Consider the following 139,079-nt stretch of genomic DNA (forward strand, 5'->3'; position numbering starts at 1 on the left):
TGTTGAACATATATATTAAAAATTGTGCTACTTATTTCAAACTTTTATTGATTTCGAATTCTTTTAATTTTTTTCCTTTATTTTATATTTTCTTCACATGCTTGTTTCTTGGTGGAAAACCTTTTTTTAGAAAAAAAAATTTATTAAATCTTAGATTAATATGTAAAATATAAAATTAAATTGGTATAAATCATTTTTTTAATAAAATAATAAATGGGGTGGGACAGGTACTCGTTGACTCTACCCTATCTAGTGAATACCCAATTATAGAATATCCGCTGATATGAGGAACGAGCAAGGATCAAAAAATGACTGACCCATAAAGTACGGGTCTAATCAATCAAATGATGAATGGATGGATCCTCAGCCCGCGCCCACCCCTAGCTCCAAATGCCAAAACAACCCCAATATGCTCCAACGCAGCACCGCTATATAAAAAGGGGCAAAACTGGTCTGAGAAAGCTCCTCTTTCTCTCTGTGCTCCACATATCAGCTTTCAGACTTACCTCACACACTTCAGAACTCTCTTAGCAGCCAGGCATGGTGGCGGCGGCGGCAACAGCAACAGCGACTTCCTTCTCGCTCTCCTCCACCACCACCACCAGTGCTTCAAAAACCCTAAAACCCCAACTCAACAACCTCAGTTTCCTTTCTTCCTCGTGTCCTTCTCTTAAAACCCTCAGTGCTCGCGCCGCCGCTTCTTCATCCGCTGCTAGTGGTGGCGGCTCAGCCCTCGCTGCTCGTATGGTATCTGTCCCCCCAGCTATGAAGCCGCAGACTTCCCTCGATTTCGATACTAAGGTTTTCAAGAAAGAGAAAATCAACCTTGTTGGTCATGATGAGGTGCATACTTACAAAGATCTTAACTTTTTAGTCGATTTTTTCTGGGATTTTTGTGTTGTTTAAATGTTTTTGATGATTAATGATATTATTGGATAATGCAGTATATTGTGAGAGGAGGGAGGGATTTGTTCAAGCTGTTGCCGGATGCTTTCAAGGGAATCAAGCAGATTGGAGTTATCGGATGGGGTTCTCAGGTTTTTTATTATCTGGAAACTATATAGTTTATATCCTTATGCTGATTATTTTAGTTCTCTTGTTGCTCTGTCCCTTTGTTTATCATTATTTAAGACTTTGAGATTCCTGGGGCTTAGGGTGTAAATGTCATTTGGAGGTTTGAAATAAAATAATTGACTTGTTAGTGACTGTACATACTATGAGAGTTAGTAGGTTTAGGCAATCATGGTTCTAATTTGCTTAAAAAACGCGAACTAAATGAGCCTCTTTGCCATCCTAAGGCCGCCTACCTGAGGACTCAATGATGAGCTCTAGTAACATCTTTGCTTAAGAAAAATTAAGTCTATGAGCCACACTTTGGCACCTGAGAGATTAAGAGTTTATCCTGTATTGCCCATTGAAAAATTGTTATCTCATGCTTGCGATGCCCTGTCAATTTCTTGATAGTCATTGGTTTATATGATGCATTCTTCTGGAAACTTGTAAATCGCTTTTTTTTGGTTGGCATTATGTGAACCATTATGCTATGTTAAGATCGAAGTTCACTGAAGTTGCATTTCTATAGGGGCCTGCTCAAGCTCAGAATTTGAGAGATTCACTTGCTGATGCAAAGTCTGATGTTGTTGTCAAGGTTACGTGTTGTATTCTTTTATTTTCCTTTTGGCCTCTAGGGACTTTGACAAATTGATTTGCAAGCTTTTTGAAATGAAGCTTATATCGTTCTCCTACTTGACTTGTCCCAGATTGGCCTGAGGAAAGGTTCTCGTTCGTTTGATGAGGCTCGCGTGGCTGGGTTTAGTGAGGAGAATGGTACCCTCGGAGACATATGGGAGACCATATCTGGGAGTGATCTTGTGTTGCTTTTAATTTCTGATGCAGCCCAGGTTTGTACGCCTACATTATCTGTGGGTCCATTTTTCAGTTGCTAGTCTTCATTTTCATTATGTTGCTTCACTTTTTGTGAGCTACACCAAAGTAAAACTTAGCTGCTCTTGTTTCTTTCATGTCATACTAGATTAAGAGTTTTGTAAAACCGAATAAACTTATTTGTTAGAGTGCACAAAAAGTTGCTTTTAGATGAGGCTGTGTATTTTCGGATTTTGACTTTTGCAAAAAGATGCTTTCCTTTATGTTAATTTTTTGAAGTAAAGTTGTCTGGAGTATTTCCACAATTCATGTAGCATCATCTGGCAAGTTTTTCTTCTCAGTCTGCTGTAAATTGTTGTTGTAAGTTGGGTTACTGTATTGTCTGATCTGTCCTTTTTTATCTGCTGCATCATTTCTGTCCTGGAATTTTCTGATGTCCAGAAATGATAATTCTGAAACATTATTTCTGTTTTGATTCCTAACTGGAAGAATGAGACTGGCAATTTATTGCAAGTCTTAAGAAGTGAAAGTTGTTGAACCTGACATTGAACTCATTTAGACTCAATCTTCATTGAGCTATAAGCCTAATTAGTATATGACAGGATATTAGATGGTTTCTTTTGTCTCTTGTGCTTAGGTTACTTGCTTTACTTGTTTCCTCACTTTGAAGGTTGGAAAGAATATCTCAAACTTTATTTTATATGCAATTGCAGGCTGATACCTATGAGAAAGTATTTTCACACATGAAGCCAAATAGCATTCTTGGGCTTTCCCATGGATTCCTTCTTGGTCATTTGCAATCAATGGGACTTGATTTCCCTAAGCATTTTAGTGTAATAGCTGTTTGTCCCAAGGGGATGGGTCCATCTGTAAGGAGGCTATATGTGCAAGGGAAAGAAATCAACGGTGCTGGAATAAATTCTAGTTTTGCTGTTCATCAGGTCTGTCTCTCTCACTCTGGTATATACACAGATTCACACACACACGCACATAAATGCACTCCCTTTTTTTGTGTGTGTCTGTTTTGGTGGAGATGTAATGTACGCTCTCTAGTGTCTACAGTTAATGGTTTCAAAAAATACATCTGTAGGATATTGATGGCAGAGCTACAGATATTGCCCTGGGATGGTCGGTTGCCCTTGGTTCTCCTTTTACTTTTGCCACTACTCTGGAACAGGAATACAAGAGTGACATTTTTGGGGAGAGAGGTGAGAGTTACTCCTCTGCGATGGTCAGTTTCATGTTAGCAAACTGTTACTTATTAATTTTATTGTAGGCATTTTACTTGGGGCTGTGCATGGGCTTGTTGAGGCATTGTTTAGAAGGTATACTGAAAATGGAATGAGTGAAGATCTTGCATACAAGAACACTGTTGAGAGTGTAACTGGAATTATTTCAAAAACCATATCGACAAAGGTTAGTCTATGCGACTCACGTTCTCCTGTCCTTTTGACATTCTCAGATTTTGTTTTGGTTATTTTTCCAGCTCCCTCAGCACTAATGTTTTACAATATGACTTAACTGGAAAAAGAGTAGTTTTGCAAGTACAATAAACTGAAATTGATGATGTTGATCTCTTTCACAGGGCATGCTGGCTGTTTACAATTCATTGACTGAGGAAGGAAAGAAGGATTTTGAGACTGCTTATAGTGCTTCGTACTATCCCTGCATGGATATCCTATATGAATGCTATGAAGATGTTGCTACTGGAAGTGAGATCCGGAGTGTTGTTTTGGCTGGACGTCGTTTTTATGTATGCTCTAATTCACGTTATACTGTATCTTGTAATCAACATTTTTCCATATTTATTTGAGAGTAGCTTCTATGTTGTTATTTTGTGTTTTCAGAGTTTTAAGACTTCCATGTGATTATGGAAAACAGTTACTCATGAATGTACTATTATGCAGTCGTGAATTGTTACATTTGAAGGATTTCTTAATTCATGCAGGAAAAAGATGGTCTACCTGCCTTCCCAATGGGCAAAATTGACCAGACAAGGATGTGGAAAGTAGGTGAGAGGGTTCGTGCCGCACGACCACCTGGTGATTTAGGCCCCTTATACCCTTTCACTGCTGGTGTCTTCGTGGCATTAATGATGGCTCAGGTAAGTTCCCTGAGTAAACTACATGTTTGAATGTTCTTCCCTCACAGTTTTAGTTATCAGTAGAAGTTCATCAGTGTTGGTCCCAATTTCTTGGCATAAAAATATCCATGTGTAACTCTTGACGACTAGCCATAATTTGTTGTTGTGGTGTGCCATGTCAATTTCTCCAAAATTTGTTTGTTAACGTCTTTCCTTCCAAGAGTCTGGATCTTTATCATGAACGGAATTTAAACAAAGAAACTTTGCATGCTCTACATGATCTTTTTCTGGACTGGAATAACAAGTACTCATTTTTTTTTTGGGAACCAGATTGAGATCCTGAGGAAGAAAGGTCACTCCTATTCAGAAATAATAAATGAGAGTGTGATTGAGGCTGTGGATTCTTTGAATCCTTTCATGCATGCTCGTGGGGTAGCATTCATGGTAGACAATTGTTCGACAACTGCACGGTTGGGATCAAGGAAGTGGGCACCCAGATTTGATTACGTTCTCACACAGCAGGCACTAGTGGCTGTTGATGATAATTCTCCCATTAACCGGGATCTCATCAGCAACTTCCTCTCAGATCCTGTGCACGGAGCTATTGAAGTGTGTGCCCAGTTGAGACCTAGTGTAGACATTTCAGTGACTGCAGATGCTGATTTTGTGCGGCCAGAACTACGTCAGGCTAGCAACTGAAGGTACCCGGGACATCAAAAGTTTGGAAGCTGAGGAAATCAAATGATCATTCGGCTCACTCAACTAGATTTCTATGCATGTTTGTACCGAGTAGGCTTTTCAAAAATATGTTACGCTAGTCTGTCTTGGAATCCTGTGAGGTTGAATTATCGTGTGGAGTTTTTCTACGTGTTGTACTCTTTTGATGGACAAGGAGACTCGATGATTGTTGTGTTGGTAGTTTTGAAATAAGACAATCATGTGGTTTTATCGGATTCGGGAAGTTTGTTCATGGGTGTTCGCTAGCTTTGTCAAATTTACAAGTCTCAATAAAACTCAATTTCCAAACAGGCTGATAAAAGCTCAGAAAGCTCGTTTCTGGTAAATTTAAGCTAATAAAAATTTCTCAAATTGGTGAAACAAGGCCTATTTCCCCCCGATTTCTTCCTGTTTCTTGAGCTGCAACAAAGCTAGTCTTGTTTATTTGAAAATTGACAAACTTTTGCAAAGCTATTCCTGTCAAATTAATGTTCAGCATAAACAAAAGCTGCTCTAATCTGCCAATCCAACTTGGAAATGTGCCATCCATAAGGGTGGTCAATGGCATCAACTTTCTTAAAGGAACAAGTCTTCTAAAAGCCTGCACTTTATTAACCTAGCGATGAAACATGGTTCAACCATTTGCAGGTCGTTTGGTTCACATTCACCCGAATCATCGACTTTTGGAAGTTTCGATTGAGATCAAGTGATTGGTGGAAGATTGCCAGAGAGTTGGTTCCCTGAAAGGTGAAGTCCTCGCAAGGTCGAGATGTTAAAGATAGATGGCGGAATTTCGCCTGTAAGGTTGTTTGACCGAAAATATAATCTTCCAAGACTTGAAGACTGTCCTAACTCTGGAGGAATTCGGCCTGTAATCTGGTTTCCTTCGATGAATACTCCTTCTAAACGTGGAAGCTGTCCCAGCTCTGGTGGAATTTTACCAGAAAATCTGTTTTTTGTCAAGCAGAGGATCAGCAACCTGGACATATTCCCAATGGAAGGTGGAAATACACCTGCGAAATTGTTGTCGCAAATTACTAAATTTCGAAGCATTGACATGTTCTTCCCAATATCACCTGGTACTGTACCTGGAATCCATTTTGATAAGAGGTATTCAGATGTCTTGAATATATATATATAGGATGAATGCTGTAATAATGCTCTATTTTATCTTTTAAATAGAATCTGTTTGACAACAAAAAAATATGAGGCAGCAGCTGTATTAAGTGGCAACTTGTTCTCATTATTGATACCTATGAAATTATTTGACGCCAAGTCAAGGGTATCCAATGAAGTGCACTGAGAAATGCTGGAAGGGATTTGGCCATGAAATTGGTTACTCTCAATGGCGAATGTCCTCAGCTTTGGAAATCTAAAGCACAGATCTTGAGGTAAGCTACCAGAAAATTTGTTGCCCATAGCTTCAAAGTCCTCTAAGAGAGAGAGATTGAGAAGGTTGAAAGGTACTTCTCCTGCCAAAAACAAGGAGGAATGGTTGCTGAAACACTTTTCAGAAATTGGTACCGATGTTTCCATTGTGAATATGAATCTGGAATTATCACGTACCTGTCAAGCTATTGTTCGATAGATGAAGGTGTTGAAGCCCTGTGAGGTTCCAAAATTCAGCCGGTACGCCACCTGTGGAATCAATTTTGGTAGCCAGATAAATTTGCTTCTTGCACACAACGTTATGATTTGAAATCTTAATTTTTTAGTTGCAATTAAGCCAATGTTTTTCTCTACAAGAAGTTGACAATTAGAACTACTGGAGCAGTTAACCATATATGGGGGTAACCAGGGGCTTCAATTACAGTATGGAAGGCAAAAAAATCTTGATCATGAAAGTGTGGATTATGGTTGAGCACCTGGGCATTTGATCCAAGTCCATATTCAACTAATTCTAAAAATTGAACCTAGGAATTATAAGCTATATTGGGCATGATTATAGGTCCACTTGAATTCTACTATAAATAGATAAACTGCTGGTGGTTCATAGGTACCTGTAAAGTTATTATCACTCAAGCTGATGTAGCCCAAGTTTGGATGCCTGAAGCACACGTCCTTGGGCAAGCTACCCGAGAATCTGTTTTCCGCCAAATCAATAGCCCTTAAAGAAGAGACATTAAAAGTATTGAAAGGAAATTCCCCTGAAGAAAGGGAACACAGAGAGAAATCAGATGCTGCGTTTTCTGTTGATCAACCTCAAAATCACATGTAAATTCAGGTAGCACAATTTATAGGGGTTATTTCAAGAGGGATAACGCAGCAGAAGCAACTTTTCAAATAGACTGGAATAGGGACATTGACAACCAACCTGTCAAGTTATTTGCGCCAAGATATAAATATTGAAGTGCAGACATGTTCCCCATCTCAGCTGGAATGCTTCCACTGATGTTGTTGTAAGCTAGAGAGAATAGTTGCAGCGATTGACAATATGAGATGCTAGAAGGTATTTGGCCATCAAGTAAGTTCACAAAAAGTAACAAGTCTTCAAGGTGGGGGGTTTGCTTGCAAATATCATGGGGAAGACTGCCCGATATATTGTTAAATTGAGCTGTTAGAATCCTCAGAGCGGATATATTGAAGATTGCTTTAGGCAATTCACCTGAATCACATACGAAAAATGAAAGAATCAAACCTTGATCAAAATACAAATATGCTTTTCATGAAAAAATCATTATAGGCGTTGTCTTCTAGATGTTCAAAACTTGTACCAAAAAGATCTAAGTTCATACCAGTCAAATTGTTGTGACCAAGATACAGTTGCTCAAGCTTTGATAAGTTGCCAAACGTTCCAGGTATGGAACCGGTGAATTCATTGTGTGATAGAGCAAGAAACTTGATTTCAGAGCATCGAGAAAAACTGGAAGGTATCTGTCCACCTAGTTGATTTTTTGACACATTTAAGCTTTCCATGTTTGGGAGGTTATTGCAGATGTCTGTTGGGAGAGTTCCTTCGAGGAAGTTGTACATCAGATCAATAACCTGGAAAGAAGAAAGATTGAAGATTGCAGGAGGAATTGGTCCAGTGAGACTGTTGTTATACAGGACCAATTCTTGAATTCTGGTCAGGAACCCAAAGGTCTGAGGGATCTGACCACTAAGCTCATTGAGCTGCATATACAAACCTCGCAATCGCTTTAAGTTTCCCAACTGTTCCGGAATATAGCCCTGAAAATAGTTATTACTGATGTCCAGGGAAACCAGGAAGGAAAGGTCCCCAACTTCTTTTGCTATGGTACCTTTCAACCCTGTACTGGAAAGATTCAAGGCCGTAACTCTTCGGTGCTTATGGCCGCAAGTAACGCCAATCCAATTGCAAAAAGAGGTTCCTTCTTTCCAGTTCGTTTCCAATATGTTGTAGGGATCACGTGTTATTTTTGCCTTGAAGGCAAGAAGAGCAACCTCATCTGTGGAACCGCTGGTGAATGGTATATTAGTACAAGCCCCAAACCAGCTATGCCCAGCTAAAAACAGCAGAATAATGGTTATCATTCCTATGTTTGGTATTTGCTGCTATGGAATATAGTAAAAGTGGTTCTTTGCAGAAGGGAATGAAGTAGTGAGTTATTCTTTTGTTGTTAATGAGGGGAGTGGAATAATAATTTGTAAGGTGCTATGTTACCATACAATTCAAGATAGTACCTATCTAAAAACTCTTATATAGCATGAGTATCACTGTATCAGTTCTTTGTTTTTTCAGCAATTTTCAGTTGGAGTAGGTCCAATCATTTGTATTGAACTTGACCTGTGGAATTAGGTTGCTGCTATCTTGTCATTGATTCTGTGGACTGAACTTACCTGGAAAGACTGGCGATGTACAAATGCTTTTACGGAATTTCTATTAGTTAAACAGCATATTAATTTGTTATAAATAGCTCACACAAAAACACCTCTTTCACAGTTTGAAACTGAATTGAACCCTGAGGGTGCTCACCTCGGCCACCCCGCGTGTCCGAGGTGAAGTCACCTCGTCCCTCATCGGAGCCCATCCCTGTCTTGAGCACAACCCCAGAGTCCGGCTTCATCCCTAGTCCACCGTGTAGGTGACCTCGGCACATCCACCTCGGACGCACACTGATGATGTCAACCTGCCTGACATCTTCCAGGACCAGCACTTTATCTGAAAAGCACGGGAGACACTTGATGGCACCTGCACCATATCCTCCGTCATCACTCCCAGGCGGCTACAGTGTCAGAGTCAGACTCCCCGACAGGAGACAGAGCCGTAATGTCAGAGTGGGTCCCACTAACATAAGTCCAGAGTCTCGCCTCTACTCTTCTATAAATACCTCCCTCACACTCCCACCAAGTAAGCGGACACTGTTCATTAACTCATTCTCATTATTCTCGTTCTCATACTAACTTGATCGTCGGAGTGACACCAGGGGAGAAGCCCCGCCACTCACTTCGGACGAGGAGGTTAACTTCGGACACAGGAGTTCACCTCACTTCATCTCAGAGAGGACTGATCCAGGTCGGTCTAGTTACCAACCAAAAATCACCTCCTCAATTGGCGCCGTCTGTGGGAACGAGACTACTGTTACTAAAATGAGATCCACGCGCTCCAGAAGTGGTCGAGTTCCCTCAACTGGGGCTGGGCAGACCTCGGGAGCCCAGCAAGATCGCATCTCTGAAGAGCAAGGGTCCCCGAGGACCCAGCCTGACAACGAGGAGGCCATCGCCAAGATGGCCGAGTTCGTATCACACAACCCTACCATTTTTGAGGAGCTAGGAAGGTACCTCAAAAGACAGGGGAAAGAAAAGGCCGAATCTTCCAAGAGGAGGCCGACGAAGTCCCCTGAGGCACCTTCCGATGAAGACTCCGATGAGGGGCGTCTCTCTCGGAGTACCTCCAGGCGTGCCTCCTCCAAGGCGACCTCTAAAATTGCCTCCATCTCCCGAGCGTTTTCTCGAGGACTCCTAGGGAGACGGGCCGAGGACCCACCTCGGCGCCCCGGGGGCCTAGCTTCGGACTACATGAGGGCCCCGCCCTTTACGGATGACATCAATGGGGAAAGGGTGCCCCCGAACTTCAAGCTTCCAAACTTGCACACCTACGACGGCCGAGGTGACCCCGAGAATCACCTCCGCGCCTTCATCTCCGCATTCCGACTCTACTGCGTCCCCGACGCCGTGATTTGTCGGGCTTTCCCCATTTTCCTACATGGGACTGCCCGGAAGTGGTTCTGGAGTTTGGAACCGGGAAGCATCTCCTCCCTGGATGAGCTAATAGACCGGTTCATCCACCGCTTCGTGTCGTCTCGACCAATCACGAAGACTTCAGCTTATCTCTTGAACCTTCAACAGGGTCAGGGCGAGTCTCTTCGCTCGTATGCTCAAAGGTTCAACGAGGAGAATGTGCAAATACCTGATCAGAATGAGCAGGTAACTCTCGCGGCCTTTACCAACGGGTTGGTGGCCGGACTCTTCAACACCGAAATCCATCGGAATTACCCTCGTACACTTCACGAACTCTGGGAAAGAGTGGACCAGGGAATCCGAAGTGAAGATGTGAATCGCATGAAGCGAGAAGCCCAAGCCTCTCGTACGGGACAACCTCCTGAGATCCCTGGAAGAAGAGATAGGAGGAACTCCAGCCTCTACTGTGCCTACCATCGAGATGTTGGGCACGAGACCGAAGACTGCAACGATCTGAAACGAGAGATCGAAAATCTAATTCGGCAAGGACACTTGAAACAATTTGTCCGCAAAGATGGAAGCTTCGGACGAAGTGCCTCCCACCGGGAGAGCCGAGGTTCTCGCCGAGAAGACAGGCGGGACACCAAGTTCAACTGCCGAGGTCCTGAGGACCAGAAAGGGGACCAGAGGCCTCCACGCGACGGGTCACCAGGCTATGGTCCAAACATTGCCGGGGTGATCAACACCATCTCAGGTGGTCCCACGGGAGGAGACAGCCAGAACTCCCGAAAGCGGACCTACCGCCAAGCCGGCATGGATGTGGCCGAGCCGAGCTCGAGGCTGTCCGAGGTCATAACTTATGGTCCCCGCGACCCTGTCCCCGCTGCCTCCAGCAATCACGAGTCCCTCGTGATTGAGGTCCTCACAAACAATTATATAGTCAAGAAGGTCTACGTTGACCCCGGAAGCTCGGTAGACGTCCTGTACTACCGAACTTTCGAGAGTTTGAAGCTAACCCGAGAACAACTCACTCCGGTCAGAACTCCCCTTGTCGGCTTCGGGGGACACGTCGTCCACCCGGAAGGCATGGTGAATTTAATGGTGACTATCGGGCGTCATCCCCGTTGCCGAACTGTGCCTGTCAGCTTTGCGGTGGTCAAAGCGGACTCTCCTTACAACATGCTGATAGGCCGGCCCACGCTCAATGCCTTGAGAGCCGTATATTCTACCTACCACCTAAGCTTCAAATTTCCAACACCAGAGGGGGTGGCTGAGGTGAGCAGTGACGTGGGCGCCGCCCGAGAATGCTACCTCGCCACCATCCAAGCCGCAGTCGGACCTCAGCCCCCGCCGAGGTCAGAAGAAAAGAGGCCGGCTGTCCTCTCCATAGACTGCATCGACCCTCACAAGGCAGGAGAGCCCAGCAGGCTTGAGCCAGGGGATGAAGTGGAACAAGTGGTCTTGGATGAAGCCAAGCCTGACCGAGTGGTCCAAGTAGGGGCCGGACTCCCTTCACCCCTGAAAGAAGAAGTGATCTCCCTGATCAAGGACCACCGAGACATCTTTGCGTGGTCCGCAGATGAAGTGGTCGGAGTGCCACCCGAGCTTATGACTCACCAACTTAACGTTAACCCACAGGCCCGACCTGTGCGGCAGAAGCGAAGACACTTCGGCCCCGAACGCAGCAAGGCCATATCGGACGAGGTCGACAAGCTCTTGCCGGCCAAGATGATCCACGAAGTCCAATATCCGACTTGGTTGTCCAACCCAGTCATGGTCAGAAAGGACACCGGCGGATGGAGAATGTGTGTAGACTACACCGACCTCAACAAGGCCTGTCCCAAAGACTGCTATCCCCTCCCGAGGATAGACACCCTCGTCGACTCGGCGATGGGGTACGAGATCCTGTGCTTCCTAGATGCCTTCAAAGGGTATCATCAAATAGGAATGAGTGAAGAGGACCAAGAGAAGACGGCGTTCTACACCGATCGAGGTGTTTATTGCTACACCACCATGCCGTTTGGGCTGAAGAACGCCGGGGCGACCTACCAAAGGCTGATCAACCGGCTCTTCAAGAATCAGATCGGCCGTAATGTGGAGGCTTACGTGGATGACATCCTCGTCAAAAGTCTCGCCACTTCATCCTTCCTGTTAGACTTGAGGGAAGTCTTCGGGGTCCTGCGAGACTCGAGGATGAAGCTGAATCCCAAGAAGTGCGTCTTCGGCGTCACCTCGGGAAAATTCTTGGGGTATCTGGTTTCCCATCGGGGGATCGAGGCCAACCCCGACAAAGTCAAGGCCATCCAAGATATGTCCCCACCTCGGAACCTCCGAGAAGTCCAAAGACTGAATGGACGCCTGGCCGCACTGAACCGCTTTTTGTCTCAATCTGCTGAGAAGGCCCTGCCCTTCTTTAAAGTGCTGAAGAAGTCTGATCAGTTCGCCTGGACTGAGGAGTGTCAGTCTGCCTTCGACCAGCTGAAGCAGTACTTGCACCACCTGCCCACTCTCGCTTCACCTCGGCCCGAGGAGAAGCTCTACCTCTACCTCTCTGCAGCCGACGAGGCTGTCAGCGCTGTGCTCATCCGAGATGAGGGCACCCAAGTGCCGATCTACTACGTCAGCCGCGCTCTTCGCGGGCCGGAGACTCGATACACTCAGGTGGAGAAACTGGTGCTGGGACTAGTCCATGCCGCTCGGCGGTTGAAGCCCTATTTCTTAGCCCATCCTATCTCGGTCAGGACTGACCAGCCCATTCGGCAAATATTGGTGCGACCCGAAGCTTCTGGTCGCCTCACCAAGTGGGCTGTCGAATTGGGAGAATATGACTTGTCCTACGAGCCACGCACCGCCATAAAAGCTCAAGCTTTGGCTGACTTCCTTGCCGAGCTCACCTTCACGGAAGGTCCGGAGTCCACCTCAGCCTTAGCCGAGGTGTCCTCCTCACCCCAGTGGACATTGTATGTCGATGGATCCTCCAACGGAGAAGGCAGCGGAGCCGGACTTCTCCTGGAAGGACCTCAGGGAGAGGTGTGCTCCTACGCCCTCCGCTTTGGCTTCCCAGCCACCAATAATGAAGCCGAGTACGAGGCCTTAATTGCTGGACTCCAGTTGGCCCGAAGGCTCGGCGCCCAGCAAGTCCACGTCCGCAGTGACTCCCAACTTGTTGTGCGCCAAGTTCTTGGTGAATACGAGGCTAAGGATGAGACCATGCAAAGGTACCTCTCCAAAGTTCACCAACTCACCGCATACTTCAAGTCATTCGAAATCCAAAGAATCCCCCGGTCCCAGAATAAGCGAGCCGACGCCCTATCCCGGCTGGCCTCCACTTCATTCTCGGACCTCAACAAGACGGTCTTAGTGGAAGTTCTGAATGAACCAGGATATGTGGAAGAGGTGGCCTGCCCCGTCCACTCCGAAGATAATTGGATGACCCCGATCATCCTCTTCCTGAGTCAGGGAACCCTTCCCGAAGACCGAGCCGAGGCGAGGAAGATACAACGCAAGGCTGCTCGACACGCTCTCCGCGATGGAGAATTGTACAAACGCTCTTACCTCGGCCCCTGGCTGAGGTGTGTCACTCCCGAGGCCGGACGTCATATCCTCCACGAGATCCACGAAGGCCTGTGCGGAGCTCATGTCGGCCACAGGATGTTAGCCAAGAAGACTATGCTCCTTGGATACTTCTGGCCATCACTTCGGCAAGACGCCCAGGACCTCGTTCTCGGCTGTCCTTCCTGCCAAGTCCACGCACCCGAGCATCACCAGCCCTCAAATTTCATGGTCCCCATCACTTCACCTTGGCCATTCGAGCAATGGGGGACAGATATCATAGGTCCTTTCCCTAAAGCGGTCGGGGGCTATACCTTCCTGGTGACGGCTGTGGACTACTTCACTAAGTGGGTCGAGGCCGAGCCACTTCGCACCATCTCGGGGCTGGCCATTCAGAAATTCTTTTGGAAATGCATTGTCTGCCGCTTCGGCATACCTCAGATCATCATCTCGGACAATGGGAGACAATTTGCCGAGAACCCATTCAAGACCTGGTGCGAGAACCTCGGCATCAAACAACACTTCACTTCGGTAGGCCACCCCCAGGCCAATGGTCAAGCAGAAAACTTCAACCGGACTCTCCTGCATGGCCTCAAGACCCGACTACACCGAGTTGGGTCATCTTGGGTGGAGGAACTCCCCAGTGTCTTGTGGTCGTATCGGACCACGCCGAGGTCAGCGACTCAAGAGACCCCATTCTCCCTGACCTACGGAGCCGAGGCTGTCATCCCGGCTGAGATCCTTACCCCCAGCCCTCGGCTGGCAGCCTATGCCGCCGAGGTGAACGACGAAGAGAGGCTGCTGGACCTCGACCTCGTCGAAGAACGAAGGGACCTCGCCTCCGCCCGGATAGCTTCTTATAAGAACACACTGGCACACTATTACAATGCCCGGGTCAGACATCGTAGATTCCGCCCTGGAGACTTGGTTCTCAGGAAAAACTCAGTCAGCCGAGCTGAGCCTCAAGGAAAACTGTGCCCAAAATGGGAAGGCCCCTACCGAGTTGTGGAATCTGACCCTAAGGGGTATTGTAAACTGAGTTACCGAGATGGCTCATTAGTGCCGAGGTCTTGGCACGCCGAGAACCTTAGGTTGTATTATGCTTGAAGTTGTGACTTCATTCAGTTGTTTCATCCAATTATCTTGTCAAGTTATGACTTCAGCTATTTAGTTATTTTTCAACGATATGATGCCCAGCATCTTTTATTAAAAAATAAGGGGGACAAACAAGGGATGAAGTCAAAGCAAGAAACAAAAAGCGCTGAGATAAGAGGAAACAGACTTTCATTTAACAGAAGTATTACAAAAATTACAAGGCCGAGGTCGGAGTGCTACTAAACACTTCACCTCGGCCACCCCCTTGAAGCCTACAAGCCTAAACCCCCGTATCGGCTGCATCCCCGGTCTTGGCTCCCTCCTGGGCATCCATCTCTTCGGCCTCCTTTCCGCCGGGGTGAACTTCATCTCCAGGCTCTTTGCCGACGTCCCCTCCGGCTTCGTCTCCCCCGGCATCCTCTCCAGTTTCTTCCTCTTCAACCCCCTCGAACACTTCGTCGATTTCGGACAGCCATTTGTTGAACTCGGCCTGGACCTCGGCCAGGTCCCTTCCAGCCTGGAGGCCCTCAGCCATCCGGTCGCACAACTCCTTGGAGTCCTCGTTGTAACTGGTATGATTTTTCAGAGACTCCAAGGCTTCGGGAGCGAGATGAGCTGCAGCCTCGTCTATGGCTGATGTGAAGCCAAACATGAAGTTCGGCGTGAGCAGTTGGCCGAGATCCCTGGTGAAGGCCTCAGACCTCCGGAATTCGTCCACCGCCGAGGCTCCAGCACTGTCAAGGGCTTGCTGGTGGGACTTCTTCGCCTCGTCCCCCCTCTTCTGCTCTTCTTCGAGAGCCGATCTGAGACTGTTGACAGTAGCCACGGCCTCCTCATCCTTCACCTCGGCCTCCTTAAGCCGCCTTTCAAGCTCGGCCTTCTCAGACTCGGACACCGCCAGTTGTTTCTCCAACTTGGAGATCTGATTCTGTAGCTTGCCGGTGTCCTGCTCATCGACCAGAGCACAATATCGGTGTGCCATCTCGGCCGCGAAGGCTGAGGTGGAAGCCGTGGTCACCATCAGACTTTGAACCAGCTCGGCCGGGCTCAGCTTCTTCATGAACTCCAAATCCCTTGGCAGAATGGAGTGCATTATTAGCTCTTGAGCGACCCGAGGGTGTTGGCACCTGTCGTTGACCGAAATCTTCCAGTTCGGACACCAATGATTGCCGGAGTGCGTCTTCTCGTCTCCGGAAAACACTGGGGGGCTATGGAAACGATTCCATAGCGAGGTCCCCGACACCGGATTAACCGGAGGCTTCAGCTGCTTGCCTCGGCCAGAAGGAGGTGTGACTATTTTAACAACTCCAAGGGGAACTCCCTCTGGCGCAGACGAGGTGGACCCAGTAGCCGTAGTGGCCGAGCTGCTCTGGCCAGCCTTGGTGGAAGTGCCTTTGGGCGCTGAAGTCTTAGCGGCTGGTCCTTGTGACTTCTTCTTTGGCGGAGGCGCCGACGTCTCGTCCGAACTTTTCCTCTTCTGCCTCTTGGCCACTTCGGACGAGCCGGAGACGACGAGGTCAGACAGTTTAGTCACTGCACAAGGAATAAATATTATCATATGCCTTAGCCGAAATGAAAAGAAAAGCCATGAAAGAAAATTACAAGGTTTCTCAAGTTTAATGGAAAAGAAGGGAGTCTTGGTAGTGTTGATCACGGCTCGACTTATCCCTCCATCTACGAGCACGGCCTCGGGGTAGTCATGGCTGAACAGCCGAAGTCCCGACTTCATCAGCTTCTGGAAGGACTCCTCTTCGGCATCCCCGGCAGAGGGGTCGGCCTTCGCCTTAATTGGCCTCCACCAAAAGCCCCTCGGGAAGTCCACTCCGGACACGAAGAAGTAGTCGCGCTTCCAGTTCTTGATCGAGCTGGGAGCACCGATCACCAACTTCGGGATGGCATTGTTCCTGTTGCCAACATAAAACCATCCCTTGTCCGACGCGTGCGCCTTGAGGGTGTAGCATCGGCGGAAGAGATCGACGGAGGGAGTCACCTCCTGATGTCGGCACAGCATCTCGAACCCCACAATGATGCGGATCGCATTCGGGGTGAGCTGGGTGATTCTCACCCGGAAGTGACGAACTAAATATCGGAGGAACCTCGACGTAGGCATCCTCAGCCCGGCCTCCAGCTGTTGAACGTAGACGGCCACCATGCCAAAGGGGGGCTCCGCGGCTGTGTCATCCGCCTCGGGCGGCAATATTTCGTACCACGGCCGGAAGGGGTACTTGTCTACCACCCTCATAGCCCTATCTCTTCCTACGCGACTCCTAAACTTCGGCATCTGCCCGAAGTCGATGTCGGCTACGTCCACTGGAGCAACTGGCTCCGGTACACCCTCGTCATGGGGTATCTCGGTCCCGAGCTCGGTATTATACTCCACCTCGGAGCCGCCCTCGCTGATCTCGGATGATTCCAGTTCCGAGGCTATCTTTCCGGCTCTCACCTCGGTCGATCCTTCCTCAGAACTCTGTGCCGACCCCTCCGAGCTGGACGTCGTTGCTTCTTCCTCAGGATCCGCCCTCACCTCGGTCTGGTAGCTCGGGGTCACGGTTTCTTTATGGGTTTTAGCCGTCTTGGCCATGAGTGAAAGACGAGATAAGAAAGAAAAGGGATACTTACTATCGTTTACGGAACTGGACGAAGTGGATGACTTCGGCTATGATCTCGGCTGGAAAAACTGACCTCGGCAACACTCGCAAATTTTGCAAGTCACAAGCGAAGAAAGAAAGTGATGGACCATGCGGTGAAAGGGACCACCTATTTATAGGGGATGGCCAGAATCCGAAGAGGCGGCAAGAATACGAAAAGACGACCACGATCGAATTCGAAACGCCACGCCTCTCTCTCTCCTCATTAATGCCCCGTCCTTTCGACTGACACCTTCTGCACGAAACGTCCCACTACTTCACGACGCGACGGTTATCAGTGACCACGTCCTATCAACTGATTCGCCCACGTGTCACGTCCCCGCATCTCCCGGAGTAGTTTTGGGACCCCGACTCTTCACGACTTCGGCACAAAGAAGCCTCGGTACCTCCCTGGCCCGAAGCCCAGAGGCTTGGGGGGCTTATTGAGGGTGCTCACCTCGGCCACCCCGCGTGTCCGAGGTGAAGTCATCTCGTCTCTCATCGGAGCCCATCCCTGTCTTGAGCACAACCCCAGAGTCCGGCTTCATCCCTAGTCCACCGTGTAGGTGACCTCGGCACATCCACCTCGGACGCACACTGATGATGTCAACCTGCCTGACATCTTCCAGGACCAGCACTTTATCTGAAAAGCACGGGAGGCACTTGATGGCACCTGCACCATATCCTCCGTCATCACTCCCAGGCGGCTACAGTGTCAGAGTCAGACTCCCCGACAGGAGACAGAGCTGTAATGTCAGAGTGGGTCCCACTAACATAAGTCCAGAGTCTCGCCTCTACTCTTCTATAAATACCTCCCTCACACTCCCACCAAGTAAGCGGACACTGTTCATTAACTCATTCTCATTATTCTCGTTCTCATACTAACTTGATCGTCGGAGTGACACCAGGGGAGAAGCCCCGCCACTCACTTCGGACGAGGAGGTTAACTTCGGACACAGGAGTTCACCTCACTTCATCTCAGAGAGGACTGATCCAGGTCGGTCTAGTTACCAACCAAAAATCACCTCCTCAGTTGTTTATAAAAAGTGGAGTGCTAGCACATTAACGACCCCAACTCAACGTCTCAAATGCAAACCCTTTAATTAAATGATAATCATACATCACAAATTGGAGTTATGGAGATACTTATGTATGATTATTAATTTTCTCCTTTAAACCTGTCAGTCAAGTTCGAACCCTAATCTGTCAGGCAGAACATAAAATCCCTAACCAATAACTATAACGATTGTTGAATACTTTGTATGTCATCAATTAGTAACTAATTGATACGTAAAACTTTTGAGAGGACAAATTTCCACCAAAAAAAAAAAAAAAAACCCATGTCCGTACTTCATACTTGTGTTATAAACTATTAATCATCTATTTATTTTAAGTATTTTAACTCGAGATTAATTGGCCTTCTCAATTGCGTGCCTGAGAAGAATGCAACAAAAAATTCGGGCCAGCTGGTTGTGGAGCCCACCCAGTACCTATATAAAGCCAGCTCAGTACTCCAGCAACCAGCCTAACAGAAATCGCGCACACTCACGCGGGGACCGTGAGCTAGTACAAAATGCAGAGTGTGGTGAAAATGGCGGAGGGAGACGGTGGTGGACGACGAGGCAGGCCGAAGCAGCAGAAGCTGACGATGGAACAATACCTCGACTTCATTCACAGCCACAAGCAGCTTGATCTCACTGTTCACCACCTCAACCAGGTCAATTAGATCTGTTTGGAGTTTTGATGCTTCTTCTGCATTAAATTTCTCCATACTGTACCGTATTTTCTGAAAAATCAGCCGATGCTGATGTTTTGTGCTCATTTGGTATGGATAAAGAGAACTGAAATGTCTTCGCTCTTCGAGTCGATTATTTGATGCTTGAATGTTATTCACTTTTCAAAATTTTCAGTACGAAGAATAAAAATTGTTGTCTGTTTTTTTCTTCAAATTTTTAAAAAATTCAGAGACGCAAAAGTAGTTCAAATTATCTTAATCATTTCGCTGTAATTTTCTGATTCTTGTCTTGTTTTCTAGTTTAGATCATCGACATGCACGGCTTCAATAGGATCTGCGGCCCTCAGAAGGTCAATTTAGCTTCTATCGTTTTTCCCCCTTTGTTTTCGAATTTCAATTTATTTGGTCAATTAATTTTTGTTTTTATGTTTTCTCCCTCAATGAAACAGAGTCTTCTGGTTGAACTTGTGAAGTCGCTGGAGCTAATGGATCCTTCCCGGTCAACGCTTCAGGACGACGGCGTATCCTCCGACGCCTTCTTGTCGCTGGATGACGTCATCAAGGACCTTAACGAGCTCAAATGGCAAGAGTGCTGCGTCACCTCTCTGCAAACCCTAAACTCCGCCAACCTCCACCACCAGCGCGACGGCGGAAGCCTCAACAACGACGGCCAAGGCTCTATTTCCGCTATTGGAACGAGTATCGTCTCAACTGCTTCAGAGAAGCCTAAAAAGACGAGAAGAAAGCGCCGGAAAGTCGCTCAAATTGATGGCGGTGAAGACAGCGTTTCCGGTGGCTTGAACGTCGGGGGTTCTGAAACGGCCACGTGTTCACCGAACTGTCGGGGACCGCGGAAGAAGAGGACAGTGAAGTACGTTAATTTGAGTGGAAATGGCGATGGCGGCGTTGTCAACTTTGGTGTTGGTGTCGCTGCTTCTGTAGCTTCAGCCGGCGAGGTTCAGGTCCAGCCCTCGGCTTCTCCGTCGCCGATTCTTGTGGTTGATTCGTAGATGATTGAGGACAAAATGGCACATCTGGGGTTTGGAGAGAAGGCGAGGGTATTTTTGTCTGTTCATATATGACTTGAGGTTCTAACTTTTTTCTCTGGTGGTAGATTGTAGATGAATATCTGAAATTCTAATATTACTTCTTTTTTTCTGAGAGAGACAAAAGTGGAAGGAAGTGAATTGACTTTTTGTGTGAAATGTTAGTATTAGAGACGGTAATCTGTTTTGATTGAACGGGCATTAGACGTAATTGATTGTAAAATGACTCACATGTGATATAACTGCCGATTCCATTCGACAGGCCCAATATATGTACCGGGGTTACCAATTCGGTTTAGTGAGAGATATTTTACATTATTATGCTACTTGCTTTATTTTGATGATGGATGAATGTTTGGATATTCCAGTGAAAACTTTTGATAAAAGGCAAAAGTGATGGGGGGATTTCCAACTCATGATAATTCTAAACATTAATGGATACATTGATCAAAAGTAAGATATCCTAGTCCCCCTTAAGAAAAGGTGAATTGTATTAGCGTGGCTGAGATTTAGAACTAAAATGTACATTTTATTTGGATATCTTGATATACTTTTTGCTCAGTTCGAAAGTGGCATGTTATGCTAAGCGAAATATCAACACCAAATTGTAAAACAAATAGGGTTGGGACATGATCGTTGATTCGATATTCTTTCAGAAGAGAGTTACTTGTTGATTATGTGCATGTTTTCTTGTTTTTAGTATGTGATTTCTGCCAGAATCCAAATTGGAACAAACTTTTTTCTTAAGAATCCTTTCCTTGATTTGCACAATCTCATAGGAGGAGACGGATGGCTTGAGGAAAGATTTTTCCCCCCTTTTTCTATTAAATTTTTTTTTTAAAAAAAATTAAACTAACAGTCGAAACTTCCTATAATATGCTTGAGAATAGTATACTCAGGTTTGGCTCGAGTGGATGGTTATCGAGTCCATTAACTTTCACGAGGTTCACGACTTGCATGTTGGAGGCAACGTTTTGATTGGGGGGAACTTCATTTTGCTTAGAAATTTTATGTGAATGATACTCGAGTATTGAATTCATTCTCATTTATTGGCTTAGTTCTCCCCATAGGTGAATTACCCAGAAATATCGAATAACTTTTCATTAAGGATCCTCTATCGGCTGAAAAATAGGCACCCTATCGTGGACATTTAGTTTGATCTCTTGAGGCGAGTTTTTTTGTCAACCTAATTCAATTCTAGAAAATTAAATTCCAGAAGACCTCCCTTGAGATTTTTAACAATTTCATTGAATTCTCTCAAGATTTTAAAAATTATGCATACCTCTTTTATTATTTAAAATGATAATATTACTCTTAAATATTTTAATGAAATTCCTTGATTGGTATGCATATAGCTAATAATGAATTTTAACACTATTTTATTCATTATGTTTTTTTGTATTCGTCTTTTTTATTTTTCACCAACTAAGAATGAGTTTTAACATTATTTTTTCATTCTTTGTCCTTCTAGTTCCTCTTTTTTATTTTCCATCAACAATACCAGAGAACTATTACGACTATTGTAAACTTCCATTCTAACCAAATGTCTAGCTAGTTATATGTTTTGACGAGTTACCTTTAAATATGATCCATAGTTTTTGCTAATCTTTGTTCTCTTTTTTTTTTTTTTTTTTTGTTTGGTATCAAAATAAAAAAAAATAAATCTAAAAGATATGACCCAACTACCAAATTATGGTAATTCTATCACTCGAAAAATTTACGAACTTTAAAAGAATTATTTCAACAATTTCTTCTCTATCTTATAAATCTCAATCCCTAATAAACACCATAAAAAAATCCTATCACTATAATAAATCAGCATTTTAGAGTACTCATTTAAAACTTTGACCGAAGTCAATGTTGTTTTAATGTTTAGTTAAATCAAATCAAGGTAGGTAGGTATAGTCTTGCAAACCTTAGGGGAGCCCAATGAAATTGTCAAAAACCTTAAAGGAGGCTTCTATAATTATCCCTAAAATGTATGACAAGCAATCTATAGAAGTGTACCTTACCACTAAATTTATAACAAAATATAGCAAGGCGGCTGTACATATTTAAAGCAAGCCTTCTAAACCGGAAAATAGTAAACTACAGCTGAATGCGGAAGTTTTAGGGACACCAATGGTACATTAGTTTGAAAGACTAATTCATCTATTACTCAAACGACAAACTTGCCTGTCAATTAAACATACAACAAGAGTTGCCAAAATCCTTTTTAACCACGATATCCTGCCTTCTTTGTCATGCACCAGTTGCGTATGCACTAGTCCATTCCTTTGCTGCAAATTACCAACAAAGACGAACATACCCGTGAGCAAGCAAAGAGAAAGAAGACAACGGCATGAACCTCAATACGGAAGTTCTTAACCACCAATTTAGCTCTCATGGCGCATCACCTGTTTCAACAGCCTCAGACTCATTTGACTTCCAATGCTTCGCAATGTTATCCGCAAGTGGATCATCTGGATTTGGCGCACTAAGAAGAGCTTGTATGCTGAATTCAGACAAGGTCTTGGTATTAGCTTCATCCACATATTTGTTAAGAACTACTGAAGCAGCAAAGACGTTTCAAAGTCAATATATGACTACCCTCCTTCACTTGCAGAAGTCATAACACTACCATTTCTAAAGTTTCCATAAACTCCACCTCCAATTTAATAAGATTTAAAGATAGAAATAACAAGAATTAACCACTCTCAGAAGGAACACAGTACTGCCTGTATGATCTAAGTTCAGATATCCAAGTCTGAATACAAAGCATCAAGTCTTTGTTTGAGGGAGAAGACAACTAACCTTAATAAAACTGTTCGGATCTGGAGAGCTGGACTCCATTTGTCTTTCAGAATGTCAAGACATATCCTTCCCAGCTAAAAGAATGAAATAACTAAATTTAACATAAAAGGAGACAGAGCAACACTAGAAACTCAGAGCAGATGCCACTTGCCTTGTCAATGTTGGGATGGTATATTTTAGTCAAAAAGCGAACCTGCAAGTAATAACAAAAGCTTCTATTCATGTATTATAGAGAAATCATATGACTTGTTCAGCCATGGAATAAAATTATATGAAGTTTGCATAATTGGTCAAGACCTGACCACAAAACGACAATGGTAGAATAGTACCATTACTGATTCTAACAATCCAAAAGAATGAAACCAGGCTGAGAGACAGGAGAATGGGAGGCATCCAAAACCATTAAAGACCAACAATATTTCCATTTTAAATGCTTAAGAATCTGATTGTAGACTTGAAGAGTTATACTGCAAATAAAGTATTGTGAAGTACTCAATTGACCAAGGAACTAACAATCTACCCAAGCTTTAGCCCATCCTGACCCAATTAAAACTTTAAAAACAAAAAATGACAGCTGATATGGAAATACCTTAGGTGGTGCCATTGGATAATCTTCAGGTAGAAACAATTCCAACTTGAATACGCCTCCTGATTACGTTTGAAACATTAACAGCATATACACATAGAACTACAGAAATATCTTCTTCATGACCTATAAATTATTGCAAGCACCAAAAAGCTAAAATATGGTAGCCAGTTTCCGCAACTTGAGCACAACGTAAATTGCACAACTCAAAATCTGCATCATTTACTTACTCTTGGTTGTTCCAGTTACACTTTGAAAAAAAAAAAAATTCAAAGAGAATCTACTACTACGGTGAAATAACTGAAGCACTTCCATGTTGCGTTTCACTTAGCAAAGGTAACTACGAGAGTAGGTACAATGAGAATGAACCAGGTTCCATAAGCCCAATGTGTTCCACAGGGCCGATTAATCCTGATTGTAACTCAAAAATTTGATTGATATGATACATTACGTATCGCCTAACCTTGAAGTGCAAATACTCATTTTGGAGTGTTATATCAATTAAAAAATGAATTTTCAAATTTCTTTTAACCACAAATTTCCAAATATCAGCTAATCCACATTGCCACCACTACATCTCCACCTTATATCACAATAAACATGTATATCAACCACTCTATTCACAGTAACTCTAATGCCCAATTTTACATTGACAGGGATGGTAGGACATCTTGCAAGTCTACCAGTTATAGTAGGCAACAAATATTTCAAACATTTACATGCATAAACTTAGTACTACCTTAACAATGAAATTATTTATGTTCAAATTTAAATCACCACAACCAGTGTTAGCATTAACGGTACAAGACAGTCACCTTAATTAGGTTATTCAAGGACATCATACAAGTAACTTCATCGGACTAATAACTGCCCACAACAAAATTCAACGAAGAACAACCCCTTAGCGAGCTTTCCACACATAATCACAACTAATAATCAAGAAAATCAAGTCAGGGAATTGAAGTGTAAAGTACCTTCATACGGGGATTGTGCAGGGCCAAGTATCATCACATTAAAATGCCGCATGTTGTCTTCCGAAGGCGACGCGCTAATTCCAGGCGCTAATTAACACACCAATCAAACCAAAAAAACATTTCCAAAAGAACGAAAATCAGATAAATAACTTACATATCCTAAAGCTAAAAAATTCTCACATCCATGATAATTCCAAAAATCACACATTACCAAGCAGAAAACTTTCACAACACAGTTCAAATTACAAAAGCAGAATATTCATAGCTGGAATTAACTAAACCAAAACGACTGATTACTAATCTTGCTGAAGTAAATTGGACTGTATACTGAGTTACCGACATGGTTCACTGAGAAGACGCTGCGTTTCCTGCACAGTAAATAGCATAGAAAATTGAGAACAAAACAGAATTAGATGAACACAAATGCTACTTCAAAAATTTTATACATAAATTCACTATTAAAAGAGGGGAAAAATTGCGCATATTAGGCATCTAAATTAGAGATTGATTCCTTGGACTTAAAAAGGTCCAATAAAAACAAAGATTGAAGGACAATTTACCTTGATAATTCGTCTCGGTAAATTGCTATTTGCCATAATATTCGTATTTGTGGCGAGCGCAGGATCGGGGAGAGAGAGAGAGAGGCGCGCCAAGGGAGGAGCGGCGAGGGAAGAGTGTAAACAAATGGGTTTTCAACCGACAAAGGGCTTTTATCAAATTTATTACCCACCATCACTGCCTTAGTTATTTACTTATATTATATAGTATCATAGGTAAAAATCGGTCTCTCAATTGTTACTCTGTATCATATGGGATTTAAAAATTTTACCTTTTGTATCAATTAGGATGGTTAGAGGGATGCATTTTTTTTCCTCATTTTTAAATACATTATTGCATATAAAACTCGCTTTAATAGATTTAAAATTTTGCTTTTATATTGATTGAGATTTTAAAAATATTTGTAGAAATATTGAATAGTAGTAACTAAAGTAATGTCTAACTTTCAAGATCATAATGTCCTATAACATTTTTATCTTTCTTTTGTTGACGGAGGCAAATTAATAGTTACCGTGAACTAATGGGATTTTATTGATATTTAAGTTTGCTTCAATTATATTATTTATGAACTATTTTATTTAGTTTTGAACTTGACTTCACTGCAAATCTTCAATGTTATTGTTTATGTTATCGTTTGATGGATATCTACCTCAAACTAACTTTTAATATTCGTAGATCCGAATTTAATTATTATTATGGAACTACAAGAGAAGAGAGAGTGAATAATAGGGAAATGAAAAAGGAACCCCATAAAGAGAATTGCAGGTAGCTGATTTATTATCTTGAGCTGAACCAGCATGAAGAGCAAAAATGTTGTTCCATTTTAGCCAGTCTACATGATGGCAACTTAGTAACAGTAATGGATGACTCATTTATTCTTTGTCTGAGTGCTGTCTCCAGCAGCAAATTCTGGAAGGAAACTGTTGCATTTGTCCTGGGAAAATACAGGCAAGTCTAGGGCAGCATCTGCAGTAAGCTTGTCCTCATCAGTTATTTCAACATTGTTGGTGTTGCCCTGGATAATATGCAGCACAACTGTTAGAAGATCCTAAACCAGAGAGAGAGATGTAGAATTTAGAAGTGTCTTCTCAGTTACCATGCAACTGGATCCTCTGATGAAGCCGACTATTAATAGCTCCATTTCCTCATCATACACGTTCTCATTGCTTCCATTAATTATGAATGCTTGCTGAAAAGGAACACGAAAAGTTAAACTCAAACTGAAGCTCTGAAAGATCTGTGTAACCCACAGCCAAAAGTTGAATTGGAAAAAGTATCAAATGTTCGAAACATAGCTGATAAATGCACTGTCTTAGTACTGATTGGAAAGGATAACTATTGCAGTCCTGAAAGAGATGGTGACCATATTAACAACTATGAGACTAATATTGAGAAGAAAGAAAGGCTATGAGGCCAGAAACTGATGGCCCCAGGCCGTTCATCGATTTTCAAACAGAACTCTATTTTTGGCTGTACATCCATTGACCATACAAAAGGACAAAAAAGGGGTTGAATTCTCACTTGCCGTGAATAGTTCCACCATACAGCCGACTGTGAAAAGAGTGACCAAAAAGAACTCTAATCCATTTCTAAACCAAGTGCTGTTGCACCTTTGGTCAGGTCAAGTCCACTCTGTGCCATGACTGATCAAAGAAGAGTGCAGAATCTCCCAGTGGTCTTTTGAAACATAAAAGTAATAAAAGTTCTAACCGAAGAATACACAATCACAATCCTTAAGGGTGATCTAGATCATAGCATCCTGTTTATTTAGTTAATAGAGTCTTTCCTGTGAATTTACTCACAGGTGTTGAGTAAGAGGCTTACACGACACCCCCTATGAGCATCAGCTCAAAAACTACCTTTTAGACAAATCATGTTCAAAATTGAGATAGTGCCATCGTTTACTCACAATTTTTCTCCCATACGAGCAGCATTTACGCTCCCAGGTGATACTGATCACAATCTTGATAATTTTGTCTACATCAAGTCTTGCCCAACCAAAATATACACCTTGAAGTTGATCAGGAAGACCTGTTCCATCATCTGAATCCAACAGACTGTTTCAAAGACTTGAGGCAAAATTTTCTAAAATGACAACGCAAAGGAAGAGAAACCATTTCAATGTCTAAACCTCCAGTTGACTGACAAATTATACACCAACAGTACATTCTTTTGTCATGGACATGCTTTAAATCAAAATGTGACATGGATGAAATGGAAAGTAATATGTCTGGGGTGACATGTAGATGAAGGCCACATCTAGAACCTGTCTGTAATAGAAGTTAAGCATTCCAGATTGAAGTTTATTGGTGAAACCTGAAAGTTCATGGAGAATCCCAGTGCTATAAAGTGCCTTCATCTGAATGGGTTCAATTGGCAAAGCATTGCACACCCCTGCATCATCAAATCTAATGGTCCGCTTGGATTAGCTGTTTTTGGGGTTGTTTTTTAAAAACTATACTATTCATTTTTTGAAAAACAGCAAATGTTGTTTGGATTAGCTGTTTTTGAGAAACAGCTTGTTTTTCAAAAACAAACTTGTTTGGATTATCTGTTTTTGAAAAACAGCTTGTTTTTCAAAAACAAGCTTTTTTTTAGCTATTTTCGAAAAACATTCATTCAAATTGGTAATTAAAAAAATCAATAAATTTCATTCAACAAAATACTTTATCAGTACAACACTGGTATAATTAAAACTATAGATTAATAGATAGAGATTTTACATAAGTGTACATGTCATATACAATAGCCACCGTGGAACCATTAGGGAAAAAGTTTGCCATTCGCAATCCGCCAACTAGTTACAAAAGCTACAAAATAGATAACGACAAAATGGAGCTACTAATGTTGGTGATAGTACATGCTGTTTGCCAAGCCGCTCCTGAATTCATTCCAACCAGCAATTCCTTGAGGCGACATATCCAGTGGTTCTGCACCGGCCATTTGGTCCACCACATGATTTATATTATCTGCCTGTGCTGCAATATTCTCTTCTTCAACAAAATATGCGTCATTCGGGACATTATCGCGCATAAAGTTGTGCAATGCACAGCAAGCCAGGACAATATTATTCTGTGTCGCCATCAAATAGTTCTGCATGGGGCCCTTAAGTATCGGAAATCGCTTCTTAAGAACACCAAACGTGCGTTCTATAATATTCCGTAACGATGCATGGCGTCTGTTGAAAAGTGTTCTTGCTGCCCGCTCCTGTTGGGTTCCCCGTGCACCCCTAAAGGGAGCCATAAATCCTGGCATGTTCGTGTATGCCGCATCCACCGCATAATACTTCCCTGCACAATGTAATTATAGTTAAGTGCATTATAAATATTACTATAAATGTTTTAAGAAAAGTCATGCGATAAATTCCAAATGGATGATTTAATACCCAAATTACCTTCTGGTGGCCATGGAAAAGCACAATTAGGATCAAGTAAGACATCTTTTAAGATCCTAGAATCATGTGCGCTACCCTCCCACCCTACCCTGACATAAGTGAATCGCATATTATGATCACACACTGCTAATATATTTTGCGATAAGCCGCCATGCCTATTCCGATAACGCTCCCTGTCTTCAGCTCTACACCAAGCTGAAACATGCGTTCCATCAATAGCTCCAACACAATCCTAATCACAATAAGTAGACGTTCAGTCTCCTATAGATTATAATTAATAAGAGATTTCACAAAATATCCCTAACCTTAAACCATGGCCAAAACGTAGCACTGTTCTGTATTCTTGGATTCGTCGTGTGATAATCTATCGGCTGGACAAAATCACGTCCCAAGCGAACGAGAGATCGAAGGCATCGTCGAAGATGACGGTCTGTGGTCTCGGTTGTGCGTTGGAATCTCTCGGCTAGCACCCTATGTCGCTCGTTATGACTCAAGCAAAGAAGGCAAATGGCGAGAGACTCGTGAATGCCTACCCGTCCTGTCGGGTGGGGCTCCCAATAGCCCCTCTCAATCAACAAATCACATAACTGGAGGAAAAGCGAAGCTTCCATTCGAAGGTTGTCGAATATTCTGTCTCGATGGCCGTTTATGAGTTCTACAACCCATTGAGCACCCGACTGTGCACCATCTCGAATTCGTCGGCGTTCCACAGGGTTTAGGTATGGGTCGAACAGAGCCAATCCAACAAGCACAAAGTAGGTGAAGGTCAAAAGTATCTCCTCCTCATCTCCTTCGTCGAAGAAATCCCCACCTTGCAAATAATGCTCATACTCCATTTCCAAATGTGATCTCGGCAGCCAAAGTCACTCGTGATCCTGAGAAAAAAGGCTATTTTCAAAAGGCATGATCAACAACAACGCCATTATCTCCTAATTAAAGCATACTGGCAAATAGCTATATAGCATCAGCAAATCAAGAAGGCAGCTTATGTGCTAGTTCGGGCAACAAATCTGAAAAAAAAAAATCCACCACATGATAGCTAGTAATATGGCAATAGCTCTTGGAATATATATTCATCACAGTGAATAAGATTTCAAGTCAAGACAGCTACTAACAAGCCAATAAGTGAATATTTGGACAACAACAAAACCTGGCCAATCATATACCTTAGGACAGCATTTTACTTTGCCATTTCAGTTCACAACATTTGTAGCTATGAACAAATGCCTTAAAACGAGTAACCTGTTGTTAATGAAAACTAGCACCACATTCCTAATCCTATCCTTAGAAATTATCCCACAAAGTCATCCCCAAAAATATATACTACTCATGGTTTTAAATAGCAACCAACAGAGGACCAAACACAATTAACTCAAATCCTGCGTTTCGACATATCATATCCAGGGCATTCATGGACACAAAGCCCCCCTGAATTTAGAAATTAACCAAGACAGTCAATGCCACAAACACATCATCAATAATAATAAAAACCCAACAACTCCAGCCGAATGCAATAAAAACTGAACAAACTCATGGCCAGTACGGGGCCAGAATCCAAATAGACAAATCACAACACCTCTGAAAAAAAAACACTCAAATGTATCGGTAGCAAATGCTACAACAAGCTGAGTTGGCTATAAAGAAAGTAAGTCAACAACTCAAGTCTCAGATACAAGCTCCCGATGGAAATGAAACGCCTAGAACGGAGGTGGGGGAGGGGGCTCCTGCGTATCAGGTGGGAAACAGCCTTTCGTTTTCATAAATGTGATGCGGTCGGCGTCCGATTGTGCTAAATTCCAAATGGCCAGCTCTTGCTTATCCTTCAATATTTCAGCCACGGCCATTTTGGAGGCGTATGAAATGTTCTCCATTCCCCGAAGTTGATCCATGGCAACTTCATAGGTGGTTTTGGTCGGGCCACCGCGGCCGGAACACTGCTTGTCCGGAGAACTGACTGACACGCCCATGCTGCTGCTCTTATGGCGACTAACCAGGGACTCAATGGTGTCAAGAGCCTTCATGTACCTATCAGAATGGGAGGCGGTGGACATAGGACTACCGCTTGACATGTCCCCCGATTTTCGCTTTCCTTTGCCCTTTCTCCCTTTCGCTTCATTTGCTCCTGCTAACTCAGTTTGAACACCCTCATGCACAGCATCCAACCTTCCCTTTCCCCGTGACGATCGGGCAAGGTTCTCCATGTATCTCTCCTCGGGTGAAGTACGGGGCTCGTTCTCAAAGCCAGCGCTGAAATCTCCCGTTGCTCCTTGGTTGACAAAAACCTCCTCAAGCAAGTGGTAGACGGTGCAGTCATCTTGAAATTTTAAAAATTTTGGGTTCACCTGACAAAAAAAAAAACACAGTCAAAAGGATATTTGAGGGAGTTGCACGTATAATCTGATTAACTTTTAACAGCCATTAAATTGATATAAAAACAGTTTACTTGACAAAAAATACCTGTGCAAGCTCAGCCCACTTGCTATCGTCCATGAGCCAGGTAAAGTTCTGGCTATCCCAACCCAGTCCCGTTTCCCGCCTCTTGAAGCCAATGTACAGCTTGGTAAGTTCTCGCAAGGCATAGTATTTGGCTCTTATGCTGTCCCAAGTGAACGATGTGCCAAATTGGCTGTTCAACTGCTGTTGAATTTCGGGAACCACGTAGCTACCAATATTATTGTCCCTAATTTCACTAGCTCTATGCATGCTGACTAGGCGCTCAGCAATTTCTATTTCCTGCTTCCTAGTGAAATAAAATTTCTGTCCACCTGGATTGCGCCTTTGTTTTCTCATCTTATTAATCCATAAACAAAGGCAATCAGACACGTTGGTACTTATACTATCGGCGGGACAAAACAGAGATGAAATAATAAGTAGCGAAAGTAGAGGACTAGCAGGTATTACCTTGTAGTAGTTAGAAATGCACGTTTGTAAATCGTTTTCCCCCCAAGCTGAGTTGGATCCCCTTGGACTGTCACAATTTTTCGTCTTCAATGCTGTGTTTGCATACGAGTCAAAATTAGTCGCACTAAACAAGGCAGTAAACAGAGTCAGAACCACGCAAACTACCTTTGGAAGCACGGCGGGTAATAGGGGGCATGTAACTTTAGAGAACGGCAATGAAAACACCAACCTACCCTGTTTTGTAGCACCAAACAGCAGTATGAAGTTAGACTGCAGATACCAATCTCATTTATAGCCGGAGAAGACAATTTAAAATCACAGAAATAGCATCAGAGAGTTCATTTTGGGGTAAAAACACAAGAATTAATGCTACAATAATATGAAAACATGACTGCAGTCGCATTTCAACAAAGCGAGACACACTCATGGGGGCAATAATATGCCAAAGCACAATCAGAAGCACAAGTTCTCCATGTAATTTCCATCAGAAGCACAAACATATGCTTCATTCACTGAATTTAGGCAATTCTAATGAATCTTAATCTTGGTAAATTTATATAAGGACTATCGAATACAACCACCAACTCCGACAAAACAGCACCCTTCAAAATTCATGACCAACTCATATGAATTGAAGTCAATGCCGTATTGTGGTCATCCACTTTCTCAATATTTTGAAAAATGAAATCTGACATTGAATTCAGAGCATGGCCAGTTTATCGTGTCAATATTCAAACCAGCTCAATTTTTCATGGTTCATTTTCAGCATTGCCGAGACTTGGTTCATCCACCACAATACTCTGCACAACTAATCTGTAACTCTACTGTCCAACACCTCTAAATGTGATGATTTGGAAAATTGAAAGCAGCGCACAAATTTTGACCTCACAGTCAAATTTTTGGGGCTTCCGGACATCAAATTTTGAACATCCCACACATTATTCTTTACAATACGCAGCAAGAACAGTAAAGTGAAAGTCGCAAAATGCCTTAGAAACATAACCTTAACAGTACATCGAAGGGCGAAGACGGGTTGGAGCTGCCAGTCACTCGAGATGTGTTGTTCGCTGTGAAAGGGGGTTAAGATCCTGATGGATTGAAGCGCGATGATGGGCTCTTGCAGACAAGGTCACATCTCAAAGAGGGGCGTACTAGCAAGATGGATCGAAGATCGAAGAGGGGGTTGGAGCTCAGAGGAGGTTTCGAAGTGAAGTCGCGAGCTGAAGGAGGTTGGAATCGAAGGTTGCGAGCTAAAATCTGCTTCGATTACTCATAATTTCGCCTCTCGATGGCCGGCAATGGTGCTTCGGAGGAGTACTTTGCACAAGCTCCTGACTGGTCCCTGTTCTGAATATGTCTTCGCGTTCAGCACAGAAGGCAATTTGGTAAAGTAGCGTCGGCAAAGGAAAGCCAAAAACAAGACAATTGGCTATTTTGCCAAAAACGTCGCAGTTTTATTAAAGACCCACTGTAGACTTACTTATCAGTAAGTGTTGTTTCTCAAAGACAAAAACAGTTTTTGAAAAAACTGTCAATCCAAACGAACCCCTAAGTTTATTTGTACAGTAGAAAAGGGATTACGAGGAAAAATTAGACATATTGGAATTATTTGATAGCATACAATCTCCAAATGGTGGAAGACCCCATAGCTCTGGCTGAAACTCCAATAGTGAGTGAAGAACAGAATCAGCGATAGAAAATTTATCTGTTTCAGTCTGGAGAGATGGTACAGCAACCACATTCATTCCAGCAGCCTTCCCTGCTTTAACACCAACACTGCCAAAATTTGTGAATAATGACAAATGATGATAGAAGAAATCAAGCAAAGTTCACAAAGCATGTTAAAAAGAAAGATGTACAGTAGAAAAAAAAAAAATCTGCATGAGAAACTTCTAAAATTACGGTGAAATCAGATACTGTAACAAGAAGATAGAGATTTCATGAAACATGAATTATGTCTAGTTTCCATAAAATGAAAAAGGTGAATGTCACTTACAGGGAATCTTCTATAACAAGACAGTCAAGTGCCTGAACACCCATAATAACTGCAGCTTCAAGAAACCTGATAACATATTAAAGGATTCATAAACCAAGTATAGAAAGCAGTCAATTCAACCCATAGATGATACCATTCGTTTATCTCACCCAAGATAAACATCAATAAGCTGATCAACAGTGAATCTTTCCAATGATATATCTAAGTACATTAGAGAAATTTATTTGTATTTGACTGTCAATATAGAGGACTGTCTTAAAAGCCTGAAAACCAAGCAATGCTTGAGACTCTGTATTCTAAACAAAAAAATACAAAAGGATGACTCTTAGGGAAACTTATGTATGTCTTACATGTCAGGTGCTGGTTTCCCTGATTTGACCTGGTCGCTTCCTAGGATTACAGTAAAGTATTCTTTCCATCCTGCAATAACATGAAACATAGATGCTATGGATCAATGACTAAATAATTTATTCACCTTCAATCAAAGTAGATTTTGTCCAAAAATTTCTGAGAATCACATGTACAACTAGGACCTAATGTATAATTCCGAAGTTCCACAAGATGCATGGGAAGTGTGGGGAAATAGAAGTGCACCTTGAAAATGGTGAATTTTTTCAGTAGATTCAATATAAATTTATGAATCCCTATTCAACTATTCTTTCATGTTTCAGAGTATAGCATTACATAGATACGATTTGATAGTAGTAAGTTGCAGTTGATGAATAATCAGGATAGTTTCCTAAAAGCACAACAAACCAACAAATAAAAATGCCAGAGACTTTAGCAAAATGCATGCTTGGACAATCTTAGATTTTCCTCCAGAAACTGTCTGAAGTTCTGCTGCCCTTTAGAGAGGAATATGACATAATAAGAACGTGAAAAGTTAAGGAGCTAAGATAAATAAGTTCTCAAAAGTTGTGCCCTCTGAGAGCTAAGGGGTGCCTCCTAATTAGTTCATCGGACAACTATAATTTGAAGCAAACATGGTACATATGTTTTAAGCATCAAGAATATGTAGACATTAATTCCCAAAATAAGAGGGAAGAGAATTGCTGCATGAGTAGGGAATAGTACTTAGACATACACAGATGCCTAAATCAATTAAACTGATAGCATTCAGCAACTATAGTTACTTTGTTGCTAAGATCTTTTAATGCATAAGCCAATTCAAAGAAGACACCAATAAACTTGTATTATTAGAGAATTATTGTCACTAAAAGCAGCATAATCAGTTGAGAGGTTGATTTCAATCCTGGACCCACATCAAAATATTGAAATCTTCCAATGATTTACTTATTCCTGAACACGACAATGCTAATTGAGAAACTTAGACTGGAACAAATTCCAAAAGGAGGAAAAAGATGTAAAAACATAAAAGAATCACAAGAATACAGTAAAAAACCATTCACTTAATGCATTATCTAATCAACATCTGGAGAGAATCAAGAAACGAACCTTGTTGGTGTGAAATTTTCACATCAATGTTTCTCCTTAAAGAGTTTGAAGCAAGTGCAAGGGGCACACCATGTTTATGGAGATGTTGCATAAGGCGATTAGCACCAGGAAGTGGTTTAGCTTTCAGCCACCTAAAACGAAACAATTATCTAAAATCGACACTAAAGCCAAAGAAATCCCATACATGTAGAGGACCAAAGAAAAAGAACCGATTCAAGGTATTTACTATCAAAATTCTGTATATAAGCAATGAAATGCTTGAAGAATTATTGAACTGCTACTGTGTGAACAATGTTTGCGATGATTTAGCTTCATGTCAAGCATATGAATCCTTTAAGCATATTTCATTTCATCTGCTTATCAGCAATAAACCCCCACAAATCAATCAGATTGGTTTATCCAAGACTAATAATGTTTGCCTATCCACCTACTCTAGAATTTAAATGTATTTCTCACACAACAAATCAAATGCTATACTACTCTCTGGTTATCCAGTCCACATGGAGTTCATAAAATCTAAGTGAATATGACTTCAAAGCTCCCCTTATTGACATTAATATGTTGGAAAAAGGAAAACTTTCCATCTGAAAAGGCATTTCGTTTGGCTAACTAATAAGATAAGGAAACTTTGCGTTGCAAAGTGGAATTCTTTCTCTATCCACTTGGCCTCATGACAGACTCTCAACAGAGGAGATCAACTACAATCATATTTCTGACTGTGCAATTAAGTACATTGTGTCGTCATTTTTAAAGAGACTTGCCAGGACGTAAGTCCATGATCAATAAAGCACATTAAATAAACTAGCAATCACTCTATATATGCTAAAACAGCAATGCAGAGATACATCATTTTAAATTACTCCTGCTATACTTCCAAGTCAACCATCAATTACTCTTTTAACATGTTGAAACTCAAGCAAATATTTTGACAACTATATAATAAGAAATTGACAGATGAAAGACTCACATTCCCTGATAGAGAGGCATAATTTCTTGGGTGAATTCTTCAGGTGTGAGTGGAAGATCATAGTCTTTGATAATTGCACTCACAGACTCTTTTTGAGTCATCCCCATTCTCCTATTCTCCTTCTCCTTATCTGCCACCTTCCCATACCTTGCCAGAAATTCCTTCATGATCCCCTCAGTAACTTGTTCTATTGAAATAAAAAAGCCACAAAAATCAGAACCTCTTCTACCCACTAAATTCATTTCAAGAAATAGCTCGGGGTAAGACTCGAACTAGTTTTCAGGTCAATGTCCTAGCAAACTCAACCAAAACGGCTAAACAAAAGCTACAAAATTCAACTTTCATAGAAAGAAAACATGAGAATGAAACATGAGGAGGAAGAAATATGACCTGTATTTAAAAGGGTCCCATCTAAATCAAAGATAACAGCCTTAATTTGAGTCTTTGTCGGGCGGAATGAAGAATGAAGATCACCCATAGTTGTATGCAAGAAATGGCAAGAATTTAATGCTTTAGCTAGTGATGACTGACGAGTTCCTATTATTGCGTGTGTGTTAGATGGGATGCTCTGGGATGAAATTGAGAACTGGGATGTGTGAAAAAGGAGGAGAATTTAAGAAGCAAAAATTGGGAAGAGGGATCAATTCCCATGGGTGCAATTGGGCAAGGTGCCAAATTGTCAATTAGCGTAGAGAACTTGATGGAGTCTACGTTGGAATAAGCCAGTAAGAAAATCGGTTTGGTTCCCGCTTTTTTCTGCTATGAAGACAAACGATGGTGGGAGAGGGGGTTGCTAATAAAATTTGTTTGTGAAGGGCTATAGACCAAAGGTGGGTCAATAATGGCATGTCCAAGAATGGTATTTTAGTGGTATATGCTGATGCGAAAAAAGATATCCAATTTGTTCATTTATTCCATCACCATTTTTTTTTTTTTTTGGTCTAGGGGATTTAATTGCGACCCCCAACCCAGCATCACCTTTTCTGTCCAATCTACACATCAATTTTCAACGGAACAAGAGAGGACCAATGTATCCGGTTAGACCGGTAGTGATTCAGTTCTCTCCGAGTTGTTCTTGGATCTCTTTAAACTCCCCTCTCCTTAATATAGAAGAGTGTAGATTTATCGTATCAGCAAAAAAAAAAAAAAAAAAAAAAGACAGAGAAGACCAATATGATTGGGATGTGGAACGATTTGGTGTGATTGCTGTACTTTTTATATTATATAATGTATAATTATATTATACTATTATATTGAGAATAAAAGTACTCTACATGAATAAAATATTAGACATACATTCAATGCAATACCGTAATATATTTGTACATTGAAATTTTAAACATCTACCACAAAAAACACAATTATACTGAGCCTTTGTTCGAATGAATCAGGGGCCCTTCCTATTGCCAGTGCAATCGCAAAATACAGTTCATGGTTACAAATGAACGAATTGGACCGTCCAACACGAAAATTAATCAATAGTAGAAATGACGCTGAAACAGAACTTGTCAAATTGTACGTATCAAGTATTACATGCTGCATTTGATTATCCATTTCCTATCTTTTTGTGGGGATATAGGAATTTTTATAAAAAAAAGATGCTCAACCAACAAGGAAATCTGCATGAAGTTTAACTATTTAATTGTAGTACTCCTATTAGGTTAGTGGAACATGACAGCTCTTAAATGTGAAATAGGGAGAAATGATCACTGTTCCTAGATGCAGTACAAAGGATGGTATTCCACATGAAAATATTAATTGCAAAGCGTATACAGAAAACTGACCAAAAGCAGCATGCCTTGAATGTATTTTGTTGTAGATAAAAAAAAACTTGAGAAGTGATGGACTTGCATGTCCATATTATTGGATTCAAAGAGTAACTTCAAAGGCAAATATGCAAGTTTTACTAGAGCATGCTTGATACAAAGCATAATTTCTTGGAAGAAACAAGAAGAATTTTCAACACCTTGGGGTGCCTATCCAACTTCGCCCATGCATCTGCCTCTCTGGCATCCAATGTCCAGCTTTAGAGAGGTAAGCGCATACATACACCATACTTGGTGAAGTTGGTGCCTTGGTGGAAGCGTAGGAAATTATCACATTCAAATTGTTGTTCTTACAGAGTCTTTCATCTCAATTTTCAAGACTTGCATTTCTTCCCAAAGCAGTTATTTTGCCATTGAATTCCACACATAGTAACTAAAAGAAAGTCCCAAAATGTAGGTGGCAATAATGAATTCATGATCCGACATGGCCCAATCCATTAATTAATGAAGGAATGGACTAACTCCACTTTGCACCCTGAACTAACTCCACTCTTGAGTCTTGACATGGCCCAAACCCATTATCGCTTTCTCACCTTACATCCTAAACTTTAATTTTGAATGCTTTGCACCCAAGCTCTCGATTTTGGACACTTTGCACCTAAAACTCTCAAAATTATCCTATTTAAATCTAATCAATGACAATTTTAACAAAATTAACGGCATAGAGGATTCAACAAATCAATGATAATGTGCCAAGGCGGTTCAAAGGTGCGCAGATATCGTAACAAAAATAAAACAATACATTTTCATCAATTTACACCATCTTTTATCTTGTTAATTTTGCTAATAATATTTAGAAACTGCGATCATATAAATCAATAACAATGTACTGAAAGTGATAAAAAAAAAAGCTAAGAAATTGTAGATAGAACGAAACTATACATTGCCATTAATTTTTACTATTATGTATCTTATTAATTTTGCTAATATAATTATTGCTTAGACTTAAATGAGACAAACTTCAGAGTAGATGGTGCAAAATGTTCAAGATTTAGAGTGCAAAATGTCCACAATTAAAGTTTAAAATGCAAAATGAAAATATGGTATCAGTTATCCTCAAGGAATTTATGGTACTTGCAGTAAAGTGTACATCAATCGGACATTTTAAAAGAAGAAAAATGAAAAAGTCTTCTGGAAAACATTGAAGGGCCATCGGAACAATTTAACGCAACGCCCAAGAGACGCCACAGAACTGATTTGGTGCCGTCAGGTAAATTACAGATTCTTCTGAATGCCAGCATTCCACTTTGAGGACGCATTTACCCCACCATTGATGTGAAAAGACGATGCATTCTGGGTTCATTTCTTGAGGGCCCAGATGTCTGGACAGCATATTGTGAAACAGAAGATTTGCCAATGTTAATGCTCTCTGATGCAGACCAGGAGACATTAAACTGCAACCGTTGATCAGTGTCTTGTCTTTGCTCGTTTAATGTTGGACAACGCAATTAACTGCAGAAAATCTAGAAGTTCAACGGTTCTGATTTACAGTCATGCATTCTGGCCATCATCTGCTTCCAGCATCTTTGTTTTGGGCAATCCATCACCTTTTTCAGTGTCTTCCTACATTTTCAGGTATGGAACATGGAGCGAAGCCACCTTTATATCTCAGTTTCCTATTACCATCAACCCCTTGCAAGTCTTCTCGTCATGTCTACTGGATCTTTTTCACATTTACCTTCAATCCAAAAGCAGCTGATTTACCCAATTGAAGAACATTTCCAGATCAGAGTTCCAACTCAAGTTGTTCTGTCCAACTCCATTAACATCAGGAATTTATTACCTCCATCAAAACACATGCTTGTGCATCTCAACAAAGAGGATGCAGGTCTCTTATTTAACTAAAACGTAAAAAAACCGAACCATACATAAGCTGTCCACGCATATGCAGAACTTGTCAATTGTAATGACATCGGATAAATGAAGTTTGAAAGGACGGACAGAGCAGACATCATCACTCTTGCGGTTGAGGCAGTTGACTGAAACCACACTACCTACAGGCCAAACAATGCTCTAAAAATTGGTACACAATTTGGGGAGGAACCCTCCTGGGGATTCAAATCAAACCACATACAGAACAAATTCCATGAACAAGCTATAACAAGACAACACAACACACATTTCTAGCGCATCCAATGACAACCAACAGTCCCTGTGCGTCTATCCTCTGCCTCCATCCCCTCTAATATTGTAGACTCGAGCATTCTGCTGCTTCACTGTAATGGACAGATGAAGTTTTTATGAAAACATTTTGTCATTAACTCAACTGCACATGCTTTCAAAGGTAAACATTGTCATTGTGTATTCTCTAAACAATACATAAACTACCCACCTCAGCATCCTCGCCACCTTTGTTGGCACCATCGATCTTCTGTGCATCTTCTGTAGGAGTAACAAAGTAAAAAAATTGACGATCAGCATGTTATTAGGTGTATCAACAACCTTTTGACCATTAATGGAGTCAAGTTTAAACAACAAGTAATGTCAATCAGTCAAGACTGGCAAAAACCAAATAAGTTTATATAACATGTAAAAAGAGACCCTTACAAGTCTGAGGTTAGTAGGGACTAGGGAAACGACCTCAAATTGAAAGGGCTGCTACCTCAGTGACAAAAATTCAAAGGCAACTACAAGGGGTTTCAAGAGAAATAATGTCTCTAGGCTTGAAAAGAAGATGGCAACTCAGACCAACCATGACTTAGTATATTAAACGTGAGAAACTTCTAATGCAAAACTTGCAGACTTTAGGAATCTCACACCATCAGAGGATTCCAAAGCACTGGTGCTCACCACATTAAGACCATCATCAATCAGGATGTGGCAGAAAATTCTCATGGCAAATGTTAGTTCATTTTTACCAGTCACTGTGATTGTTAAGAGCTATTGCCTGTTGATGGGTTTATTGAAGAGTTACAAGAAAAAAATTACTGTCGCACCTCTTTGGAGAAATGTGTACCTAAAATAAAAAGGTGGTTCAAGAATGTATTTGAAGTTTTGCAAACAACCAAGTTATAGTCAAAACAATCAAGAAAGTCTATTCAGGAATGGTTGCAAATGCTACAAACCATATTAAACAATGCATTCTCAGTTAACACAATCAGCCTAGTCTTACTTGCATGTTAAGTAAATGAATTTATCGTAGAACACATGATTCATTCGACAAATGTATTCCCGCAATTAGAGACATACTTTCTTCATTAAGTGCCACTCTTAAGTACAAAAGATTGACTCAGTAAAGGGAATCAAAGAGCAAAAAATTTTAAATGGCTGGTAATGTAAAAAGAAGTATGACCATTTCAATTACAGCTTTAATTTATTCAAAACTTGGAAAGACAAGGCAGGCCCATAGTATGTTAGAGACAAACAAGTTCAGTATAATGAAAAACCAATCAATGCACTTTTGGGGGTTAAAATAAGTGCCATCAATCGACTTCATAGCAATGTTGTCATATCATATAAATAACATTCAGATGCATCCTCCCTCCAACCAGTATATCAAAATTTAACGAAGAGAACAAAGTATGCAGCTAAGCCCTGACTTAATTACAAAAACTGCCCAGTATTCCCCTGACATTTTCTATGGTAAGAAACCTACATCCATATAGGACTGAAGAGTAAACCAAACCCTGTCTTCCAAATGGGATTTATGAAAACAAATGAGAATTCCGAATGTCAAGACAAACAAAAGGAAGGACAAGCAATAAAAGATATCCAACTGCAAAACCATGTAGCACTTAATAAGAGTCATGCACATATCAGAGATTCATAACAGCTTTTATGCTTACCAGTCATGCACATATCAGAGATTCATAACAGCTTTTATGCTTACCTGCATCCTCCGGGATATCAGAGGTCCACAGGGTAAGGTTGTCCCTAAGAAGTTGCATGATCAACGTACTATCTTTGTAAGACTCTTCATTAAGGGTATCCAGCTCCGAAATTGCTTCATCAAATGCTTGCTTGGCAAGGTGACAAGCCCTGGCATGAAAAATTATAGTCATAATCTGAAAAATCAACATGTGGACAGAGTAAATTAAATCAAATGTGATCGCAAACAACAAACCTCTCAGGAGAATTCATGATCTCATAATAGAAGACAGAAAAATTCAAAGCCAAACCCAATCTAATGGGATGAGTAGGAGGTAAACCAGATTCTGCAGCACTGGTAGCAGCCTGAAAGCATGTTTGAAAAAAAAAATAAGGAGAGAGACCATTGTTCAACCTTATCAAAAAGATTGGAAAGCAAAGAAAAACAGAATAAATACATCATTCAGGTAGACTACCAAAAGGGACAGGAAAAGGAAGTTATTGTTAAAAGTAATGACAAATAAACAGAGTCTCTCAAGTATCAGACATCACAACTTAAGCTTGCAAATCAGAAGATTTCAGAAAGCATTGGACATTATTTGTCAAACTGACAACCAATCAAGAAGTAAACGCACCACTTACTTTGAATGCAACATATCCATCCTCATCTAACTGACATGTAATGCACAAAATGAATACAAGATTGCAAGTGAATAATTCACCTCATATGCTTTAAGAGAAAGATCAGCAACCTCTTTTCTGTCATTACCAGTCTTGAACTCTGCAAGATACCTGTAATAATCCCCTTTCCTGCAAGAAATAGCTACTCTTTAGAGACATTCAAACATGCTTGCTTGCATACAAAAGTACACAAGGATGGAAAAACTTTGATTAAAACACCAGAAAAAAGTTATCAACCAGCAAAAAAACAATGTTCAGCCCCTCACATCTTATAGTAAAACACTGATGATTCCCCGGCTGTGCATGAGGGAATGAGATGCTCATCGATCACTGCCATGATATCGCTACAAATATTCGTCAGCTCATTCTCGACCTTTTGCCTATATTCCTTTATCCGCTTCACATTCTGCTCGTTTCCTCTTGACTCCTCTTTCTGCTCAATGGAAGATAAAATCCTCCAGGAAGCCCTCCGTGCTCCAATGACATTTTTGTACCCCACGGACAGCAAATTTCTCTCCTCGACTGTCAACTCCACATCCATCTTTGCCACCTTTTTCATTGCATCCACCATCTCTGTCATCAATTCACCCCAACTTTTAACTCAAAAAACCTGACAAACAGCTAAACTGAAATAGAGAAACAGGGCCTAAAAGTTTTGCATTTTACTTAAATTTTTATCGACTCACTTACACTTGGAAAACAGAAAATGCGGAAAAAATAAACAAAAGAAAAAACGTTAAGATCTTTTTCTCTTCTTTTTAGTTTTTCAATTCGTTTCAATTTCTCATAAAGACTTAATCTTTATGGTGACCTGAACGGACAGATAAAAGAGGTAGTTGATCCAATAAAAGAATGAAAAAAATCAAACACAAACATAAACAAAGCATTAAAAATAAATAGTTCAGTATCAGCAAAAAATAAGAAACTAAACAAAACCCACATATTATTTCCCACGAAAAATCCGAAAGACAAAAAGAATAAATAAAAATCAACATCATTTCAACACTGAGCCCACCATTTTCTACCAGAAACAACAGTAAATAAAAAAAATAAAAATTTGACAAACTTCACATAAAAATTGAGAAACTCAAATTCTGAATAAGATCTAAAGATAGTCAAGTTAGTGAGTGAAATTTTTACCATCGTAGCGCTCAGCTTGCTCGGCGAGTTTGGCAACGTAGACGAAGTTTTCACGTTCTTTAGCAGCTGCCATGGCCGATCTATAAGAAAATCAAAGGTTTTTCCACCTTCAATATTTTGTTTTTGTTTTTTTTTTTTTTTTGGTGGTAAGCTTGACTGGGGTTCAGGTGATGAAGTGAGAAAAAAGGCGAATTTTCTCTCTGTTGAGAAGTTCTTACTCCGCTTCTATTTTTCGGCAGACGGAAATAGAGTGAGAAAAGAGAGAAAATGAGGAGAAAATGGAAATACCTGATAAGGGCTTGTCAAAAGTTTTTGCTAATTGCAATCATCCCCTCCTACTATATCAACGTCTTATTTTTTGAGCATCTTAATTGGCAGTCAAAATTATATAGGAGTAATATTTTATTCAATTATGGTAAACTTTTAGAAAATTGCAAGAGAATTTTCCCTCCGAGAATGTGCCAATTTGGAGTGATAAAAAAGGTATCCTTTCTATTTATTGTATGTTCATTAATAAAAGGCATTTTTTTGAGTCTTTTCTCTCGATTAATTCTTGATTGAAGGTAGAAGTTTCTAGTTACAAAAAATCAATTTTAGGAGAACATAAAATCTATGAAAATCATTAAAAAAACCTCTAAACTAAAACAATGAACCATCAAATCTCCATTTGAACCAGTTTTTTTTCAGTAATTTAAAACTTTTTGAAAAAAAAATTACACTAAATATAGTTCTTCAATTTTAGCTCGACCGGTCTTTATTTATAAACTATTAAAAGTTCAAGACAAGTCGCTATGATAAGTTGGTTAGTATGTACAATAGGTTATTAATACACATACATATGAAACTACATGAGCCGTACAAGGTTCAAATTTCTTCATTTGTGTCCTTAATTACTGTTTTACAATCAATTCTAGCCCTACTCAAACATAACCCACGCCAACTTGTCTATATTTTTTATTAATTCCCTTGCTTTACCAAATGCTCCTACACAAAAGTCAAAAATTATTTGTTGGAATTATCATGAGCAATAGGAAATGTGTTGATAATTTGTTGACCCCTTTTTTCATTTCAGCAAAACAATAATCATACTTAATTTAGAGGGTTTTATGATTAATAATATGGGAATTTATGACTCCAGAAATGCTCCATGAATGCATCAACTTTGCTCGACTAGTTACTTGACAATGTATCTTGTGTAAAGTGCATATTTTTTCAAGAGAAACTTTTACCAAATAAAGCAAAGATAATTGGATAAATTCTTTCACAAACAATTCAATTCATTGCAATGCAAGTGAAGTCTCCAAATGGTAATAAATTGACTTCCCTGTTTGGGCTATGAAGATCAACCTTTGCTTTCCTTCGGTTGAGCCATTAATCAACTACAATTGTCCACAAATATTGCTCCAAAGAAACCGAAATTTAATTAATTACATGCAAAATAAATAGTAGAATAGATAAGATCTAACTAAACTTATTTTATCAGTGCTTTGGCCTTTCTGTATATCGTCTCGAGGATAACCAATTACATAATGGAACAACCATGAACAGATTCTTCACTAAATACCTCACCAACCCGGCTACCGAAAACGGTCGAATGTCCAAATTGATGACTGCTGTAACTACTAAAATAACCATAATCTTGGCTGCTATGATCATAGCCATGCTTGTAGTAGTTGTAGGAGGAGGCTGCAGGCGGCTGAGAGGTGGCGTAATAGGTGGCTGGACCACCACAACCGCCATAGCTCTGTGGATTGTAGACGGTGTAGTTGTGATTTCTGAGCACAGGATTATATGGTAATTGCCAGAGTTCAGCTCTTCTTCCAGTTTTTCTCACTGTCTTGAGCACTTTCTTCTGCTCAACCGATCCTGTGACTGTTACCTTTTGCATTGACATGTCTATTTCCACGTTATCTACTCCTGTTTCATCCGTTGACGTTCAAATGTCAACTATAGCAGCTTGAATGATGGGAAAGAAAAGCTGATCAAAGGGTCTTTTTTTTTCCCTCATTAATTTGTGTGTGAAAAGATAAATAAAGAGCTTTATAATTATATGTGTTGAAATAAAGAGATATACCTTTGAGGTTTTGGAGAGCTTTCCTGATCTTGCTGACACATCCAGCACAGTCCATATGAACTAGCATCTCTACGGTCTAAGGCATTAGGCACATGTTAAGCAATGAATCAACAATAAACTCATGATTAAGCTCTGCACATCAAAGAGATCTACATTAATTATAGGTTATTCATGGTAGATCATCATTCTTTTTTTCACTCGTTTTCTGTAATCACATTTTTTCTATAGAAATTCCAAAAGATAATAATTCAAGCGACACCCTAATCTGCATTCACTTTTTCTTTCCCATCATAACGTTTTTCAAATTTTGTAACAAATGGTCTTTATAAATGTTAGATGTACATGAACATTTTCATCAAACATATAAAGAAAGTTTGTATCTTTTCCAATCAAACAATGAAAAGTGCATTTATGCAAAGGCAAGAGGGAGAGAAAGTAAATTACCGTCATTTTCCTTCAAATATTCGAACCTTCCAAATGTCACTCGCGTTCGCTCTATAGATGTATATATAATTGCAGGTGAAAATCTATCTCTTCAAAATTTTCGACCTTATGATTACTATTGACAAAGGAACGAGGCCCTCGATCCTTCTATATGTAGGCGTTCTTTAATCTGAAGCTTAAGCAAGGAAAAAGTCGGTGTAGAGAAGGTATAAAAATATATGCAACTTGGATTGATTTTGTGGACATTGACTTTTATCAACGTAGATAACAAACAAAGATTAATATAGTTGCTTGAGTTATTCACAAAGTGTCTTGTTCAAAGTGCTTTTGGTGCAGAAGTGTACGTAGACCGCAAAAATGCATTTTGGAGAAGGAACGGACGGTAGAAAAGCACGTCGTACTTGGCAAATTCAGTTTCAGGAATGTACTCACAGCTGGAAAAGAAGATAAAACAAATAACAACCAAGAAGATTAAGAAATAGGTTTGTCCCTAATCCAGTACAATATTGTCTAAACATTAGAGAACTTGTCATTTTTTTTTTCACTTAAGGGTATCGCAACATTCAGCCAAACTAATCCCCCAAGCCGGATAGAGTCTTGTCTTAAGAAAACACAGCGAGATAGCACACGAAAATCAAGTCCATTTAGAGCCTTGCCAGCCCAGCAGCTAGGGACTTTATAAAAAAAAAAAAAAAAATTTTTTCCACTACCGGGCTGACACAGCTTAAAAAAAAATAAATTTGCCTTTTTGGTTGCCGGGCTGACACAGCCCGATAGCCATAAATTTGCATCACCTCTTGTCAGAGCCATAAACGTCCGTCTTTTCTTTTTTACAACGATATTCTGAGTAATTATCCCTTTTTTTTTCACTTGAAGGATATCCCAATTTTCGATCAAACTAATCCCTATGACCATATAGAGTCTTGCTCTAAGGACACAATGAAATAGTATACGAGGATCAAAATCGTGTAGAGTTTTACCCTAACGATACATAGTGAGATAGCACACAAGAATTGATCACAGAACCTGTTAATAAAAATCAGACTATGGAATCAGTCGTACTACTGCGAGAACTAAGAACTTGTCATTTGAGCTATCAAAATTTCCTGACTAATATTCATTTGTCCTAGCAATTCCGGAGCGATTATCAGTTTAGGAAAGATTCACTTTTATGGTCCAGAAAGAGCAATAGCCAGAGACACCAGAGAGGAAAGGAAAAGCATCTGACCAAGATTTTGAAAAAACACGTGCGAGTCACGTGGGGGCGACGACGAAACTTTTGGGAATTCCTTCGTTTGAGTCCGTTATGTTGAAAAGTAACATACATGAATAACTTGTGACATTTTTTAAACTCCTACGTTGTATACAACGCCAAGTATTTTAATCGTGATAATATATACAATGTTAGTATATATAAGGTAAATTTTTTTAAATATTTATATTATTTTTTCAATTTTATCCATAAATAGTAAAAAGACAATCATCAGGCCATGCTAATTTTTCTTTTCCCAAAGGTCAGGCCATGTTAATCTTGGTTCTGATAAATTAGAGGGGCAAATAAGAGTTAATGGATGATTTTTTTTTTCTCCTTGGTGTCCTTACTCAAGACTAGAATAAAATCGCTTTTTTCAAAATTTAAAGATTTTATTGCTTAATTTTTCTGATATAGATTATTCCAAATTGATTTTTGTTATGAGTTTGTTAATATAATAAATGGAATTGAGAGAACTTTACAAACTATAACAGGTATACAAACTATGAACTTCTTTTGCTTTTTCAATTAAATTTTGGGTCTGGTGGCGATAATAGATAAGGGACCAAGTTAACATTGCATATCATTTTTCTAACAATTTTTGTTACTCAATTTGTCATTACTTTTATCAATTGTCTTGGTCCAGCTGTTTAGGGGTTACATGATAGACATTGAGCTGGAGAATTTCATGAGGGTAAGTTATAAATGAAAACATTTTTATAAGGAAAGTCATAAACAACATCCTCATTGAAATTTTAAACCAAAGATGTTGCCCTTTATTGTTAAGATTTCAATGGCATACATTAACTTGTTAACCATCAGATTAACAATTTTGGCCTATGAAACCTGAAGAGATCATCTTTTAACCATCAGATTTTCATTGTAACAGCTGGCTAGGCCATACAGATTGAACTAGTTAACCATTAGTCCTCCTTGCCTGTAAAATCCAAAGACAAAATCCTGGGCAAACAGAAATCAGATCAGCTTGGAAAGTCAGAAAGATGGGGTTTGAAAGAGGAGAACAGGTTGAGGTGGTCATGGAAGACGAAGGATTCAAGGGTTCCTATTACCCTGCAATTATCATCTCGAAGAAGGGTACTTCACGGTACAAGGTGGAGTACACAACCCTCTTAAAAGACGATGAATCTGGGCCGCTGGAAGCAGTTATCGACGTCGATCAGCTCCGGCCGGTGCCACCTCCGATGCCGGTCATGGACTTTGATTTGCATGATTTAGCTGATGCATATGAGCACGACGGTTGGTGGGGTGGAATCATATATAAGAAATTTGAATTGGACTATCTTGTTTACTTCCCTACACTTGGAAAAGCACTGGCTTACCCTTCGGAGAAACTGAGGATACACCAGGAATGGGCCAATGGCAGGTGGACTTGCACGAAATCGGTACCCAATAAAGAAAAAAACTATCTAAATTTTTTTTTTGTCTTTCTACGTGAAATGTAGGTTGTTTTCTGATTGAGAAATGAGAAAAATGAAAAAGGGCCTAGCTTCTTTAAGCATGGCTACTGAAATTTGCTACATGGAGTTAAGTATTCATATTATTTGTAATAACCTAGAAAATCTAAAAATTCACTATGAACTACGAAGTAAGTTTTTTTCTTTCTTGATTCTAACAGGCAAACAAGAGTTTCGAGGAAAAACAGGCAAAAAAGAGTCCCAAAGGAAAACAGGCAAAGAAGAAAAATGTTAGCCTCCCAAAGCCAACAGTTGTGGAGTTCCAAACTGGACAAAAAATGGGGATGATCGAAGAAGAGGAAGGTTTTGAGGGTCCTTACAATTCTGCAAATATAATATCTATTGAGGGTCCAGTAGACGTTGAAGAAAAAACGGGGCAACTTTCCAAGAAAAAGCAGGCGAAAAGGAGTTCCAAAGGAAAACAGGCAAAGAAGAAAAACATCGGCCTTCCAAAGCCAACAGCTGTGGAGTTCCAAACCCGACAAGAACTGGAGGTGATCAAAGTAGAGGAAGGTTTTGAGGGTCCAGTAGACATCGAAGGAAAAACAGGGCAAATTTCCAAGAAAAAGCAGGCGAAAATGAGTTTCAGAGGAAAACAGGCAAAGAAGAAAAACATCGGCCTTCCAATACCAACAGCTGTGGAGCTCCAAAGTGGACAAGAACTGGAGGTGATGATAGAGAAGGAAGGTTTTGAGGGTTCTTATAATGCTGCAAATTTAAAATCTAGTGAGGGCCCATCTCAATATCCACTGGAATACAAGACCCTCTGGAAAGAAAGCAAGTCCGGACCATTGGTAGAGGTTGTAGGCGATGATCAGCTCCTTCTTTTGCCACCTCATGTTTTGGTGAGTTGTTCAGGACTTTCAGCTTCCACATGATTAGTTGCCCATCTTATATGCAGTCTTTTAAGTTGCACTGGACCTTCTGTCATGTTGGCCCTCATATTTGATAGTAAGAAAACAAAAAAGAACTAAAATATGAATATTTATGAAAAAAAAATAGGATAAAAAGTGGGATAGAAAATAAATCAGAAATTGGAACAGAAGATCTATTATACTTCTAAGTTTTGCCATGCATATTCATCACAATGGATCTTTGTTTCATCTCTTGTTCTATTTTTTATTCCACTTTTTAGTAAATTATTACTTCTCTTTCATAAATATTATATTTTAATTCTTTTTTATTTTCTTACTATTACATAATTTTGACACGATAAAAATTAAATACAACAATTTCAAAAAAAGCAATATATATGAGAAAATCACAAAATAAAATAGAATATGTATAAAAAATCTCACTTTTCTATGTATTTAATTTTCTGATTTTGTTAATTTTATGTATTATTAATTAATAGTTATTAAAACTTAAAAATAAAAAAATTAAAATATGGTGTTTATGAAAAACGAAATAACAATATTATAAAAAAATAGCACATAAAGTATAACAAAAAGATGTACCGGATACATTCATGCATCATATCCCATTGGTCCGCCTAGGTGGGAGCTATATGCATCATATCCCACCTTCTTTGAGTGAGATACCAAAAAGCGTAGCTTCTATAAGCATGATTAATAACGCTAACAAAAAAGCCAGACATTTCTTTCACACAGTCACATGTTACATTACTAAGAAGCTTATTAGATCCCAGGAAAAAGTTGGGGTTAGTTTCATATTGCACCCTTGAATGATACCTCCTTTTTCAATTTCGTACTTAAACTTTAGTTCATAATACTTTACTCCCTAAAAATCTTAAATTCATTCCCCATTACTGCAACCATCAATGGAATGTACAAAATCTGATAATGTAGTTGTTATTCTTGGTTAGCTTATGACTAACACTAGGGTGCCTTTGGGAGTTGAGGATTTGAACGGAAGAGAAAGGGAAAGAAGAGAAAGACTGATTTTGCTTTGTTTGGTAGTTTTAAGCAGGAAAGAAAAGAAAGGAAATGTGAGGATGAATAGTGACCAAAATGTTTCCTCTCAAATTGGAAGGAAATGGAGAGAGAGTTTGGAGAAAGCTTGTTAATTTTTTTAAAATGCCTATTTTGTGCCTTGAACAAATATTTAATGACTTTCATATCCAAAATCGTTCCACTAATTCTCAAAACTCGCAAATAACATAACAATCTCTTCTCTTCTCTTTTCTTCTCTCATAAGTCATAACTGAAGCTTTCCCTTCTTTTCTTTTCTATCCTAAACTCCCAAACTAAGCCAAGGGTATTCCATGAATACCCTTGAATGATACCTCCTTTTTCAATTTCGTACTTAAACTTTAGTTCATAATACTTCCTAAAAATCTTAAATTCATACCCCATTACTGCAACCATCAATGGAATGTACAAAACTGATAATGTAGTTGTTATTCTTGGTTAGCTTATGACTAACACTAAGGGTACGTACTCCATGAATAGAGTGACATTAATTTGATTACTTTTGTATATTTCTCCAAGGATTGAATTAAAATGGGATGAATATAAGATTTTAGAAATAGAGTGTTCTAAACTTTAGTTCATGGTTGGGTGTAATTAGAAAGTACAAAATAGAATTACTTTTCAAAGTTATATAAAAATTTAGATATATACAAAGATAAAGGGTGATACCAATGAAACTCTCCCTCCACTGGAGTTTTAGTAGTTATATACTCTCCATTTTCTGTAACAACCCTCAAAATCTAAAGGCCACCGTGAATTGATTCCTTTGGTTCTTCACTCTAACAGGGAAACAAGAGTGTCAAGGAAAAACAGCCAAAAATAGAGTATGAAGGACAAACAGGCAGCAACATTATCCAGAAAAAACGAGCAAAAATGAATTCCAAGGGAAAACGGGTACAAATAGAGTTTGAAGAAGAAACAGGCAAAATTTTCCAGAAAAAACCGGCAAAAAGTAGGTTCAAAGGAAAACGGGCAAACAAGAAAAAACTCAGCCTTCCACAACCAAAAGTAATAGAGTTCCAAGCTGGAGAAGAAGTGGAGGTGATGCTGAAGGAGGAAGGTTTCGAGGGTTCGTACTATGCTGCAAAAATACTATCTAAGGAGGATGCTTCTCAGTATAAAGTGGAGTATAAAACCCTCTTGAAAGAAGACGATTCCGGACCACTAGAAGAGGTTGTCGGCGTTCATCAGCTCCGCCCTTCGCCACCTCCTTTTCCGGTCAGCTATTTCAGCTTGTATGAGTTAGCCGACGTATATGAGAGCGATGGCTGGTGGGCTGGAATCATAAATGGGAAATTCCAGTCAGACTATTTCGTCTACTTCCCTACAACTCAAGAAGAGATCCCTTACCGCTTTGAGCAATTGAGGATGCATCAAGATTGGTCAGATGGCCAGTGGATTTCCTCCAAGGAGGCAACGGCAAGTCCTTCAAACTCATCTCTGATCTCCTTTTTTTTTTTTTTTTTTCAAATTTTTTCCTTTTACTTTCAAACGGAAAAGCATGAAATTGCAAATTCTTCTACAATTTATCTGGCTAAGGGTTGATCTCCTTGTCTAGGGTCCAGGATAGTCGAATTATTGTTTGTAGATCATCAGGAACATTTTCTTTTATTCTATATTTATTTTTAATTTTGTTGATTTTATCATTTTATGTTGTCATTAGTTAGAATATCATTTCACATGGAGGTAGGTAAGGTAGTCCATTAAACTTGTTACTACTTTATTTACTCTTTTTGGGTTCTTTTCTAGGCCACTTGATCAGTAAATTTGTGCTTTAAGTTGCTATTTTGGTGATTTCTTGTTGATCTGGTCTTTTCTTCTGTCATACTTGGTAAAACATTTCTTTTCAGGACCACATTATCAGTATCTCAGAGCCGGAAGGGAATACAAAACAAAACAGGACGAGGAAGATTAAGAATAAGGTAGTCGCTAATCAGCTAATTAATCTAGTAGGATGTTGTTTAAACTTAAAATAGAACTTCTGCTAGTCTAACCATCAAATCCCAAAGCTGATATTCGTCTGTCTTTTCACTTCTGCAGGCATGATGTATGGCTTAACAGCTGGATGAGGATAGACTCACTGAGGAGGCAATATATGAACATTTTTCTGATGAAATGCAATACCATACACAGACTTTATATGGAGCGACCATGATGAGAAGGGTTTAGCTTACCTTTTTTTTTTGTTTTGTTTTGGTGGTTGATGGCTTGTTTTGTTTCTTTTGATTGGCTGTATTAATTACATCCAATTGATGTCACATTTCTATTAGGTGAATTGAAATATATAAACTTGGTACTGTATTTAAGGGGCTTTAATACTAGTTTACCTATAATCATCATTTTTCAAGTCTCGTACCCAACTCCTCATCCTTGTCTGGATTGCCATTTTTTTAAAAAAAATTTTTAGATTTGTCGTGAGTGTATTTTTAATTTTTTTTTAGTTCACGTACATTAAATCTTTATACTACAATTTTTTACAAAAATTTTGGAAAATAACAATCCAAACGGGTTTGGCTTTTGAAAGGAAATTACTTCGAGTACAAATGCCTATCAAACTTGGTTCTCGAAAATAACACTCGAAACATATTTCCCAAGCCAAAAATTGGAATTACTCATCTTCTTGCTTAATACCCAAAAAAAAAAACTTCTTGTTTAGTTTGAATGTCAATCTTTAAAGTGCTTAAAGAATTTTTTCTTCTCTTGCCAAATGAGTAACGAGTAGCTAGAGTACGTAAAAAATCTAGGTTGTCAATCTCCAAAAGTTTAGGATGGATCAGGAAATTAAGGTGCTGTTTCTTGATCAACCATTCTCACTCTAAAAGTCATGGATGTCATGATAAATAAAAAACGAGGCAAAGAGAAAGTTATTTGATGAGCACCAAGGGAAAACCAGAAGCGCAATGTTGTAACCAGGGAGGAAAGAGTGATGCACATTTCCGTGTAAAAGTTTTGAGACAGAGAGCATTTAAGAGTGCACAAGAATCCCTCGACTCTAGTCAAGTGAAAGCCAAAAAAAAAAAAAAAAACTAGACCACTGTACAACTTTATGGATCAACTGATCTTACAATTTCAACTAAACTTAGAACCTAGAGGTTCTCATAGGCTTCTAATAGACTCCATAGAACAACCTTTTTTTTTTTAAGAAAAATTTGTCAGATTTTATGCGTTCCTCTCATATATGAAATCAATGAATTTGAGAATTTTATAGAGAAATTTGATAAAGAATTTAAGAACAATGGAGGGTTGTCTCTTCTCAAGTCTTTTACTCCTATTCTTAATGTTTTTTATTAAATCCTCCGTGCTTTTAATTAAAATTGGACAAAAAGGTCCTTCAATTCTGACTGAATTTACGTCTAAAATGATTAGAAATTCTTAAATTATGCATTTTTAATTGTTTAAGAGTCAGTTGGAAATAAAAGTTGAATAACGATGATAATTTAAGGGCATCTCAAATTTTTTACTCAATCTTTTTTTTTTTTTTTTGATTCCTTTACTCAATCCTACTACCAGCGATGCATCAACCTATCTAATGAACAGAGAAAATAAGAGGACTAAATTGATATTCAAGTGCTAGTTCCCAGTTTGTTCGTATATTTGGAGCTATCGACCAGCCAGCAACTACTCCTTGCATCATCTCTGCAATGCAAGTAATCAACACGTCTGCAGGCCTATCATTGTTCTGAAATAGCCCGGAGTTTCCTTCCAGCCACACATTGTAGAATTTAGCTCCCAATGCCAACATCCTGAAAGATTGCATGAATTCAGGTCCTCAGGTTCGACTCCCGAGCACTTCCGTATTGTGATGCTTGGGGCGGGCTCTCACAGCCTGAGAGGAGTGGTTTGGCCGATTCAGGTGATTCTGGCCAGGTTAGAATACCTTCCAATCGACAAAAAGAAAAAAGAAAAAAGATTCCCACTAAATACTCGGTCAATCAATGTTAACTCCCCATTCCAACTTCCAACCAAACCCCCCTCTAAGTAGAAAAAGTAATACCATTCTAAAGTTTCCTACTTCTTCTTTTTTTGTTTTTTTCCCTTTTGCTGGCAAGTTCATCCACCCACTAGCATTTCGTCTTTATTCCCCAACCCCTACTTTTCTTGCTGCCTCGTGAATTATGATCACGACTGACAATTCATGTAAGCTGAACTAGGAAAACTCACATTTATGATATCTTAAATGACTTCATGTCGCTTACAATTATTCAAATCCTATAACTTGTTTTTCTTTAAAGTTTGGAATATATTTAGCAGCTTCCATCGTCGGATTCATATATATACTCCTAGTTGCCCATTAGACAAGAAGCAGTACAGCCATGGCATTTCACAGAGGTGATCAAGTTGAGATCATGAGCAAAGAAGAGGGGTTTCAAGGCTCGTACTTTCATGCAACAGTAGTCACAAAACTTGAGATGGATGAATACATAGTCCAGTTCAAGACTCTCTTAGAAGATGATAAGCCTGCGCCTTTGAGACAGGTGCACACGTTGGATGAAATAAGACCAATCCCACCTGAAATTCCTAGGAAGAAATTTTACGTGAAGCAGAAGGTGGATGCATACGAAGGTGATGGATGGTGGGTAGGAATTATTACTGGTATAGAGGAGGCTGAATCTGAAGAGGAGTTTAAGTATACCGTTCGCTTCCAAACTACAGGAGAACAGCGTTCTTTCAAGTTGGAAAATTTGAGGGTTCATCAGGAGTGGGTGAACGGTAACTGGATTTTCTCCAAGAGAGGAAGGAAGAAAAAGGTATGGAATTTCATTCGATCTGTTTTCTTCGATGATGTATTTTATTCTCATTTGTTTGTAATGCGACTGTCGCAGGGAACAGCCTAATGATGAGAAGATTTTGGAAAAATGAAGAACCATGGAATTAAGCTTTGAGTTTGAAGAGAGAATTTATTAACTTTGTAATAAGTACATACAATTTGAAGCTACCGGAGAAGAGGGTGCTTGTAAGATTGTAATTGGTTCACTCACTTTCTGGTTTATTAGCAGACAAAATCCAGTGGTCATTCTAACTTTCGAGCAAGGTGAATGGTTTGCACGGTGTCCTCGGATAGGATTTCTCTTGACATCTTTTTGTATTTTCTTCAACATTGTCGTGTTTTAATTGACCTTAAATCTTGCTGGTGTGTTTTTCTTGAGGAATTGGCTTCGTTTTCTTGGTTATAATCCAGTACTAAGCTCATACCATTCTTTTTCAAGATTTATAATGTTTTATCGTGTAGATTAATGGCGCATCACTAAGTTACATAAATCCTAATAAACCTAAATTGTTCATACTTTTGTATGACAAATTATTAAGTTACATAAATTCTCAAACTGCCAATTTGGTCTCAAATTTTTCTAGACCTCAACTAGAGAAATGTGACAAAATATTTGTCATGTATTTAATTCAATTAACGTATTATTTTATCTTAAAAGCTTTAGTTATAAACATGTAAAATTTGAGAGATCAAACTTCAAACGTTCGAAACTAAAAATGCAGGCTCAAAACTTTTTGGCTAACGCAAATTTAATTTTATCCGTTAGTTTTTATGATTTTTAATCAGTCATTCTACATTTCTCTAAAATCGAAAATTTTGGAGACTAAATTTTGTTTTAGCCCAAATATTAAGGACTAATTTGATGCATAGACCAAATATTGACTGCTAAAACGGTGGATGGAAGATTATTTAAAATATTATTTGAAATAATTAGTACCGCACTTTTGTTGTGTGTTGATACGTACGAGATAAAAAAAAGTTGATTAAAAATTATAATTGTGGCAAAAGTAAAATGATATTTGAAAAACATTTAATATCCAAACACGGCCTACACGCCCTGCTACTTTTTTGCTATGTTGAAGAGTGTGTAAGTTAAATAGCGGCCATTATTTGTTCGTAATTTAAAAGCCCTGTGCATAATTCATTCCCGGAAATATCACAGCCATCTCTGATCAAACTACCGGTGCTCCTTCTCTGACGTAATCACGTTTCCCTCCACCAAATTACACACACAACACACAGCACAATGGCGGTAGTGAACTGCTACATCTCCTTAACCTTATCACAAGATTCCTCAGCAGCAGCACAGCCAGCAGCTCGAAGTCCAAGAGAAACCAAGATTTTGCTGCCAAAAAAGAAGCCTCTCAAATGGTCTACTGGGGTGGCTCCAGGGGAGTGGGGCGGCCCACCAACTACGTCCAAGCTCAGGAAGTACTGGGGTGGCCAGGATGAGGACCCGCTAACTTCTGATGACTTCATTTGGAATAAAGATTTCATGGGTCGCATGAAAAGGCTCATTGAGGACCCTGCTGATGGTGTTGGGAATTCCTCATTTGACCCTATTGCCTCTCCGGCAAAGGTCCAAAATTTTTAAATTAATTTGTTGTTTTTTGGTTATAATATGAGCTGGGCTTGTGTTAATTTTTGTTATTTATTAATTTCTGTGGTTGAATTTTGAATTCCTCATTATTGTAGGTGTAGGAGGATATGTCTAGTGTCCTTTTTGTTCTTCTTGAAGGCTTTGGGGTTCTTTATTTCTTGTTGACATGTCTGATATCTTGCTAATTGAACTTCGTTGTCACTTACGATATGGCTAACATAGGATTTTCCCATTGTGAATTTTCTAGAATTCTTCTCTGAAATGATTGCCATCGCCCCTCTCTTTGTTGATTGTAACGGTCGTTCTGAGGTTGTCTGGCTTCCAAATTGCAGACCTCTCTCTGTTTATTTGTCATGATTTTTTGTCTACTCTGGTATTTACCATGGAGCTCAAAGTCTAATTTTGTAGGCCAAGAAGATATAACAAGATAATCAGATTTTGCTTTGTACTTCATATGGTGTTTTTCTAACTTGCTTGCATATAATATATGTGAAACAGGGACAGTCTTCTGGATTTCTTAGCTTGAATAGGGTCATGAGTCTTGACAGGTACGATCTTGCATATGCTTCTTCATGAATTGATTTGCTTCAATTGTCATATTCACCGTTCTATGACACGTCAAATTTTTTTTCATTTAGTCTGGAAGTTGACTTGAGCAAGGAACTAACAGCTCCTTCAAAAGCTGTAGTAGAAGAACAAGTTGAGGAGACTCAAGTATGATGAAAATCTATGCTTTCTTGCTTTACTGTTTCTCTGAGGTAGTTGTGCTGTTGCATCTACCCTTCAGTTCATTTAAAGATTTGATGGCCTTCAGGCTAATGGTACTGCATCACGAAGATGGAGACCAGCACCAACACGACGTGAGCAAGAGAAGTGGGACAGAGCTACCAAGGCTGCAACAGGAGGCAGTGTATGTTAGATAAGCTCAGCTACAGTTGAATTTTTTCTCATTCTAGCTAAGAGTCCTTCTATTTGCCTTAATTCTTCCTCCATTGACCGTGAAACCCGTATTCCTTAGGGATTAATGTTACACTGAAAAGCATAATATTTAACCAAATGTGCTTTTTCACATTGAAACCGAGTGGTTCATCTCAATCTCCAGGATGTGATGTTCCGGGAAATTCGGCGACCAAAAGGGGATCCAGAAGTTTTGGCAGCTCAGTCAAGGGAGCAGTATTTTAAGGTGTGCTGTAACATCTAATGGCTCCATATGTTTCATGATCTTTGAGATCAAGAGCCTCCAAGCTAATTCTGCTCAATTTTGCAGTTGAAAAAGAAGTTGCAATTCCTTACTCTAGGCATTGGTGGAATTGGTGTACTCTCGGCTTATATATCCTATACTCCTGAAATTGCTGCAAGGCAAGTATTTATGATTGTTATTTTCATCTTTAGGGTATGAGTGGTTCTCCCTCGCAATATTCAGGTATATGGTTGAAATGTAGTTTAATTTTTCATGCGAGATTTCTGACATGGTATGAAAGACAACGTTAGGGTTAATCAGGAGTTCACTGTGTGCATATTGTTCTTCCAAATTCTTTTGTTTTTTTGCATTCTTTGATGTGACTATCGTATTAGAGTCTTACCCTTTCCAACCAGAAAACTTTTTCCTTCCATTCTGTCTTGGAAAAGATGTGTTTATTATGAAAAATTATCTTTATGGTGAATATATAAAACAAGTATGTGTGAAATTTTGTGAGTGCTTCTAATAAATGTGATATTGTGTTCTCAATCAGCTATGGTGCTGGACTGCTTGGCTCTTTGGCTTATATGAGGATGCTTGGGAAAACGGTGGACTCCATGGCTGATGGAGCAAAGGGGCTTATCAAGTAAACAAATCTTTGTTTCATTTTCATATGACTTTTAAGCTAATAACTTTGGCTATATATGCACTATATTCTCCTTCCATTTGCAGCTGTGCAAGGTGTGGATGATTTTTTATGACATCCAAAAATTGTACATACCTTTGAAGATCCAGTATTTAAAAGTTACATAACCCTTACATGACAATGAGATCCTGGCAGCAAATAAAAGAGGGGGGGGGGGGGATAGACAGGAGGGAAAATGGTTATTTAATGCTTCAAAATTGTGAAGGGGTAATGTTGAGCTTTCACAGAAAGTCCATTAGTCTTCAGCTCATAATGCACTAAAATTGCTTATGTAGAAAGCCTTCAGGAAGTTGAATTATGTAACTCTGTGGGTGTCAATTTTCTGTTGTTTGTCTTTATGTTCTAGTCTTGGTCATCCTCGTCTAAAGAATATGCAACACAAAAATCATCATTTTCGTGGAATTTGGAGGCATCTGGGTTGCACTCAACTTGGATACATTTTTTACTTGCAGGGGAGCAGTTGGGCAGCCGAGGCTCTTGGTTCCTGTTGTCTTGGTCATGATCTATGATAGATGGAATGAGTGAGTCCTTTTGCTGTCCTAGTGTGATAATTTAGTTGCATTATCTGTTATCGGTGCTCCACTTAAAAGTGTTTGTCTGTTTTAGCCCTCCTTTAAATTGCTTCTTCATTGGATCTTCCATGCATATTGCCTTCTTTTGTAGGTTATCAAGAAGTATCAGAAAAGGCGATTTATGGTTCTTTACATGAACACTGTTGTTGTATAATTGTTAGTGGAGAAAGTTATCCTGTGTTCCAAATAACTGCATCTAATGAGATTCACTGGCTTCCTAGTAGGAAGCTTCCAATGGTACTCTCCAGATACGGTTAGGGGAAAAATATGTAGCAGGGTCGCATATTAGGAACTTCTCTATTTAACAATCTCCTTCATGTGATTGTTTAAATGCTGAAATTAGTTAGATTGTGTTGGTGAATATGCCTCAAATCTTTGATTGGAAAAAGTAGTGTGACCAACCTTGGAAATTGGAGGTCCCAAGACCCATTCATGCTCTCCCAGCCAAAAGAGCACATATTGATAACCTCATGGGTGAAAGAAACAAAAGTACAATTTGTCAACCTTATCGAGCTTGTTCTCGCACATCCTTCATACTCTTTATTCTTGTCTGTGCTTCATGCAGCACCGAGAACTCTTTATTATCTCTGTCCAAATCCATTTCCTGTCTTGTACACTAATCCGAATCTGCTCATTACAGGATTTTAGTTCCGGAATATGGTTTCATGCACCTTGAATTGATACCTATGCTAGTGGGATTTTTCACTTACAAGATTGCTACCTTTTTCCAAGCTATCGAGGACACATTGACTGTCTCTGGAGAGAAAAGACAAGCTTAGCATGCAATAGTCTGCTACTTATACTCCTGTCATTCTTGATGAAGTTTATAGAGGTGTGTATAGCGGAAAATACAGTTTACCTGATGGAATCAAATTTCTGTGGACAGAGTTATTCCCGAGAAACTGGCATTAATTTATTAGTGTTTGCCTTGTTCACAGATGCCAGATGATTATTTGTGAAGCTAGAAAGAAAACTACTTGGTATATTCCATACAAGGTGGGGATCATCAGAGATAGTGCTCCAGATGTTAACAATGTGAAACTCTATAGTATATACATAATTTGTGCATCTGGTGGACATCCAGAAGTCGAAAATCTTTCTGCTTACACTTGCATCTTGTTATAAAATTCTTTTATGCAGAAGAACTTGCATCTTGTTGAGAAACAATATGTTACCCTTTTAACAGATGCTTGTGATTCGATATCTATTGTTAGAGATTCTTTTGTCTGTTCGCCTTTTCTGCACATATGATGAAATCTGTGGTTGGTGCTGAGAACTTGTGGATGAACAAAAAAAATACAAAAACAAAAAAACAAAACAAAAAGGTGGTCAGTTCGTTGAATTGGTGCGACTCAAAAGATTCATAAGAAAAGATCCAATACAAGCCTTCAAAGTCCAAACCCATGTATTGCAAGCGATTTTCGCCTCCAAGGTTTCAGGACTGAATTGCAGTTAATCAGGCTTACCATTGACTCTTGCATTTTCTCCTCTCTTTTAATTAGTCTCCATCTAGAAGCAGATTTTTCATGTCGAGGGTCGCATGGTCAGTTAATAGCTACATAATAAATTCTCGAAATAATAATCATACTATTCTAACATCCTGTCTCCTGCAAACCTGAATATCCAAGTTAGGAAGCTACAAGCCAAGGTGACCTAAGGCTAAAAATCACGAGGTAAACATGTTGCCCAGCAAGTTTCGGGAGGATGTATAACATTTCTTGTATATTGACGAACTAGCAATTATTCCTCTCTTGCCAGACCGTAGAAGAGTTCTCCTCTACTGCCTGAGTAAGAGAAACGGAAAAACTAGTTCTGATTAACCATGCAAAAATGCAGAAATTTATGCAGCTAGACAAAAAGAATATGAAGATTAAAAATCGTAACTGCTTTATTATCTGCAGATTCTGAGGGAGGCAGTTTTATAACACAATCACAAACTTGAAACAGCTAACATCTATTACTCAGATATTCTCTTCATAGTAAAACTTAACGGGCCTCACTTTTAAAGCAAACATGATATGACACCAGCTGCCATATGTTTCTCCCGAGTCATTGTATTTGTATTAACTTAGCAGGCATCAGGTTTTAGAACAAATGCAATGTGTTCCAACCCTTAGCCGGTGTTCTGCAATCCAGCGGCAATTCCTTTCATGGTCAAGATGAGAGTGTCTTCCAATCCAGGAGCATACTCGCTGCTCGGGTTAAGCTTGACCAGCTCAGAAGCTGATTTGCTTGATGGCAATGAATCTGTGATTTCCTTTGATAGGTGTGGCCTCACCTTCACATTGTAGCTAGGATCACGGATTCGCTTTAATGTGTAGGCTTGGCATACGTTCAATGTGGTAATGTATGGATCACGAAGTCTGAGTCTTTGTCTCAAGTAAGGGTCTCCTTCAAGAAGTTCCTTGTGACCAGCAACCTAAATCAAGAGAGCAACCAAAATGTATTTCAGATTCCTTGATCTCACTTTATGTACTTTGCTTTGAAGTCAATAAACAGAAGTTCTCCATGAGATGAGTTAAAATAACTGATAAGCACAATACAAACATCACCAGGTAAATAAAATCCCTACAAAAATGATCCATAACATATATTACACATACTGTACATCTACTGCTAAGATATAATCTCGCTCCACAATTTATCCAAATTTAGTTGAATAGAACCGGCCTCAGGTGTAAGATCTTTCTACAGAACAGTTAAGGCCATCCAACTTTATGGAGATCCTATTGCCATCAATGATCAAAATTTCTCCATTTAGGTACAATCACTGAGCAAATATTATATGCCAAAAGACAAATACGCTTTCAATTCCTCTGTTCACACTGGAGTCCAGGTAGTTGGGATGATTAGCAGAAAGATCAAAAAATCTTTTGGTGAAATATTACAATTTTTTATTGTTACCTGAAGGACGAGGTTCTTAGTTTCTTCATAGTTAGACCTCAAGCGCTCTCCAAATGACCACAGTTCCTCTGAGACTAGTAGCTTGTCGTACAAAGCAGCAATTTCTGGGTCTCCCTTAGCAAGAACCATTTCAATCAAGTCAATTGTCACTCTAAAAAAAGGCCATTCCCTGTACATATCCTTGAGCATTTGCAGATTTCTGATATCTTTATCAATGACATATTTAAATGCAGCCGCAAAGCCAAGCCAGACTGGAAGATGAAATCTTGTCTGAGTCCATGCAAATATCCATGGAATAGCTCTGAGGGATTCAATTCCACCACTTGGCTTCCTTTTTGCTGGACGACTCCCAATGTTCATTCGACCATACTCTAACTCTGGTGTTGCCTGCAGATTGAAAAGTTAATTACCTGTGGTGATTAATCACTTTGTTTAAGCTCTAATACTCCTAAACTAGATTGATATACGAAATAACTTGCAAAAGACAGGTCCATGTTACCAATTATGCCATTGAGCCGCAACGGCACACAAAAGAAAGTAATGACCTCCAGAACAAAAGTTGGTGGATGAACTCCTATTTCAAAATGACTAACTAATAAACATATTGCGTCTCTTTGCATATTAAAGGTTGTCATACCTTCTCATGGATAAAATTTTTAAATAAATGGTAAAATCACATGTGAGGTACTTACTAGACGGAAATACTCAACGAATCGAGGCTCCTGGAAAACTACAGAACGATACTCTTTTGTAGCAACAATAGCCATCTCATCCATAAGTGCGCGCCATTCTGGCTTTGGTGAGACAGGGGGATGCATTCCATGCTCCAGAGTAGCCGCTGTAAAACGCTGGAGGGTTCTGAAACATAAATGCTCTTCCCCAAAAGACTGTTCAATAACTTCTCCTTGAACAGTAACCCGAAGTGACCCGTGAATGGTATCTGGAGGCTGCGATAATATAGCAAGATGCGTGGGACCTCCTCCTCTTCCAACGGTCCCTCCTCGGCCATGGAACATTGTTAGTTTAACTCCATATTGTTTGGCCACCTTTACAAGCTCCTCTTGAGCCTTGTACATCTGCCAAGCTGCAGAAAGACGACCTGCATCCTTTCCTGAATCAGAGTATCCTATCATGACTTCTTGTTTACCATTGATTCGATTACGGTACCAATCTATTGAAAACAGCCGAGCCACAGCAGCTGGTGCAGCCTCAAGATCAGCAAGTTTTTCAAATAATGGAACAACCCTGAGTGGAGTTTTCACATGGCATTCACGTTGCAAAAGTTCTACAGCAAGCACATCTGATGGAGCAGTAGCCATTGAAATTATATAGGCCCCAAAGTTATCTGATGGAAGTTCGGCAATGACATGAAAGGTGTCCAACACGTCAGCAATTTCTTCAGTTTTGGGAAGATCAGGACCAAATAGAGGACGTTTTCCACTAAGTTCAGATAAAAGCCATTCCTGTCTGCGTTCCTCTGACCACTCTCGGTAGGATCCAATCACTAGGTGTCTAGTGATGGCATCTAGAACATCAGTGTGCCTATCTGATTCTTGTCGGATATCCAGTCTCACCATTGAAAGTCCAAATGTTGAAACTTGCCTCAGAAAATCAAGAAGGCTTCCATCGGCAATTGGTCGATCACCACAAGCACACAGTGATCTGTAACACAACTCCAGAGGCTCCAGAAACTAATGAAATGAGATAAATCATCAGTATCAATATATTACATAGTCGTATGTGCATAATGTATGTCTGCATGTACAAAGTCTAAAAGTTTTATTGAACTACATTGGCTCTTAATTATAAAAAAAAAATAAAAATAAAAAATTGGGAGGTTGTGGGTATGATAGCTTCCTTTGGCTCTTTATTAAAAGAAAAAAAAACTCCATTGTCATTTGGGAGGTTGTGGGTATGATAGCTTCATACACTAAGCCCTGACTCACAACATGTAAGCCTAAGACATAACTGCAAATTTGGCTTACTCAAATTACACAACCATCTGCAGCAAACTTTTCCAGCATTCCACTTTAAGCTTTTAAACTAGATTCTCTCTGTCAATCAAGAAAATGCTACATGTTCTTTTCTAACACTACTTGCTGCCCGAAATTCTCATTACACTTTTGGTCAATAAGGAGCCTTCATCTTAATTACTCTGTTGTTGTTAGTAAATCAATTAATAAATAAAAAATCATAGCAAACCATCTATTCCAAGACCAATAGCGGCATGATTATGGTTTTACATAACTTCTTTTCACATTGAAAAATAAAAAAAGAAAAAGAAAATACTAGTGCACAAGAAAAATAAAAAAGAATCCGTTTTCCACTGTTCTCTGTGTTGACCAGAAGTTGACAAATATAGCCACAGCTCATAACTAAAATTTGAAGAAAACCAATATTATGAACCTTTATGCAGTTATAAGTAAAAAGTATAAACACTTTGCCATGGGTAGACCTGTTCAAGATTAGCAAATGCTGCTTCTTCAGGAATATCAGAGATCCCAGTGGCTAGTAATTGTCGAGCACGTTCACGAGTATTATACAGCTTATCCCTCACATCACCAAGAATAACACGATAAGGCTCATTTGGTGGAATTTGCTTCCAAAACTCTGCATCAGTACATTCAAAATTAACAAAGCTCACAACTTGAATTAAAAAAAGGGATAAAGAATACAAAAGAGTCAACAACTACTATTGCCCAAAATTAGATTATCCCAATCATATATTACATAACCATCTTCACCAACTAGAAGGTAGTTAACCACGGAGATTATGCTCGACTAATAATTTTGGCACACCAGTGTGTGTACCTCAAAAAAAAAACAAAAAGAAAAGTTATGGATGGTTATAAAACTATTTTGAAATATTGTGGATACTTATAAAACTGCCTCAATATTTTATTAATTGCGTGTGAGAGGGTTGTACAATTTTATCCTTCACTTAGGGGTAATGTTGGCATTCCAAAAAGTGAGAATATTTGTTAACACAAAGAAGATACTGTGGCTTTAAATATAGTTAAATATTTTGATGAATAAAAGGAAATTGTAACGATCATTCAATAAGGTTTTTTTCGTGACTTGCCTTAAATCTGGATCAAATATAGAGAATGCATGAATTATATAATCATCCATCATAATTGATAACTTAGAAAAAAATATATATCGAAACATAATTCCAATTTCAAACAGAAATAATCTCTCAAGAGATTACCAATAAAGTGTTTTGCATCTCTTCTTGAAGACCTATGAAGTTCATCTGCACGAGCTCGAAGTTCTTCACTGCAACGCCACATAGAAAGCTGCACGAAAGATTTTTAAAAGCAAAATGAACAGTCCGTAGATTGAATAATCATTAAAGCAAAATCTGTCCACATTTTTACCTCAAACATAAGATCCTCTATCTGAGAAAAATACAAATTAGCAGCCATCATTCTAGCCAATAAGCACACATCTCTTGTAACTTCTGGGGTTACCCTTGGGTTACCTGTCAACATATCAAGTTTATGTGAGGTGATTACCATATCAATCCAAAATGAATGATTCAAGACATCTCAATTAGACAGTTAAGTTCTGATTGAAATGATTAAAAGAAATCCATAGTGTCATAGAAGAGCTGGAAACCATCTAAAGATGCATATAACTCATCCCTAAAGCAGTGAGCTAATTCTGGGAAAAGAGTCAAAATTAACAGCTTGCAGGGAGAATACCAGATGAAGATGACCTGCTTGTGATGTGTCAGAATTCTATATTATCAGTAAATGAAAAAACAAGATATTATGGTGGTCCAAGTAATATCCTACCCTTGTAAAGATGAAGTTGACATGGACCTAAATAGGCAGCCTTACTGTCTGTTCTAATATTAATCAAATTTGAGACCTAGTAAGATGAAAGAAAATTGTCTCCTAGTCAACTAAGGAATAGAATCCACGGTGAAAAAGTTCTAGCACAGTTCCAAGCCAACTTTCTTGAGAATGTTATGCATTCATCTGGCAGGGCTAAATAACTTAAACTGTCTCCTCTTATTATTTTGGGTTCAAGAAAAGAAAAACAGATACAATAACGCAACAAAGTTTATATCAGTTATGAAGAAACAAAATACCATCGCGATCCCCGCCCATCCAAGAAGAAAATTGAATGACAGGAGCATTATATGGAACACGTTCATTTATTCCAATATTCTTCAAGGCAGTGTCAACACGGCGTAAGAATTTAGGCACCCCCTTCCATATTGTCTCATGGAAGTAACTCATTCCTGCCCTCATCTCATCTTGTGGAGTCGGCGGATTTCTCCTGATTTCATCAGTCCGAAATGCAGCTCGAATCTACATGGAATAAACAAGCAGAATTGTGAGAAAAGATAAAATTTAACAGAACCCGAAAAGGAGGGAAAAGGATATAACAAAAGCAAGAAAAAGAGAAACACCAGCATCTGGCAATCTTGAGAATATCTACAAAATATCCTATCCCCAACTAACAGGTCATCCTATTATCAACACATCCTTTCACCAAATAGTGTCTTATTTACTAGCAAAATATCTGCCACAACACAGACAAATCTAAGAAATTAGGTGAATTCCATGTTAAAATGCAAGAGAGGAAGGGAAACAAGGATAATTTTCCTCGACGCCTGTTGCTCAGAAAAATTTCAAAAGCTTGGTGCTTTGTATTTTCCTAAGAACTTGAAATCAGTCTTCTTTTTTCTCTTTTTTTTTCAAGAATCTGTGTAAAATACTGTGGGATGCATGTTGACACATGCACAGCATAGATGAAGAAGAATCATAGGAAACAGGATATCATTCCCATGATAAACACAACTTTCTACTTCCATTCCTACAGTCACCCAGTTGGAATAAGTCATCAATGTGTGATATTTATCACTAGCAAATCTCACAGAAGAGTAGATAAACTTCTCCATTCTATTTTCATAACCAAGCAAACCACACATGAAAACTCATATGGTAGTTTAATCAGTAAAAAAGATGGACATGAAACATAAGTAACAACTAACTAATAAGTAAGAGCCATACCTCTCTTTGTAGAGCCTCATCAAGCTCCTGCTTTTCATCAGGAGTGATGTCTTTGGCATACAACTGAGTCAAACAATTCCGGATCCTAGATTACCACACCAAAAGAAAAAACTTCACTATATTTGTCGTAAGGAAGAAAGTTACGTAGGATACAATAACTAATCATCTGCCTCAAATGCATGATCACTACTCAAGGAGGTCCCTCTGTCTCCAATGAATCCCACTCCCAATGAGGTTTTCTCTCCATCCCTCTACTCATGGTCCGTTTCGTTCTACTGAGTCGGAGTCCATGCAGCAAACTGATAAAATCAGACTAAAAGTTTTAGCACATTAAAGCAACAAACCTCGCATGCTTTTGAAGCAGAGATCTACGAACAGACTGAGTTGGATGTGCTGTGAGGACCAGATCTACAGTTTGGTTCTTTAAAGCATCAAAAACCTCTTCTGGGGACTTTTTTAGTTGTCCAACTAGCCTCTTGAGGGTCTCCTCTATATCAGATTCAGTTGTTGCAGAGGCTTCATCAGAAAAATCACGTTTTTTCAACTTTGACCTACGTCTATAAGCTATCTGAACCTCTTCAGCAAGGTTGGCTAAGTTAAGCATGTTGGAAAAAGATTTGGCAACCACAATGGAATCTCCAGCATCCAAACTTGTAAGCATTCGTCCAAGTTCATCCAATTTTTGGGGGTCACGCTTCCTCTCATACTCCGCTGAAAGCTCATAACAGTCTTGAACCTAGTCCATGTAGTGAAACATTTAAAGTAAGTTACATGGCCATCAATAATCATCATTTACTAAAACAACTTGCTCTCAGTTTTCCAGCTTCAGGTGAAGAAAAATTGGTGGAATAATAATAAAGTAATGCTACAAGCTTAACAAGAGTGAAAACGAGTGCTTCATAATCAGTTTCAGTTGGAGAAGAAAAATGAGAAATCATTCAAGCTAAATAAAAGTTTTCATTTCTTAGGGAAGTCTATAGGAGGGGAAAGATAAATTCCGCGAGCCAGTACCCATACAATTAATCACACTCAATTCAGGATCACTCCAACATACAAGTATTTGCAGGTATTCTAGGCAAGCAAGTGAGATAGATATCTCCAGGCTAGCAACCTTCAAATAATCTAACTACAGTGCACAATATAGAGACTTGAGTATATTCAAACAAACACATTATAAAATTCTAAACAAGATTATTCAAAAGCTAAAACTCAATCAGCAACAACAAACTGTCAAAATCAGATGGACAAGAAACATCCAAATTCAATTAAATAAAAGGCATCCCAAGATTCAAATTCAGTCTCTGATAAATCATGGATTCTTCCCCCTATTCATTATAAAGCGATGTACTGCACTACCATACACATAAACGTCTAACAAAGATATACCTCCCATAGTCAGCTACGCAAAAAAAAAAAATGAAGTATAGAAGCATAAATGCTGATAAAAATCAAAACTTTATACCGTTTCGCGAATTTCCTCTCCATGCAAGTCCTGAAAAATGTCAAGAAAGCGATCCAGCAAAAGGGCATCATACTCCACCAACTTGTCATCTTCTGAGACCTTCCCTGGTGCCAACAGTCTCAACTGTGCATCAATTGATGCCATCTTCTCAATGTTCCTAGTCGCCATTCCCTCTCAGGTCTCACCCCTATATGACAAACAAAAAGCAATCTCTTCCCCTGACTTTTACAATACTTTTCAGACCAAAAAGAAACTAACAAGGCAAAATTAACACGGGATTTCCACTGATTCTATCAACCAGAATCACGGATTGATATCGGCTGTGATTACTCTCCTCAGGAACCTGAAAGAATAACAAGAAAAACTGGGTGAAGTTCTGGACACAATCAGCTTTATCTCGTGAAGAGCTGATCAAACAACCAAAGAAAGAGGATCCCAGATGACAGTTTAAGAGAAAAATCAGAAGATTATAGATCACGAGAGGAAAAGAAACAGGACACGCCCAGTAAAGTTGAGGCACTGCTGCATATTTTATAGAGTGTGTCCGCGATAGTTACTGCGTGTAGTGTGTGTGAGAGAGAGGGAGTGGGAGATAGATGCTTCTGGTTCTGTTTTCTTGAAACTTACAGAGAGTGCCAACGCAATCCTGTGGAGCTTATTAACTTCCCGGTTTGATATGAATGAGCAGTGTTTACTTTTAGTAAAATTGTGATTTTGATTAATTTAAGGTTAAAAGCTAGAGAGGTGGATTTTCTACTCCTATTGTGTGCTAAAGATTCTCCCATGGAAACTAAGGAATATGCCAACAGGAGTTGTGGAGGATGCAAATTCCAATTTGACTTTTGAATTTTGATAACCATTATCATTTATTTCCTTCAACTCTCTCCAAATTTTTGGAATATAGCATATATAGGAGTGTAATAATATAACTCAATTATTCAACACCACAATTTTATTTTTGTCTCTACGCTATTTTTTATACCTTAGGTACACAGATAAGCAAATACTATTGCCAAAAATAAAAAATAAAAAGAAATTTTAAATTTTTTGCAAATAAAATAGTTTTTTGTCTTTTTCATTTATCATGTACCCTTTAAAAGCACATAATAGAAGAATTATTTTTTAAAATATATTAAAAACAAATCAATTTCATGAAGTTTGTATTAGCAATGAGGTCTTGGTCAAATTGTAAAATGACTAAAAAAGGCTAAGGATTGGCTGTAATATCGTTGGATTATAGTAATATTTTTATTGTTATCCCACCATGATGCTTAATTGTAATCTTACTAGGCAAAAACAAAACAGCTTAAGGTCTATTAGTCTTAGGTTAAACTATTACCTCATGAATCTTTCCAAAAAGACAAGAACAAAAGTAAAAAGAAGGAACTAGCACATGAATATGCTGAATGATGTATGAATCAACTATATAAAAAAGTCCTACTAGCCTTTGAGATATGTTTAATTTTGCATCTAATGCTAGCTTTTGATGACCATTTAAATCCCAATTGATTGATGAATAGACAGACAAGCAGTTAGATTCATCATCATCCACATCTAATGCACTCTTTTATTTAGTCTTATTTATTACCATGATTATCTGTTTTCTCATTTTTCCTGTCCTTTTTGTTTTATTTCACCTTCTTTTTATGCAAATCTAAAACCTTTTTGTTGATTGACAATAATAATTATTGTTTCAAGGTTTCAGATTCAGGTCACTACTGATGACTACTGGCACGAGCTTGAATTTGGACTGTGATTATTCAGTTGGAAGTCTACTTACAATTGACGCAAATAGTGACCAAAGCTTTTGCGTTGCCGGGGATCGAATCTACTGAGACGCCAAATTATATTCGCAGAATGGACTTAGACAAGACAACAGTTAGCTCTTCTTCTTGGTTTGGATTCGATAATCGTCATTAGACTGCAAATAAGTCCATCCCTTGAGTAACTGACGGTAGATTGGGCTGCGGTGGAGTTCAAAATTTGCTCAACTTGGAGACTGAATTTGTTGATTGCCGTTTGAATGGTTATTTGTAGGAGTTTTTGTAGAAAAATGTATTGCATAAAAATTTCATGCATATGAAATAAAAAGTTGATTGAAATATGTGTTCACGATGCGAAAAACATAAAATTTTTTCTGAAAAAATCACGACCCAAACAAGGCTTACATGCTTTCCGCTGTACTAGTACTGTCATTTCAGCATGCAACATCATAGGGAACAATGGTCCTCTTTTTCCCAATAACTCGGGAAGATGCTTCATAAAGCTGCGTCCTCAAAAGGTATTGGAATGGAATTGATTCACTCAAATCTAATCTCACAAAATTTAATGGAGTAGTAAGTTATGGCAGCGGAAGCCAAAACAAATGTTGAGGCAGAAAATGGAAGAAACAATAGGAGCAGCGGCACACACTTTAGGAGGCGTCACACTCAAAAACTCACAATCACACTACGTATCATTTCATTACAATACTGCATGGATTAGCATAATCACAAACCGACTCAGGAAACAAATCGACAGCAAAATACATTTTCCCACAAAAACCACAAGTACAAGCAACCCCAACAATGAAGGCACTCATTAAATAATCCAAGTTTTAATGCACCGCATGGCTGCCCCACAAAATCCACCAATCAAAATAGCTTGCTCATTAATTAATACTAAGACTTAGTAGTTTAATATCTTATCTTATGGGTAAAATAAGGAGTCTATGTCAAATTATAGTAGTACTTATGAGGGAAGAAAAACATTGGTAATCATATGACTTACTTAGAGGGAGCTCCGCGAGTAATCCGACTGGTTCCATAATCTGATTGTTACCAGCAAGTCTCGTGATCGACCCCGTGTGCTACCTCATATGTATTCTTGGAGTAAGACTCTATACAGTCTTAGGAGATTAGTTTGATCGAAAGTTTGATATACTCTTAAGTGAATATATATATATATATATATATATATATATATATATATATATATGATTTACTTAGGGCCGGTAATACGAACAAAGGCCATCAACATTTAGTTTTGTGTGTTGAAAACTTTAGAGAAAAACAAATCAAGGAATCACTTCATATTCCAATTTTCCAATTCCGAGTCTTGATGCCTCTCGAGAAAATTTGTTTTTTTTAATATGTTTTTGTTTGCAAAAGAAATTGTTTGATTGCATCATAAATATGTTTTTCAACCACTTTTTTTTTTCATTTTAATCATATTTTTATCTCATATACAGCATATCACAAAAAATGCTATAGTACTTTTCAAAAAATTATTTCAAATAATTTCCTATTCAAATACACTATTTGTATTTAGGTAAATTTTCCATGCATCACTTGTTGACTTTAAATGTTGTTATATTGGTGACAAGATCCACACGTTATACCCACACTCACACACATTATATCCCTTGTACTCAGTCACTTATTCAATTTAACTTCCATTTTACAAATAATAATAATAATAATAATAAATATTAGACAAACCTAAAACTAATTGTTCTCGCTGATATGTTCTTTTACAAATATATATATATATATATATGTATATATATATATGTCATTCTCGTTGAAATTGGATAGTCCACTACTTTAATTAATTTGATACCTTCTCACCTACAGAATATTCTCTCCTTCGTTTTATAGTTTAAAAAAATTATCAATTATTCGTAGAATCATGCAACAAGAAATAAAAGATGGATTATAAAGTTCATTTGAAGCAAAAAAAAAATGAAAATAAAAGATAAACCAAATAAGTATCTTCCATGTTCGTTAAGTTAGTTTGATGCTACTTCATTAATTTTTTTCAGGTGAGTGAAAGAAATAAATCACTTCCACGGGCGGCCGCGCATGAAGGTTCATGTCATCTTTTGCCGCATCAGATATCAACTTAAAGCTGATGAAAAAGAAAAGTTTGACTTTCTGCTAATTATTTACTATGTATATATGAAGAAAAGTTGATGAAGAAAAGTTTGACTTTCTGCTAATTCTTTTGCCTCATCTATCGGGCTCATCAGATATCAACTGAAAGTTGATGAAAAAGAAAAGTTTGACTTTCTGCTAATTATTTACTATGTATATATGAAGAAATTTAATTCTATTTCATCCATGGAAGCATATTACTACAACAGTTTTGAAGTCAGCTAGAGAAGTTATGATTGAATTCTTTACAGTCCATTGTACCGTATATAGTGAGGAAGGTGACAACCATATCATTTTCATTCATGTCCAGCCTGCTTGCTACACCAGCAAGTGGAAGAAGAAAGGAAAATGAAAAATTGATTTGGGCTTCTTGTTCTCATGTTAATCAAATCATGTATTTCGACCTTCTTTTTTCTTTTCTTTTTTTTTTTTGTGGGAGAGAAGGGGGGGGGGGGGTCTAGCTTTTGTCAAAAGATCATATAACTTATTCAGATAGAAATGAAACAATTCAATGGTTTATACTTTGAACTAATTTGTAGTCTTATTTCGACCTGATCAATGGTTCAAACTTTTGGCTGTTTGTTTTCTTGGAGCCTTGAAAAGTGCATGTAAAAATTTAAGAAAAAATGCCGTATGCCATTAGGTCCTAATCTGCTGGATGCTATTGGATCTTTCAATTCCAAAAACTAGTTTAAGGGATGAGATTTTTTCTCACACTTATAACCAAACACTGTTATTTCCACGACAGATGTGAGATAAATTCAACATATAAACTTTTGCAGTTTCTCAAAAATTATGACATATGAGAGAAACAAAGAGGCTTTAGGTTTATATGACTTTAACTACATTGTTACATAGTGTGTGATGAAAACTGTTATTTTTTCGAATCAAAATTCAAAATTAGAGAAATAAATTAAGACTTTCAAAACTCATGAATTAAGCTTTTTAATCCCGATTTCCGTCTGATGTCTCAGGGACACTGGACATGCTTTTACGTACGACTGCGGGCTTGGTGAAGCGGAAAAATATATTGGACCCTGACCCAAATGGGCTGACAAGATCTCATAAACATATCTAGAAAGAAAAATCATATTTTGGGCCCATGAGTGTTGTTGAACAGAGTGTCTTTCAAATTTACCATAGCCTGGCAAGAGTTGAAGATGGAATAGCCATTGGGTTTGAGAGCACTAATAGAGGGTCCAATCAATGATGTCCAGATTTACAAGTGTATATTCTTGATCCAAGAATCCAAATATTACTTTTCTTGATCTGTGTTTCTTTTTTTTTTTTTTTTTTTTTGCCCAAAGGTTCAAGAAAGTTTAGGAGGAGAGGAAAGTTAATTACCCCACTCCAATATCATGGCAAGCCACTGGTGCACTTTTCAGTAAGCAACAGTAGCTCTTACAAATCATCCATCAATGAGAGACAGATATGAGTAAATTATTGCTGTCGATTTGTGATGATAGTTAGTGTTTCGTGCCGTGAATCATGGTAGTGACTTTGATATTTCATACTTATATTTCAACAAAGAATTTCTTCAACTTTAGCCAAAAAGAAAATTCCTTCAACATGGATCAACGCATTTGAATGCGTTCCCTTAACTCTTCTGAAATAAGCTTGAAATACCATTTCTAATGTTTGCAAGGCGATAAATTATGAGTTGAGAGATATGTACATACATAGAGTATTTTTCTTGTCATGTTATCATTTTGCTGGAGGTTTATTGTCTAAGGTGCTTGGCTTGTATTTAATTTATGGTAAATAATTGATGTTAAGGGATATATAAGTTGACTGTTGAAGCAGGAATCCTCCAATATAATTTTAAAAAATTTTCATTTTCTGTTTTGTTGGAGGCTAAAGTCAAAACTTAATATCATGTTATATCATGGATCACTGTGGTAATACTGACATTGATATATATATATGTATGTATATGAAAGAGGGTTGTTGAACTCAATAATTTACTCTTATTGAGCTAGTTAAAAATATAAAAGTACTTCTATCATATACAGTCTTGAGCTATATAACGTAGTTAATATGGTCATATATAGTCAAATATTACTGTGCAGATGCGGTAATGGACATTTTACTTTTCTCCAAAAGCTATAATTGGCCATCACAAAGTACTTATGATCTATTATTAAATGCTATCACACCTAAAAAATGTTTGTTGAAATGATATCTTCTTTATCTTGACAAGAAGCTTCAAAACTTTGCCAGATTCTCATCTAAAGGGTTACTATGCAGTAGTGCCCTAACTCTAGCCTAATCATTTGAGAAAAACTAAAAGGGGGGGGGGGGTCCTGCTCTTAAGGGCTCACTCTCTCTAAACCTAGTGTCACCAAAAAGGGGTTTGGGTCCTCTTGAATCGTATCATCAAATATAGAAGTAGTAAAACTTAGACATCAATCAAAGACTCAAGCAACTGATTCTTGCACGATCAAAAGATAGAATGTGACAAGAGGACTCGTCGGCATATTCAGTCGGTAAAGAACACGACAAAAGCGAGAACAACCAAACCAACACCATTATATCTTGCACCATGGGGGCAGTAAGGTACTAGTCATTACTTTTGGTTCCTAGTTTGATTTATGGCATCCTTAGGGGTCCATAAAGATTGTTTTTAGGCATATATTATGGCACTATATAGAATGGCATTTGCATTTATAGGTCGGAATATAATAGTTTTTCTCCTCTCTTGAAGCTTTAGAGCACTCTAGCTTTGAGGGTAACCAAAGCGGCAAAGTGGGTGAAATATTGTTTTCAAGGTTTGTCATTATAGATAGATAAGTGCGATCTAAGATTCTCTTTCAGTAATCTGTGAAAAATCTTTTTCAACGATTGTAAAAGCTCTATTATCATTGTACATTTCACTAATTGGCGTGAAAAAAGTAAGTAGATCGATGCTGTAATGACAAGTTATCAGTTGTTTTAAGAAGTTAAAGTTGAAATGATAGATTGAACCCGCTCAATGAATCAAACGTAAATATTAAATGTAAAATTCAATTCACGAGTCAAAGTAAAATGTGATGGATGTAATGGCAAGTTATTCAGCTATTTTAAGAGATTAAAGTTGAAATGATAGATTGAACCCGCTCAATAAATCACACATTAAGATTCAATATAGAATTTAATCACAAGTTGAAGTAAAATGTGATGGATGGAACATCAACTCACTATATGGAAGCCATATAATAATGATTTTAACTTAGCCACTGGAAGTATCGAAAGAACACCATCACTTCAATGGAAACAAGAATTTTCTCATATTTTATTGCTCAACTCTTTTTTTTTATATATAAAAAAACGTTATAAAGAGTTTAAGAATGGGAACACTTACTCATTTCAATACCAGTAGAAACCCTCAATTTATTTATTTTTTAACTACCTAAGAGATTCTTACAAACCATCTGCTAACACGATAGATAAACTCAATGAATCCATTCTTCCGACTAGGAAAGATAAACAACACATGTTTAAGACTAGGATTAATCAAAAGTTAAAGAACCATAACTCCTTATGGTGATATATATATATACATATACACACTTGATTAACCAAGAAAGAACAACGGCCAAAACTAAAGATTATCAAAGCTAAAGTTAATCCTCGCTATTGTCAAACACATGAAGCTTTTCACATCCTCGAACGGGTTAAGAAGCATCATTGCTCTAAGATAATGGAGTGTCAATTATTGAATTGTGAATACCAGTTACAAGAGGAAAAAAGGAAGATGTCAGGAAAAACCGTGGGTATAGTGGAGTAAAATTATCATCCAAAATACTTCAACATTCTTCACAAACATTTCTTGCCGACTCACACGTAAGCAATGTAGGTTTTAATCAACCTTTGCAGCTGGGTCCACAAAGCTACTGATCAAGACTTAATGCTTGATATGGTGAATCGAATTTTGTTGATGATAGGTATCATCATAACATAGGGTTTTAATCAAAGTCTTCTCAATACCAAAGTTGAAAGTTTACACTTCCCATTGTTGAGGCTGCATAATTTGTGAAACTTTTAGTGATCTTATTCAACTTTTTACTACCAAATACAAAAACGTTTGGCCACAAGTCAGAAGCACCATCATTAATTTGCTATGATCAAATTGAAAATAACACGACTTGGGAACTAAGTTTTCAGGTTACCATTTTTAGCAGCAATTAGTTGTATTTTCATCTCTTCTTTTCTTTTTTGGGGTGAAAAATTGGCATGGTTGAAAATGGTCGAAGTTCATCTCACCATATTATAATTAGTCGACTAACTAATGCAACCCTCACCAGTAATTATTTGATTAGCCATGTGTCCTCTAATTTGTTTTGTTACATGCATCATTAGCCCCACATTTATGTTTAAGAGAAGAAATGCACCAAAATTGTTGGTTTCTTGCCGTCATTTCTTTTTCTTGCTTTCCGCCATTCATGTTTATTGAACCACGTTGGTTTTGCTAATCTCCACATGCAGTGCATCTTTAACTCAAATAGTATCAAATTAGCCTGTTTTTTGGAACATCCCAAAGCAAAGGGTTTTCACTCGAGTCACGGAAATCAAAGGATGGTTCAAGATTTTAACAATCACGGAGGCTTCTAGACGGTGCAATTGAGCCCTAGCAAACAACCCCTTTTTAATTAGGAGAGGCTACTCTCTAGCTTGTGGAAAAAACCTCCGATGCTTCTTATTTAGTTAGAATTTCTGTAGGGATTAAAATAGTGGGAAAGAAACCAATAAAAAGATTAAAGAATTCTCTGAAACAGTACATTACTTATTATATATGATGATATATGAATGACAATTAAGGAGATTCCATAAACTATTTTGGAGCCCTACAAGGTCCAGATTAGGCATTAGAGAGGGATGAGGGAATAGTCATGCTACGTGCCGCAGAGCTGTCGCCTAACAACGAACATGGTTGATGCCCCTTTCAATCAACTTTATTTCATTGATGATTGAACAAATTAAGCGCACTAGCTCATGCCCATGTTCCAAAATGAAGACCTACAAAACCCAAAACCACTTTCCCTAATCTCTCTCTCTCTCTCTTTCTTTTTTTATATTTTGGTTGGGACTCTGCCCAAACAATAATTTCGACCCAAATAGCTAGAATTATAATTGGGCTTTTGTCTGCATTCGTTAGTAATTATCATATGAATTCACACACTAACAATTGTAACCATATCTTGCATTTATATGATTTTCCTAATTAACATTACTTTTTCAAAATATGAACGCCTGAAACCCATTTTAATGAGTGCCAGTGAGCAATTGATACACAGAAGCATTATAATTTAAGAATAATAAATGTTATTCGATGCCAAAAGCAAGAACAGAAAATTTCAATATGGGCATAGATGTATTCTCCTCCTCGTCAATTTTCTGTTGCAAGGTGACTGTATCTATGCTTTCTGAATTATTACATCCATGGGTCCTAATTATTTCAGAAAGGGATGGAAATTATAAATTTTACCTAGTCTAGTCTAGTCTAGCTTTGAATAAATTCTACAAGTTTGCAATTATTCATACCGAGTGGCAAAATAAAAATATTCGTCTATTAGAAAATAAAGGCAGGAGTCTTGTCACTTTTGCTAAGTAGGAACCTGCTTAATTTAAGTTACAGTATGTAAACTTTAGGAATGATTTCAGAAACCTCCATTGATGTTTTTCACAATAACATATTGTAGTACCCTTTTAATTTGGGAAATTGCACATGGACCCCTTATTTGCGTGTACTTGGTAACACATTAACCTGATTTGTTGAGACAAGCCGAAAATAGGTAATGAAAATCCTAAATTAACGTCCTAAAATTACTTTAGAACAAAAAAAATTATTTTTTTTTGTTTGAAATTTCAATACCACTTTAGCTATATCCAACCCACAGGTAGTCAAGTTCCTTAATCACCACCTTACTGAGGAGACCTTAATCTACTAACTGAGGTTAAGACCCGACCGTTATAGGTCCTGGGCTTAAATTTTCTTTCCTCCTACACGCTTCTTAAAATCTCACCCCTCCTGTACTTATATAAAAAAAAAAAGAAAGTTCCTCAATTGTCATCAGTGACACTTGGTCACATCACCATAAAAAAAAAAAAATGCCAACCTCTTTTTGTATCTAGACACTCGATCCCCCAAACCTCAACTCATGATGTAGGAGAGACTTTTGTTTTATTTTATCTTATTATTGTATTTGGCATAAATGAAGCTTGAGGGTTACTAGGTCATTTGCTATAGGGAGGGGAGGTGGCATGTAATACTAAAAATTCTAAGGTTGCTAGGTGAAATTGTTAAAAACTTGAGGGGAGGTTTCTAAAACTATCCATAAACTCAACTAAACTAATAATTGGACTTTTATATATCCAAAATGAGGGCAGAACCTTAGTTTAACTATTACCCTAAACGTTATTAAACTAATAATTGGACTTTTATATATCCAAAATGAGGGCAGACCCTTAATTAAACAATCTTAATAATTCTATTTATGAGATATTATTGGAGCTAAACTTCGTAAAGAAAGTTTTCACCTAACACATCAAATCATGATATTCCCACAGCTAGTGCAACAAATTAGAGGAGTTCCAGCTCTATTATTGGCTACAACTATTAACTTGAAGTCATGTGTAATAAGTAAAAGGACGTGAAGATGAAAAATGATGATAGCTTAACCAAAAGGGAAAGGACTGTATAACCCTACTTCGTGACCTCTGGATCCAACTTACCATAAGGGGGTTGTAGACAGTTTGTTGTTGAAACGACATGATGGGATCTCTCCTAAGGCTTGTGTACAGGAACGAGTTGTAAAGCATGACCTTGACTGACCATTTTACTGCTTTCTTTTGCTTGGGATCCCGCGCAGATTGGAACTGCGCTGATGGACTCCTTATACAGCAACCTCTCATCAGACCAAATGTACAATTTCTTCTGCTGTCAAAATAAAAATTTTTGTTGTTACTTAGACCCAAAAACAAAAACAAAAAAAATTTTTTTTTTGGTAACGTTTTTCTTATCATTAAGCTTCTGAAAAATATCAAGTTCGTGCTCTTAATTAAAGCTAGTTCTTTGGATTGTGGACCTTCTGAATTATGTTTACAGGATTCTGAGCAATTGAACTTCCTTAATGTCATTAGTTTGAGATTTTTATTGAATTCTTGCATCCTTAAAATGTTAATATGTTTTCTTTGACTACAAAATGTTAAAATGCCATTTACTTGTTCCGTCTTTCTTCTTAAACTAGATATCTTTTAGATCTCCTCAGTTAGCCCTTTTGATGATATGACAAATGTTTTACCAATTTCCTATACGTTTTTGTAAATATATGTGCTTTGAACATAAAAGCAGTTCTCAGATACTGTTATGCGGCTGAAGATCAATGAATCTTCTTTGCATTATAGCTTGTGTTTGTTAAAGAAATTACACCATACTTGCAGCCCTTGACGTCTGTAATTTGATTTCAGTGTACTACAATGTATGCATTACAAGAAAAAAAATAAAAAAAGCTTACAAGAAAAAATAAAGCAGTGTTCGAACTTTGAATAACAATTCCAGTGCAGAATTGCATACAAATAGGCATTCATGCTTGTAAATGGTCAAGATTCAATTTTATGAATGAGGACGAAAGTCTATTAGTGATATTTGGATCATATGTATGTTATAGTAAATCATTTTCCTTATGTCTTTTTCATTTCTTAAATATGATAATAGATGCCTCACCAATTTGAAATTGGCTATTCCTTGAAAGTAAAGTATCTCAGTCAGGTTCACTTTCGTAACTAGCTAGCTAGAGCTAGCAAGTGAAAGATCAAATATTTCTTTCACTGAAAAGTTTGAATCTCCAATATTGACCAAAAGGCAAGGCGATGGCTATTTAACTCATGATCTCAATAAGGCTCTAGCCTCCAGTTATGGATTGCCACCCTAGCTAGTTAATCTTCAGTTAATTACACATACTCCAGTTTACACAAAAGAAACCGAAGGAAGAAAAGAATAACAGGTCCTAGTCGTATATAATATCGCAGGTCCAATTAATGTATTGGTATGTCATATTGTAGCAAAACCTCATTTGTGGGGAAGCCTCCTGTTGGCTTCTCTCTTGTTGTCTTCTATTGCTGCTTATTTTAACCTTTTTCTTAATTTCTTTCAAGTGAATAATTCATTTTGGTAAACGTATGATATCTTTCCTTGTTCTGCATCAAAATAAATATATCCGAGAAAAAGATTAGTCATATGAAATCTTGGCCCTAGGAATGAATATTAGTCAGCCAATAACAGATGTACGAGGAAATAAAATGATTAGAAAAACAAGCAAAATTTGGTGTCAATAACCTCCTGTGCGTGCAGATAGTTAATTAGCATGATAAATTAGGGTAATGTCATTTGAACAGATCGCTAACTACTTGTACAACTTCATAACAACTGTATGATATTCCGACACTGTTCATTCATGTGGATTTCATATATGATAATTATGTTTCTAGTAAGAAATTTTACAAGTAATTAACCGTATCTTACAAATTATTAGTAAGATGTTATACCACCCAAGTTAGTTATCCGTGTCTTGCAACCTAGCTACTAGTTAGATGTTATACCATAACGTACATCCAAGTTATTTCTGATTATACTAATTAATAACCTTTTCTGTCCCTTGCCTAATAAATTGTCTTGGGTCGTTTTGTATAATCGTCACCTAGCTAAAGTAATTGACAAGGAAAGGTATACATACTGAAGACAAGAAATTTGATTTCATGTCGTAGGACAACTTAGCCAGTGCCATAGCCAAGTGTACGGTGATAGCTAGGAAATTAATGCTTTAGATATACTGTCCATGTCCTTCACAAAAAACAAAAACAAAAAAAAGAAAAGAAAAAGAGGCACTGTCCATGATGAAAACAGTGAAAATTTGTCCAGTGATCTTTGGATATTAGAATGGATTATCTTTAGCTAATCCAGGTTTTGTCCACTTTTTTTAGTGGGTGTCGACTTCATCTAGTTGGATATCACAATATTCCTAAAATAATTTTTTTTGTATATATATATATATATACTAACCCTAAGGTACAATAATTCTTGCATAAACTACAATAATATATTATTTCTCGAATTAAGCTATAACAGTTACGTGAGGCTGACTTGATTAAGCATTAATGCTTCTCGGGGCAAAGCCTTATTTCCTATGCCAGGTGAAGATTAATTTCTTCAGATTCGGACATAAAAATAATTACAGATCGAACGGCCATATGCGATTCTTTCAGCTCTATATCCTACGTGGGACCGTTCAGATTGGTCACCTGTCAAATGCCAACAACTTGACGTGTACCCTAGGTTCTCTACTCCTACAAAAGTTCAAATCATGGCTAATAAGAATCTAGTGTGCAAAATCAACCAGATTTGGCTTCCAGCAAATTAGCACAATTGTTAGAGGTAATTATCATTCCAATAGGGTGATCTTTCTATGTAAAAACTGATTGACGAGATCAATGATATGTAATTATTCAATCACTTCACTAAATATGTTCTTCCAGTTTTAGATTCAAATCTGGGTTGCCTGGTCTAATTACATGTTAGTAATCTTCCCACCATTTTAGTTTGTAATAATGTCGAATTGTAAGGTTTTTTTTTTTTTTTAAATATTGATCCCACTATTGTAGTCTGTAATAGAGATATCAAAATAGATGATTTGGGTGGATTTGATCGGATTATAATTGAATAACGGGTATAATTGCATTAATCCGTCTATACCTATCTAATAAATCGGTCAAAATAGATCAACTAATTTACAACCATTTAATAAATGGGAACAGGTATATCTAATTACCCATTTATAACCTGCTTCAAATTCTACTTATTTTCTTTTATTCTTTTGCATATTGTTTGACAAGAATTAACAATATTTTATTCTAATTAAAATATTAAGAAATTCAATTGTATCCTTTCAATACTCACCAAAAAATGAATTTAAATATATAATTATTTTTAAATGAATATAAATGAGTGAGACAATCGAGTCGATTTACTACCCATCAATTAAATGGATCTAATTGAGTCACTCATTTAAACTCATGCTCAAATCCACTTATTAATGAACAAGTTTGGAGAGGTCAATACAAATACACTGTGATTAACGCCTCTAGTTTGTAAGACGTTTAGAACCCAATTAGTGTCAAGTCACCATGATCGTTTTAAACAAGTGATTTGTTAGGAAACAAACTAATACATTTCTAATTTGGCCCTAAAAAAGAAATGGTCTGAGATCGATGTCGGGATCTTTGTACTGTTTTAATATTTTTAGCAGAGACACGTCTATGGTGAAAAACCAAAAGAATTGGGAAAAGTTTTCATAGTTTTCTCATTGCCATCTGCTCTATATATACAAGTACAATGTGCACCTCAGACTCCCGTGACTTCAGCCCCAATTTACCTAATTATGTGCAATTACCAATACTACCAAATATAGATAGATACTATTAACACAAGATACCCAAAACTGCAGTCGAGACTACAGCCCAGCCACAAAGTATATACACTAATACCCCCCCTCAAGTTGGAGCATGAAGATCGGAAATGCCCAACTTGCAAAGAATGTCATCAAACGAACGTTTGCCAAGAGCCTTGGTTAGGATATCAGCGAGTTGGTGAGACGAGGATACAAATTGGGGAAGAATGATACCACGACGAATCTCATCACGAACAAAGTGACAATCAACCTCGATGTGCTTGGTGCGTTCATGAAACACAGGGTTGTGAGCAAGATGAAGAGCGGACTGGCTATCACAATAAATCCGCATAGGAGATGAGTGAGGGACGCCAAGAAAAGCTAACAAACCCTTGAGCCATTTCAATTCACAAGTCGTAGAAGCCAAAGATCGATACTGTGAGAACCCGTAATTTTCATTTTCTAAGTTTTATTATTTTTCATGACTTGTTTTCTGCATTTTCGTGATTCGAAAATTTTTCTAGATAAATTTAAGGAGCAGATATAATTTTTAGATGATTTTTCTAGTATCAAATAGATTTTGAGAAATTAAGAGCAGATACCGGACGTGGGACCCACTAGTGCGATAAGTCCTGAAAAATTCGGCCAACTAAATTAAGTTTTGAATACTGGAATTAATTTATCGGGTGTTAAGAGATAAGTAGAGAGTGCTAAGTGAATTGATATAAGGGAGACAAGGTAGGTGAGCATTTAATTAAAGGTGACAAGTGTCACCATTTGATTGGGCTACCTTAAGACTTTCTTACCATTGACTTAAATAACCAAAAATGACCCAAAAATCATCAAAATTCCTCCAAGGGTGGCCGACTTTCTTGAAGCTCAAAGGAAAGAAAACTCTTCACAATTTTGGTCTCCAATCTTGCTCAATCTCTCAAATCAACCGATTAATCTTCCAATTGTTCCATAAAACTCCTCCACTTAGTGATTTTGAGGTGATTGGTGAAGTTATTTGGAAAGTTAAGGTGGTCCATAGCTCTCTTTCTCTTGTTTTAAAGGTAAGTTGTGAAGAACCACCCTCCTTCTTTAATTGATGCTCAAATCATACTTAGTGGAAGTAGAAGATGCAAATTTATGGATTAATTCTTGATTTGTGGTTGAATTGATGACTTTTTATTATTTTTGGGGAATTTTCTGTTTTAATTCAAGCATGATGGTGTGGCTATCTATGATGTATGGAAATGGTCTTTAATGACTTAAGGAGGTGGGAAAAGTGATTAATTGCAACCAATTTCTGTTTTGGAAGAAAATTGGAAAATCTAGGGTTCTTAAGGGTATATTCTGTCCGAATTTTTAGGTACTAGATAGAGGCCGAATTGGCCTTAGATCAAAACATGAAAGTTGTAGGGAATGACATTTTAAAGGTGCATACAGAATTTCAGGTCAATCGGAGTTGTGTGGAGTGAGATATGTCGATTTTACTATTGCTGATCTGGGTTGCTCAGAATGTGAAAACTGCGCTTGTAATCGTTTGTTTTGACTGGAATTGGTTTGGATTTTGAAGTTGGTGTCTTCTGATGAAATATATCTGGATGTCTTAGCTAACATATGCCTTTAGAATTTCGGCATTTGGACCTGTATAGACTGAGTTATAGTAATTACAGCATTATATGATTTGTAAACCTGTTTTTAGTGTTTCCGGTTGAGTATTTGGCACATTTGACCTAGTTGTGCTAGGATTTAGACTGAGTGACCTTCTACATTGTTGTAGCCCTATCTTTTAGCTTCGAGATGGTGGGTCTTGTACCCTCATCCGATACTCGTAGTGGAATTTGTGCTATTACCGCAAAATGACGTCAAAACTGTATTTTTCCGGGCCAATGCTAGTTACATTTCCGAAATTTCTGGTTTCCTCTATTGTTTGTAAATGTTTATGGAACCTTATTGGGGTCATGTTTGGCCTTAGTTTATGACTCGTTATCGAGTCTCATTGTATTTGTTTGCATGTTTTTAGGGCGTGACGGTGGTGCACAACGTTCTTTTGACTAAAGTGTTTGAAACCACATTGTGCTAGCTTGGTGAGTGTACTACTCACTTATGTGCTATTACATGGCTTTGATCTTTGTACTTGAGATGTTGAATGTTGATTGATCCAAGTGAGAGTGTACTTTATCACTTTCACTTATTGTTTCGCATGTTATTGGAAAGTTATATAAAATGTTATATGAAATGTTATATGAAATGAAATACATGACTTCAAATATTATCCATGAGCTCAACCCCATTGGTTATTGATTGAATCGAGCCGGCGAGGGTTTGGTCGTGCCAATTAATGTGCCTTGGGGCAACATCATAGGGAATCTTGTAGTATGAGAGACTCTTGATTCCGGTTTACTCGAGTAATACCACAATGCAAGTGTTTGGATTTCGGGCCCGATTGAGGAATGTTAGGAGGAAGGGAATGGAAGTTAAGAGGAGTCTACGGTTGGTTACCTTTCAGACATTGACGGAGAGTCAATGAGATCTGATCAAGAATTCAAACGAGGAAAAGGGCTATTGAGAGCCACCCGTATCCTTTTATCCTCATTATTAATGTATGGCTTTATTTATTTTGGTAAATTGGACTGTTAAACTTGATGTATCCATGAACTTGGTTGCTTGAGTTGTATTCTCACTGGGCAATTAGCTCACCCCGTTCCTTTTGTTTTCCTTACAGGATTATGACTCTTTTGGAATGAATTTTGATAAATGGTTGCCGAATGAACTAGATGAATGACTCTTTTGTATTGTATATAAAATGGGACCCTAAATGTATCATTAGGGCCATTTTCACTTTTGTTTTGGCAAACCATATATGTAGTGACTTTTGTATCACTTTTAAATGTCATTTTTGGTTTGTAAAGGCTAAATGTTATGTGGTATATGTAATTCGATGTTTGGTTGGGTTCGGACGAGTCGGTTACTATTCATGGCCGACTCCGGATTTCATTTTCTTTTATTTTGGGTTATTTTGCCCTTTTGCCTTATTTGCGCTCATTATAAGTTCCGGAACGTGAAAGATCGCTCTATACTGCACCGTTAGTCCTGGCGAGAGTTGGGCAGGCAGTCCGCTAACCTCTTTGGTTCGCCTTAGGGGAAGGTGGGGCTGTCACGGGTACTCTGCCTCAGCCGAAAATCGAGAGACGGTATGCTGTTTTTTCGTTTGCCAGGAAATTGGAGAATCCCCAAGAAAGGCAAAATATGCCGTCAAAGAACGTCGAGTCAAGGGGCAACTCGCCCAATCCGCATCACAATAAGCCGTAAGATGAAGAGAGGAATCAGAACGTAGCAAAAGACCTTGCCCAAGATGAAGTTTTAAGAAATGAACAACCCGAAGGGCCGCCTCCCGATGACTATGCCGTGGCTCCTGCAGAAATTGTGCCAAGATATGTACACAGTAAGACAATTCAGGGCGAGTAATCGTCAGGTAGATAAGACCACCAACAAGACGCCGATAAGGCATAGAGTCAGGAAGGGGCTCGTCCTTAGCTAAAGCAAGGTGATGATTTTGCTTCATTGGTGTGCCGGCAGGTTTAGCACCTAACAAACCGGTCTCAGAAATAATATCGAGAGCATACTTTCTCTGACAAAGAAAAATTCCAGTCGAATTTCGCGCTACTTCAAGACCAAGGAAGTACTTCAATTTACCAAGGTCTTTCATGTGGAAACAATCATTCAAATAAGTTTTAAACGCATGAATGGCATCACTATCATTCCCACCTATCACTAGATCATCCACATAGACCAAATGGTCAACTGAACTTTGCCACACCGAAACGTGAACAAAGAATAGTCTGAGCCAGATTGCTGAAATCCATATTGAACCAGAGCCGCAGCCAGCTTGGCAAACCAACACCGCGGTGCCTGGCGCAGCCCGTAGAGAGACTTGCGCAGACGACACACTTTATCCGCTCCAGGTGCGGTAAAACCTGGTGGAAAACGCATATAAACTTCCTCCTCAAGGTCGCCATGCAAAAATGCATTGTGCACATCCATCTGATGCAATTCCTACCCACGGATCGCTGCTACTGCCAAGAAGGTACGAACCGTGACCATCTTCGCAGTAGGTGCAAACGTCTCAGTATAATCAAGACCCCCGATCTGATGATTCCCAAAAACAACCAACCGTGCCTTGTATCGCTCGATTGTTCCGTCTGCATGATACTTGATTTTGTAGACCCATTTACTACCAAGAGCCTTCTTTCCCATAGGCAAAGTAGAAACTGTCCATGTCCCATTATTCCCTAGAGCCTCAACCTCCTTTCTCATTGCCTCACGCCAACATGAATGCTGCATTGCCTCTTTAAAATTGGTTGGTTCAATCCCTGTAGTTACTGCAGCCGCGAATCGACGATGCGACAGAGAAAATTTAGCACAATTCACATAATTTGCGATGGGGTAGGGCGTACCTGAGAATGCCAAGGAAGAGGAAGGAGAGCTTGAGGAACGGATCGTAGCTGTATGCAACACATAATCATGCAAACGAACTGAAGGTTGTCGCGCTCGTTTGCCGCGACCAAGATCCTCCGCTGTACCTGTAACCTCTGCAACTTCAGGTATTGGTACGGTCCCATCTGCTGTCACACCCTCTTCCACGGACTGTCCGTCATATTCAGAGACTGGGGGAGGTGCCTCAATCTCAGGCACGTCCTCCAATATAGTAGGTTCAATGACAGTAGGCAGAGGATCTGGATGTGCTGACCTTGCGAAGTCCGTATGGGCAAAAGGAAACACGTGCTCAACAAACTCAACATCTCGACTTTCAAAGCAAACCTTCCTATCTAGATCATACACCCTCCACCCTTTTTTACCATATGGATAACCCATGAATATGCACTTATGACTTCGACTTGCAAACTTATCCTTTTCCCGATTAATGTTCTTAGCATAGCATAGGCATCCAAATACTCTAAGATGAGAAATAAATGGAGGACTTCCAAACAAAATTTCATATGGAGTTTTTCCACCCAAAACCAACGATAGAGTACGATTGATTAAATATCCTGCAGTGAGAATGCATTCTCCCCAAAATTGAATAGGTAAGTTAGCCTGAAAACGAAGCGCCCTACCAACATTCAAAATGTGTCGATGTTTCCTCTCAACTCTTCCATTTTGTTAGGGTGTCCCAACCATGGAAGTCTGATGAATAATGCCACACTCCTTAAAATAATCACCTAAACAAGTAAACTCTGTACCATTGTCACTGCGTATAATTTTGACATGTTTATTAAATTTTCTCTTAGTCATAGCCAAAAAATTCTTAACAACATATGGGACCTCATGTTTCCCTTTTAACAAATAAACCCATACACCACGAGAACAATCATCAACAATAGTCAAAAAATAGGTAGCACCACAAAAACTAGCCTCTCGATAAGCTCCCCACAAATCACAATGAATTAATTCAAAGATATCACTAGCTTTACGGTCACTAATAGGAAAAGGAATAAGAGTTTGTTTTGCCCGGAAACACACGTCACAAGGTTCATGAACACCTTTATTTATCTCTATACTACCATCTATTATAGGGAGCTTTTCTATGACTCGCACAGAGGGATGTCCCAACCTTTTATGCCACAAATCCATATTCTTGACTGTAGCGGCTCCATGAGCACTGACCAGAGGCTCCCCTCGTGCGACATACAGCCCCTCAAGCTCTTCACCCACTCCAATCAGCATCCTCGAAGTGCGGTCCTAGACAACACATAAACGATCAGTGAATTTCAAGATATAAACTTTGTCACGGGCTAATTTTGAAACAGATATCAAATTGCATCACATTTCAGGAACATATAAAACACCCTTGAGAGATAATTTTCCTACAAGAACTGTTCCTTCTCCTGTTGCCATAATGTATTCACCATTTGGCATTTTCACGGGACAAGGAGGTATTCCTTGAAGCTCTACAAATGCAGTTTCCTCTCCCGTCATATGATGCGAAGCACCTGTGTTGAACAACCATTGTAAATATGTCTTACCATTAAGCCGTGGCTGAGCAACTGATGTATTATTCGTGTGAGTGTTCCAGAGAGACTTCAAAGTCTCCTAATCAGCTTTGCTCAAGTTCTCCAATCCAGCTTTATCAGAATCATCAAGTGGTCTCCCATGGGAAACATTAGCAGCCGCCTGTACTACCCCTTGTGTAACATGAGCCCGTGCTACTCCACCACGACCACGCCCCTGGTTACCACATCCTTTACCTCTTCCTTGAGTCGAATTTCCTGGCCACCAGTCATGATAGCCATGAAGACGAAAACATGTGTCCATGCTATGTCTCGGTTTCTGGCAGTGAGAGCAAACTACTCCATCGTCTTTTCGGTCCCCCCTGAATTCCGAGGGCCTAGGCTGACTATTTTCATGGCAAAGCTCACCGGATCAGACCGATTGGGAGCTGCTCGCATCATTACCTGCACTTGTTCTTGCTCTGTAACTTGAGAATAAACCCTATGAAGGTTTGGAAGAGGGTCTGAAGCGATGATGTTGGAACGAACATTACTATAAGATGATTCATCAAGCCCCATGAGGAATTGATGCACTCGCTCTTCCTCTTGACGCTGTTGAAGCCGTGTAACGAAATTACACTTGCATCCATTACAAGAACAAGTAGGCATAGGATCGTAATCATTCAAATCATCCCACAGTTTCTTGAGTCGACCATAATAAGCCATGATCGAATCCCCGTTTTGTTTGCAATTTGCAACCTCCGTTTTCAATTGATGAACTCGCACGCCATTACGAACAGAGAATCGCTGCTGGATATCATCCCATAATTCCTTTGCCGTTTCCTTGTATGAAATCGTGGAACGCAAGCCTGGTTCGATAGTGTTAGAAATCCATGACACAATCATGGAGTTCACTGTCCACCAATCATCAATTTCATCTGAGTTCTGGTTCGGCTCCTTAATGGTGCCATCAATGAAACCTTGTTTCTTTTTTGCCCTCAACGAAATCCTCATGGCCTTAGCCCATTCTTCATAATTTGGTCCTTTGAATTGCGTCTGCGTAATTAAATTGCCTGGGTTGTCATTCGCGCTCAATAAGAACGGCGAATTGGTCTTCAAACTTGAAACTTTTTGATCTGTCATCGTCCTAGGATTTATAGTTTAGGGGTTCGGTATTGTTTTCAGAGCCAGAAGGCTCTGATACCATGAAAAACCAAAAGAATTGGGAAAAGTTTTCATAGTTTTCTCATTGCCATCTGCTCTATATATACAAGTACAATGTACACCTCAGACTCCCGTGACTTCAGCCCCAATTTACCTAATTATGTGCAATTACCAATACTACCAAATATAGATAGATACTATAAACACAAGATACCCAAAACTGCAGCCGAGACTACAGCTCAGCCACCAAGTATATACACTAATATATGGTCTCATTAATTAACCAAACAAGTGAAATATTTCTGATTTTTTTTTTTGGTTACAAAAAATTTGGGCGGGTTTAGTTCCAATAGCTACTAAGGTTAAGGCATACCTCCAGGATTACAAGCCATTTATAAGGGTTCTTATAAATCACCCACCAATACAGTTCTTTCTTTAGTAATAGAATTTAAACGCATGATTTTTGTGAGGAAATGGTTCTTACAAATCACCCACTAATATAGTTCTTGCATCAGTAACATAATTCAAACACATGATTTTTAGTGAGAAAATGATTCGTCCCTACCAACTTGTGTTGAAGTTGGTGAAACATTTCTTGTTCTCAGAACACGAGCAATGGATGCATAATTATACAAAAATTTTGTATCCCACAACTAAGGAAAGTTATATCAGATTATCTATGTTAGGAGTATTCTGAATTCTATAGACAGATCACTGCATGCAGACATGCATTCCTGCTTCCAGAAACCTGACACTAATAAAAGCTTGAATTGGAGAGACAGTCTCCAGTATATAGCAGTATCTTACCATCCCCAGTTTCCAAATGTCCTAATAGTGGGCATTATGTGGGCAATGTTCCAGTTACGCCTGAAAGGGACAGCCATTTAACAGCAGCACGAAATATCCTGAGCCTTGATTCAATCGTTAATCTTCCACTAATTAATAATTACTGCATTATAATACTCATTGCACAAGCGTCTACATGCTTAACTTTACTACTTTAACTGCAAATCACAATAATAACGTTTTTCAGCCATTGTGCAGTGAACTAGAGAAGGGTTGTCATATTTACATCTCTCACGAATAATCAAAGCTAGTGACTGATTCTGCTGCTTCACATTTGTGAGTAACTTCTTCAAATATTAATTGACAAAACATGAACATTTCCTTCTCAAATGCAAGTCATGACCTTTTCTACGATAATCTTCAGTAAAATAAAAAGTACTAGCATAAAATTTAGGGTTTTGAATTAATGTATGTTAACGTAAATGAATTACCTGGGATGAGGTCCTGAGGTTCTTCCTAACACGGTGGCAAAAGGTACACTAAAATCCCAAAAAAAAAGTATAAAAAATAACCTACATATATAGTTAACCATTTATATCTAAATTAGCTTATTGGTGCTTACCGGGGAAAAAAAACGCTTATTAGCTTGCAGACAAAAGAGTACTGTCCAGGTAAAACACCATGACAAGGGACAGAAACTTCAGAAGGGAAAAAAAGAATACATCATGGTAAAATGATACGCTCTTGTTTACTGAGTCAATTATATGTTGAAAATGTGACTCCACCCAGACTTGTTGTAAGCGTACGTTTTTGACAGGGGTTTGATGAGGATAGTATGGACAAAACCCTTTACAATAATTGTAACTTATCCAGCATACGTATGGTTAATGGCAATATTTACTATTTAAATAAAGAGACATAAAACCATAGAGGAAGAAAAGAGGAACAGAAAGCAACTTTGTATGGCCCATAACATGTCAACTCAACAGGTCTGTGATGTGATCTTCATCTTCCTGCACCCCATTTCCTCCTGTTCCTTTAACCTTAACTTCCAATATTCTTTTGCCTGCTTTTGCAACAAAAATTTTGGATCAATCCCTCATCAGCTGTAAGGTCAAGCGAGAAGAGAGAGAGGGAAAAATTATCGTCATGGCAGGAGAGGGATCATCGAGTTCAAGATCCTTAAGTGATCAATCAGCTGCTGCTCCTAGCCGCTATGAATCCCAAAAGAGAAGAGATTGGAACACTTTTGGTCAATATTTGAAGAATCAAAGACCTCCAGTTCCACTCTCCCAATGTAATAGCAGCCATGTTCTCGAGTTCCTTCGATACTTAGATCAGTTTGGCAAGACTAAAGTTCACTTGCAAGGTTGCATGTTTTATGGCCAGCCTGAGCCACCTGCCCCATGTACTTGTCCGCTTAGACAAGCTTGGGGCAGCCTCGATGCCCTCATCGGAAGGCTTCGCGCCGCCTATGAAGAGAACGGAGGATCCCCAGAAAGCAACCCCTTTGCTAGTGGTGCAATAAGAGTTTATCTTAGGGAAGTGAAGGAGTGCCAAGCTAAGGCAAGGGGAATCCCATATAAGAAGAAAAAGAAGAAGACTTCCCCATCAGGAGGCAAAGGAGATGATGAGTCAAGTTCATCCTTGCCATTCTCCTAAATTCAATCAATGCTTTCAACAAATGGTAAATTTTCCTTTTACTAGAATGTATAGTTATAAATTTGGCTGTGAAGTGATCGATTAGTAGTATTACTTAGAGCTTCAACTTGAGCTTCCCTCATTCTTTCAGCAATTATTTCAACTACTTGCCGTGATTGCTAATGCATCAGGGAAAAAGAATTGCATAGTAAGAATCTGGATTGCATGTGAACTAACTATGCTAATGAAAGTGTTATTATCTACTTTAAACACTCAAAGGGAGTTCATTAAATAGATTTTCAACCCCAGTCCCAAAAGAGAAAACAAAAATTTTACCAACTAAATAAAGATTCTGCATTCCTTTTCTGAAGTCAAATACATCAATTTTCACTATGAACCCTAGAGGTGGTGTCACTGTGCACTTGGAGTTTTTGGTTCACCTAAACCCTCTACACAATTGTGATCAATCTCTTATGATTAGTTGAACTAGTGCCATGAAAAATTTCACCGAAGCACATGATGTTGTAATAAGATAGTCGTCAAATGCATTGACAGTGGCGTTATTTTTTCTTGATCTTTCACAGTTCATGGTTAAGAAATTAGTGACATATAATATTTGACCCACGAGATGAGGAGGTTAAATAGATCCACTCTCCATTCATTATCAACCAAAACATACAATGTCTCCAGTGAGATCCTAATTTAGTAGAATGAGGTATTATTTTCAAGTGTATGTCAGCCTTTCATTTGTTAGGAATCTTTTCGGATTTTGCAGATTTTGCGCCCCCACAGATTGTCATCTGAGGTAGCAGACACTTTTGATGGTATTCTACAATAGAAATGGACAATTATCCAAATATTCTAATGGTTTCTTTCCATGGTCTAGCAATCAAATTCTGAAACTTAGGTCCCATCTTATGCATGCCTTTTTTTCATGGCTTTTTTACGCTTAATTTTTAAACCACATGATCATCATTACAAAACCTAGCAGATGTACGAGAAACATAACATTTTTTTATTAATTTTTCACTGTTAAGCTATATTAAAACCTTGATTTTACAACCTCCACCCCCACTAGAATCTCTTTTCTACTGCATTAAATCTTTGTGAGGGCATTTTAGAAATTTGCACCACCATGTTTGTTGTCCTTTGTATCTTTACTTAGATTGCTTTCTCTCTGCATTAGATTTTGTGGGACATCACACTCGACCATATTTGTCACATTGCTCTAATTTTTCAGTGAAATAAAGAGTGGTAGTGTTACGTTTGCATGTACTTTGGCATCAGAATGATCCAGTTAGTGAACCAAAGGAACATCTTTTGTTTGCTAAATAACAGCAATTTCCATTTCATTTAGCTTTGCTAGCTCAACCAATTTGTCATGGTTTGACCTTGACCATTACAATGTTGAGAAAATTGAGAGCCCTACTATATAGTATTTTAGCTTTTGAAGATTGGATATCAGAATGAAAAGGATTTTGAGAGATTAATCTAGGGAATGTAAATTGTGATTCGTTCACAGTTGGAGCAATATTCTGATAGAATAACCCACTGTTACTACCCTATTTGGCAGTTTGAACTTGTTCAAGTAAGACGCAAAAATGTTTATCCACTGATTTTTGTTGGGAAAGCCGGCTCATTTTATTGGTTTTGGTGGGGGGGGAGGGAGGGGAAGCTATGAATCTTCAAATTCTTTTTCTCGTTTTTGTCTATTATGAACTTCAATGTATGAGAATGGCCACTGATTAGCAGAAATGGTTAGCACTTAAGTAATCGCGCGTTTAAATTCTCAGTGAGTTTTCGCCATGCATGATTGTTTGCTGTTTGATTGAAATCTTGGAGACTAAGGAATAATGCATTATGCTTGGATTAGTAGCATAGCCATTTTAGACTCCAAAAGTTTAGTTTAGGATCATAGTACATCACAACCATTGTGATTTTGAAAATCACATACACAGCATACTAACACCAGAGATTTTCATAAACCATGTGAAAGTCTATCTAGCACGGGTGAAAATGCCTAAAATTTTTAAGAATTACAATAGAAGAATGCTTTTGAATTGGGAGGTCAGAAAGTTTAGTCATATTATATTATAATACAAACAAAGGTTGACAAATGTTTGTAATTGTCAAGTGTACAAGTTCTACAATCTTGTTATTTGGTTTTCGTGTACCATAGGGCGAAAACGAGAAATAAATGTGAGCCCTATCTATGAATATCTTGGGAAGAAGAGTATAATGGGAGAGCAAGATGTTATAGAAAAGTGAGGTTCGAGTGATTGATATCATCTTCTATCCCATCTATTGCGAGAGTGATTGATAGAACATTTCCACAAGATCACCAAATGAAAACATACAAGTAAACAAATAATTTCAACAAACTAAGATTATTAATTTAGCAATAGTTTCACCCGTTTGTTTGGTTGAAAGTTACAATTTGAGGTTACATTTGCCCAAATTTTTCAAGAACATGTTAGTAGTACATAAATAAAGTTGCCAACGACAAAAGGTGTGATCATGGCATATAAGTAAATGAGTCCATTGCATACCTACAAATGGAAGATGTAGTTAAGGTCCTTGGCGTTGGGGGGGGGGGGGGGTGGAAGGGAAGTACCTATGGCGTTCCTTGATTTATAGGGATATCAAAATACTCTTCCACTAGTCTTCTCTAATCAGCGAGTCTCAACAAGTGTAGTTCTGGCCACTAATGAACCTTCTAGCTTTAACAAATTTGATTCAAGATTCAGTAAATTGCTAACATGTGTGCTGCTACTTAAAGATATGCATTGCTTTTGTAAATGGATTATGCTGCTTAATAAGGCTGGTAATTGACATGCATCTAACTCCAGATTGTACGGCTTTAGAATTTTTCTTTGTTGTACTGACACATTTTTGGAGCTATAGTCGTAAGTATTTAACTTTCCTACGTGATATATGTACTTAGGAACTGAAATTGTCAGTTCTTGACAACGTGGTAGTTCCAGATTGAAAGTCATGAGTCAGGTCTTCAGTTTGAGGTAACTTTGAACTTGACTGGGAGCACTGCATCTTGATGTATTCCAATGCAAAGCAAACTGTTTGAGTCAACTGGGCTCCCATTTTGATGTTTATATTCGATTCCTTTTCGAGTAAATTCCGTGCACTTAAATGTACTGACACCATTGTACTCGTGGTGTTTGGACTATTCTAGCTTTGTGGAGAAAAAAGTCTCGTCCAGGAAGGATACACAAACATACTAGAACTAGGAGTTGCTCATTTCTTTTGTTGTTCTTGTTCATTTGCTGGAAAAGCATAAACTATTTCACAGTGCTTAGTCGTTGACATATCATTCTTTGATTAGTCACAAAAAGGACAAGCTGCCCAATATATATCGCCAATCAAAACATGGGAATCAGCAACTAGGAATTTATCTATATTGAAATTGTAAGGTGAAACTATGAGTTATTTTGGCATATTTGTCTTGGGATAGCTTTTTTCTGTATATATTTTTTCCCTTTCCCCTTTACTGGCTGAGTTGAAATATGACATCTTAATGATTTATTTCTAACATTTGGTAGGAATCTAGTTGTCTCCAACAACGGACCGTGGGGATGCAACTACATTCTAACAGATGATTATGTGTACTATTTGTCTGGATTCTATATTATTTTCTGGATACAGAACTAAGACCAACAAATAAAAGTTCAAGTCAAGGACATTGTCTTTAATTGAGTAGATTTAATGACAAGATACTTAAAGCAAATCTAATCTAGCTACTAAAGCAAGTCTAACACCACTCCAACCCATGCATGTACTAAGTGGCGACCACTTTTGCTTTGATTTGCCATACAAGATTTGCATATCAAGAATCAGAAGTTGGTCTTCTCATCGATACGAAAAACTATCAAGATTTGAAAGCAGATTTACTCCTCCAGTGGAGAAAACAAAACAAATTTTCTGCACTAGTATAATGGCTTCCGTGTGTTGCAGATAGTTTAATTAATTAAATTTATGTAAAATTTTTCAATAATTCTTGGTAGTTATGTTCCAAATGTTTTAAGACAATTTTTAAGTTGATGATTATGTTGTCTTTGAGCAGGACCATGTTGGTTGATGAAGCAGTGGACAAGTCCAACTGGGCACATTCTATTGAAGTTGCAAAATACCAAAAGCCAAAAAAAAAAGTTGAAACGTATCACTCATCAATTATCATTCACTACTGCAGTTCCCTTCTGTATCCAAAGTTGCAGATTAGTGAAATCCAGTAATGACTCATTTTAGCGTGTTTTAGGAGCCGATTCTTTTGCTGTTTTGTGGGTTCTCGGCCGGGCTCCCTTTGAGGCCATGAATTCTTGTAGAAGTGAGGCTTCGTGTTTGTAAAATTGCTATTACTCTTGGTATATATTGCTTTCTTCACCTTTTTTTTTTTTTTTTTGGCACTCAATATATAAATACTGCTACTAGAGAAGCATCCTGACTTCAGGTTTGCTTAGTATGATGGTGTTTACCTGAACAAGAAGCCTTGGAACACAGAATGTTGCCAAAAAAAAAAAGGCATGAAAATGCAAATATTATACTGTTAAGAGTAGGAATTAGGAAGGAAAACTTGTCTGCGACTAATGTTTCTCATCTTTGTCAATAGTTTGCTTTACTTCCCGAAAATGCATTCCTAATTTGAGGGTACATCCGTCACCAATATCATGGAAAATGATGCATGATCCGGACTTTTATTTTATTATTTTGTCTTCTTGCATGCAACTGCTCTCTCCACCATGCATCAAGTTTTTTTTTTCTTTTTTTTTTGTTTGGATTTTACAAGGGAAAACGCAAAGTCTTTATTGTTTTTCTTGATAATTAAGTTTTTGAAGACCAATTTTTTGCAAAGTCCTTTGTTGGTTACATAGTATTTAATGGATCAAGAAATGCATCTACCCTAGGGTTTAGTAATTTCTGGATTTTCAAAGCTAATAAGGGCCTTGTTTGGCAAGCAAGTTTTTGGTCAAGTTTATGTGCTATAAGTTTTTTAAAAACTTTAGTTATAGTAAACTCAAAAAAATTTTCAAAATTTTTAAAGTATACACTTCAAAATATCCAAAAATTTATACATTTCAAAAAAAAATTTTACAACTTCTACAATAAGGTACAGTAAAGTTTCAGACAAACATCCAAAAAACTCACTTGTCAAACGAGGCCAAGGTGTTGGAGCAGTTCATATCAATAATTCAATATATATATATATATACATAGCCTTTGGTCCAACACTACAAATTGAGTGACTTGCATCAACAAAGAATACACACTCATACACACACACACACTAAAACCAGTCAAAATGGTATTTAAATCCAGGGTCACTTGCTTAAGTTTCGCAGATTATTTCATTGCCAAAATAAAGAAATGTGTTATATCAACTTATTAATATTGCTACTCGTAGAAATCTTATTGTAAGAGTTTTTTTTTATTATTGAGCCTGTATTGTCAGTTCCATCCTGGACTGCCCTTGATCATGAGGACCGTCAGTCAGTTAATCAGAAGGGGAAAATAGAAAAGAAAGAGAAGAGAAAAGCAAGCTGCGCTGGGAAACTTGTTCTACATGAAGAGCGAAAATAAAACAGCCAAAAAGATCTAGTTTCAAAGCTACTTCAATTGATAAAGTATGTCCATGCTTTAAGGTTTTCATGTAGATTTTGTTTAAGTGATAGAACAAAATTTTCCTATTCTAAAGCAAATTCACAATTGAAGAGAACATGTATGCGATCTTGACCAGGCTTGGCGGACAATCTTCTAATTCTGGAGTGTCAACAAAATTGTATTTTACATGAAACTTTCGTCCTCTGTTTGTCAATGATGAAGAAATAAGATACATTAATTCCTGATTCTTGGTTTTGTTCTTTGATTTCTCCCCTTCTGTGGTAAAGATATCTATTGCGCGCATTCCTAGAGGACAGATGATAATTATTTATTTAGGATAGATGATTAATGCCAAAACTGGAAATTAATACGACTTGCCACTCATAAAGATGTTATTATTCCTCTAACCCTTCATGTAAATAAAGTATTGTCACAAATTGGAGGAGATTGAGAAGATAAGTGAGTATTCTAATCATTTCGTTTCAAGGACTACTAGAATGAATTTGTTTCTTAAGTATATCGTCAAAGGATTTGTCCTAGCTAAGTATATAGATGAGAATTTTTTAGCATAATTTTAAGAAAGTGTTTTCTTTCATTATGCTTGCAGCTTCTGGTATTCACTGCATGAGTTGAGGTATACTTCTATTAAAAATCATATGCCATTTCAAAGAAGCTGTCTCGTGGAACTATGATCAGCTACTAATGGGGAAAAAAAAAAATAGCCAAAGAGGTCCAAGGAAAATAGGGGTTAAGAACGAAAAGAAGTAGAAGAATTTATGTTGCTTGGAAGAAAAATAAGACTAATGCTTGAAGAAAGAAAAGAGCAAGATTGTGGATCGGACCGAAGGACAAACTAAACTTTTCAATGCCTAAATTGAGTTCAGCTCAGCAAGAGTTTGTTCAAATTTGGTTTACCAACTTATCAAACCGTAATTAAATAGTACTTTTGTATTCGATAAATGTTCGAGCTTAGTTCAAATTTGGCTTGATTAGCATAAAATTAAAATTTATAAGTAAAAAACTCAAGCTACTCGAGTTTGATTTGAATTAAGCTCGATAAAAACTCATTTGAGTTCGCCTTGGTAGATAAACAAATCAAACTTAAACAAAATTTCAAATTCGATAAAATAATCAAATAATTTTGCACACTAGGGTGTTCGACTTGATTAGCCTCATTTACACCCCTAATCGTGAACAAAGAATTTTATTTATGGGAGAAAGAAAGGGTAATTAAATATTTTTTTATTCTATTTGAAGTTTTCACTTTTCAGAGGGAAATCGGATAAATAGATAAAAGAAAACAAAGAAAAAATAGTAAACATGCTACTTAATGGTAATCTTGAGGAGAAAAGAGAGAAAAAAAAAACAAAGTAAGAAAGAAGGCAACCAGCACTGTCATCCCCTAGCTAATATTGTAACATAATTATAAGTTACAACAGCCAGATGAGAGTATTAGCTGAATAATCTTGCATTGCATCTAAACTTTCTTGCCTATCCAATATCTTAATACAAATAGAGTTTGAGGAGGCTTATGATGTTACCATTTTTGTCGGTGTATGAAATTTCTCTTTTACTGTCAGAAGCAAGTGTAGATTTTTTTTTTCTAAAAAAAAAAAAAAATAAGGAACAGTAGCTTATATCAAACCGGACCATTATGCTGAAAAGCGTTTTTTCAGCCTAAAGTTTTGGGCATATTTTCTACATTTTTCTCTTTTATGGCTATATCTTAAGCATTTTGGGTAACCTAAAAGCAAAGCAATCTCGAAAGATGAAGCTATGGGTTCTCAGAGTAGCTTTGAGCGGTCATTTTTGGTCATGGCCTTGGATAGACCCGAGAACTCTTCCAGATCAAAAGTGGCATGCATGATTCATCTTCCAACATTAACCTGGATCTTCAAGCTGCCGGGGTTGCCATGCAACATCAGCTCAACCAGGGCTGGGGGACCAGAACAAAGCCATTTGAAAATGGCTTAGGAATTAAAGAATAAAGGAAACTCTTTTGACTTTGGGAAGACACATCAGAAGTTAGAAATTTTCCCAAAACATCACTGTTTGGAATAGAACCTCTATATATATAATTGTTGTTAAAATTATGAAGTACATACAATTTACGAGAACATGGACAGGTGTCTGATTTCGACTTCCAAGAAAATGGGATACTACTACCATCAACAACCTGACTTGATCATCAGAAAAGTACATCCCAGGTGGACGGCCATGACAACCGTTCCTGCCAGTGGACGGTCATAATTTGGTCTCAAAATTTTGTGCGGTTCAAATCACCCACAAAAATTTGTTCTAAAATTATGTCGTGTGCAAAGAAAGTTACACCGTTTGCTTTGTGCCCCTTGTCCATCCCAGGTGGCAGCCAGCGTTTTGAGAAGGCAAACTAGAACAAGCATCGGCATGAGGGAACACAGTAGTGAATTTCCCATTTCGACAGCATTCAAGAAAGGAGGAGTCCGAGTTCTATATTGTCATGATCCAGACAAGCATTAGGGAGATGAGAGACAGAGATACAAACAGATACATTGTCACTCGATTAATTTCCCATGTCGATAAGATTCAGCAAAGTGATTCGTTTCCCATACTGTCATGAACCACGCCATGCCACATACAAGCACTAAACAACCCGGTAAAAAATTGAAGCCTTGGCGGCTTTTACTCAGTCTACCAATGCAAATGAAACGAGAGAAGGTTTTTTTTTTTTTTTATATAGATATATATATATATATAGTAACAACAGCCGAGACAACAGAGGCCACCTATCAACCATTTACAAGTTTCCTATCTTACGTTGTTATCGTCAATGGAAAGAGAAGATATGCTTCAAATAGTACAAAGTCCAACTATCACACAGTCAAGAGTAGCAAACCCTATTAAAAACTACTATATCTAGAAACATCCGCCTAGCAAAAACTAGCCTAGGTGTTCCACAGCTGAACTAGAATCTACCTGTACTCCTCTAAAAGATCAGCCAACACTTCCACAACAGAGATCTTTCACTGAAGGCATCTACAAGTAACCATCTGTCAGCATGGAAGAAAGAAATGGTTAACAAACGTTCTTTCACTGTTGAAGTCAAAAAAGACAAAATGACAAACATCCAAAGAGAGAGTAGACATAGTGTAGTATTTGTTTACAACTGTGATCGTTAGATACTCTACAAGTTGTCAAACCAAAAAGCTGGCAATTTTGGATACCAAGAAAGTATCACATGGCAAAAGGTTAGCAATAAACCTTAAAAGTCTTGCTTTGATTTTCACATTCTCATCAGAATCTTAGTTGTTTCTCATGCAGCATATAGAATCCAAGGAAAAAGGTTTGAATGAGGGAGAAAAGCTGAACAAGAAGGGGTGCTTGATGCCGTCATATGCACAGTTTCATCAATAAGACAGAACATGTTAAACAGGGAGAAGGGGCAGGAAGGTCATCAGAAGGACCGTCTCTGAGTAATTCACGGTCAGAATTTGATTCAAAAAAATTATACGATCCAAATCACTTCTTATATCTCGTTTTTAACAAATTCGTTCTAAAATTACACATTATACAAACAAAATTATGCAGTGTGCAAAATACACAAAATCGCCAGGCCTGCAACCGTTCCTGTCCGTGGTCCGTTAAATAGGAGCATTGATACTTGTTCTGGGTCCAAGAAGATAACAAACAGAATCAGGGCAGGTTGCAAAGAAAGATGCTAAAGGTTTAGTTGGGTCTATATACCCACTGGCCCCTAACACAAGCCTTCTTAGGCTCCCTGTCCCCCTAGATTAGGATAGAGTAAATTATACAATGTATCTGACAACAACAAAAAAAAGAAAGAAAGATGCTAAAGAGGTGCTGCAAACTCTTTCGCTATTGAATGGTAGATGAGCACTTAGAACAGTGTGTACAAAAGGTTTATTATTACTTGAGCACACATTTCACTTGTGAATGTATTTCAATTCCTTGGGAGTTCATGAGATGAAGCCTGTCCATAATCCAACAAAAAACTAGAGAAATGAAACCTGTCCATGAGATGTCTCTCAGCAGTCACTCTTGATACCGCTAGTCAATAAACCACAACTTATTAGTTGAGCAAGACGAGGAAGCAGATCCCCAAGTTCTTTGTTATTTTATATTGTTTTCCAAGAGGATCATACCATAACTGACTCGGACAGGCTCCTTAACATCTCCTGATACCACTCTGCTAAATTTCAAGTCCATCTTCAAGGAGCAAATTACATCTTATAATAACACATTTCCATATTGAGAGGACGGGACAGAGGGAAGCTAATCTAAATCAGTTACCACGCAATATTGTTCAATGAAGGCTGTATGTATTATGTATAATGCATTATGCTCTTTTAAGCTTTAGGCAACCTAGCCAGACGACAATATCAAAGTCAAGCTCTAGTGCTTAGGCAAAGACAAAGTTCATAAAATACACCAGAGGTGCCAAAAAAAGGGGAGGACATTGAAATGGAGTAATTAAATGGGGAAACTCCGGGACCATCCTAAACATACACTTGGCAATATGTTCTGCTGAATTTAATAACATACAATATGAACGGAAGAGAGAAAAATCACTCAACATATATTGCGCCTTAACATCAGCACTCACAAATCTAAGCTTTTGGGACACATGGCAATGACTACCGGTTAAGAATCAAAAGACTACCATCAAAATCTCCTCCATCATCTCCTACCTCCGCAATTCTTGAACAGCAGCATAACCGCCACTGTTCTTTAAGCAAGTAGGTGTCTTGTACACTGCAATGTAAGTCCATACTCCATAGACACAACAACCTCTCATCAGCACACTATAATGGAGCAATCGAATACTGTCTCACCTCATTCAAAGTGATTATACTATTCCCCATATTCTCTACTTCGATGGCAGAAAAAGACGTGAAACACCTCTCACTAAAATAGTTTACCTGTAATTCCACCACCTACAAGTTGGCCTACGACAGTTGGTATGGCAACATCTCATTTTTTTTCATTTTAATGGCTATCAATCATAAGCAACTACTCAGTTTCGATCAGTACCTCAAGGACGCAACCAAAAAAAAAAAAAATTCAATACTCGAAACTGAAAATTCCATCATTACATGCTATACTGAAACTAGAGTCGTGTAACATTGCCAGCATTACCCGAGACAAAATGCAAATGCACAGATAAACTTACCACCAGATTGTGAATTGCGCTTAGATCGCTTAAGCTTTTCGAGCTGGACCTGGGATTCCATAAAAAGTTTCATCCTTTGAATCTCCAAATCCTTGGCAAATTGCATTCTCTGCTTCTCCAACTCAACCATTTGCCTCTGTTTCGCCTCCTCTACTCTCTCATATATGTCCGCAAATCCCCTTATCGCCTCCGCCAACTTCCTATACCCTTCTGCCGCCACCTTCCCCGCGGCCCCCCTCCTCTTTTTCCTCCTCATCCCACCCGACCCCAGTCCAACCGCGGCAGCACTCGACGTATCAGACTCTTCCTCATCCTCGTCGTCCTCCGCCACCGCCGCAGCAGCTGCTGCCATCGCCGAGAAGTTCCGTCGGAAAACCGCCTCCTCCCCCATCGCCTGAGCTGGCGCAGGCCGCTTAGACCTTGGACCCACCGGCACCGCCGACGGCAACGGCGGCAACACTGGAAACTCTTTCCTCACCGTCATCGTAGCCGGCGCAGACGCAGGCGCCGGTGACGGAGAAGGAGTATTTTTTGCAGCGAGAGAATTTTTCCTCGTCACCGGAGGAGTACCGGAAGGAGGTGCGTTGGCCTTGATAAAAGAATCCCCGATGAGAGAATCCAGCGATGCGAAAAACGGCCACGTAGAAACAACCCGGCCGTTCGATTGCAAGAATTTAGCTTTCTCGAGTTTGTACTTTTTCTTCAAGGTATCGATGCGGTTCTTGCACTGGATATCGGTCCGGTGGAGCTTTTTGGTGTGGGCATGGTCGGCGTTAACGGCGTCGGCGACTTCTTGCCAGTGCTTCTGACGAAGGTTACCTCGGTTAAGGTCCAAATAATGGGACCCCCAAGCTTCAATCAAAGTATGGGTGGCATCCTCCGACCAACAGTCCTCTCGAATCGGGAATGACGTAGCTTTAGTTGTTGTTGATGGACGGGGAGGTGGGTGGGGAGGGAATATGTCAGCTGAAGAGGAGGGGGGAGGAGGGGGGGAGGGGGAGGGAGAAGGAGGGGTGGTCGGGTTGGTGTTGGTGGAAGTTGGGGGTAAGCCGGCGTCGTCTTCGTCGGACATGGGTGGGGAATGGTGGGAGGTGGTAGTGGTGGTGGTGGAGGAGGAGGAAGGGGAGGTGGAGTTGAGAGGAGGAGGAGGAGGAGGAGAATGGGAAGCAGAAGCAGGTGAGGGTCGACGGGCCGACGACATAACGGGAAAAGTATGACCAAAGGCGCCGATGAGGTGCGGGGGGTCAGTGTGGCGTAGGGGATGGGAATTGCAGTTTGGTCCTTGGGCGGGTTGGTGGGTGGAGCAGTGGTATTGGGTTAATGGGTAAATGGATTTATGGGTTTGGGCTTTTGGATTTATTGCATTTTGGTGGGAAGGGGTGACTCTGGAGGTCTACAAATCTGTATAAGTTAATTTTGTACTTTGTTTTTTTTTTTTTTTTGTAATTGTACATTTGTGCCCTAAATCAATTTGTACATGTATTGCTAAAAAATAGGAGAACTTATTTGATCAAACCTTCAAAGTAGTGTAGAAACGTGGGGTAGTAATCGTGTATTTTTATCATTTTTCTTGTAAATTTATCAAATAGTCAGCAAAATTACTTTGGTAATTGAGATTCTTTATTAGTGCCCCCATCATAATCAACGTACGGCGATGGAAATGTGTAAGGTGACAATACACACTATTTAGAACAAGAAACAAATCAAACTTTGTAGTATTCAAACTTATTAGTTGTTTTAACGAGTTTGAAATTTTGTTCAAACTTATCTTGTTTAGTCATTATATCGATTTTGAACGAGTTTTTTTTTTTTTTTTTTTTATCAAACTTGAGAGTTATCGAGCACAAGAAGTTGTTCAAATTTGGATTGACTAATTAACGAATCGAATTGAAACAAACTCTTATCAAATCGAACTCGATTCGAGTATCTGATAGTTAGGTTCATCTTTCAATTCGAAAAGCATTCTTTAGAAGATATTACAAATAACATATTCTTGGGCCACAGAAGGTCTTTATTATATCTTGAGTAAATTGTTATTTAACGCTTTGAGATCTTTGTCATCTCAAGCTCTCTCACAAATTTAGAAATTCTTGTCCATTTGCCATTGAAACAAAAATCCTTAATCACGATTGAGGGTAGTCTAACTATGTGGGTATACCTCCCATCTGCCCCAATCCTTTCAATCACCAGGATCAGGCCCAAGCCAATTTTGACAATTAGAGATGCCATTACTGTGAAAGCCCAAGGATGACGGGCCTACAGTTTAGTAGGCCCATTTCATTGTGTTAATCAGAAATAATACAAGAAACAATAATATATCATACTACAAGAACCTCAGTCCAATTGGCACATTCCAATTGCCACTGCAGAAATATTGAATTACATTTCTCTCTTTTTGATTCTTTCTTGCCTCACCTTCTTAAAGAATTCAAAATAGAAAGAAACAGAAAATAGCACCTTGAGTTATGTAGTGTAGTAAGCAAATCTAACCCAAAAAGAAGAATTCTTAGTTAAGAGAGAGAGAGACAGAGACAGAGAATTCTTTTTGTAAAATCAACCATCCAATATATGTACTATGTCCTGTGTAGTACCTAAACTAAAGGGTTTCGTGCTTAAAATTAAATTGTCAAGTTTTCATTTCATTGATGTTCTAAAATAAGAGTCACAATTTCAAAATTAACACATATTTTTCAATCTTACTATTTGAAAAAGTATTTTTTTTTTTTTAAAAAAAAAAAAAACTTCAATGCACGTCTAGTTATGAAATATTTTGAACTGAAAGAATACATATGTAAATTCATCAGTGTCATCTCATCTGAACAACGTAATAATTGTGATATCTGCATAAAAAGTTAAATTCCAAGAAATGACTCTATAACACTGGGACAGAGGGAGGGAGTACTAATAATTGGTTTTTAGCAATCAGTCATCATCATCATGCATCAGGCTTTAACCTTTGAGTTGATGAGGCATAAAGAAGAAGGGGTTAAAAAACACCCCACAACACACGTCCTTGATCTTATGGCATTTCATCCCATGGTGAAAAGGGCAATTGATTGGACAAATGCTTGTGCGATAACTCCGCGGGACTCTTTGATATTTGTCCCCATTCCCAATTGTCAAACGGCACGTGGTAGCTGCAGGGCCATGAGTGCTTCAGACCAGAACCAGCAGACATGAATCCAAGCATCCATCGAAGAAGAAAAATGAAGCCGTGAACACAGGAAATGATGACATAACAGTGTGCTGCAATGCAATTTCAACTTGTGGTGGAGGAAACTCAAAAAATGTCTAATGTTATAGGTAAGTATAACTTATCAACGGGTGTTATTAATAGTTGGTGGATTTTTTTTTTTTCTTTGTGGATAAAAGCAGTAGGGTAATTGGTACTTGAAGGGATGGTACGTGGATAGTACCATCTGCCATGTGTAGAACTTCTGCAACTAGCAGAAGATTGGGAATTTGGGGTACCCCACTTCTTGTTATCTTGTACTAGTTCTCACCTCTCAGTGACCTTATTTTTGGAGATCATCTAAGTGAGGGCTTTAGTTCAAATATGTCCAGTTCTTATGCTATAATGGAAAAAATGTTGGGATGATTTTTTTCTTTTTTGGGTGTTTTTGGAAAACTTGCATAGTAGCACCTTGTTGGAAAGAGTGCATGTGAGGTAAATCGGTAATTGGAGTATTGCCTTGAAAGATTTCAAAAGTTGAGTTTGTTTTTTCAGAAAAAAAAATAAAACATATGTGTTTGGATATCTCATTATTCCAAATAATATTCCGCTTGTATTATAAACACATTTTTCAATCCACTTATTTATATTTCTAACCATCTTTTTATCTCATATACATCAAATCACAAAAAGTGTTACAGTAATTATTTCAAATAATACTTTATTCAAACGGAATGGTGTCTCACCTACAAGAGCAATGAGTTTGTTTTTTTTTTAAAAAAAAATTGTTTTAATAATGTACTTGTGTCTAAGGAATCATAAACTCCAGCCTTCCTTTAGATGCATGTAGAAAGTATTTTTCAAAGAAGAAAAAACTTGGCATAAATATGTTAGATGTTTGATCTAGGTTGTAGTTAGTCTGACTGTATTTCGATAGTAAAATTATTTTCATTTACTGTAACACTTTTTGTGATGTGATGCATGTGAAATAAAAAGATGGTTGAGCATATAAAAAGATGAATTGAGAAATGTGTTTATGATACAAGTTAGATATTATTTGGCAAATTTGAGCTATCCAAACACGAACAATTTCCTAATTAACTTCTTGTTTTTCCAACTAGCTTATTAATCTCACGTACATTATATTCCAAAAAATATTACAGTAATTATTCTAAATAATATTTTAAATAATCCCCTGTCTCAACACACTCTGTGTTACTATTTTTTACATTATAAGGGCACACTTTAAATTCCCTATTTTTTTTTTCTGTGTCCGACGAGTTTTGCTTGGAGAGAAATGCATAAACTAATTAACTAATATTGCACAATCATTCACCTTTACCATACTACTACTCTCAACGAATTTTGATGTTTCTACTACCATGAATCCATTTGAAGATTTCAAGAAAACCTCTAGCTAAACTTTTTCGACGAAATCATATTTGCGAGGGACCAAAAGCATAATCATACTGGCAATTTTGATAGTACTTAAAAAAAAAAAAAGCAGATGCAATATTGAAAGATGAGTAGATATGCTCATTTCCTCTTGCTAGATAAAAAGGGCTTTGGTGATAAGGAAAGGAGATTATAAATCTATTATTACTGATTCATAGTGAAGCATGTGGCTGTAGTGTTTTTATTTGATTGATGCAGACTTGTGATTCATTCAATTTGGAAACTGGTCCTCACGATGGTCTTTGTCATTGCACATCGAAATTGAGAATTATCCCCTCCACAATCTAGAAATATTTTTATGATTAATCAACAGCAAAGACAATAACTTTTCTGGGCCCCAATGTAAACTACTAACCTTATCCGAATAGAATCCTTACTCTTTGGGATAAGGCTAGTACTAAAAATCTTTCAAAAGACTCCACCAAATGTCATGTACATATGTTGCCCCTGTGGGGGTTTCGTTCCCACGTCGGTATTGAGGGGGTTTGAAAATGGATAGATAAGTCTCCTGGACGCCTTCAAAAGTTACCGGCTTTTGAAGGTTGCTCGGGGATCTAGGTTTATTTGTCAAATTCTTGAGTGTTCTCGAGAAAATGAGAGAAAAAAATAATTACGGGGATGCCATACCGGGGTTGGTGGGGGTTAGTTAGCTCTTAGTAGCAGCCACCCTGCTGGGCTTGCCCCTGTGGGGGTTTCGTTCTCACATCGGTATTAGGGGGTTTGGGAATGGGTAGATAAGTCCCCTGGACGCCTTCAAAAGTTGCCGACTTTTGAAGATTGCTCGGGGATCTAGGTTTATTTGTCGAATTCTTGAGTGTTCTCAAGAAAACGAGAGAAAAAAAATGTCATGTACATATGTACATGAAAATTAGTAAGATCATACCACTTCTTTAAGATACTTGGTAAAAATCCAGTAAATCACTTGTATATGTGTGTGTCCTGATTTTTTCTGGTAATTGGAGTCAATTCCATTCAAATTTTGTAATGCTAAATAAGGGGAAAAAAAAAAAAGAAGAAGACAGCCTCATATCATTGAATGTTCAAATTATGCATATGATTTTCTTCTTTTTTTCAGTAAACGGGAGGTTTTGAACTGGATTTCTTATTTATAATTCCTTCTATTTTACCACCTTACTCTCATCACGCCACCCTCTGATTTTCATTGTTATACTAGTATATTATATTTCACATTGAGATTTTTTTTAAAAAATTCTTTTTCCATCTCAAGCGCCAGACTAAGAAAATCAAAGAAACTATGATGTTACCTAATTGTTTAATACCTCTCAATACATCAATCATACTGTTATATCATCTTTCCTTTTTTTTTTTCCCTTTGAGAACTCAATATACTTACCCTCAGTGAGACTTATCTGAATTCAGCGTGAGGAGCGCTTGCAAAGTCCGACTCTTGCCCGGAAGTGGATGGCCTGACCTAGAACTTTTCGAGGTGCCTCATATAGGAGTCAAATTTACTACCTCCTGTTGCCATTAATAACCCGCTTACTAGCTGCCCCAAACTCATGGGTTATCATCTTTTCTTTCTTTAGTACTTATGTGTGTGTCTGATTGTTTTGTACATATCAAAATTACAAGGACTAACTTTAATTTGCACTCTCAAACTTTTATAAAATTTTTATTTTATACTCTAAACTTTAAGTTTGCACACTTTGCATTATAAACTTTCAATTTTAAATACTTTGCACCATAAACTTTTAAGATTATCCCATTTAAATCCAATTAACAACAACTTTAACAAAATTAATGGCATAGAAGACCCAACAAATCAATGACAATATGCCAAAGGTGGTCAAAAGCATCAAGATATCATAATAAAATAAAATAATGAATTGTCATTAATTTGCGCCATCTTTTATTTTGTTAATTTTGCTAACAATATGAGTGATTGTGACCATATAAATCAATGACAAAATGTTGAAAGTGATCAAGAAAAGGTTAAGAGATTGCAATTAGAACAAAATGGTATATTGTCATTAATTTTCACTATGCTGTATCTCGTTAATTTTGCGAAGGTAATTAATTATTGGATTTAAACGGGACGAACTTGAGAATAGAGGGTATAAAAAAGAATTTAGGGTGCCAAATACCCAAAATTGAAGTCTAAAATACAAAGTGAAAAAATGATACCAGCGTGTAAAGTGAAGTTTTTTCAAATTACAAATTAACATGTAGACAGAGGTAATTATCACACAAACTATAAACTTTCGGAGTCAAAACTCAAAAAGATGATTCATGTTATTCTCCTACTAGATTGAGAAATCATATAGTTGTGAGATATGTTAGTTTTTGGAGCTAACCCTGTCGACCATATATCCTTATGCAGATGCTTCAATCGTTTTCTTCGTAGTTCATCATAGATAAGTTGCTTAATTCCTAGTGGGTTTTTTTGACTTTTTTGAGCGAATCATGCATGCATCTCTAACAAGGTATGCCTGGAAGTAGCGACTGTCAAAATCATAGTTGTGAGGACTTGAGCCTCCTCCTTAAATATGCTATTCCTATCTGGTATTGTTTTGCTAGATTGGAGTACCAGAATTTTGTTCCAAGACTCTTGACAATATTAGCAAATTTCCTAATACAAAGGCCATCCATCCATTTAGCTTTGTTCATTTGAACTCGGATAATTTAAGTTGGAATGCATTCACCATGCAATATTTGTTTTGTTTTATTTCTATTATTAAATAAGCAAATCTAGATTGGTACGTATTACTGTCTCCATAAACATTAGAATTTAGTTGAGTGCACATTATGTAGCAAAAATTTACACAAAACAAAGGTACTACTGCATCTTTCTGTTTGCAGTATAAGATCAAACGCTAGAATTCACACCAGATTATTAAACTTTTTTTTTTTTGGACCAGATTATTAAAGTTATACATGTTGGAACTTTTGTCAAATGTGATTCTTTATTTCCTGATTCTCTCTTGATTGACGAACACTGAGTGGTGGAATGAACTTATCTAACCTAAACCGAGCACAAATGATGAATTGTTTGAAAACCCATATCAGCATCATTCAGCCCCACAGGGGCCACCAGGCACACTTGATTTGGTAGGCGGCTAATTATGAATCACTCATGTCATTACCTCTTATTTTAGAAATTATCTGTGTTTGTATAGCACCTCTTTTTGGATAATTAACTGAAAATGCTCTGTGTTTTGTCCATCATGGTGTCTTGGGGAATTTACGATATCCCCAACACAAGGATCAGAATCCAGACTTGAAAATGATTACTGAATACACTTGTCTTGTTCAAGTGAAAATTTTTAAAACGACTTCACTCACAGAGAAAACGACTAACAATCATGATATTTCGAAACAACAGACATAAATATGAGAATCTCTTACAAACATCTAAGTACGAATATAACTTGCATGGTTTACTTTTAGAACGTGAAAGATTTGACAATTGGAAGATGCATGCACGGTATATTTACTCTAATCTACACGTAAAAATAAAAAATAAAAAAAAAAGGGTAAAGAGTGATTCTACATGCATCAGATATAAATAAAGCCAAACGCTATACCATATCCTCAGAAAGCTGCACATCTAAAGAAGAGAATGTTTCGACAAACTATCGAAATACTTTAGAATAGATGCTGGAAGTTAATTCTGTTCTTGTTTAACAGAAATGCAATTTGAAGAGTATATCTTGTGACAAAATGATGCCACAGGTAGAGGCAGAATTGATTGAGGACCTTATCCTATATTCTAAAGAAGCAAATAACTGTAGTTAATGGGGCAATTGCATGCGGGTTCACTACTTCATCTACTAATAGCACTCGAGAGTGTACAAGTTACAGCAGGAACAAAAAAGGCACAAACGCCTCCATCCAATTTGCTCCTGGATTCTCCAAAGTTGGAATTCAAGTTTTACAAGAAGTTGGCAAATCCTAAATTTTTTGAAGTATCGGTCCTTTTTTTTGGTTTATAAGATTATATATAGTGTGTGCAATGGAAACTTAAAATGGTGAGATAAGTACAAAAAATTACATTCGGATGATGGGCAATGATGGAGCCAAGGGGGGACAGAGGGGGGCCATGGCCCCCCCCTAAGTTTTGAAAATTTTAATTCATAATATGTAAATATGTGTGTAAAGTAAAATTGACCCCACCTAAATTTTTATAATTTTAGTTTATATTATGAGAGTTGATATATATATATATATATATATATATATATATGAATTAGTCATCTTTGAATTAATTTTTTCTTCAAAAAAAAGTTATTTATTTTTTATTTTACTAATTATTTAACTTTCAAAAATTAAACATATAATTTGATGTTCCATAGTAAATTGACCCAATGTGATGTATTAGAATAAAAAGACCCAATTCATAATTGTTAAAAGCAAGAACTAGTACGTCTAAAAATAGAACTTCAACATTTTGAGCTCGACATTCCAAATCATCCTGAATTGTAAGAATTATCTGGTATTCATGAGTTATGTCAAGGCTTGGTTAAGACAAGAAAATCAGTGATATATTCTCTTATTGACAGATTGATTAGACTTATTTTTACTCTTCTTGTATCAATTGCAACTACAAAGCAGGTATTTTCAATTATGAAAATAATCAAAACAAAGCTCCGAAACAAGATGGAAGATAATTTTTTGAATAATTGTCTAACTGTGTATATAGAAAAGGAAGTTGCTAAAAAATTTAGCAGTGATTCAAGTATAGATGAATTTAATTCTATGAAAGAGCTTAGAGCTCAATTTACTTCTAAGAAAAGATGTTGAAATTTCAAATTATGTTAACATAAGTTTTATCTTTTTTCAATTGAAAATAGTTACATTGATATTACATGGTTATATATATATATATATATATTGCCTAGGTGACATATTGGAGAGCATCGTCTCATAATGTGCAAATTGAATGGTTTGTGATGTTATAAAATATTTAATCAAAAGTTATCTTTTTTGTTAATTTTTGTTATGACTATACCGCATATTTATGAATAGACATACCTTTATAATTAAATTTAATATTTGATATTTTTAGATGTCATATATTTAAATAAAAGAAAATTATTTTGAACATAATATATTAAGATAATTTTATTAGGAAAAAATTTTGGCCCCCCCAAAACAAAAATCCTGGCTCCGTCACTGATGATGGGAATAACTACTCATAGTGGAGTAATATTTATGTGAGCACTGAAGGGTGACCCCAAGCTGATTGGGCTAATCCACCTGGTTTTAAAACCTGAATCTTCAAAAGACAATTCTTGAATCATTTGGTGGAAAAACTGTCCAATGTAGCACAGCGCCTCAGTTTGGTGGATTTATTTTTGTTTTTAAAAATCATATTATCACTCCCAACCCCTTAGGCTTAGTTTAATTGCTTATATTGAGCAGATTCTTGTTTTATTGAAGCACTTGCAATTTATTTTTTTGAATTTTAGTTTTAGCACATGCAATTAAGCAGGAAAAGAAAGCAAAATAAAGAGTTCAACAATTCTAGGGTAAATCCCAATCGGTGGATTTAAGATAATAAATAAATTTTAGTGGCCAAGAGAGGCAGGACTCTTCGAATCTTTTCCGTTATCAGATTCAAGGGTGAAAGGTGTATACATATATATATATATATAAAGAAATAGCTTGAATAAATGTGAAATCTTTTTACTACTATTCCCCCACCATTCATGAATTAATTTGTTGTTCATTTTGGTATCATGACACCATTTTGGGTTTGGTATTATCTTTTTTTTTAAAAAAAAAAAAAAGTGGAATATCCTGAGCAGATTACTACAACAAAGGGATTTCCTGACATTGTGTCCCCTGAGTTTCCAACCTGGTAGACCTAATTAATAGGGGAGTGCCACGATCATCCCGTGCCCTTCATGCACCGATGAAAACATGATTGGTTTTTCTACCAAAACCACATGAGCATCACGTGCTCTTCGTGCTCCTCTGAACGAAGGAAAATAAATGAGTGCTTCCTTTATTTGCACTAGCACCCATTCAATCATTCTTCACCCAAATCAGTAAAAAAAAAAAAAAAAACAAATCAAGAAAAAGGAAAATAGGCAGGAGCAAAACTTTTCCTCAAAGAAAAAAAATAAAAATAAAACAAAATGAAAAAGAAAGGAACTAAAAACTATGGATGTGGGAGAGGAATGAAGTTCCAGTGGTGTATAATGATTGAAAATGTAGTCCATGCAGATGTAAAGATACATGATAGTGCAATCAATATGCTGCTCCACATTTGGAAAAAGATAAGAAAAAGAATATTTCAGCTTCAAAAACTTTGTCCCATCACCTTTTTGTTTTTTTTGTTTTTTCCAAGATGGGGGGAAAAATCTGAACGAAACAAGTGAAAGAAAAAGGGGATCTAAGGGGACACTAATTTATAACTTTGAGTGAAGGCTAAATGAAATGAATCTTCCATTGGACAAATTAGACAGAAAGAATTTTTAGGAAATTTAACCCTTAAAAACTACTATTTCTTTCGCCCTATTAAAATTGTCATACTTTCCATTTTAGAATGTTCCAAAATATTTGTCATGTTGAAACTCTTTTCAATATAACCCTTCTTTCTAATCATATGCATGTTACCATTTAAATTTAAAATTTGAATTTGTGGAAGTAAATTTGAAAAGAGAAACGCAAACATCACAATCAAACCATTATCGTTAAAAAGTTGGATTCCCCGAACATGACTAAATAATTAGGATGGAAGGAGTAGTATTTTAATTGAAAATTAATTGTTCTGAACTTCTATCATAGTTGCATCTCCATACAAAGAAAAAATATTAACAAAGTCGGAGGTTTTGGATCCAAATTTTTCCGCTTACAAAGTATAAAAGTAGGGAGAGGGTTAAGTTGAATAGTAATGTGAGAGGGATTATAACTAGAAAGTTTTGGATTCAATACCTCTCACTTACCGAGGGAAAAAAAGTTGCATCTCCTCATAGCTAATTTTTTTTTCTTTCAGTAGAAAATAGTTCAAGTGGATTCAACTCCGGTCACAATCATAGGTCAGGGTATGCTCTCAAGATCATAAGTTGCTTACAGAGACTTTAACAAATCACCCATAAAAAAAAAAGTTGCACCTCCTTATAGATTAAATCATTTTTCTTTTGGTAGAAAAAATTCGAGTGGACTTAGATCCGATCACAATTATAGATCAGGGCTTGCTTCATAAGTTTTTACATATCGCCCATTAATATAGTTCTAAAAAAAAAAGAAGAAGAAAAGTTTTAATGGATTTGACTTCGATTACTAACACAGGTCAGGACATATTCTTGAAATCATAGATGTGTACACAGGAATTTATACAAGTTGCTCGTTAATACAGTGCTCACATCAGCAGCGAAAGCAGCATGTCAGGGCATTGTTTCGGAACCATAAATCACTTGACTACTCATCAATGTAGTATTCACATCCACAGCAAGATTAAATTTGAATACACAATTTTGTTACCAAAAAATGGTTCGCCCTTATCAACTGTATTGGCCCATGCAGCTGAATGATTCCCGGTAGTCTCATCTTGACTTCATTGTTAACCTTATCCTTGAGCCTCAGTTGTCATACATAGGCATCTTTTGTTTCTACAAGCCCCAGGAGAAAAAGCACCTATGAAGTGCTGAATTTTGTGACCAGAGGGACAAAAGGACATGTACCTTTTATTATCTTATCTCAAATGTAATGTACCAGGACTGTTCAAACCTTTGAAAAAATCCACAATGCCTGCAAAACGTACGTTGGTACAGTAGCAGGTTACTTTGGCTCCATGCGCAGCTTCACATGAGTTGTCAATTTGAACAAGGGCTAACGGCAATTCGCGTCCCTTCACTGCTATTATGGATTTGTGGTTTGCAATTAAAACTACTAATTGTGGCACTTCAATATTTATCAACAAAATGAACTTTGTACACCGAAATTATCCAGAGTACAAGGTACTAAACTCTTCTCGTCACAAAATTGCTACTACAATGTTTGTTGATTTTCAATTGATCTAGATAATGTGCCACAAATTGGCAGTATAAATAAAGTACTACTAAAGAGCTAAAATTGAGAATTTTTTATGGTGCAAAATGCAGAATGGAAATTGAGCTAAAATTGTTTGCCTAATTGATGGTTTCACAAGGATGAACTATTTGATCTTGCGACGTAGTTAGATTTCAGATACTTCCCCCCATAGAAGTCCATAACCAAATGTCTGTGGCGAGTCGATCAATTTCTGCAGAGCCCCATGACTCACTCAATTTGCCATGGGGTCACCTCCCCCAAATGTAGACAAAATCCCTCCATGTCCCTAATGTGCCATTCTCCCATTGGCATTCATCCCAGCCCCTGCCACCACCCACCCACCCACCAACCCATTGCTTACAGCTGCCAAGAAACAAAATTAATTTTCCAGCCCACTTGTATTCAGTCTACGGACTGTACACCAGACTAGAATAAAGAGAAGTGAAAAAAATAAACAATAAATAAAAAAAAGCCAGAAACTAATAGTAGTAGTAGTAGTAGTACTTTTACCTTCCTCTTCCTCCTCCTCCTCCTCCTCCTCCTCTTTCAACTTTTCAATCCATCTCAAAGTTTCGTTTCCTTTCTCCATGGCCACTTGCCAAACAACCGTCAACGACCTTCCGGACGTGATCCTCACCAATATCATCGCCGCCATCTCCGACGTGCGGAGCCGCAACGCCGCCGCCTTAGTTTGCCGCAAATGGCTTCTTCAAGAGCGCTCCACCCGCACTTCCCTCACTCTCCGGGGCAAGATCCTGGACCTTTTCTTCCTCCCTACTTGTTTCCGATCCGTAACTGACCTCGACCTCTCTTTACTCTCTCCGTGGGGCCACCCCTTGTTACCCCCCCACATTCCCACCACCACCGCCACCCTCATGGCCCTTGTTCTCCACCAAGCTTTCCCTGCAGTCACTTCCCTGACCCTCTACGCCAGAAACCCATCAACCATACAGCTCTTGGCTCCTCAATGGCCGCGTTTAAAGCATATTAAGCTCGTCCGCTGGCACCAGCGGCCCCCGTTGGGATCTGGGGAAGAATTGCTAGCTTTGTTTCAGGAGAACACATCAATCATTAGTCTTGATTTGTCCAGCTTTTATTGCTGGACGGATGATGTTCCCGCAGCTCTAGTTGAAACCTCAAACTTAACCATCCTTGATCTCCTGAACCCTTCATTTTCCGAAGGGTTCAAGGCTAATGAAATCATGGACATCACAAAATCATGTCCTAATTTGAAGGTACTTCGCGCGGCTTGTATGTTTGATCCTAGGTACATTGGATACGTTGGAGATGAGAGCTTGGTTTCGATTTCGGCTAATTGTCCTAAATTATCCGTGCTTCATTTGGCGGATACCTCGGCTTTGGTGAATTCCAGGGCAGATCCTGAGTCTGAGGGGCTTACTCCTGAGGATGCTAAGATCACTGTGGCTGCCCTGATTGAGTTGTTCTCGGGGTTGCCATCGCTCGAAGAACTGGCTTTAGATGTTTGTAATAATGTGAGAGAGAGTGGCCCTGCTTTGGAGATGCTGAAAGTGAAATGCCCCAAGCTGAGGTCACTCAAGTTAGGGCAGTTTCATGGGATCTCTGTGCCGATCGAGTCAAGGTTGGATGGGGTTGCGCTTTGTTCAGGGCTTGAATCTTTGTCAATAAGGAGTGTTGCGGACTTGACTGATATGGGTTTGATTGCCATTGGAAGAGGGTGTTGGAGATTGGCAAAGTTTGAAGTTCAGGGTTGTAATAAGATAACCGTGAATGGAATGAGGACTTTGGCTAGTTTGCTTCGAAGGACTTTGGTGGATGTCAAGATTTCTTGTTGTAAGAATCTGAAAGCATCAACGTCATTGAAAGCGTTAGAGCCGGTGCAGGATCGAATTAGGAGGCTCCACATTGACTGCATTTGGGATGGTGTAGATCAATTTGATGGGATTCAGTATGATGTTGATCTTAACGGATTGGATCAGGGTGGGGCATCGAACCAGTTGGATGGATCTGTCAACTACTTTGGAGATTATGACAGTGAAATCATGTGCAGCAAGAAGAAGAGGTGCAGACACTCCTTTGATCTGAATTGCTCTCCCCTGCAATTTAACAGCAGCGGTAATGGATTTTGCAGCAACTCATGGGACAGACTGCAATGTCTTTCACTTTGGATTGGCGTGGGTGAGCTTCTAACCCCATTGACTGCTGCTGGCCTTGAGGATTGTCCAAACCTGGAGGAGATCCAAATCAAGGTTGAAGGAGATTGCAGGGAATGGTCAAAACATACACAGTACCCCTTTGGGTTGAGCACTCTGGTGCAGTATCCTCGCTTAACCAAGATGCATTTGGATTGTGGAGACACCATAGGTTATGCACAGACTGCACCGTCTGGGCAGATGGATTTGAGCCAATGGGAACGATTTTACCTGATGGGAATAGGGGATTTAAGTCTCAATGAACTTGATTACTGGCCACCACAAGACAGGGATGTTAACCAGAGGAGTTTATCTCTGCCAGCAGCTGGACTGCTCCATCAGTGTCTTACCCTAAGGAAACTTTTTATCCATGGGACGGCTCATGAACATTTCATGAGTTTTTTCCTTAGACTCCCAAATCTCAGGGACATCCAGCTGAGGGAAGATTATTACCCGGCACCAGAGAATGACATGAGCACGGAAATGAGAGCAGATTCTTTAAGCCGTTTTGAAGCGTCTCTGAACAGACGCCATATTTCTGACTGATACACAGCGATCAGATGCTGGTGTGCAACCTATGCGCAATAACGATAGAACATGTTGTACAGCGTGAATCTGTAACTGTTAAAAAAAAAAAAAAAAAAAAATTTAACCCGGATCTAGATCTTTGACATGTACACTTAGGCTTTGAAGACTGAAAACCAGTTCGAATTTTTATCATATATAATTCATTCATGCGATGAGGCTTCGCGGGATGAGGAACTTATTTTCCTACGCGCAATATGATGCATCCAGTTACCATGCGTAACATTTAAGAGATTGATTTCAACAGAAATCGATGAAATGTAGTACATGAAATTCTACTGCATCAACCATTAGTGTCAATCTCTTGACAATGAAGGCAATCTGTGACCTCCTCCAATCTCATAAAAGAGATCCATTTTCTCCTTTTTTTTTCCTTTTCATTTGTATGACGGTAAAATTTTCCAATTGCACAAAAAGTGCTTAATGTTTTTTTTTTTTCAATTTGGTTATGAAATGAAATACTAGCTTCCTAAAATTGGAAAATCCACACAAAATACAACTTGAGCTTGAGCCGAATATATTGTAACACCTCTACTATGTGTTTCTGTACAATTAAAGTGATTGCATTAGCACAATGAATACTCGCAGTCGAGCAAGCGGGTAAGAATGTCCTCGCAACTAGGACGTTCATGCGGCTCTGCCCAACAATCTGCAACCAGGAGAAAGGGAAAGAAGGTGAGCTCCAACAAGCACAAATGAGCTTGAGGTTGTTGCTTGTTACGAGTTTGACAATATGTGGATAACCAGTTACCTGCAATAAGCCTACCAAGAGGTCCTTCAGGAATCTCCAACCGTGATCCCTCATTGGCAACAGCATAAACCACCTAGATTGTAAAAAGAAGGGTGAGTGCACTGTCTCTCGCAGAGAAAAATGGTCAAAAATATTTATTGCACAAATTACCTACACGGGGGTGATAAATATTGAAAAAAAAAAAGAAGACTGACTAAAATTTAAAATTGAGAATCAACAAACTAAAAGGACATTCTATATCATACCCTCTCTGGTGGTATGCCCTCCCAGGGTCTACCTAGAGTGCACAGCTCCCACATAATAACACCAAGGCTGAAGATATCACATTTCTCGGTGAAGGGTTCATTGCGAACAAGTTCCGGGGCCATCCACTCCGGTGTCCCTGCAGATGACGAGTCCCCCATGGGAGAATCTGTCATTATTCTTGATAGCCCAAAATCACAGATCTTGACGGTCCAGTGTTTATTGACAAGGCAATTTGCACTTTTCAAATCGCGGTGGACAATCTTCATTCGATGTATGCACATCAGCCCTCTTAAGTTGCCAACAACAGAGACAGCGTTAATTCATATTTTCTAGTCCCCAACAACAGGTTCTAACAAGAAAACCAGGGAAATAAAACCAGAAGGCACGCTTCGTGATATGCATTTTAAATGAAGATTGGTTTATTTGCTCACTCAAACTTGGACATGCTAAGCAGACATCAAAAAAGATGGTTGGACATGCAACATTACAGGGGACAAAAAGGAGCTTACAAGAATTAGGGACAAAAAATCACAAGAGTGCGTGGCCCATTTTATGTATTAAAAGATCAATACAAGGTCTCACAACTATTAGCCTACCCCATGTTCTGCAATGCATTTTCCCAGCATGAAACAGTTGTCAACATAGTTAGTTTGGATGCCAAAACTATGGGCAACCCTGGTTTGCTAATTTGGCAACAACAATCTCATTTTTGTCCCAGAAATCAAATCCATAATTAGACTATCTGAAGCCATCAAACTTCAAAAAGTGTAACTTATGATTTCTGCATTGCAACTGATAAGTCCTATGAAACCCTTTATGGTGCAGAAATTTCAGACTAGTTCCAATCTTACAAAAGAAAATTATTAAACTACTGCCCATAAAACTTGGAGCAGATAATAGAAATGTTGCCCAAGGATAAAACAAACCTGCATATGTCACGAAGCATTTTTAGCCTCCTGCGCCAACTGAGTTTTTTCTTCTGACCACTTAAATGAATCAGATAATACAATGACCCCATCTCCATGTATTCGGTGACCATTGATAAATGTGGGGGCTTTGTGCAGGCACCCAGAAATAATATAACTGCAAATAAGGCATGTCTATTAGTATCTGAAAGGCAACTGAATGTCTGTATTCCCCAAACTGAATGTGTTACACCCATCCCCACAGCCCAAAAGGAAAAATTTTGGGGTTACATTTCTTCCCGATAACTTGAAGCTGATATCAAGTGTATAGACAAGTAACAGAGACTGTTTAAATTGATACAAGTTGAACACAAAGAAAAAAGGAGGCAAAGAGATATACCATTTGGGTGCCGAAGGCGGCTGCAGAAAACCAAATAAAAGCAATAACAAAGGATTAGAAGGGATCTTAAAAATTAAACCAACAGTCAAAAGCACAACTAAAAGAAAATGCCAGTGTAAAAATGAGTTGAACACCTTAGGATGGAAATCTCATTGCAAAAGTCCTCCATGTTTTCAGCAGTCAGATCTTGCTCCAGAAAAACTTTGATGGCAACATCAGTTCCGTTCCAAATGCCACGGAAAACTTCTCCAAAAAAACCTACGAAAGCACAAGGACAAAAGATATTCAAAAGAGTAGGAAATGCAAGACAGGAAAAGAAAAAATAAACAACAGAACATTGAGGTTTGCAATAACTTTTGCATGAAAATGAAAAAAATATTATTGTCATCTTATTCTATAGTACATTGTTAAAAATCATTATAAGAGAAATCAATATGTAAAGCACCTCTGATGTCAACAATAATGAGCCCCAGAAGCTTCAGGAAATTGAAATGTAGAGTTTCGAGCAAGATGTAGCTTGCCCTTTGAAAAACATCATGATTTAAGACTCTGATTCTATGAAAATGGGAAAAAAAAAATTATCATCTTCTTATTCTATAATTCATTGTTGAAAATCATTAGAAGAAAAATCAATATGTAAAGCATCTCCGATGTTAACAATAATGAACCCCAGAAGCTTCAGGAAATTGAAATGTAGAGTTTCAAGCAAGATGTAGTTTGCCCTTTGAAAAACATCATGATTTAAGATGGCCTCTTTGAGCTATCAATTGCGCCAACCGTTCCTTTGAGATCTTCCATAGAATTAAGTTACCGTAGGCAGCAACAACTTTATTCTCAAGAATTTCATGAAATCAAGCATGTGGAAATTACTGAGTAATTAAGAGACAAACTTTAAATAGCTATGTGGTGTATGTGCCTGTCTTTATTTCATATTGGGTATCAAATTTTCGTGAATATCATGTATCACGTAAATCATGCTTATAAAGATGTATTTGGGGAGGAAAAAAGCATTGAAAATTAAAGCATTTGATGTGGAAAATATCGTTTTTGATAAGCAATGCATTAGTGATTTTTTCACAGTAACAGAATGCCCAGGGACTTAATTCATTTTGTCTAAGAGCTTCAAGGGGCCAATTTGATGCAAGCAACAGTTCAAGGAAAATGCTAGGAGATTATAGTTTGAGAGAACAACATGCATTTAAGCCCAAAAATTTCTCAACCAAGTACTATTATCCCGATGGGAATCCAAACTTTCAAGAGGATCTGTGGATAACAATTGCTTCCTTTCAAGGAATTTGCTCTACCAAAAGTGATTGAGAAAGAAAATTTATGGAAGACATAAACATCAAAGAGGAAACTAACAAGACAATTGCTTACCAATTCCAACACGAGTGCCAACTGTTAGTTCTGAGAAGTCAATGTTCCACTCTTCAAAAGGTAAAAGAGGTTTATTCTGGAACATAGGCGATCCAAGAATTCTGTTCCATGTTGACACCATGTCATCATTTACCCTGTAGTTTGATGTCCCACTCCTCTCAGGAGTTTGACTCCCATATTCATGAGGAGAAGAAGGTAATGACATTGCCTTTTGAGAATCATTGTGCTCTCTCTGAAAAGAATACATGGAAGATCTTCCACCAGATAAATCATCCTGGTCACCAAGGTAAAAATCAGATACCTGAGGAGGATAATTCCACTTAGAAAGAATAAATAACTTATCAGAGATAAACCACTAAGAGAAACATGAAATTGATGAAAGGCAGGATAGATGTAGCTCCATTAATTCTCCATGTCATTTGGCTTTCAGATCTCTGGTACATAATTCATTTTATCAGTCAAGACTTCAGAAAGCAGGAGGAAACAACTTATCTATAAATATTACCCAAAAATAAATAAATAATAAAAACTGCCATTATTTTTAACATTTCTTAGACTAATTGCACACTTTTAACAATGAATTCATAACAGAAAGTTTCATATTTGACACTTGATACAAACCATGATGTAAATACCATCCATTCCTGGTTTTGGACCAGCATTGTTTGATGCAAGATGATCATCTTTTCTCATGTGTGTATTAGTTGCCCGGAAACAGGTCAAAATGCAAGTCCAGAAAAAAAATGCATAAAGACAAAAGGGATCTTTTTGAGCCCATTGACAAGGTCAAGTTGCTCACAGTAACAACAAGGTAGATTCAAACAGGCACATACCTAAAAAATGTTACTCAACTTGCAACCAAAGAGACTACAAATGCAGAAGAATATGCATAAATTTAGATGATTGGTCAAATAAGGAACATACATCTTTCTGGACATCCGACCTATTTTCTCCTTGTCCTTTTAAGAGGCGATTCTGCTTCAATGTTTCATTCATTGCTCGAACAGCCCTAGCGTGAATCATACAACAGAGAGTTATAAAGTTAGCAGATAACATTAAGCAACAACAATTAAGCACTTCAAGAATGTAACATGGTAGCATGAAATCCACCACAAAGTGGTGAAACATTTCTTGATCTCCAACATACAGCAATTTTGATGGCTAGTTCAGGTATGATAATCAGCATTACTACAAAAATAGTCTAACACGTACATTTCAACCACAATTAATGTGCCTAGTCAACATGCTAAAAAATAGCCATCAACTAAAAAGCAGACAATGTAGAATTTAAATTGCCATGCCTCTGGTGTACTCTTGTAGGCCCATTTCTTTTTTTCTAGTTGAGATTACATTCCTGACTCTTTATACAATAAGCTACTTTTCATTGGTCTTATTTTGTTTTGGCTTGTGTCTTTTGTTTCTCTAAACCAAAATGCTTCTTCCTATATGCATCCCTGAATCTCTTCTAGAACAACTTTTACTTTCCAGAAGTTCCATGGCAAAATGCCTTTTTAACACCTTAATCAAGAATCACATTTTTTTTTCCCAGAAGCTATTGAAAAGCTAAATCAAAGGAGATATAGGGAGCCAGCTTAAAGTAATGAGTAGTCAAATATCATGAAGATATATCTCTCCTCCCCCTCGAATAATTGAGACTTTTAACTACAGCAGAATCATAGATCTCAAAGACAGATACATGAGGGCGCACAGCCCTGTTAATTGTATTAACCAACAAATCCAGCAATTATTCATGAAGGAATTCTCAAGAACTCTCTGACCCCTACAACCTCTTCTACTCTCAAGACTTGCACTAAAAACTCCTAATTAATCCTTACATCATTAGCAAGCTACTCCAACAAATAGTATCTCATATTAATATTAGATGAGCTTACTTTGAGTATGAATTATCAAGTTAAGTGAGGGATTCCAGTAGATTCTACTGGTGAAATGAAAGTAGAAGTAATTCCAGAGATAAAGTTCTTGACTAACAATGTTCTAGAAAGAAAAATGCTTCACATTTGAAGTTCCCTAACACTGCATCTCTGTATTCTTTCACCAAATTTGGGATACGACAAAAGGTGGATTTACGCAGGGAAACAAATTTATGTCTAGAAGACCGTCAAATAGCTTAGGAAAAAATTGATTACTATAAGATGATACTAAAAATAAATTATCACAGAGGCCATTGACAACAAAGATATCACCAAACAAACAATACATAAAAATAGGAGAGCTGATATCAACCTTACAATATCATCACCAATTTCTGGAGTTATACTGATGCTTCTTCGTCTTAATCTACGAGTCTCTGATGTTGAGGCACCTTCGGATCTGTTGCTACATTTGCATCAAAGATCAGTAGCAGTAAAGATTGAGAATTTGATTAACAAGAGAAGAAAAATATGTATTGTTCATTGTACTATCACCCTAAGGTATGAGTTTTGTAAAAAGCATCCCATGAAAATAGCTGAATGATTCTAGTTATGGTACTTCTTATCTGTAAAGTTTGATTATAGCGCACAACAAAAAAAGAAAACAAAATCAAATAAATGGTTACTAATTCCAAGATGATAATCAAATGATAACTCAATGGACTGCACCAATCTCAGCATAGTTGATAATAGGATTGATGATAGCCCTGCATAAGACTTCAGTCAAATAAAGTACTCAAATGATTTTGTCTCATTGCTCGTCTTCATTAATTCTGCAGACCAGAATAGCAGAGTCAATACTCAGTGAAGTGACAATTTAGCAGGGCGTCTTCAAGAAGTTATTTATGCATCCGAGATCCTTTACTTTTTTTCTTAATCTGTTGTCCCCCCCCCCCCCCAACCCACACAAAAAAGAGGAAAAATAACTCAGGAACAAAGATACTAAACAAGCTAACAAGAAAAGGGGCTATTCTGGACTTGATAGTAACCCCAGTTTCATAAATTCACATGTTTTTAGCTTTCTTTGTAGCAAATCCTGTTGTGATGTACATTTTACAAATTACAGATGTCATGGTACTTGAAACATATGCTCAATGCAGTTGTACAGAAAAGCCCATAGCTCATGATGCATCTAGCTACACAATTTTAGTGCTAAGAGTCTCCTAGTTAATCACATTCTTAAGCACTAGAGATCCTTAATTTCTATGTCTCTGTCCCTAGAATGGAGTCCTCATAAAGAGAGGGAAGCCATGCTGCAAAAGTATGGAAGGCAAATTCCAACTTAACCGCATAAGCACACTCTGAACCGTCAGTAGCACCACTCAATAGATTTTCCTCAACACTAGCCCTGGTGAGCCAGAAGAGATAGAGCAGCATATGTATACCTATGTCCATCTAGCTTGTACGTAATTGAACAATGGTGTGCCCCACCATCAATCACAGGATAAGAAAAGTTTAACGTGAGGTTTATCTTACTCACCAACATAGGGAAGGGTGTGCTAATTAAACAATTTCTGTAAGTACATTAGATATTCCAGTTATAAGTAAAATCATGTGAATCATGCTATACCACAAACTACTCAGTGCATTTTTTTTGAAATGAGAACAAGAAGATGCATTAGATTCATCAAAAATATTTACAAGTCACCATATGTGGCATTTTTTTATTACTACTCAGTGCATTAACAAGGATTAGAAAAGCAAAAGCCAAAACCAGACAAAAGAGTGTATTTCTCTCAGGCACCTTGATGTAGCCATATCATCAGAATAATCTCTAAATGTTCTGTTATCACCGCTAAGCATAGAGCGCCCACGAGCACGAGATGAAGGATGCTCTGGACTGTGAAATACAAAATGCAAAAGAGTTAAAAGGATGTAGATTAAAAGGTCTCATGGATAGCTAAACCACACACTGCAAACAGAAGAGGGAAGAGAGAGAGAGAGAGAGAGAGAGAGAGAGAGAGGGAGAGCAGCCCAAGCAGCCATCAGAACTTAACAACTGCTACATACCAAATATTGCCAGATTTATAGATAATAAATACTGTCAGTCAAATGATTACCCATAGAAAAACTGTCGGCCCACTTGCAGTTACAGCTGATATTTTAGAATTATCAAAGTTTTCAAATTGTTTGCACATTAACACAAGATGTATAATTAAAATTATAATGACTTAGTCAAGGATGTTATTTTCAACACAATGAACAGTTTAAACTTCTAAGTCATCCTACTAAGCAGGCTTACGTCACTCTAACTACCTAGTCTAGGACCTTTGCTTCTCCCCCAACTTATATTTTGTACACCAGGGTTATCTGCTCCTGAGGCAACAGGCACCACCTCTGTGGCAAATATTTAAGTGTCCTCAACAAAGACAAAGTTGTCCTTTGGACAGATGATTAAAAATTCATTCCCACATCTAGAATGATTTGAAACAACATATTAAGATCATACAAACAGAAAAGCATCAAGAGGAACCTTGAACTAGCAGTCCTTTGTTCAGCAATGACCCTTCTCCTGCTCCTTCGCCAAAAGGTAGCCGCAATATTAGGTTCGCTATGATATGAACTGATACAGTAAAATAGTTCCAATAAACACCAGCTATGTAAGCAATAGAATAAGATTTAACTACGCATACAAGCATCCGTCTCTAAGATCCACAGTGCATCAAAATTGTACTTCATACAACATTCCACGTTTAAGGCAATGCCAGTCTTGACTAAAATAGTACCTTAATTTTCTATCAACAAAAGTAGAAGAGCGCAACATCGCATTCCTCAAAGAAGGCTCAGCAGTGTTTGAAGAAGCTTCAAGTCTCCTCTGGTATTGAGGGCAATCATCCTTATCAGTACTGTAACAAATAAAACTATGCAATCACTGTTGAATCTAGAAAGCAAGGGATTGATCTAGATAGCTTCTAACTAGAAAACTTCTTCTGCTGGAAAGAAAAATTTTGAAACATTTCCATGTCTCATTAAAAAGAACAAGGTAAAGGATGACTAATTAGGTGAAAACATGTATGTTATTACACAGAAAATATAAAAAAGGTTCTAACCTCTCAGGATCAGCTCTATCCGAAACCCCATAAAGAGGACTATTTGGCTCTAATGGTGAATCGCAGGAATCATTTTCTGCAGAGTCACTTTCCCCAGCAGCAGATATATGAGTCATATAAATTGCTTTAGTCGATAGGGGTATAAGCTGGCCAGGGAACCGCATAAGATCAACCAAAAGTTCCACAGAATTCAAAACCACTAGAACAGACATATGCTTGTATGAGTCTACACACTCTGAATTTCCTTCAGTAGGCAAACCCTGAGAGGAGAATTACATGTAAAAGTATAAAGACAAATCAGAAAAAGGAACCACACAAAAAAGCATGCCAGAGAGAATTTGGAAAATCCTTTACAGACTCAAACCAAAATTAACCTTGCCACTTGCGAGCATTCAATACACATGCAACCAAGAAAATTAAAAGACATCTCCTTGATTGTCATTTGGGGTACAAAAGCAAATTTAGACTCAAAAGCAGAAACACAAATAGAAAAGGGAAAATTTGACATTCCATGGGCCTTTTCACTGGACTATGAAGTCAAATGTCTGACATCCTTTTTTTAAAGGAATAGGAGGCATATCAAATTTAGTGGAGTTTACGATGTAATATCAGGGTGTCACAGGCAGCTATTTATTGAGGCATTAGTCAAAGAAGAAGTTAACATTTCTGGAATTAACGTGGAATACATTCATTATTCTGACCTGAATGTCTTTAGGGAATACATTCATTATTCTGACCAGAAGTCATTAGAAGGGGAAGTATTATAGAAGCTGAGAATAAAGCCAACAGACAAAATGCTGCTCAGACTTTTATGTGGCATCACCCATAGATAATAGGTGCACAAATAAAAGTGCAAACCCTTCTACAGCTAAAACTTACCACCATTAGCCTACTCTCAATGCCAACTGTATCTGCAAGGACTTTGAATAATATTGCTCGAGGCCGGCATGAACCATGCTTTATTTGTCCAAGCATCTGAACACCTCTATTTTCAGAAACATGAGAGGTTTCTTCCAGTGAAACTTTTCCAGGACTAAGTTCCACAATTGGTCGTTTGTAGAAGTCAGACACCTGTTCATATGTAATAAGATCATGAGAAAGCAGAGAAAATACTTAATGGACCAACGTTATTAATAACAGCATCCCAAACACCACTATAAGAATAGTAGAACTAGATCCACAAAAACAAAAACCAAAAATAAATAAATAAATAACTATTAAAAATAAAAAATTTTAAATAAATCAAAGGTTTAGTCATTGAAAAAAATTTTAGACGCATGCTAAACTTCTTTATATACAGGAAGTGAAATGCAGGACAACATAAAAAAGCCCTCAAAATTCCAAATGGGCCCATATCAAGACCCTAGACGTCCTCACACAGAAAATTCAGGTGTAGAACATCAACAAAATTACACATGATCAGAAGCTATGCAACATAACAATGACATTGAAGTCCCAATTCACAATAAATCAACAAGCAAAATGTTCATTTACTTCATGAGACACCTAACAACAGGAAAAGTAATGTCTAGGTAATACGCAAAGCCTTCCTCTCAACAAAATAGAGAAGAAAATTCCTAAGGCTACAAACAAAATAAAAAGAAAAAGGTTGTGTAGCATCTTAAAAACAGCTAGAGTCAAAGCAAAACATTTATCAGCTACCAAAAGATATTTAGCATGCAAACATTAAAATGCTGCATTAAGATCAATGAAGAGATATGGACGAAAACAGAGTTTGGAAAAGACAGTAATACTTTATTTAAAACCAGAATTTAAATAATCCAAGAAATCAGTAACTGTCTATAAGAGCAGGATCTAATAAATACTGACCAATCCAGCAATCTTTTTTATTGTCGCCGCAGGATTTGAATTCAGACCTTTAACCAGGGTAGCAATTAGTTGCTTTAGCATGGAAATTTTTTTATCTTTCTCCACATCTACAAGTATAATATCAGCTCTTAAACCCTCAAGCTCCAAAGCCTGAAGCTCATCAAGAGTAGGAATATCTTCAAAAAGCTCCTTAAGCCTTTTCTCCTGCAAAAAACAGGTGGCAGCATGAACAACTGCTCAAATGGAACAAGATCAAAAGAAATCACCATTTATGGGTGACAATCCATAAAGTCCTAACGCCATCAAGCAAGAAAAATGCTCAGGAAACAAAAGATGGAAATTCTCAGAGAGTACCATTTGAAAATAAGAAATTTATTTTTCCAATTTTTTGCACTCCTTTTCAGCGGGGGATGCCTTGAATAAAAATGCAGTTCCAATAAGAGGTCTTATGTTATTTGACAAGTAAAATATTTTCACCACATGAGCACATAGTACCTAGAAATGTATGAAACTCATTATACCCTTGATATACAAGCTAGCTTTTTCTATTCAACATAAATTTTTTACATAACCAATTTTTAACATTGCAGTGACGTGTAATTTGCAATATCGATAAGAATCAAACTTCATGAATTAAAATACATGAACTGAATGGCATCTCTGAAGGCACATGTTTGCCGACAGAAACTTTCTGTGTCTAATAATGAAGATAAAACAGCTAAGATCTACTCCAAGAAAATACTCAAGCCAATGCAAACAACAATTATTTTTTAGAAGCACGTTCACGGACTTTCGTTTTTCTTGTTACCAGTGGATTCAAAGTGACAGCACCATTTTTGTGTTCGAAAAAATTCATAAAGTGATGATAATCTCTATAGCATTAAGTTCGTTAATCAGCCAAAGAAAAAAGGGCCCAAGCACCATGCATTTTAGATGTGATTTACCAGACACAACTTGCCATAATTACAATACCGACAAAACAAGTTTGGTGCTCACAGGAACAACTGAATAGAAACCATTTGGAATCGCTTCTGAAAGCATTCCAGTGCTCCAAAGGATCTGTGACGCCATCTGATGTGGTGAGCAATCATATTCATCTTTATTAATTGATTTTTTATTCCTTAGAATCTCTCTTTCTTTAGAGTCTAAAGACACAGATCCAATTTTTTCAACAAGATCTGGCGACCACCATGTAGCACCAGGAGGCCTCTGCTGTGAAGGCCCTGCTTCATCTTGTCTCTCTTCCATGTTGATGAATGAGCAAAATATAACACCATCTCATAGCCAACTCTTAGCCCGTTGACAAGCTTATTGATGCCATAATTATTTAGAGACGAGACAACATTGTCTACAACTTTCACTTCCTCTAAACTCAAAAAAGCTGGAGGCCATGCGACCTGTAAAATGAAACTAATGGTTCAATATTAGATGCATTGAACGTCACGTCACATTCAAGAACCAAAAAACCCCAACTCCAAAAAGAAAGGAAAAAGACAAGATCATGCAAGATAGGGTTACCAACTTCTTGAAGACAAGTAAACAACAAGAGAAAACAAATTAGGAAACATGCTACAATTAAAAAGCTTGAGCCTTTTGACATCAGATATAGGTAATCAGTATCTTATAGCAAGATATAAAGGAGTCAAATGCAAATGTCTCACCATCATAGATACAGTTCTCTACATCCCTCTGTGGGAAGTTTTAAATACAAATTATTAATATTTCCCGAGTTCGTTTTACCATGGAAAAGGTAGGGTCGCAATATAATGCTTGTCATTTCCTAATAGTTCAATAAAACCAAAGAGATAATGCTTGTCATTTCCTAATAGTTCAATAAAACCAAAGAGTGATGCCACGTGCTTTCGACCTTCTTCTTTAAACTTAATCATTAATGTTAGTGATTTTAGTGCTTAGTCAAACTATGAAACTCCAACATTGAAGCTGCATTTCCTCAGCATTACCATGATTGACAGCAGTATACAATCTAAAATTGCATAAACATATTAATTGTCCTGGCTACTTGATCAAGGATCACAGATAATGCCAAACCAAGTAATCCTTCCATCAGATAAACTGGCTTCAAACTCTGCTTTGTTAATGCAACAATAGCAAACACTACCAATGTACCCCTCAGAAAAATTTAACTACTCAAACTTCTCTCCCAAATATGAATTTATTATGCTTCAAGGTCCCACGACCAACTTCCAGACCTACAGTAGCTTCTTAGCGTCTGCAAACAAGTTAATAAGAGATTCAACTAGTCTACTCTGCAACATGATTTTTCCCGAAATGCTCAAGCTCTTTAGCAATCTAAAGATTCTAAAGAAAACAACGATACCAGCAAAACAAAAACAATTATCACTCCCAACAGAAACTCAATGATGCATCCCTTAGCAAACTCTATATTTAACCCACAATAATTACAAAAAAAGAAAATGCAACCACAATGTCCATAACAACATCAACTGAATTCCGAGAATCCATCACAAAGTTAGCAATATATCCTGCAATGTTATTGCAATAATCAAGAAAAACCAGAAAACTGAAAAGCAAAATCTGCAATACAAATTTCCACAGCATCCATTGGATCCTAGATCTCCACCAAACACACTCCTCAACAAACAGAAACTCGATCACTTTTATACTCTTTTTTTTTTTTCCGTTTCTTCTTCAATCCTATATTTGCTTATATCAATTCAATCAGTTCAGTTCAGTCCATCAAAAAATTACGCAATCCAGTTCATATTAGCTTCAAAAACGAAATCCGTTCACTCTAACCAACATTTCCACCACTTAATCAGACTTCCGCAATCCAAAATTCATTTCCGCCGCATTAAATTAACAACAAATTCAACAATTATCACAAAACTACTGCGTGAAAGCGTGTTTCTGAGTGTGATCGAGGAAATTACCACCAGCAGATCTCAAAACTTGAATCTGAAGTCTACTCCACTGGCGCCGCTTGAAAGAAATAGTAATCGCATTTGAATTCTAACGCCTCATGTCCAAAACAAACGAAAAAAAAATAAACTAAAAACCAAAAAATTTTAAAAAGAAAAATACGGCTAGCAAAAGAACAGTAGAAGTTTTTGAAATGGAGTGAAGAAACGGATGATGAATATGTAGAATTGTAGAGAGAGAAACGCTTAGAGAGAGAAAGTATGAGATGCAAACAAGGCAAGACAATATATTGAGAGAGAAGAGGACGAGGGCGAGGCGGGGGTTGGATTTGATTATATAAATTTGGGACTGTAATTAATGATCCGGACGATGGCGAAAGGGATTGGCTTTTTTGTTTTTACTTGCTTCCTTTTCTTGGTTTTCATGATGTACAACATCAGGAGCATGATGTACACTTTTTAAAAGCGGAATCGCTATTGAGGGAGGACAAAGTACTAGCGTTGATGCAGTTGGTACGACGAGGAGATAACTCCTACGAGAGAAGCTTTTTTTGGTTTACTTTTCTTTCATTATTATTATTATTATTTGTTCAAAGGCACAAATAAAGGCTCATTATTTCCCTTGGTTTTGCATTTTTTTTATTTTAAAAAAGCAAATTTTTTATATGCGCTCTATCACTATTTTCTTTAAGTTCCCAATGCATAAAAAAATATATAATATAATATAAATGCGAGAATTGTGGCCTTCAAATTGTTCATTTGAAAAGTATTGAAACCATCTCAATTAGAACTTCTCAAATACCTATTATTATTTTAAATTAATTAAAACATTTTGAAAAAATCTACAATGTGGTAATTTTATTTTTCTTCATTTTGGTGATTTGATTTGATTGATGAGAGACAGAGGAATGAGAGAAATAGAAGGAAAAAGAGTGCGAGTGAATAGAAAAAAGGGGTAAATATTAGATCAAAGAGGTGGGAAGGGGTGGAGGTTTTGTGAGTCACGTGCAAAGAGGGCGCGAAGAAAGGCAAAGACGTCCGACAGGCCAGCTGGCAAAGGGGGGTGGATCACCAACGTCCACACCTTCGTCCGCGTGAACCTCTTTACAAGTCTCTCGTGCGTAAAGTTCTAATTTAGCCCTTTTGCTTTTGTTTCCAGGGTAATTCCCTTTTTCTTTCCCCCTTTCGTTTTTCTTCCCAAGTGTCAATCAATTCAATTCGACTGCAAGGTGGTACAAAAGTTAAATGACAAATTTCGCACTTAATGCACTTTAATTATCCACGCGTGTGCAGTTACAATTCCAAAATTACGAAGATCTCCTTTACTTTACTTTAAAAAGAAGATTATGCACATCTTCTCTCTTTTTTTATCTTGTACTTTAGTTGATATTCGTATATCCTCTTCATAATGAACCAAAAAATTGAATAAGATCGACCTTTGATTACAAATTTAGAAGGGATTATTGCAATTAAACTCCAATTAAGTTTAATGTTAATTTCGAAAATCAAACTTTCATCAAAGACAGAGCAAACAAAAGAGAATCGCGAAACTTCCGGCATATCAAGATCGTGCTAATCCAGACCCCAACAAATCCTTGAAAAAGAGTTGCTTTATGTGATAAGATTAAAAGAATTGTAAGTAGGAAATTTTAAATTCAAAATCTTTGTTCCGAAAAAAAAATTTCCTTGTGCTAACTTCAATATGGTTAACCCATTCTTCAATATAAAGATGCATTGAGCCAACAGCCTTTAAAAGACATCCTAATTTTAGGAGGCAAAATTTCCACAAGATGCGCAATCTAATTGATTACACGCTTATAAATCAAGTTAAATGAACTCATGAAGAAATGTATAGGGAAATTCAAAGCGAAGACATCGAATCAAAACAAATAAAAAAGAGTACCAAGTCAATCACCTAATGAAAGATTTCCTAAGACGTGAAGGCGCTAAACCACATCAATGCTAACAACCATGCATGAACAAGTGGGTACAACACGGGAATACGAAAACCTACGCTATTGAAAATTGCCAGTTTTTGCCGAAAAAGTGGACCAAAAGCACTTAATGAGACCCGTTCCACGTTTAAGTCGTTTCATTAGAGAATTAAAGATATCTGAGTCAAAATGACAATGGGAGGTTAGTCGGTCTCCTGTGGAATATTACCGGTAAAAATCCCTTTCAGTTACTTAGTCATTAGTCAGATTAGGTCACTAAACAAGTTTGAAAGAGATGTTACTACGGAATATGCAATGTTAGTGGCACTATAATCCTTAAGATCTTTCTTAACTAATGATTAATGAGGTCAATCCACCCATTCTTATGTTCACTTTCATGCTCATTACATAAATTGTTCACATTTGTTTGTCAAATAATTTCGTAAACGAGAAAATTCATGCGCTCTAAACTTGATTTAGTGAAAGGTTTTCGTTTTCATTGTATAGCTGGAAAGTTGGACAGTCTGTTTTGAATGAAAGTTTCATTTGGTCCAATTATGCAAACTAAAAAATAGGAGTGTAAATGAGTCAAATCGAACATTCTAATGTTCAAACATGTTTGATTATTTTAACGAGTTTAAAATTTGGTTCAAATTTGACTTGTTTATTTATCGAATCGAGATTGAACGATTTTTATCGAATTTGAATATTATCGACCATAAAATACTATTTAAATTTGATTTGATTAATTAGTAAATCAAACTCAAAAAGACGTTCAATTCGAATATCGAGTAGTTTAGTTCATCCTTCAATCTTACTCGAAGTCACGTTCATTGCAAACGGACTGGATGTAAGTCGAGCTCTAGCAAGTCACCAAGACCCAAGAATTCACTCTCTGCTGTAGTGGGCCGTTCTGTCTAAACTGGGGACCGACAAACCCAACTTCGAAGACCTTAATCAGCGGACCTCAACTTGTAATTCAGGGAATAGCCCAGCTGTAACACTTGGACCTCACCTTGTAATTCAGGGAATAGCCCAGCTGTCCCATAACGCGTTTCACTTTCCGTTTGAAGCTTCAAAACTGAGAAGTAAATACCTAATTACATTTACATTTCGTACCTTTGATAGAACTCTACTTTTTATCTTTTTTTTTTTTTTTTGGTTTGGAGTGCCTTCGAGTTTGGAGGGTTAAAAGCCCAAAATTGTGTACAACCTTGACATAGAACCTCTAAAAAATTTTTTTTTTTGAGAGGTTCTATGTCAAGGTTGTAGGTAGGGGTGCAAACGAGCCGAACTCAAGCCGAGCTTTGGCTAATCGAGTCGAGCTCGAGTTAATTTTGTGAAGCTCGAGCTCGAGCTCGACGAGCTCAAAATATCGAGCTCGAGCTCGAGTCAAATTCGAGTCGAGCTCGAGTTTAAAAATAAAAAAATAATTATTATTATTTTATTTTAAAAAATAAAAATAATTATTTATTTTTAAAAAATGAATAAAATAATAATTTTTTAATAAATAATAAAATATTAGGGATATATATGTAATTTTATTATTAAAATAAAAAATATATATAATTGAGCTCGCGAGCCAACGAGCTTAATGTTTTTGAGCTCGAACTCGAGCTCGAGATCGACTTAATTAGCTCGAGCTCGAATCAAACTCGATATTGACGAGCTCGAGTCGAGTTCGTATTCGCGAGCGGCTCGATTCGCGAAACACCCCTAGTTGTAGGTATGGATGGCAACGGGTCAAGTATTATCGAAAATTTTTTTTACCATATCTTAACTCGCATATTTAAGTATATTTACCAAATCTTGTCGAGTAAACCTATGGGTTTTAATTCCCATTACTAAACCCTTCCACTTGTGCGGTTGAATTATCCATTGGGTACTCTCTATTCATTAATATTAATAGTTTGAAAAAGGAAAATTAACATTTTATCAAATTAAAATCAATACATAAGTCGAGTTAAATTAGCGCCCTATATCGAATTTTAAACTGTTGTAAATCCATAGAACTTGCATGGGAAAAATCCAATATTTAGTGAAGGGTTAAATCAACATTCTTCTATTTTTAATTATAATTAACTTCATTTGTGTTATGCTTGAGTTACTCGTCAGTAGCTACTCATGAGACAAAATTCTAATGGATAACTCATCGAGCATGTAACCCGAATTAACCATTGGATTGGATACCCACAAATATCAAATTTTATCTTACCCATTGCCATCTCTAGAAAACAAATTTTTTAAGTTTGACTAAATTGAGACTTTAGGAATTAAATGATTCTGGACTCAAATCCTCCCCTACCCTTCTCGTTTTTCGAGTCCCACCCATTTCTTCCCGGAAAAAAAAAAGGGGTTTTTAAGCTAGATTTTATCGGACTTTTGACATCCAGCTAGCTCCAAGTCGACGCAAGACAAGAAAAAGAAATTCATGTGTTTTGACATGGACTTGTAATCAATTGAAGGTCTGTTTTGGTAGACAATAATGCATGCACTATACTACTCGTAAGTATGTACTTGTCTTCAAGTATGTGTTTGATTACTACTGCCCCTAAAGCTGATACCACGAAACCTGTGACTTGTCCAAATGCATACTAGACTACCAGAACACTAGAACGACGACAGTAGAGTAGTTGACTCAACCCCAGATCAATAAAACTGGCGGACCATGCGACGTGAGGGTCACAAATTTGAAATTTCTTACATAAATATAAATGGGACAATCCTCTTTATCAAGATTGGCATATACCCTTGGGAGCAATTCACTCTAAAAACATATATCCCAACATTTTATAATATCTATCCGTTTCGATTAACTATTTTTGGAGATATTTTTAAAAAATTTTACTGTAACAGAGTTTTTGTAATATATTTTTGAAAATATTTTGAAATATTTAAAGTAGAAGAGTTTTTAGAATATATTTTAAAATATCTTTTAAACATAAAAAAAAATTTAGACTACTTTCTAGATTACCTTTTAGAGTATTTTTTAAAAATTTTAATAATATTTAAAAAATTAATTTTTGAAAAACTCAGCAATTTAAAATATTCATTTTTATGTGATGATTTAGAAGTATTATTATTATTATCTCATGCACTAAACTTTAGTTAGGGCTGTCAACGGTGCAGGTCCGGGCCGGAATTCATTATTCCGGACCCGAATCCGACCCGTTTACCCGACGGGTCTTTTATTATATGTTCCGGATCCGGGTCGGGTCTACCCACACAAATTTAGCAAAATTTATAATTTCTAATAAAAATGAGAAAAAAATATATTTGTAAACTAATGCAAAGAAAAAATCAAATAAGAAAAGAAATCAAATTGACTTTACTCAAATACATCACCCTAATCAAATTATATTGATAAATATATATTTTTTAAATTATTAATTCATTTATATCCGGATCCGGGTCTAATACGGGTCGGAATACTATATTCCGTATTCGACCCGTTTTTTTTGTTTGACAAAACGGATCCGGATCTGGAAAATGGAATTAAATCCCTACCTATACCCGCAATAATTTCACTTCGGATCCGGGTCTAGACCCGACTCGTTGACAGCCTAACTTTAGTACCATCTTCTTGAGAATTAAATGCAGACGCTGATATTCACAGTCTCAAGCTCCCAACCATCCTTGTCAGGGGACATACCCCACCTTATCATATGTTTGCAATTGTCATCACCTTCTTGTTTGAAGACAAGAAGAAGAAAGAGGAAATTATTGCTGAAACTTGCACGGAATTTTGTTAGGATTCGAGAATCAAAGCAATTGGAATCATACCAAATCTTGAAAATCTTAGTAGAAAAATCATGGTCCTTCGACTTGATCATCTCAACTTACTTTTCTTACGACAAAATTGATTTTGTCGTAAAGAACTATTATGACAGAAGAAATATGTCGTAATAAATGTGAAAATCACTAAAAAAAAAAGAAAGAAAGAAAGGGGCGATTAGTGTAATATCAAAAAGATGAATTGTCCTTCAATAAAGCTAATCATTCAAGCTTTCAGTGGGACAAAAAAGAGTAGTATGGATCACTAAAAGGATACTTTCAATAATTAGCTCTTAAGTAATCATTACCATACAAAAGATGCTGAGGTGTTCAAAATTAGTATAGTGCCAAATCACCATACCAATTATTTAAAGTGCCAAGTTGAAGGGCAGCATGGTCAGAAAATTCCATTTCCCCAGACTTCCACAATTCAATGAGCCCTCTTTGCTAGCCTTATACATGCCTGTGACTAGGCCTTTCACGGGACCCCATTTTTAAATAAATGTCGTCACATGATCCAAAACAGGTCACCAATGGGGCAAATTTAATAAATTCTCTAAACCAAGAAAAGTATTGATTCTCATAAACTTGTAACAAGATTTTAAACTTGGAGGTTGGAGCTTGGAACTTGAAAGTTGAACCCATACTCATATTTTATTCCCTTTCTTCACTGGCAAGGGGTAAGCTAGTTGGGCAAGAAAACCAGAAAAATCCAAGAAGAAACAGAGCGTTAGTCTGCGACAATTGGGTTGTTCTTACCTCAGCCTCATCTATCCCTTTCTCCCTGTCCTTTTCACGTTCTTGGTTGGTTGCTTTCTTTTTCCAGCTTTTGTATAGTCTTGTTGATGAATGCTTGTATGGTTGACGCCTGCTCAATCATCCAATCAAGAGTTCATCAGTTCGGTGGAGTTGAGTTCATGTACAAGTTCAAGATCCTTTTTTTTATGAGAGGTACCTTCTTTAATTAGTGTAAAGGGCTGAACCCAAGTTTCTTTATTGCAATAAATGCTGTTTTTGTTGAGGTATTGCTGGTGTTTTGGCTGAGAGATGGTGGCTTTTACTGTTTTGTTTTGTTGTGCGTTTACTTTTGTTAAAGAGGGTTGAAGTTAGAGATTAGAACTACTGAATTTAATACGAGGTGGAGAATATTTATGGGTCTACTTTGTTAAAGTGAAATTGAGATTAAAGACTCAATCTTGATATGCGAAATGCTCTTGGATTGAACCTTGTCCTTTGAATTGCATGTCAGGATTACTACACAGGGGGTAGATTCTTTTGCATGTTTTTAGAGATTGGTTGAACCGGGTGTTGAATACTGAGATATCTGGGTTTGATAAGATTGGGAGGATTGATTCTCTTGATTATTAGGCTGTTCTGTAGTTTTAAAGTTGATAATGATTAGCCCTTTGTGCCCTGGAATTGTTCTTTTATTAGCCTGGAAAGAATTACTAACTAATGCTATCCTGCCAAAACTACTGTTGAGCTACTATCACTGTGTGTTTGTGGTCAGAATCAAAGTTGAGGCTGCGTCACGATCATTTGAACGGTATTTCAATTTGGGT

General features: G+C 37.9%; 19 protein-coding genes and 1 pseudogene across 30 annotated transcripts in view; 9 read left to right on the top strand and 11 right to left on the bottom strand.

Annotated features, from left to right (window-relative positions):
* The first annotated feature begins 447 nt into the window (after positions 1-447).
* Positions 448-4,920, top strand: LOC113691029 (ketol-acid reductoisomerase, chloroplastic). Its single transcript, XM_027209200.2, has 10 exons — positions 448-843; positions 945-1,037; positions 1,583-1,648; positions 1,761-1,901; positions 2,598-2,825; positions 2,975-3,092; positions 3,161-3,300; positions 3,470-3,637; positions 3,833-3,988; positions 4,298-4,920. Exons 1-10 carry the CDS (start codon positions 541-543, stop codon positions 4,664-4,666), a joined length of 1,782 nt encoding a protein of 593 aa, XP_027065001.1. The 5' UTR covers positions 448-540; the 3' UTR covers positions 4,667-4,920.
* A 100-nt stretch (positions 4,921-5,020) lies between these two features.
* LOC113691028 (uncharacterized) lies at positions 5,021-8,298 on the bottom strand. Its single transcript, XM_027209199.2, has 6 exons — positions 7,420-8,298; positions 6,999-7,289; positions 6,685-6,831; positions 6,251-6,322; positions 5,938-6,156; positions 5,021-5,772 (listed from the first exon to the last, which is right to left on the bottom strand). The coding sequence occupies exons 1-6, from the start codon at positions 8,177-8,179 to the stop codon at positions 5,387-5,389; spliced, it is 1,875 nt and encodes a 624-aa protein (XP_027065000.1). The 5' UTR covers positions 8,180-8,298; the 3' UTR covers positions 5,021-5,386.
* Positions 8,299-14,645: 6,347 nt separating this feature from the next.
* On the bottom strand, positions 14,646-16,515 carry LOC140007776 (uncharacterized). Its single transcript, XM_072051040.1, has 2 exons — positions 16,076-16,515; positions 14,646-16,006 (listed from the first exon to the last, which is right to left on the bottom strand). Exons 1-2 carry the CDS (start codon positions 16,482-16,484, stop codon positions 14,754-14,756), a joined length of 1,662 nt encoding a protein of 553 aa, XP_071907141.1. The 5' UTR covers positions 16,485-16,515; the 3' UTR covers positions 14,646-14,753.
* Positions 16,516-18,611: 2,096 nt separating this feature from the next.
* On the top strand, positions 18,612-20,207 carry LOC113690157 (uncharacterized). The gene is made up of 3 exons (XM_027207983.2): positions 18,612-18,817; positions 19,141-19,185; positions 19,285-20,207. Exons 1-3 carry the CDS (start codon positions 18,674-18,676, stop codon positions 19,843-19,845), a joined length of 750 nt encoding a protein of 249 aa, XP_027063784.1. The 5' UTR covers positions 18,612-18,673; the 3' UTR covers positions 19,846-20,207.
* A 1,609-nt stretch (positions 20,208-21,816) lies between these two features.
* Positions 21,817-24,963, bottom strand: LOC113688817 (ubiquitin-conjugating enzyme E2 36). 3 transcript variants are annotated; one of them, XM_027206617.2, is made up of 8 exons: positions 24,795-24,958; positions 24,575-24,602; positions 24,235-24,321; positions 23,264-23,322; positions 22,826-22,867; positions 22,675-22,748; positions 22,278-22,375; positions 21,817-22,160 (listed from the first exon to the last, which is right to left on the bottom strand). In XM_027206617.2, exons 1-8 carry the CDS (start codon positions 24,828-24,830, stop codon positions 22,123-22,125), a joined length of 462 nt encoding a protein of 153 aa, XP_027062418.1. In that variant the 5' UTR covers positions 24,831-24,958; the 3' UTR covers positions 21,817-22,122. The 3 variants fall into 3 exon arrangements, with proteins under 3 accessions (XP_027062418.1, XP_071907143.1, XP_071907142.1); XM_072051042.1 differs by lacking the exon at positions 21,817-22,160 and having other exon boundaries at positions 22,349-22,427; positions 24,795-24,963; XM_072051041.1 differs by lacking the exon at positions 21,817-22,160 and having other exon boundaries at positions 22,349-22,430; positions 24,795-24,963.
* Positions 24,964-25,542: 579 nt separating this feature from the next.
* LOC113689528 (bifunctional riboflavin kinase/FMN phosphatase-like) lies at positions 25,543-36,317 on the bottom strand. Its single transcript, XM_027207293.2, has 10 exons — positions 35,896-36,317; positions 35,506-35,692; positions 34,539-34,669; positions 33,434-33,503; positions 33,084-33,149; positions 32,709-32,863; positions 27,109-27,186; positions 26,702-26,835; positions 25,889-25,981; positions 25,543-25,807 (listed from the first exon to the last, which is right to left on the bottom strand). The coding sequence occupies exons 1-10, from the start codon at positions 35,981-35,983 to the stop codon at positions 25,661-25,663; spliced, it is 1,149 nt and encodes a 382-aa protein (XP_027063094.1). The 5' UTR covers positions 35,984-36,317; the 3' UTR covers positions 25,543-25,660.
* LOC113690191 (protein ALP1-like) lies at positions 27,556-32,658 on the bottom strand. 2 transcript variants are annotated; one of them, XM_072051043.1, is made up of 5 exons: positions 31,253-31,294; positions 31,088-31,179; positions 28,492-29,061; positions 28,187-28,418; positions 27,556-28,082 (listed from the first exon to the last, which is right to left on the bottom strand). In XM_072051043.1, exons 3-5 carry the CDS (start codon positions 29,020-29,022, stop codon positions 27,634-27,636), a joined length of 1,212 nt encoding a protein of 403 aa, XP_071907144.1. In that variant the 5' UTR covers positions 29,023-29,061; positions 31,088-31,179; positions 31,253-31,294; the 3' UTR covers positions 27,556-27,633. The 2 variants fall into 2 exon arrangements, with proteins under 2 accessions (XP_071907144.1, XP_027063816.1); XM_027208015.2 differs by lacking the exons at positions 27,556-28,082; positions 28,187-28,418; positions 28,492-29,061 and adding exons at positions 29,671-30,528; positions 30,644-30,976; positions 32,091-32,658 and having other exon boundaries at positions 31,253-31,321.
* Positions 36,318-39,089: 2,772 nt separating the features above from the next.
* On the bottom strand, positions 39,090-43,220 carry LOC113690192 (14-3-3 protein 9). Of its 3 annotated transcripts, none has more exons than XM_027208018.2 (7): positions 42,960-43,220; positions 42,086-42,429; positions 41,861-41,948; positions 41,395-41,504; positions 41,161-41,309; positions 39,664-39,713; positions 39,090-39,547 (listed from the first exon to the last, which is right to left on the bottom strand). In XM_027208018.2, exons 2-7 carry the CDS (start codon positions 42,397-42,399, stop codon positions 39,545-39,547), a joined length of 714 nt encoding a protein of 237 aa, XP_027063819.1. In that variant the 5' UTR covers positions 42,400-42,429; positions 42,960-43,220; the 3' UTR covers positions 39,090-39,544. The 3 variants fall into 3 exon arrangements, with proteins under 3 accessions (XP_027063819.1, XP_027063818.1, XP_027063817.1); XM_027208017.2 differs by having other exon boundaries at positions 42,086-42,445; XM_027208016.2 differs by having other exon boundaries at positions 42,086-42,392; positions 42,960-43,218.
* Positions 43,221-44,334: 1,114 nt separating this feature from the next.
* On the bottom strand, positions 44,335-45,118 carry LOC113690272 (heavy metal-associated isoprenylated plant protein 28-like; annotated as a pseudogene).
* A 2,379-nt stretch (positions 45,119-47,497) lies between these two features.
* LOC140007370 (uncharacterized) lies at positions 47,498-49,082 on the top strand. The gene is made up of 2 exons (XM_072050120.1): positions 47,498-48,132; positions 48,366-49,082. The coding sequence occupies exons 1-2, from the start codon at positions 47,731-47,733 to the stop codon at positions 49,080-49,082; spliced, it is 1,119 nt and encodes a 372-aa protein (XP_071906221.1). The 5' UTR covers positions 47,498-47,730.
* A 1,926-nt stretch (positions 49,083-51,008) lies between these two features.
* On the top strand, positions 51,009-52,436 carry LOC140007777 (protein AGENET DOMAIN (AGD)-CONTAINING P1-like). Its single transcript, XM_072051044.1, has 3 exons — positions 51,009-51,554; positions 51,986-52,057; positions 52,176-52,436. The coding sequence occupies exons 1-3, from the start codon at positions 51,009-51,011 to the stop codon at positions 52,179-52,181; spliced, it is 624 nt and encodes a 207-aa protein (XP_071907145.1). The 3' UTR covers positions 52,182-52,436.
* A 1,820-nt stretch (positions 52,437-54,256) lies between these two features.
* LOC113688890 (protein AGENET DOMAIN (AGD)-CONTAINING P1-like) lies at positions 54,257-55,281 on the top strand. Its single transcript, XM_027206710.2, has 2 exons — positions 54,257-54,883; positions 54,959-55,281. The coding sequence occupies exons 1-2, from the start codon at positions 54,449-54,451 to the stop codon at positions 54,968-54,970; spliced, it is 447 nt and encodes a 148-aa protein (XP_027062511.1). The 5' UTR covers positions 54,257-54,448; the 3' UTR covers positions 54,971-55,281.
* Positions 55,282-56,009: 728 nt separating this feature from the next.
* Positions 56,010-60,188, top strand: LOC113688953 (protein CONSERVED ONLY IN THE GREEN LINEAGE 160, chloroplastic). Its single transcript, XM_027206782.2, has 10 exons — positions 56,010-56,482; positions 57,002-57,051; positions 57,142-57,217; positions 57,318-57,413; positions 57,606-57,686; positions 57,771-57,862; positions 58,237-58,329; positions 58,842-58,910; positions 59,602-59,793; positions 59,900-60,188. Exons 1-9 carry the CDS (start codon positions 56,150-56,152, stop codon positions 59,738-59,740), a joined length of 1,029 nt encoding a protein of 342 aa, XP_027062583.1. The 5' UTR covers positions 56,010-56,149; the 3' UTR covers positions 59,741-59,793; positions 59,900-60,188.
* Positions 60,189-60,825: 637 nt separating this feature from the next.
* Positions 60,826-68,858, bottom strand: LOC113689753 (phosphoenolpyruvate carboxylase 2-like). The gene is made up of 10 exons (XM_027207513.1): positions 68,355-68,858; positions 67,237-67,628; positions 66,893-66,977; positions 65,965-66,187; positions 65,246-65,349; positions 65,077-65,164; positions 64,321-64,475; positions 62,558-63,556; positions 61,866-62,252; positions 60,826-61,380 (listed from the first exon to the last, which is right to left on the bottom strand). Exons 1-10 carry the CDS (start codon positions 68,520-68,522, stop codon positions 61,075-61,077), a joined length of 2,907 nt encoding a protein of 968 aa, XP_027063314.1. The 5' UTR covers positions 68,523-68,858; the 3' UTR covers positions 60,826-61,074.
* A 20,166-nt stretch (positions 68,859-89,024) lies between these two features.
* LOC140007371 (uncharacterized) lies at positions 89,025-89,810 on the bottom strand. The gene has a single exon (XM_072050121.1). The coding sequence runs from the start codon at positions 89,808-89,810 to the stop codon at positions 89,025-89,027; it is 786 nt and encodes a 261-aa protein (XP_071906222.1).
* A 1,761-nt stretch (positions 89,811-91,571) lies between these two features.
* Positions 91,572-96,653, top strand: LOC113688787 (protein LIGHT-DEPENDENT SHORT HYPOCOTYLS 10). Its single transcript, XM_027206584.2, has 2 exons — positions 91,572-92,304; positions 96,337-96,653. The coding sequence occupies exon 1, from the start codon at positions 91,767-91,769 to the stop codon at positions 92,277-92,279; it is 513 nt and encodes a 170-aa protein (XP_027062385.1). The 5' UTR covers positions 91,572-91,766; the 3' UTR covers positions 92,280-92,304; positions 96,337-96,653.
* A 3,898-nt stretch (positions 96,654-100,551) lies between these two features.
* On the bottom strand, positions 100,552-104,389 carry LOC113689749 (uncharacterized). Its single transcript, XM_027207510.2, has 2 exons — positions 103,039-104,389; positions 100,552-100,897 (listed from the first exon to the last, which is right to left on the bottom strand). Exons 1-2 carry the CDS (start codon positions 104,237-104,239, stop codon positions 100,884-100,886), a joined length of 1,215 nt encoding a protein of 404 aa, XP_027063311.1. The 5' UTR covers positions 104,240-104,389; the 3' UTR covers positions 100,552-100,883.
* Positions 104,390-116,125: 11,736 nt separating this feature from the next.
* LOC113689755 (F-box protein MAX2 homolog A) lies at positions 116,126-118,615 on the top strand. The gene has a single exon (XM_027207523.2). The coding sequence runs from the start codon at positions 116,251-116,253 to the stop codon at positions 118,378-118,380; it is 2,130 nt and encodes a 709-aa protein (XP_027063324.1). The 5' UTR covers positions 116,126-116,250; the 3' UTR covers positions 118,381-118,615.
* A 128-nt stretch (positions 118,616-118,743) lies between these two features.
* On the bottom strand, positions 118,744-130,295 carry LOC113689754 (probable serine/threonine-protein kinase SIS8). 5 transcript variants are annotated; one of them, XM_027207522.2, is made up of 16 exons: positions 129,906-130,295; positions 128,910-129,113; positions 127,959-128,150; positions 127,080-127,339; positions 126,756-126,875; positions 126,503-126,541; positions 125,774-125,869; positions 124,343-124,435; positions 123,023-123,107; positions 122,099-122,399; positions 120,856-120,979; positions 120,722-120,741; positions 120,343-120,499; positions 119,416-119,704; positions 119,171-119,243; positions 118,744-119,068 (listed from the first exon to the last, which is right to left on the bottom strand). In XM_027207522.2, exons 1-16 carry the CDS (start codon positions 130,155-130,157, stop codon positions 118,986-118,988), a joined length of 2,388 nt encoding a protein of 795 aa, XP_027063323.1. In that variant the 5' UTR covers positions 130,158-130,295; the 3' UTR covers positions 118,744-118,985. The 5 variants fall into 5 exon arrangements, with proteins under 5 accessions (XP_027063323.1, XP_027063321.1, XP_027063317.1 ...); XM_027207520.2 differs by having other exon boundaries at positions 126,503-126,547; XM_027207516.2 differs by having other exon boundaries at positions 124,343-124,429; positions 126,503-126,592.
* A 7,712-nt stretch (positions 130,296-138,007) lies between these two features.
* The window catches only part of LOC113690796 (uncharacterized), a 4,233-nt gene continuing 3,161 nt past the window's right edge, over positions 138,008-139,079 (top strand). Inside the window, exon 1 of one of the 3 annotated variants that reach the window (XR_011815201.1) lies at positions 138,008-138,468. The gene's annotated coding sequence lies outside the window, so the exon portion shown is untranslated. The remainder of the gene's footprint in view (positions 138,469-139,079) is intronic. The other 2 variants (XM_072051045.1, XM_027208870.2) reach the window with 2 other exon arrangements.

This window comes from Coffea arabica, chromosome 5c (assembly GCF_036785885.1).
Source record: "Coffea arabica cultivar ET-39 chromosome 5c, Coffea Arabica ET-39 HiFi, whole genome shotgun sequence".
NCBI lineage: Eukaryota > Viridiplantae > Streptophyta > Magnoliopsida > Gentianales > Rubiaceae > Coffea > Coffea arabica.

Excerpts from the sequence above, each read along its gene's own strand:
- LOC113689754 (XM_027207514.2), bottom strand. The coding sequence starts at position 130,157 with ATGGAAGAGAGACAAGATGAAGCAGGGCCTTCACAGCAGAGGCCTCCT. Across the intron at positions 123,108-124,342 it reads ATTGGTGATGATATTGTAAG|GGCTGTTCGAGCAATGAATG; the intron begins GTTGATATCAGC and ends GATTCACGCTAG. Across the intron at positions 120,500-120,721 it reads CCGCCTTCGGCACCCAAATG|TTATATTATTTCTGGGTGCC; the intron begins GTATATCTCTTT and ends CCTTATTTGCAG.
- LOC113688787 (XM_027206584.2), top strand. The coding sequence starts at position 91,767 with ATGGCAGGAGAGGGATCATCGAGTTCAAGATCCTTAAGTGATCAATCA.
- LOC113689528 (XM_027207293.2), bottom strand. The coding sequence starts at position 35,983 with ATGGGTGATCTTCATTCTTCATTCCGCCCGACAAAGACTCAAATTAAG. Across the intron at positions 33,504-34,538 it reads GAAAATTTCACACCAACAAG|GATGGAAAGAATACTTTACT; the intron begins GTTCGTTTCTTG and ends ATGTTATTGCAG. Across the intron at positions 33,150-33,433 it reads GGGAAACCAGCACCTGACAT|GTTTCTTGAAGCTGCAGTTA; the intron begins GTAAGACATACA and ends ATATGTTATCAG.
- LOC113691028 (XM_027209199.2), bottom strand. The coding sequence starts at position 8,179 with ATGATAACCATTATTCTGCTGTTTTTAGCTGGGCATAGCTGGTTTGGG. Across the intron at positions 6,323-6,684 it reads GAGTGATAATAACTTTACAG|GTGGCGTACCGGCTGAATTT; the intron begins GTACCTATGAAC and ends TTGATTCCACAG. Across the intron at positions 6,157-6,250 it reads ATCGAACAATAGCTTGACAG|GAGAAGTACCTTTCAACCTT; the intron begins GTACGTGATAAT and ends TGTTTTTGGCAG.
- LOC113689755 (XM_027207523.2), top strand. The coding sequence starts at position 116,251 with ATGGCCACTTGCCAAACAACCGTCAACGACCTTCCGGACGTGATCCTC.
- LOC113689753 (XM_027207513.1), bottom strand. The coding sequence starts at position 68,522 with ATGGCGACTAGGAACATTGAGAAGATGGCATCAATTGATGCACAGTTG. Across the intron at positions 63,557-64,320 it reads CATTTGCTAATCTTGAACAG|TTTCTGGAGCCTCTGGAGTT; the intron begins GTCTACCCATGG and ends TCATTTCATTAG. Across the intron at positions 61,381-61,865 it reads CTAAGAACCTCGTCCTTCAG|GTTGCTGGTCACAAGGAACT; the intron begins GTAACAATAAAA and ends CTCTTGATTTAG.
- LOC113688953 (XM_027206782.2), top strand. The coding sequence starts at position 56,150 with ATGGCGGTAGTGAACTGCTACATCTCCTTAACCTTATCACAAGATTCC. Across the intron at positions 56,483-57,001 it reads CTATTGCCTCTCCGGCAAAG|GGACAGTCTTCTGGATTTCT; the intron begins GTCCAAAATTTT and ends TATGTGAAACAG. Across the intron at positions 58,911-59,601 it reads ATCTATGATAGATGGAATGA|GATTTTAGTTCCGGAATATG; the intron begins GTGAGTCCTTTT and ends TGCTCATTACAG.
- LOC140007370 (XM_072050120.1), top strand. The coding sequence starts at position 47,731 with ATGGGGTTTGAAAGAGGAGAACAGGTTGAGGTGGTCATGGAAGACGAA. Across the intron at positions 48,133-48,365 it reads GGTGGACTTGCACGAAATCG|GCAAACAAGAGTTTCGAGGA; the intron begins GTACCCAATAAA and ends TGATTCTAACAG.
- LOC113690157 (XM_027207983.2), top strand. The coding sequence starts at position 18,674 with ATGCAGAGTGTGGTGAAAATGGCGGAGGGAGACGGTGGTGGACGACGA. Across the intron at positions 18,818-19,140 it reads CTGTTCACCACCTCAACCAG|ATCATCGACATGCACGGCTT; the intron begins GTCAATTAGATC and ends TTTCTAGTTTAG. Across the intron at positions 19,186-19,284 it reads GGATCTGCGGCCCTCAGAAG|AGTCTTCTGGTTGAACTTGT; the intron begins GTCAATTTAGCT and ends TCAATGAAACAG.
- LOC140007777 (XM_072051044.1), top strand. The coding sequence starts at position 51,009 with ATGAATTCCAAGGGAAAACGGGTACAAATAGAGTTTGAAGAAGAAACA. Across the intron at positions 51,555-51,985 it reads TTTCCTCCAAGGAGGCAACG|GACCACATTATCAGTATCTC; the intron begins GCAAGTCCTTCA and ends ATTTCTTTTCAG.
- LOC140007371 (XM_072050121.1), bottom strand. The coding sequence starts at position 89,810 with ATGACAGATCAAAAAGTTTCAAGTTTGAAGACCAATTCGCCGTTCTTA.
- LOC140007776 (XM_072051040.1), bottom strand. The coding sequence starts at position 16,484 with ATGCTGTGCCGACATCAGGAGGTGACTCCCTCCGTCGATCTCTTCCGC. Across the intron at positions 16,007-16,075 it reads CATTAAACTTGAGAAACCTT|TGACTAAACTGTCTGACCTC; the intron begins GTAATTTTCTTT and ends TTCCTTGTGCAG.
- LOC113688817 (XM_027206617.2), bottom strand. The coding sequence starts at position 24,830 with ATGGCAAATAGCAATTTACCGAGACGAATTATCAAG. Across the intron at positions 22,868-23,263 it reads ATCCAATGGCACCACCTAAG|GTTCGCTTTTTGACTAAAAT; the intron begins GTATTTCCATAT and ends TATTACTTGCAG. Across the intron at positions 22,749-22,825 it reads ACCATCCCAACATTGACAAG|CTGGGAAGGATATGTCTTGA; the intron begins GCAAGTGGCATC and ends TCATTCTTTTAG.
- LOC113691029 (XM_027209200.2), top strand. The coding sequence starts at position 541 with ATGGTGGCGGCGGCGGCAACAGCAACAGCGACTTCCTTCTCGCTCTCC. Across the intron at positions 1,038-1,582 it reads TTATCGGATGGGGTTCTCAG|GGGCCTGCTCAAGCTCAGAA; the intron begins GTTTTTTATTAT and ends GCATTTCTATAG. Across the intron at positions 3,093-3,160 it reads TGACATTTTTGGGGAGAGAG|GCATTTTACTTGGGGCTGTG; the intron begins GTGAGAGTTACT and ends ATTTTATTGTAG.
- LOC113689749 (XM_027207510.2), bottom strand. The coding sequence starts at position 104,239 with ATGTCGTCGGCCCGTCGACCCTCACCTGCTTCTGCTTCCCATTCTCCT.
- LOC113688890 (XM_027206710.2), top strand. The coding sequence starts at position 54,449 with ATGGCATTTCACAGAGGTGATCAAGTTGAGATCATGAGCAAAGAAGAG.
- LOC113690191 (XM_072051043.1), bottom strand. The coding sequence starts at position 29,022 with ATGGAGTATGAGCATTATTTGCAAGGTGGGGATTTCTTCGACGAAGGA. Across the intron at positions 28,419-28,491 it reads CGTTTTGGCCATGGTTTAAG|GATTGTGTTGGAGCTATTGA; the intron begins GTTAGGGATATT and ends TATTGTGATTAG. Across the intron at positions 28,083-28,186 it reads TTTTCCATGGCCACCAGAAG|GGAAGTATTATGCGGTGGAT; the intron begins GTAATTTGGGTA and ends TACATTGTGCAG.
- LOC113690192 (XM_027208016.2), bottom strand. The coding sequence starts at position 43,032 with ATGGCAGCTGCTAAAGAACGTGAAAACTTCGTCTACGTTGCCAAACTC. Across the intron at positions 41,949-42,085 it reads TCAGTGTTTTACTATAAGAT|GAAAGGGGATTATTACAGGT; the intron begins GTGAGGGGCTGA and ends TATTTCTTGCAG. Across the intron at positions 41,310-41,394 it reads ATCATGAATTCTCCTGAGAG|GGCTTGTCACCTTGCCAAGC; the intron begins GTTTGTTGTTTG and ends TTTTCATGCCAG.